Source organism: Adiantum capillus-veneris, chromosome 14 (assembly GCF_014529385.1).
Source record: "Adiantum capillus-veneris isolate H3 chromosome 14, ASM1452938v2, whole genome shotgun sequence".
Taxonomy (NCBI): domain Eukaryota; kingdom Viridiplantae; phylum Streptophyta; class Polypodiopsida; order Polypodiales; family Pteridaceae; genus Adiantum; species Adiantum capillus-veneris.
The window spans coordinates 106417725-106561903 of record NC_140944.1 but is presented as its reverse complement, the minus strand read 5'-3'; the positions used below and the strand labels follow the sequence as shown (position 1 = coordinate 106561903).

General features: G+C 43.6%; 1 protein-coding gene across 2 annotated transcripts; it reads right to left on the bottom strand.

Annotated features, from left to right (window-relative positions):
- Positions 1-54661: 54661 nt before the first annotated feature.
- LOC147442904 (acyl-CoA hydrolase 2-like) lies at positions 54662-124818 on the bottom strand. 2 transcript variants are annotated; one of them, XM_086528895.1, is made up of 17 exons: positions 124627-124818; positions 102110-102202; positions 101558-101625; positions 101326-101407; positions 100060-100115; positions 99861-99986; positions 59620-59697; positions 58475-58562; positions 58285-58397; positions 57649-57708; positions 57505-57560; positions 57292-57396; positions 57161-57217; positions 56444-56548; positions 55243-55291; positions 55061-55129; positions 54662-54973 (listed from the first exon to the last, which is right to left on the bottom strand). In XM_086528895.1, the coding sequence occupies exons 1-17, from the start codon at positions 124646-124648 to the stop codon at positions 54896-54898; spliced, it is 1305 nt and encodes a 434-aa protein (XP_086385021.1). In that variant the 5' UTR covers positions 124649-124818; the 3' UTR covers positions 54662-54895. The 2 variants fall into 2 exon arrangements, with proteins under 2 accessions (XP_086385021.1, XP_086385022.1); XM_086528896.1 differs by lacking the exon at positions 124627-124818 and adding an exon at positions 124258-124370.
- Positions 124819-144179: the final 19361 nt, after the last annotated feature.

Below are 144179 nucleotides of genomic sequence, written 5' to 3'. Positions count from 1 at the left end.
AGTACGATTTTCGACTTTGAACACCTTTTGTGGTGGGGTTGGAGATTGTGTCAATACTTTCATACGTTAAGGACTTACCAGGTGTGCTGACAGAGCATGTTGGCAAGTAACCTTCATTAGGGATGAACATGTAACGGACTGTTCAAGATACTCAGGCGAGTAAGGAAATCTGGCTCACAACTGCATGGAAAGTTACACCAAGGTTTCCTTGCATTAGTCCAGTACCTTCAGAAGATCTGAAAACTGGTTATGCCTTTGGACAACTCTTAGTTGTGGTTACTCCTTTACAGTACTCAAGTGAGTTATAAATGGAGTTACCATTTAAACCCAAGTGACTCTTAGTTGTGGTTACTCCTTTACAGTACTCAAGTGAGTTATAAATGGAGTTACCATTTAAACCCAAGTGACTCTTAGTTGTGGTTACTCCTTTACAGTACTCAAGTGAGTTATAAATGGAGTTACCATTTAAATCCAAGTGACTCTTAGTTGTGGTTACTCCTTTACAGCACTCAAGTGAGTTATAAATGGAGTTACCATTTAGACCCTGCAAGTGGTTGCAAATGGACAACAATGTTGAAAATCAAGATATCCATCTTGGTTTCATTGAACCTCCTCACTACACCAATTATCGGTCATAAAGAAGATGTTACTACTTGTGTTTTCGAGGAAGAAAACTCTTCCTTAAGGGGGAAGTAATGTCAGGACACGGGTCCTGTACCCTAAGAACTAGGCTAGGCAAGGACTACGGCCAAGGGCCGGGCTAGGCAGTGTGGACAGGGGATCCGTCTAGGGCAAGGGGCTAGGAGCCCACCTATAAAGGGAGGTTGGGAGGAGGATCCAGTAGAGCCTAGTTGCCTAGTTTCTTATATGGCATCGCCAACCCGCGGCCTAATTTCATCATAACTAGGAAGTTACACTTTCAAATCAAAAACTAACCATAGGCGGGGTATTGCAGTATATACTAAGTACGTACATAAATTTTGTTAGCATGGTTGACAATACCCAAGAGAGTAGAATGAACATTGGTAGCTTTGATTTTGCACATGAAGGTGGTGTTGATGATGCCCCCATGTTTGTCAAGTATCCCGTTACTAGGTTGCATCAAGCTATGGGCAACCCTGCTTTGCAAGCCGAAGTTACACAACAACTTCGCGCTTATGGGATTTTGCCTTCCTCTCCAAGAGGAGAGAGAGCTTAGGAGGCCTCTTGAAGAGACCCCCAAAAGAAGACTCTCTCCCATACGAGAGGAGGAATCCAAAGAGCAAGAAAGCAAACAAACTTTAAGTTCCTCTGAAGACGTGGCTCCACGAAGACGACGGTCTAGACGATCGCCCACTCCTCCCAAGAGGAATAGATCAACACACAGTCCTTCTCCTAGTCATTTTGAAAGAGAAGAGAGGAAACAAAGGAAGAAAAGGGCTAGAAAGAGGTCACCCTCTTCAACTTTCTCCTTTTCCGACAAAAGCTATGGCTATTCTTCTAGAGATTACAAGAGGGGAAGACATTATAAATCATACCCTGCATGGCGAAGGTCACAAAAGCTAAGGAGGGAGAAAAGAGTATCTCTTTTCTCACCTATGATGGCACCTTTGGTGCTATCGACAAATTTTTGGCCTTCATCCAGCAATTTGATGCGGCGTTTGGAGACGAGGGCTTCACGGAGTCCTCCAAGATATGCCATGTAGCTATGCACTTCCAAAAATCAGCTCGTCAATGGTGGGCTAGCCTTTGTGTGGCAACAACGAAGCGGCAAAGATATGGAAAAATCTACGAGTTTCCATTATGAAGCAATTCCTTGCAAGCGATGCAAAGGAAAAAGTGCTCAGGGAATGGTGCAACATGAAGCTTCTCTCTCATGAGTCTATCCAAAAGTATGTACGCAAGTTTTGGGATTTACATCTCAAGGCTACTGTCTTTCAAAAGATAAACTTTGCCGAGCAAAAGCAACAATTTTGTGCGGGATTACCTGAAGAGATGGCCAAATACATCAACTCTCCACGGCTTGGTTCTATCACCAAAGTAATCCGTCACACCATGGTTGCTTCACGCATGAATATCAATCAAGGGGCTAGACAAAATATCAAGCCCATGGAAAACAAAGACAAAAATGATGCAAAGGGGAAAACCAATGCTCAAAATTCTTCCCAAGGCACTTCCAACAACAACAACAACAATCGGTCCAAGGAGAATGGAGTTTACAAAAGCAAAAATAAACTCTCTTCTGAAGAACTTGAAGCTTTTCGCAAGGACCATAAGTGTTTCAAGTGTGGGGAGAAGGGACATGGCTATCGTTCTTGCCCCAAGAAGAGTGCTCGCAATGAGACTCCTAGGGCTTCCATCACCGAACCTCCAAAAGAGAGAGGTAATGTCATAAAATATAATATCTAACCAACCCAATTGATTTTCTAATATTAAACTGATAATTTAACGTGGGAGAATAAACGGGAACAAGGGTTAAGATATAGACATGTGCTTATAGATCTATCTCAACACGGGGCCAATGGTAATGGGGTCCAAATAGAGATGGTCTATCAATGAGAAAGGCTAACCAATGGAGCATAAAGACCTTAGGGTTAGCTTCATTGAATACCTCCAATAGTTAGTGTAAAAGTCCTTTGACCTTAGGTAAGCTAGGGTTGAGCTTGAGGTGGGAACCCGGCCCAAGCTTAAGGTGCTTGAGGTGCTTGACGTTCTTGATGACTAAGGTGGTTGATGTTCTTGATGATTGAGATGCTTAAGGTGCTTGAGGTGCTTGATGACTGGGATGCTTGAGGTGCTTGTCATGCTTGAGATGCTAGGGTTGAGTCAACACCATTTCCTACAAGGAGGGGGAGAGCCCTACGAGAGGGGGGATAAGAGAGAACACCCACATACATTCTTGGTACAAAGAAATAAAAAGGGACACTTGTCAAGTTCCTCCTCATGTTGCCCTCATGGGGTGCTTGAAGCCTATTGGTTGGCCACCCAAGGGATCCAATGATAATTTAGAAGATTTAATTAATTGTTTTTACATTTATAAAGTCCTATCTCTCAAAGGGGAAACGGGACACTTGTCCCAATGCTACCCTTGTTACTTGATTTACCTCCTGCTTGTGATTGGCTAGGCCTGGAGGGCTCCAATGAGCTTCAAGCATGAGCTACAAGGGGCGGTCGACCAAGGAAGCTAAGGGCATGCTTGGGGGGTATACTCTCCCATGCACACACAAACACCCTCATTGTGTGAAGTGAAAAGTGCAAGAGCTTCCTCTTCTTCTCCAAGCAAGTAGAGAGGTTGAGAGACTACACCAACTCTTGGCTATGGAATGCAAATCCAACCAAGAGTCATGCTTCAATGCTTAAGCTTGCCATCTTCTCCATCTTCATTATTATGCTATTATGTATGCTAGCAAGAAGAGTGATGATAAGTGAGGAACTAATTATTTGTCCTACGAATGTTTCTTATTCCTCTTCCTTACCCTCATTCCCTACTAGCTCTCTCCACCTTCGAAGGTGTTTGAGGTCTTGTGTACGCGTCTATCTCACGTGTCAAAGCAAGGGACCTTCCGTACACTGTGTGCGAGGCAAATGGCTGCAAGCACACAACCGGACTAATCTAGCAAGCTCAAGGGAGAAAGGACGTGTCACTCACCGCCCTACGCTTGCCTTTGTGGAGGATTTCGCGCCGCAAAGAAGAAGGAGCTACCACCGTGCCGTGCTCAATGGCCTCGCCGCCGTCGTATCGTCGTGATGCTCTCTCTCTCTCTCTCTCTCTCTCTCTCTCTCTCTCTCTCTCTCTCTCTCTCTCTCTCTCTCTCTCGCATACACACACACACACACACAAGGAGATGAAGTGCAATAAGTGAGATGCATACATGATATTCTAGGAAATGCAAAAAAAAAATCATGAATTGTAACATTGCCAACTAGAACAAGCGTAGTACCTGAATAAAATGCAATTGAGTTAAGGTCTATTAGGTTTACTCTAAGAGAAGTACACAAGAGCTAGGTCTAAAGTAAGTACTAGATCCACTAACTTTAATTAAAAAATGTCGACTAAAGAGTAGTTAACCCTAGGAATGCTCCTCGGGGTCTAAAGACTAGTTATCTTGTCACTTGTACCACTTAAGTGTGATCAACATAAAATACAAGGAAGTTTGTGCTATTTGATTTCTCGTTTTTTTTTTTCATAGTTGCTACAAATAGCTAGGGGACTCAAGGTCTCAAATACCAGCTTAACACATGGACTTCCACAACACAAGTCACACTTAGGTGGAATAAGCTAGAGAGAACTATATCCTCGTAGCTTAAAACATGACTAAAGTTACTACAATTAATAGACTATTTAGGAATTATAGTCAGCAATTAAGTGGCTTAGTTTAGCCTAAGGTCCTGATACCTACTTAAAACCAACTAATAGACTATTTAGGAATTAAAGTCAGCAATTAACTGGCCTAGTTTATCCTAAGGTCCTGATACCTACTTAAAGCCAACTAATAGACTAAACTCAAAGAGAAGAACAAGGTACTAGAAGTTTGAAAAAATTATAGCATCTAAATTGGCAATGTTACAATTTCATAAATTTTATGCATTGTTAGAAACTCAAATGACAATAAGCAAACATATAACTGTGGAAAGCATAGATAAAAGGAAGTAGTACACTTGATATAATGGAGAACATCCGTTGTAACATGTAAACATCCAGTGTCGTTGTTTGTTAGCAGCAAGCTAACACAGACACCACGGATACCATTTTTCAGAGTTCTCATTGTAAAACAGTTATTATTACGATAAATCAACAATATTATAACTCCTATTTTCTCGGATAAAATTTATAATTGATGAGTGGGCTACAAGCTTCCAAATTGTATCAACTTGTCATTACCCATCTTCGGTAGAACTCCAAGATTATTAGTTTTGACCACGAAAAACCTTGGCTAAGGTATAAAAGCCAATTTTTGTAAGTTATTATTAAGTTTTTGGATAATAAAATACACAATGTGAGTTAACGACGCTCACTCCTCTCCTTCTCGCGCTTCCTACTCCCTCCTCGGTTGTCACATTGCAGTCGTGTTTGTTGAATTGCAACCGCAAGTAAGAGCTCTACGCACTGACGTAAACACATCACAGTACTTCGTAGCTTTTGGCGTCGCCGACCCGCGGCCTAATTTCATCATAACTAGGAATTTACACTTTCAAATCAAAACTTAAGCTTAGGCGGGGTATTGGGGCATACACTAAGTACGTACACAAATTTTGTTAGCATGGTTGACAATAACCCAAAGAGTAGAATGAACATTGATAGCTTTGATTTTCCACATGAAGGTGGTAATGATGATGCCCCCATGTTTGTCAATTATCTCGTTACTAGGTTCCAACAAGCTACTGGCAGCCCTACTTTGCAAGCCGAAGTTACACAACAACTTGGCACTTATGGGATTTCCCTTCCTCTCCAAGAGGAGAGAGAGCTTAGGACGCCTCTTGAAGAGACCCCCAAAAGAAGACTCTCTCCCATACGAGAGGAGGAATCCAAAGAGCAAGAAAGCAATAAAACTTTAAGTTCCTATGAAGATGTGGCTCCACAAAGACGGCGGTCTAGACGATCGCCCACTCCTCCCAAGAGGAAAAGATCAACACACAGTCCTTCTCCTCATCATTTCGAAAGGAAAGAGAGGAAACAAAGGAAGAAAAGGGCTAGAAAGAGGTCACCCTCTTCACCTTCCTCCTCTTCCAACAAAATCTATGGCTATTCTTCTAGAGAATACAAGAGGGGAAGACATTGTAAATCATACCTTGCATGGAGAAGGTCACAAAAGCTAAAGAAGTTCAAGGAGGGAGAAAAGAGTATCTCTTTTCTCACCTATGATGGCCCCTTTGGTGCTACCGACAAATTTTTGGCCTTCATCCCGCAATTTGATGCGGCGTTTGGAGACAAGGGCTTCACGGAGTCCTCCAAGCTATGCCATGTAGCTATGCACTTCCAAAAATCAGCTCGTCAATGGTGGGCTAGCCTTTGTGTGGCAACAATGAAGCCGCAAAGATATGGAAAAATCTACGACTTTCCATTATCAAGCAATTCCTTGCAAGCGATGCAAAGGAAAAAGTGCTCACCGAATGGTGCAGCTTGAAGCTTCTCTCTCATGAGTCTATCCACAAGTGTGTAGACAAGTTTTAGGATTTACATCTCAAGGCTACTGTCTTTACAAAGATAAACTTTGCCGAGGAAAAGCAACAATTTTGTGCCGGATTACTTAAAGAGATGGCCGAATACATCAATTGTCAACGGCCTAGTTCTATCACCAAAGTAATCCATCAGACCATGGTTGCTTCACGCATGAATTTCCATCAAGGGGCTAGACAAAATGTCAAGCCCATGGAAAACAAAGACAAAAATGATGCGAAGGGGAAAACCAATGCTCAAAATTCTTCCCAAGGCACTTTCAACAACAACAACAACAATCGGTCCAAGGAGAATGGAGTTTACAAAGGCAAAAACAAACTCTCTCCTGAAGAGCTTGAAGCTTTTCGCAAGGACCATAAGTGTTTCAAGTGTGGGGAGAAGGGACATGGCTATCGTTCTTGCCCCAAGAAGAGTGCTCGCAATGAGACTCCTAGGGCTTCCACCACCGAAGCTTCAAAAGAGAGAGGTAATGTCATAAAACATAATATCTAACCAACCCAAATGATTTTCTCATCTTAAACTGATCATTTAACATGGGAGAATAAACGGGAACAAGTGTTAATATATAGACATGTGCTTATAGATCTATCTCAACAAGCGGCCAATGGTAATGGGGTCCAAACATAGATGGTCTATCAAAGAGCAAGGCTAACCAATGGAGCATAAAGACCTTAGGGTTAGCCTCATTGAATACCTCCAATAGTTAGTGTAAAAGTCCTTTGACCTTAGGTAAGCTAGGGTTGAGCTTGAGGTGGGAGCCCGGCCCAAGCTCAATGTTCTTGAGGTGCTTGACATGCTTGATGACTAAGGTGGTTGAGGTTCTTTATGATTGAGATGCTTAAGGTGCTTGAGGTGCTTGATGACTGGGATGCTTGAGGTGCTTGTCATGCTTGAGATGATAGGGTTGTACTTGAGGTGGGAACCCGGCCCAAGCTTGAGCGGCTTAAGGGCCAAGCTTGAGGTGGGAACCGGGCCCAAGGTTGAGTGGCTTGAGGTGTACAAAAGTCAACACCATTCCCTACAAGGAGGGGGAGAGCCCTACAAGAGGGGGGATAAGAGCCCGGGGCGGTCACTTTTTAAAATGTGTATGATATCACGTGAGTTAAACGGAGGGATTATTAAAAGACCAAAATGTATAAAAATGTATACGTACAGAGGGGGGTGGGGGTTTTTTAAATAGGCTCACAACGTAAGTATAGTATGTATATTGGGGTATTATTAATTAACTCTTGAACGCACGTGATATAGGGGTATTTTGATAAGTGACTACCCCGGGGATAAGAGAGAACACCCACACACTCACACAAGGCATGCTTGGTACAAAGAAATCAAAAGAGACACTTGTGAAGTTCCTCCTCATGTTGCCCTCATGGGGTGCTTGAAGCCTATTGGTTGGCCACCCAAGGGGTCCAATGATAATTTATAAGATTTAATTAATTATTTGTACATTTATAAAGTCCTCACTCTCAAAGGGGAAAGGGGACACTTGTCCCAATGCTACCCTTGTTACTTGATTTACCTCATGCTTGTGTTTGGCTAGGCCTGGAGGGCTCCAATGAGCTTCAAGCATGAGCTACAAGGAGCGGTCGACCAAGGAAGCTAGGGGCATGCTTGGGGGGTATACTCTCCCACGCACACACACACACCCTCATTGTGTGAAGTGTAAAGTGCAAGAGCTCCCTCTTCTTCTCCAAGCAAGTAGAGAGGTTGAGAGACTACACCAACACTCTTGGCTATGGAATGTAAATCCAACCAAGAGTCATGTTTCAATGCTTAAGCTTGCCATCTTCTCCATCTTCATTACTATGCTATTATCTATGCTAGCAAGAAGAGTGATGATAATTGAGGAACTAATTCTTTCTCCTATGAATGTTTCTTCTTTCTCTTCCCTACCCTCATTCCCTATGAATGTTTCTTCTTTCTCTTCCCTACCCTCATTCCTTGCTAGCTCTCTCCACCTTCCAAGGTGTTTGAGGCCCTGTGTATGCGTCTATCTCACGTGTCAAAGAAAGGGACTTTCCGTACACTGTGTGCGAGCCAAATGGCTGCAAGCACACAACCAGACTAATCTAGCAAGCTCAAGAGAGCAAGGGCGTGTCACTCACCGCCCTACGCTCGCCTTCAAGGAGGATTCCTCGCCGCGAAGAAGAGGGAGCTACCACCGTGCCGTGCTCAACCGCCTCGCCGCCGCCGTATCGTTGTGATGCTCGATCACTCTCTCTCTCTCTCTCTCTCTCTCTCTCTCTCTCTCTCTCTCTCTCTCTCTCTCTCTCTCTCTCTCTCACGCATACACACACACACACACAAGGAGATGAAGTGCAATAAGTGAGGTGCACACTATGAAAAATAGATTTCCCGTGCCCCGGGTAAAAGATCTGTTTGATAATTTACAAGCCTGTACCTACTTCAACGGGATTGACCTTAAGAGTGGCTATCATCAAATAAGGATAGTGGATGAAGATATCTTAAAGACCGCGTTTTGCACAACGTTTGGTCTTTATGAATATCTAGTCATGCCTTTTGGTTTGACTAGTGCACCGGCTTCATTCAATCGTCTAATGGAGAAAATTTTTAGACCATATCGCAAATTATTCACTGGAGTGTTCTTTGATGATATCATCATCTGCTCCAAGTCTTTGGAGGAACATAAGCAACATCTCCAATTGATTTTTCAAGCATTGAGGGAGAATAAACTTTTTCTCAACCAAAAGAAAAGTGAAATTTTCCTCCAAGAGATTCAATACTTAGGTCATATTATCTCTCAAGATGGTATCCGTATGGTCCATCAAAGTTAGAGGTAATAAAAGCATGGCCTAACCCAAGGAATCTACATGAGCTAAGAAGCTTTATTGGTATGTGCGCATACTATAGACGCTTCATAGAAAAATTCTCCCAAGTAGCAACACCACTACATAACTTAACTAAGAAAAACGTTAAGTATGTATAGACTGCTAAGGAGCAAAATGCTTTTGACTAACTCAAGGAGAAGCTTACCTCTCAACCCGTCCTCATGCTTCCCAATCTCTCAAAACCATTTGAGGTCCAATGTGATGCTTGTGGTGATTGCCTTGGAGCAGTTTCGCTTCAAGAAAGGCATGCCATAGCATATGAGAGGCGGCGACTCAATACTGATGAACGAGTCTTGGGCATTTATGAGAAAGAGCTTTTAGTTGTTCTACATGCTCTAGACACATGGAAGCACTACCTATTGGGGACTCCATTTATTCTGCGAACCGACCACCAAAGTCTCAAGTATTTCATGACGCAAACCAAGCTCTCCGACAAACAAATGAGGTGGGCAAATTTTCTTTCGCAATTTAATTTTCATACTGCTCACATTGCTGGTAAGCACAATCAAGTGGTCGATGCACTTTCACGACGACCAAAAGTTAATGCAGTGTCTATAGCTACTCACAATGACCTATCTTCTATGATAGACGAGTATGCTACTGAACCTGATTTTAAAGACATAATATCAGCCCTTGCTTTGGGGAAGAAAGAGGAACATTGACCTTGCAGGATGGTTATCTTCTCCACGGTGGTACAGAGCGACTGTGTCAACCCATGGAGATGCAAGAAGTCCATGCATGGCGGTTTACAGGCAAGTGGCAGACACATTGGGCAAGTTTTTGATGGTGTTAGGGGACATGTATATCGAGGTCAAGCATTTGCTAGTGGAAACTGCAAGGGTTTCCTGCTATCACAGGCGGTAGGAGCAAAGGTTGATATCACCAGCTTGTGAGCGGGACGAGGAGTGCTGGATGCAGGTACCATCAGGTTTGTGATATGGGATTTTGTGCGGGAAGTCTGCAACACTTTGTTGCCAGGATGTGTATGCGAGAATGACACATAACAGGTCAAAGATAGCAGGTTGAAGTCCTAAGTGGCGGTGCTAGGGTGTAAGCAGAATAGGAGCGAAAGCTGGGTGAGTTCAAAGCTTTTTGCGAGCTTGAAGGTCGATATTTGCCAACTCTCCAATTGGGTGGCGTGTCAATCATACCACTCTCGGTATGGTGCTTTTGGTCCGGGACCTATTATACCAAGAACTGGGACCGATTGCCGGCCATGGACCGTGGACAATACAAGGCGAACTTTGTTTTACAGGCATCATGTGATGCGAGGTCATCGACGGGGGTAGGAGGAGAAGTTTTCTTCGCCATGGTAGATAATCACCTCAATAGGACGATAAGTGGCATGTGAAAGGGGGCTTGGCCCCGAATCCTTTTAAAGCTATCAATCAAAAAGCGAGCAGAGGTTGGCGGGCTGCAGTTCTGCAGTTGCAAGGAAGAGGAGCGCCAGTGTTGGAGTGCATGAGAAGGAGGGCCAAGTGGTGAAGATGCAATAGGAGAGCGCCACGGGGGGGGCTCCAAGGAGGGCAAGTCAAGAGGTGGCCAGCGCTGTAGAAGGGAGCATGTGGAGTTTGCAGGAGAGGGGTGGCCTCGGGCAGTTGTTGGACAAGACGAGGGCGGGCCGCCAGTCCATGAGGAAAAGGTGATGCTCGGCTTCAGGGCCTTGAGGGGGCTTGCATGAGGGAGTGCTGCCGAGGGTGGCAAGACAGAGGAAGGAGAGGGTGACGCTACAGAGAGTGGCCTAGGGTGGTGACACCAGGTGATGATGGCACTGTTCAGAGGAGAAAGCCGTCATGGTTGCAGATGAGAAGCCGCCAAGGATCTGGTGGTACAAGGGAGTGCATGAAGAAGATGGCATGGCCACGAGACTACAGAGAGCGAGCCAGGGGCTGCTGTCGACCAAGCCGGGGAGGCCCAAGGACACCAAACGGGGCAGCGTGATCGAAGGAGGTGAGGGAGGCCATTTGCAGAAAAGGGGAGCCTTGCATGAGCCTGCGGGGGACGGGAAGTTGCAAAAGGGATGGCGCCATCAACAAAGAGGGCGACACTTGAGGGCATGCATAAGGAAACCGCTTGTGGAGCATCCAGCCAGGGGTGGCCATACTAAGCTAGAAGAGGGTCGCCCGGAAAACGAGGGCAGTTAGCGGGTTGTTTGCAAAGATCGAAGGGAAGCCATGGGTTGCCAAGTGTGTGAAGGAGAAGCCGTCAAGAGCCTTAGCCATGCGAAGGGACGACCATGTGTGAGAGATATCCAATTGCACAAATCCACAAAATCGACAATGATCAAAATTGTGTTAAGAGTTTTGTTTGTTTACTATGCATAACTAGTTTATAATTTGGACGAGTTATCTGGTATTTGGCTGCCACCTTCTTGTTTATCCCATCTTGTACATAGCACCCGTGGTAGCGGTGGCTCCGGGTCTTGTGTGTGTGCGCGCACGCGCACACACACACACACACACAGAGAGATTGATTGATTGTGGTTGCAAACTGAATGGTATTTTGTATGCGGTTGAGGCTTGCGAGGTCTCCCGGTGTGAGTGTGTTTACAGATTTGTGTGCATTGATGTGTGCATCGATAAAGGTGATTGTGTGTAGCCGAAGTTGCTCGTAGGCGAGTCCATGGTGTGAAGGTTGGCGGATAGTGTGCGTGTGTACGTGTTTCTGTGTGGTTTGGGGTGCTGGATACCTGCTGGGCTATAGAGAGGCATCGAGTTTGTGTCCTGTGTGTTGTTCCATTTCCCCCATCCCATCAGTGGTGCCCCCACTGAGGACCTACTGATTGCTCCTCGGTGAAGCTTTAAAGCCAGAAGATGATGCATGATATTGACTTGGTGCTTTCTGGAGAAGAAGAGGTTGCAGATTGGTTTTCCGATCTAGAGCTATACCTGTTGGTGCAGTTGAGAATTTGTGGACATGAAGCCAAATTGAAGGCCCTACCATTGGTTCTACAAGGACGAGCCAAAGCCTGGTTTGAAGGATTGAAGGTTGCAGATCGTCAGTCGATGAGCGAGATTCGCAAACAGTTTGTTGAAGCTTTTGAGAAGCGGGTTTCTCCATCGGACTTGGGTGAACAGTTGAGCAAGCTAAAACAGGATGTAAGTGAAGGTTTTTCTTTGTTTTTGGGTAACTTTGAATCTATTTGGGAGAGACTAGCTGCTGCTACATGTGTGCGAAATGCGGACCATTTCAAGTGAGAGCAGTTTCTAGCCTGCTTGCATCCGCAAATCAGAGAAAAGGCCGAGTGCGGTGCTGCAAAGGATTATGAGCAAATGGTTTGCTTGGCAAAGGCAAAGAGCAGGAAAGCAAAGAAGAAGCTGGAGATGGGCTTGTTGAAGCTTGCAATTTATGGATATAGTTCGACAACGGAGCTTCATCATGTGCCAAGAAAAAGGTCAAGCGTCAAAGAGGTAGTTGCTTTCCCATTGGTAAGCCGTTTTGGTTCTTCGTTTCAATTTGTGCCTCCAAGCTGGTGTGATGCTGTACAAGAGTCTGTTAATTAGCCCGGCTAGCAGTGATGCAATCCTAGTCGAAGCGTGTATGCATGACGACTCAAAGGAAGCTATGGATCAGAGATCACAGGATACATTTGAAGGTGTCGGCAAAGCGATGGTAGAAGCTGTGTAGAAAGAAGCTAGCCAGGGGGTTGGGCAACCTTGCTCTACTCAGTGTATTGAAGAGTGGCGGTGCATTCCAGAAGGTGTTGGTGATGTCGACCTACCAAAAACCGACGTAATAGATCATGGCTTTCTCTTAATTTTGCGTAGCAGATGATGTGGTCATAGACGCAGTCCTTGAAGAGCAGGCAAAGGTGGTCGAGCAATCCGATTTGCTCTCACATGATGTGGTTGAAGAAAAAGTGTCAAAGGCTATGGCAGACAAAGACTTGCATGATGAGTCAGGTATGGAATGTATGCCGTTTGAAGGATCTACAACAGAGGGTAGGCTTGGCACATAGGTAGGTTGGGCTATGCAAGAAGCAGCAGTAGTGGAAGACAGGTTGCCAAAGGTGGGTGTTATGCTATTGATGGACATGCTTTTGAAAGCTGCTTTACAGGTAGTTTTGCATGATTTGCAAAGCTCTCGTGATGAGAAGTATGCTATGGAGAGATCTCTAGCAAGTGAGAGACTAATTATGTATGGTGCAGATGCTTCACAGGTTGGTTTACAGGCTTGTTTTATATATGAAGCTGGCATATGGATACAGGTTAAAGGTCGAAGTTATGTCAAGTTGCACAAGAGGATGATTTTTGGGTTTACAGGTGCAAAAAAAAGGTTGATTATGCAGGTACTATAGATGGATCGCTGTGCTCAATGCCATGTATTTGATCCTGGCGGAGGCTTCATTACAATTGGGAGAGCTTATGGCTTTCTATTTGACCCGGGCGGGCTCTATAGCAGATGAATATCTCTCTCTATCTATCTAATGCTTCTTGTACATAGTATCTATCAGTTTTCTATTTATGCATTGATATCCTATCTAAATAATACAACGGTTTAGCATGAATGCTCAACAAGGGGTTGGGCAATGATGGTACAGCCCGACTGTGTCGACCCATGGAGATGCAAGAAGTCCATGCATGGCGGTTTGCAGGCAAATGGCAGACACATTGGGCAAATTTTTGATGGTGTTAAGGGACAGGTATATCGAGGTCAAGCATTTGCTAGTGGAAACTGCAAGGGTTTCCTTATATCACAGGTGGTAGAAGCAAAGGTTGATATCACCAGCTTGTGAGCGGGACGAGGAGTGCTGGATGCAGGTACCATCAGGTCTGTGATATGGGATTTTGTGCGGGAAGTTTGCAACACTTTGTTGCCAGGATGTGTATGTGAGAATGACACATAACAGGTCAAAGATAGCAGGTTGAAGTCCTAAGTGGCGGTGCTAGGGTGTAAGCACAACAAGAGCGAAAGCTGGGTGAGTTCAAAGCTTTTTGTGAGCTTGAAGGTCGATATTTGTCAACTCTCCAATTGGGTAGAGTGTCAATCATACCACTCTCGGTATGGTGCTTTTGGTCCGGGACCTATTATACCAAGAACTGGGACCGATTGCCGGCCATGGACCGTGGACAATACAAGGTGAACTTTGTTTTACGGGCATCATGTAATGCGAGGTCGTCGACGGGGGTAGGAGGAGACGTTTTCTTCGCCATGGTAGATAATCACCTCAATAGGACGATAAGTGGCGTGTGAAAGGGGGCTTGGCCCCGAATCCTTTTAAAGCTATCAATCAAAAAGCGAGCAGAGGTTGGCGGGCTGCAGTTCTGCAGTTGCAAGGAAGAGGAGCGCCAGGTGTTGGAGTGCATGAGAAGGAGGGCCAAGTGGTGAAGATGCAATAGGAGAGCGCCACGGGGGGGGCTCCAAGGAGGGCAAGTCAAGAGGTGGCCAGTGCTGTAGACTCGGAGCATGTGGAGTTTGCAGGAGAGGGGTGGCCTCGGGCAGTTGTTGGACAAGACGAGGGCGGGCCGTCAGTCCATGAGGAAAAGGTGATGCTCGGTTGCTGCAGGGCCTTGAGGGGGCTTGCATGAGGGGAACAGGCTGCATGAGGGAGTGCTGCCAAGGGTGGCAAGACAGAAGAAGGAGAGGGTGATGCTATAGAGAGTGGCCTAGGGTGGTGACACCAGGTGATGATGGCGTTGTTGAGAGGATAAAGCCATCATGGTTGCAGGTGAGAAGCCGCCAAGGAGCTCGTGGTACAAGGGAGTGCATAAAGAAGATGGCATGGCCAGGAGACTACAGAGAGCCGGCCAGGGCTGCGGTCGACCAAGCCGGGGAGGCCCAAGGACACCAAACGGAGCAGCGTGATCAAAGGAGGTAGGGAGGCCATTTGCAGAAAAGGAGAGCCTTGCATGAGCCTGCGGGAGACGGGAAGTTGCAAAAGGCGGCAGCCATGAGCTGTTGAGGCAAATGGCGCCATCAACAAAGAGGGCAACACTTGAGGGCATGCATAAGGAAATCGCTTGTGGAGCATCCAACCATGTTAATCCTCATGGCTCACGGACACCCTATCACCTACAACGGATGTTGTATTATTTACTTGGTAGAGTCAAGTACCAGGCTTGTCGGTCCAATAGGGAAAGGGTAAGAGTGAGCGCCGATGAGAGGCGCACTCTAACTGGAACATTCAAGGGATTAGTTGGCTAAGCATTGGCACCCAAGTGTGAATAGAGCAAGCTCATATAAAAGTCAACTAAACCTAAAATTCACTCATTCTCTCATTTGTGCAATTGAAGAGTGCTCTTGCTCCATCTCCATCTTCTTCTTCTTCATCTCCTTGTGTGTGTGTGTGTGTGTGTGTGTGTGTGTGAGAGAGAGAGAGAGAGAGAGAGAGAGAGAGAGAGAGAGAGAGAGAGAGAGAGAGAGAGAGAGAGCGATCGAGCATTGCGGCGGCATGACGGCGGCGCGGCGGTTGAGCGCGGCATAGCGGCGTCTCCCTCTTCTTTGCGGCGAGTAATCCTCCATGACAAGAAGCGTAGAGTGGTGAGTGACACACCAACGCCATATTTGAGCTTACTAGTTTAGGCTTGTTGTGTGCTTGGAGCCATTTGTGGCTCGCACACAGTGTATCGGCAAGTTCCTTGCATTGACACGTGTGACAGACGCGCACATTTTTGGCGCCATTGCTGGGGAATACCATACACTAAGCTTGAATGGCACTCTGTGCTTCTTTTGTGGTGCAATTTCAATTGTAGGAAAGGTAAGGAAGGAGGGTGTGTGTGTTGAGAAGAAGGATTTTGTGTTGCTACTGTGTATTTTTTTGTTAATGGAGTTTTCAAAAGTACTGTGTTTTTTCTCTATGTAAGGTGTTAGTATTAAGGTTGTTAGTTCTGTGTAATATAAAGTACAGTAAGTAGGAAGTAGATCTGTGAGAGCTAATAGAGTGTGTTAGTGTGTAACATTAGGTATATTAGTTGGAAGTAGGTAGGTAGAGTGTGTGTGTGCTCGCGCACAGGCCGCGACGACCTTATCCCAAAAAAAAAAAAAGGTAGGACCGGGATCAGAAATATCTCCCAGACCCAAGCCCAAGCTCACGCTCAAGCTTAAGCCTCAATCGTCCTTAAAATTATTATCTTAGCTTCACATGTAGCTAAAAATTGATTTTTTGAGGACCAACGCAGCTTCAGGTGACCGAACGTTGTGCTGTAAAGCACACCGCGACCCTCTGAGTGATATGCTCGTTTTGAGCTATCACACACTTTAATCGAAAAAATCGATCATTACAAAATATTAAAAAACATTACAAAAACATTAAAAACGTAAAAAACACGAGTGAAAACGGACGCTTAAAAAAGTAAGCCGTTAACCTTCGAGGTTATTCACCGATGCTTGTAGGGTGGCAAAGGCACATGCATCTGCGCTTTGGTCATGTGCTAGAGACGGAGCAACTAGAGAGAATTTTGACTTGCGTGAGTTCTGAATATCCACCTACTTTAGGTTCCGGACCCTCGGCGGGGACCCAAGGTAGTACAAACCAAGACCCGAACATAGCGGCTAGTGACTCTTCCTCTAACTACAACGTCATGGAGGGTTTCCCAATGCTTAATTCCGATAGCTCAAGCTAAGACATGCATGCCATGGGCCCACGGTCCGGGTCGAGCATGCTTAGCCACTTGAAGGAAACCTTTAGTAGAGCCACTCCCTCCGAACATGGAGCTAATGATGTAAATGAGTGGGATGGGGAAGTAAATTCTCCATTCATGACCAACGTAGACCCTATGCACTTAGAGAAAATGTGCACGTGAATACTTCATTCACTGCACTTCCTGACTCTTCAGAGTTATTCCCCTCCGAGGTCATATTACCCGATGGTAGAAGCCTTGCCGAAGTGCAAGAGGTTGAACAATATATACTTGCAGCGAGGGAAAAGGAAATTGAGAGCTTACGCAAGGCGGAGCAACGAAGAGAGTTAAAAGCGAAAGCCCCTATGTCAATATCCTTGCTAAGAGAGCAATCGAGTGCTCCTGACTTAGCAACCGCTAAGGGCCAACCCCTAGAAAGCAACATTGCATCTAGCTCAAAGGACACCCCTAGCGCCTCAATCGTAGATGGAGTGTTCTTAAATGAGAACTGGGAGTATGAACTACAAACAGAGACTCTGACCGACCTATACACAGGTCACACCTATCATGTGGGTTGGTTAGATGTCCTACAATCCATAATGGGTGCTACTAGTGTGGAGGATCAATAGCAAAGAGTTTGTGAGGTCATCCATAGGGTCATTGAGTTAGAGAGACAGAACAAGGGGATCAACATACCTTCAATGGGTCTCATGAGATTCTTAGATCCAGAAAAGGCTAAACAACCGACCTTATCGCAAATGGAGACTCCCTCGGTAAGTCCAATGGATCTTCCGTATGTTATTTCTCCAGGGGTCTCAGTACAATCTGAGCCCACAAGTGATAGATTCACCTTTCCAAGTCTAGCTCATCTATCCCTTGATGACACCACGGCTACCATGCCTACCCCAATGATGGACATGCCAAGAAACACGCCATGGACCTCATTTGTTACTAAAGCATCGCTACATGGTAGCTCAATGCCTGCAACAGTACCTACAAGTGTGTACCAATCGTATGCACCTATGGGTCATCGCACTCATGTAGTCCCTATTCCTCCCATGGTTTCAACTACCTATGCTCCACAACTACAACACCCAAGTTCTTATTTCCATGGGACTATACCGGCTAGCATTAGCATGTCACATCCAATGTCTTCTATGCCTAGGGCCACACATATGAACTTTGGGCCACCACATGGCACAACATTGTACCCAATGTGGAATCCAAGGTCTTCCTATGCGCCAAGCCCAATGCCAGTACCTACTCCACATGTAGTCTCTGGAGCGCCTTCATCCACGGTACCTGCTCACTTAGGTGACATTTGCTCAAGCTATTGGTCGATCTATTGCTGAAAATATGCGTAACACGCCTGATAGAGATCCTAGAAGTAAGACAGTACAAATAGCCAAGCTCACACAAAAATTTAGTGGAGACAGGGATGTAAGAAAGCATATATCGAAGTGTTTGAACAAATATGCAATTCTCTAGGAGAACACAATGACCTACATAAGAGCAATGCTTTAAGCCTAACCTTAAGTGGAAAGGCTGGGGATTGGTATAGAACCCTAAGGGTGGAAGAAAAAACGATTTACCCTACTCTTAGAAGACTGTTCTTAAAAGAATACATACGAGAGGGAGTGCTTTCGGGTGCAGCCTCTCAGCTCCAGAAAGCCCAACGAGAGGAAGGAGAGTCGGTGAGAGACTTTATAAGTCGCTTGAAGCATTTGAATTCTCGTTGTAATCCAAATGAGCACTTCAACAATAATCAATTGCTTGATAGATTCATTAGGGGATTACGACATGAGGATATCTACATGAGGATATCCACTTGGGAAGCAGTCACCACCAATGCGATCCAATTGGAGGATAATTTAATGATTCAAGGAGAAAGAGTGCCAAAGATATCTGAGATGACTTTAACAGATCTCACCAAGGCTATTCAAGAGAGTCTTAGAGACAATTGTGCTCCGCAAAACAATCATATGTATCCAAGAAGGGAGCAACAATGGTGCTCAGTATGCTATGGACCGCATAGTACCATTGAATGCCCTATTTTTAGAGAAAATTCAATGAAAACTACAATGCATGTGGGAGGTATGGTCATCAAGCTAAGGATTGCATAGTATTTAAGTGCGCGATGGACAATAGACCAACCTTAGCATGGACAGACACACCTTGAGTGCCTGCATTGATGCCTGCCCCACCTCTTGAACAAACATCACAACACATGGTCCCTAGGGCCCAAAATGTTGTTCAAACAACACCTTTACCACCTCCAGTGCTAGGACCGCAACCACCACATCTGAGAATCACTTCTGTGAATCAAGTGGTTTGTGAGTCATCTATTGCTTGTTTGGAAGGCTGTGAGGAAGATATAGATCCTAATATTGCCTATGGGATGGATGTGCTTGAAGAAAGTTCACAATACTACATGGAGGACTATTGGGAACAAGTCAAACCTGTATATCAAGTAGCTGCTCTTGCTGCAAGAGGCCAAAATATCAATTACATTGCTAAGAGACCACCTCTTCAATGCTATGAGTGTGGAGGTCCACATCGTGTAGCCGAGTGTCCTATTAGGCTATAAAAGAACACCACACTAATGCAAACCAATCAAGCAAGCACGTCTACAATGATACTCATGTGTAATAGATGTGTCATAGATCATTTGAATTCCAATGTCCAAATAATCCAAATGCACAGAAGATCACACCATTAAACTTGATTGAAGTTATCGAGGAGCCATCACAAAGTACACCTGTGGCACCAGCAAACGTACTCACACGATCGATGCTCCAAAAACAAAATTATATTCTTGAGGAAAGAGACACGGCATCAATTGCCCAATCTCAAAAAAAGAAGAAAACACGAAGAAAGAGATCGCAAAAAGTAGCAAAGTCAGACCCCAGTTCAAAGACCAACATATGGACTGGTCACGACCCCGTATATATGAACGACGTTGAAGAGGATTCTTATTCAGGTGAAACAATGGAGACCAAAACGACCACTAAGATAGAAACCAACAAGGAAGATCTTCATGGGGCACAATGACCAGGATCCAAGAAGAAGATAGAAACTTATCCAAACCCTACAGAGGAAATTGAGCGAGTTAATCAATTAAGGAGTTTGGTAGAAGATAACCAAAGGGATCTAGAACCAGCATTTAAGCATATCCAAATTACAGACACCGTGTTCCCTATGCAACAACAACCTCACCAAGTCCATAGACCCTTAGCCATACCTAGTGTCATCCAAGAAGAAAGTGACTTAAAGTCATGGGAAAGTGGGCGTACTCACTTCTTGATGGAAAGAATGTTTACAGAGGGACTACTTGATCCTATCGAAGAAATGGAGATCCCATCTTCCCCATGTCAAGGGACTGAAGCCCAAAAGGTGCCGTTAAACATTGTCAAATTGATGGATTTCATGTCTTCAGAAGACAGAACCACCATCATGTCCAAACTATATAAAGACCCTGAGCTAGTCTCAGCTCTTTGAGCCTTCCTCAATGGAGAACTAAAGTTTGGGCTACCACAATTTGCACAGATGGATGGAGTTGGGGAGATGCCAATAGAGGAGGAACTCTTAGATCCACAACCCAACCTAGATGAGAACCTTGTTATAGAAATACCTGTTAACAAGTTGGGACAATACTTTGAGGGTGATGAATCCAATGCAACCATACCAATCACTACTAAGGGATTAACCGTGAAGGGAATCCTTGATGGTGGCGCTGGGGTTAGCATTGTGACTAAAAATTGCTGGGAAACTATGGGAAGACCTCATCTTGCGACCACAACCATAGTAGTGAAGATGGCCAATGGGTCTATTGTTAAACCTATTGGGATGCTAGAAGATCTCAAGATCAAGGTCTTTGGACATAAAATAAGAATTACCTTCATTGTTATGGATTTCTCCAAACACACTATGGCATCGGAGATGATCTTAGGATGTCCTTTCATGAGGGAAGCAAAAATGGTACATGACTGGTCTAAAAACCATGTCTACTTGCAGTTCCAAGATTCTGTCATTCGAGTGGATCTTGTGGCTGGTCGAGCACATCCCACAGGAAACAGGTTTATAATTGATCATAGATCTGACACCACAATTCACTCGGCCCCATTGCAGTATTGTTACACGTGTAAAGTGGACACTGATGTTGGGGAAGATTCTCCTTATGTGGATGTACTACCTGGGATGACTGAGTCAGACAATGTAGATTGGGTCCACCTAGCAGCAACCATAGACACTTGGGAAAACAGGGGGACAACCTAGGTAACACCTGAGGGGGATGAAATGTCCGTACCCTTATATATGCTACAAGCAATGCATATAGCTTCTGACAAGACTCATCCTCATATAACAAAAAGAACATACAAATGGGTCCCTAAATCTTCTTTGGCGACCAGGGAGCGACCATGGCTGACGCTAAAAAATAGAAGCCCACATTTTTGGCGCCTTGTAAGAAACGTCCCACTCGCTCCAAGAAATGTAAGGAAACATGGCGGTGAATTCCTAAACGACTATTGGAAGCCCAAGGCTACTATCAAGGAAATGATCAAATATGGATGCCAAAATGTAAATTGTGCTCTTACTTGTCACCGGGTCCATGTGAGCTCAATCATGTGGCTCCAAAACAAATTGAAGATCATGGAAAGGAAAAAATCACAGAATACTACACACCCGCTCCAGAGCTAGTTTGGGTACCAAAGAAGAACAATTTGTTCCACCTAGCTCAGGAAGGAGGGAGTCCCATGAAGCTTCTAGCTCCTCATGTAATGCATCCATAGAGGTAAAAGCTTCTCCACAGCCTCCACCTACAATAGTGGACATTCATAAAGCTACAAAGAAATCCACACCTCCCAGTGTTCAAGAATCACCTGATGAACCACTTCAAGTTCGATCATGGGAGAGTACCTTACCACCCTTGCAACTCGATGAGGCACCTAAGGTACTAGAAAACTATTGGCAAAAATCCTCACTTATTACCAATTGGAACAATTGGTTTCAAAGGGTGACGAGCACATTTCAAATAGTATGATCTACCCAAGGAAGGGGGGAGTGTTTGCTGACAGTCAACATTCACTCACTCCCCTCTCAACCTTCCTCCCTGACCTCTCAATCTCCCAATCTTAGGGAATGTATATATAAAGCCTTATACTCATAAAACACAAAAATAATAAAGAGCAAGAGCAATTAACAAACGAGTATGCACAATAAAAGTCAAAACATTGATCCAGACCTACACATTCACATCTGGTGCACTGAAACAAAAACCTATGTCATCAAACACCTTTGATCCTCATCACTCGAGTCATGGAGGGTAAGTAGGTTAGTACAATAAGAGTGTTTCTGTTTTAGAGTTGAGTGATTAGCAAAGTTCTTTTTTCCCGCTGATGTGCCTCCTAGAGGTATTCTTGAATCTTTCTCTCGTTCACACTTCAAATTAAGCGTGACCATCAACACAAACAGGTGTTTCTTGTCCATTAGCATTGTCCGTTATCTTTTTTGCATCCATGTTTGTCTACTTTAATTGTGATTGGTACCATAATATTCACCACATTTGTTTAGTATCAAACATTAAATTCAATGTAATTTTTGTCATAATCACTTGTCTAGGTTTAAAAATCAAGCAGTCCGACTAAGCTAGTTTGACCAAGCTAGGTGTTAGAGATCTTCTCTTAATACCATGGGGAATGCCTTACTTAATGGTCACTTAGGTTCTTAATCCGATTTAGGCAGCATTGTGTGAAATGTACTAGGGCTTTCTAGTAGGCTTAGTCCCTATTGACCTTTAGCTTAAGTATTATAAAGGGAATTTACTAGTGTGATGAGTCTGGGGAGGGTAACAATGTTATATGACCCCCCAAAGTTACAAAATTAAAATGCTGAAAACAAACAAACAAAAAATCAAAGTGCCACAATGTAAAATCTTAAGCTGGAAGAGAAATCTCAGCTTCATTTGGTACTTCACTCACATGTATCGCATATGGTACTAGAGCCCTAGAGGTTCCCAGTGTGGGCGCTTTTCTTTGAACAGCAAAAAACCAAAGGCATACAAAATAAGCACACACATCAAAATTGAATCACTGTGAAAAGACTTTGGGGGATCAAAGAAAAAGTAATCAGTCAGGCAATGATTTCATGAGAAATTCCTTTTATCATAGCTTAACTACAAGGTTTTCTAGGTATAGCCTCTAGTCAGTCCTCGGACACGAAATACTTGGCTCTCGCGATTAAACAAATTAATTGACCAGAGAAAATTGAGAAGCTTGCCCATGATACTAATAGTCGATCTCTAGTGCCTTTCGACCGTTAAATTAGCGACCCCAGACTTGTTTAATTTTTACAGTTTAATTTTCACCTTTACATCTGTTTATGAATTTGATTATATTACAATTTAATGTTTATTGCTGATAAATGGTTTAAAATTCTGTTACCAATCAATTTTTCTGCTTAAAACTGCATATGCTTTTTAATTATATATGAGAATGCAATTACTGTGCCAATGTTGTTTGATTTTGCAGTGAGTGAAGAAGGCTAAGGACATTCATCTCAAATGCTCTTCCACCTCGACGAACGCGCTGCAACTCAATAGCTTCCGAGGATGGAATCTACATCAGGAAGGGGGACATGTTAATCCTCACGGCTCACGAACACCCTATCACCTACAACGGACGTTGTATTATTTACTTGGTAGAGTCAGGTACTAGGCTTGTCGATCCAATCAAAAAAGGGTAAGAGTGATTGTCGATGAGAGGCGCACTCAAACTGGAACATTCAAGGGATTAGTTGACTAAGCATGGGTGCCCAAGTGTGAATGGAGCGAGCTCATATAAAAGTCAACTAAACCTAAAATTCACTCATTCTCTCATTTGTGCAATTGAAGAGTGCTCTTGCTCCATCTCCATCTTCTTCTTCTTCATCTCCTTGTGTGTGTGTGTATGCGAGCGAGAGAGAGAGAGAGAGAGAGAGAGAGAGAGAGAGAGAGAGAGAGAGAGAGAGAGAGAGAGAGAGAGAGAGAGAGAGAGAGAGAGAGAGAGAGTGCGATCGATCATTGCGGCGGCACGACATCGGCGAGGCGGTTGAGCGCGGTGTAGCGGCGTCTCCCTCTTCTTCGCGACGAGGAATCCTCCACGATAGGAAGCGGAGAGCGGTGAGTGACACACCAACGCCATCTTTGAGCTTACTAGTTTAGGCTTGTTGTGTGCTTGGAGCCATTTGTGGCTCGCACATAGTGTATCGGCAAGTTCCTTGCATTGACACGTGCGATAGATGCGCACAAGCCAGGGGTGGCCATACTAAGCTAGAGGTGGGTCGCCCGGACAGCGAGGGCAGTTAGCGGGTTGTTTGCAAAGATCGAAGGGAAGCCAAGGGTTGCCAAGTGTGTGAAGGAGAAGCCATCAAGAGCCTTAGCCATGCAAAGGGACGACCATGTGTGAGACATATCCAATTGCACCAATCCACGAAATCGACAATGATCAAGATTGTGTTAGAGTTTTGTTTGTTTACTATGCATAACTGAGTTTATAGTTTGGTTGAGTTATCTAGTATTTGGCTGCCACCTTCTCATTTATCTCATCTTGTGCATAGCGCCCGTGGTAGCGGTGGCTCCGGGTCTTTAGTGTGTATGCAGAGAGAGAGAGAGAGAGAGAGAGAGAGAGAGAGAGAGAGAGAGAGAGAGAGAGAGAGAGAGAGAGAGAGAGAGAGAGAGAGAGAGAGAGAGAGAGAGATTGATTGTGATTGTAGACTGAATGGTATTTTGTATGAGGTCGAGGCTTGCGAGGTCTCCCGGTGTGAGTATGTTTACAGATTTGTGTGCATTGATGTGTGCGTCGGTCAAGGTGACTGTGTGTAGCTGAAGTTGCTCGTAGGAAAGTCCATGGTGTGAAGGTTGGCGGATAGTGTACGTGTGTACGTGTTTCTGTGTGGTTTGGGGTGCTCGATACCTGCTGGGATATAGAGAGGCATCGAGTTTGTGTCCTGTGTGTTGTTCCATTTCCCCCATCCCAACGGCAATAGGCTATGCGTTACCCATTCCCTCCGTGAGAAAGTTATGTATGAATCACATGCTCCTCCCTATGCGGGACATAGAGGTATTCAACCTACTCTTCGAGGAGTAGAGACGTATTTCTATTGGTCTACCATGAAAGTGGACATACAAGAGTATGTTTCAAAATGTGTAGTATGCCAAAAGGACAAATATGATAGAGGGAAGCAACCTGGATTACTCCAGCCATTGCCTATCCCACCGCAACTGACGTGGCAGACATGCATTGGATAAGAATTTCACCCGTCATTGAAATTATTACCACTGATATTCCATCTGACCGTTGGTCCCCTAAAAACTGATAACTTTGTCCCCACTGTTCTGGTCCTGGTATAAGCCTGGCTTGGTCCCCGGTGGATTCACTCTATATACAAAATGGGACGCCACCTGCAAGCGGAAAACTTTGGTAAAACCCCTATATACCACTCATATTAGGGAATATGACCCCCCTTCTACGCTTATATGACAATCTATGAAGAAAAATATCATACCCATATCTTACATATAAAATTTAGGTCTCACATTATCTAACAAAGAGTGTATAGCATAGTGACTGGCAATGTACTAAGGAACCACTTCTGTTGATAACTAGATGTATCCTCAATGTGTATTAGTTTGACTTTCAAACTATATGCACAATCAACCTAAACCCTGGCTACTCATCCAATTCTGACCAATCCAAAGCTGGTGTAAATCAACCTTTGAACTTCTCCAAATCAGCCCTTATCGATGACCTACTTGATGCAAAATTTGATGTGTGACCCAATAAAAAACTTCCCCTAAATTCATTCAAGTTCAAGTGCACATCGATGACCAATTGTTACAAGTAATCAACCAAGGTCAGTCCCCCCCTTCCTTTTCTGTTTAGTGGGGGTTGACTGACTTTCTGGATCTTCTTCATCCGATGATAAGTCTATATTTTTGGATAGTGGAAACGGCTTCTGACTCCAATCCATTATCACCTGATCATGGGTGTCTGGAGCAGTTACCCAGTACAGATGCTGCCAAACATACCAAGCCTTGAATACACTTTGAGATTTCATCTTGGCAGTTTGCTGAAGCACATTGTGCGACAATATCAAGTAGAGGTTGATAGAGACTTTGGAATCCAGTCTTTTTGCTAAAAGCATGGAAAAAAGTTTCTCTGACACATATGTCGAGTTATTCTTTAGGCTCACAGCTTCAGCCACAAATCGGTAGGTAGTGGGAGCTTCCAGTCCTGCGACTAGAATCTTGCGCACTGGCTTTCCTTTTCCTCTTAGCAGCATCATCCTCCTTCAGAGTTGCACTGATTTGCTTTGTAGTTGCCACAAATGGCTTGGGCCCGTCTGGCATACGGCATGCAAAAGAAATACTTTCTGGTGTGACAGACACCTTCTGGCCATAAATCACAGCACTGCCATCTTCAGCATTGAAAGAGTCCAGGAATTTCCTTATGATGGCTGTGTCAAACTCAATCCTCATGACTTGCAAAACCACATGCAAGTCCCACAATCCGAGTAGAGCCTTAGCTTGCTCAGTAAACACATAGCGCTGAATTTTGTTGTGCATGTGGAAGAGTTGCCTTTGTAGCAATAATAAGGGCTTGGGTTTCGTCGATAGTGTCCTGCATCTTTTCTGACAGTTTCCTCCTACCCATGCACCGTAAAGATGATGAAGCGGGTGAAGAAGAAGATGACTTACTTGATTCTTCGAAACCGTATCCAAGTGTGGCTGGCAAAGTCAAATGACAATCCACGGTCTCAGAGGATGAGGTTTGCGGCTATAGTGAAGAAACTTCAGAGCTCGTGATGGTGAGTGGATAACACGAGGTAGGTGTTGTGCAGGAGATTTTCTTGGAAAAATGCCTACTTGTCTTACTGTTATACGCGTTCGCACCATAAAAGCTCCACCACTTACCGTTCCTAGACTTCTGTGCACCGCAACTGACGTGGCAGACATGCATTGGATAAGAATTTCACCCGTCATTGAAATGATTACCACTGATATTCCATCTGACCGTTGGTCCCCTAAAAACTGATAACTTTGTCCCCACTGTTCTGGTCCTGGTATAAGCCTGGCTTGGTCCCCGGTGGATTCACTCTATATACAAAATGGGACGCCACCTGCAAGCGGAAAACTTTGGTAAAACCCCTATATACCACTCATATTAGGGAATATGACCCCCCTTCTACGCTTATATGACAATCTATGAAGAAAAATATCATACCCATATCTTACATATAAAATTTAGGTCTCACATGATCTAACAAAGAGTGTATAGCATAGTGACTGGCAATGTACTAAGGAACCACTTCTGTTGATAACTAGATGTATCCTCAATGTGTATTAGTTTGACTTTCAAACTATATGCACAATCAACCTAAACCCTGGCTACTCATCCAATTCTGACCAATCCAAAGCTGGTGTAAATCAACCTTTGAACTTCTCCAAATCAGCCCTTATCGATGACCTACTTGATGCAAAATTTGATGTGTGACCCAATAAAAAACTTCCCCCAAATTCATTCAAGTTCAAGTGCACATTGGTGACCAATTGTTACAAGTAATCAACCCAGGTCAGTCCCCCCCCCCCCCCCCTACCCCCCCAATAAATATGATACCCCCCTTCCTTATTTTTAAGCTTGGGAGATAAATTATTGGGGGTCTGTCCCTAACTTATACACTTATATAACTTGTAAAAAAACCCCCTCCCCTGCACTTACGTGGTGCGGTAAGTTTTCCATGGTGAATCCCCCAGGGCTTTGCCGTGTTGGTACTGGTCTGAAACTGGTTCTGGAACTGGAACTGGCTACACATGAAAAAGTCCCAAGATAGCTGATTCTGGAATTTCTTGGTCTTCAGTGCCCAGATCCTCAGTACCCTGTTCCTGGCAAGGCTCTTTGGCTTCTGAATAGTAGAGCTTGACTTTATCTCCATTATACACCCCTGGTAGCAGTAAGCTAGATAGGTCTTTCACTCTTATTTTACCGTTGGAGAAAACCCAGTCCACTTCGAATGGTCCTATCTAGGTTATTTTGAGATTCGGCTTCTTAGGGCCCAATTTGGACTGATATAGAGTACTAGATCCCCTTTCTGAAACTCTCGGACCTTAATCCTTTGGTCATGCCAGTGTTTCCTTCTTTGCTGAACAATCTCTTGTTCCAACATATCCCATTGTCTCAGTTCATCTAACTGGGTAAGCTCATCCATTTACTTCTTAAGATTGTGATTAATATCTAACCCATATTCTACAGCCATTCTGAGACTTGGAATAACAAACTCCATAGGGACAACAGCTTCAGTGCCATATACCATTTTGAATGGTGTTAATCATGTAGTGACCTTATAAGCTGTCTTGTATGCCCATAAAGCAGTTTAAAGCTTCAAATCCCATTGTTCTAGCTTTTTCTACACAATCTTAGTGAGAATAGTCTTAATGGTCTTGTTACTGCTTTTGGCCTGTCCATTGAGCAGTTTGAAGCTTCAAATCCCACTGTTCTAGCTTTTTCTACACAATCTTAGTGAGAATAGTCTTAATGGTCTTGTTACTGCTTTCGGCCTATCCATTGCATCTAGGATAATAAGGTGTGGATTTTCGATGCTTGACTGAAAGCATATCCATAAGGATCTCCATAGTGTCATTGATGAAGTGTGTCCCTTGGTCCAACATAACCTCCACAGGACATCCATAGCGACAGACAATATTCTCAAATAAAAATCTTGCAGTGGATTTGGTTGTGTTGTCAGAAAGAGCCTTAGCTTCTACCCACTTGGTTACATAGCAGGTAACCATCACCATATACCTATTCTTCGTGGGAGTAACCTTCTTGAAAGGTCCCATAAAATCCAAACCCCATTTCATGAAAACACCCAGTGGTTTTACTGGTGTTAAGGGATTCATGTGTGCAGCTATGGGTCTACCTATTCTTTGACATATGTCACAAATTTTGCAAAAACTTCTGACATCGGATATCAATGTTTGCCACCATAAACTAGCCTGCAAAATCTTCTTGTAAGTAATATCAGTAGAAAAGTGTCCACCAGATTATCCATTATACGCCTCTGAGATAACTTGCATTCTCCCCTCCATAGGCACACATCGGCGAAGAATACCATCGACAACTAATCTGTAGAGTGAGCCCCCAATGATGGTAAACTTTAAGCTTTTGATAACCAAAGCCTTCTTCTGGTTTTGCTTCCAGTCATCTGGGAAACCACCTTGAGAAAGAAATTGGTATACTTCATATAATTCAGGATCAACTGATTCTGCCGCTTCCATTTGAAATAATTCAGCATCCACTGGTTCGTCTCTTAAAGAAACTTCAGAATAGCCCTCCGTACTCCTAGAGAGGAAATCAGCGCCACAGTGGTTCTTTCCAGGTTTATGGGAAATTCAAAATTCAAATTCCATAAGGAACATCATCCACCGTATTAGCCTGCCTTGAATAATGACTTTATTAATCAAGAATAATAGGGCCTGATGATCCACATAGAAATGAAACAATTTTCCTAGCAAATAATGCCTGAATTTTGTAGCACTAAAAACCATCCCTAGAGCTTCTCGTTCAGTGGTTGTATAACCTTGTTCAGCCTGGCTGAATCTAGGACTGGCAAAATATACAAGATAGTCAATCCTTCCATCTAGCTAGGCTAGTATCGCCCCCATCGCCAGCCCTGAAGCATCCACATGTACATGGAAGATAACATCCCAATTTGGTTGCCAAAGGACTGGTTTACTGATAATGGCATTTTTTAAGTTCTGGAAACTTTCCTCACATTCAGCAATCCAATTGAACTTGCTAGTTTTCTTTGTGAGCTCATACAGTGGTAAAGCTGGGGAGACAAATTTATACACAAATCTTCTGTAAAAGTTAATATATCCCAAGAAAGAACTTAACTCAGATGCATTCTTGGGCACCTTGGCCTGCTGAACACACTGGATCTTGTCGTTGGCCATTTCTATTCCATTGTGGGATACTACATGTCACAGTAGTTGGCCTTTCTAGACTAGGAAAACAGATCTGAATGGATTCAAACAAGTCTGCTTCTCCTGACAGCGCTTAAAAACCATTTCTAGGAATAGTAAATGTTTTTCCTCGGCTGAATATACATTGAAATCGTCCATGAATATGGCGAGGAACCGATGAAGAAACTCATTGAATATCTCCATCATACACCACTAGAAAGTGGTTGGTGCACTGCATAGTCCAAATGGCATTACCAGATACATAAATGCTCCCCACTCTGTATTGAAAGTGGTCTTCCCCCGATCCTCAGGAGAAATTTGTAATTGGTTGTAGCCACTATATCCATCCATAAAATTGTGCATCTCATACCCTGTAATCTCATCAAGCAACATATCTGTGAAGGGTAATGGAAATGGATCCTTGATGGTTTGAGCGTTGAGTTTCCTATAATCCACACATACTCTCAACTTCCCATTCTTCTTGGAAACAACTACAATAGGAAACAACCAATCACTACTAGCTACTTCAGTGATGAACCCAACTTTGAGAAGGTTGTTAATCTCTTCCTTGACCTTCTTAGCATAATTGGGATTCATTCAGTACCGCTGCAATCTTACTGGCCTGGCATCTGGCTTCAGTGGTATTTTGTGCTGGCAAACCTCTGGATCCACCCCTTTCAGATCAGTGTGTTCCCAGGCAAAGACATCTTTGTAATGCTGGAACATTCTGCGTGCTTTCTCCTTCATTGTAGGGTTGAGATGTTTGTTAACTTTGATCATTCTAGGGTTGTCTTCAGAGCCTAGATTCCATTCCTTGATCTCTTGGTCATCTGGGAGTAACCAGTTAGGACCACCGCCTTTTCTCTTGGTTGACTCTTCGGCGTAATCCCAAGACGGCCCTTTGATTTTCAAATCACTGTTCTGATTTGTCGTGTCCTCCCCAGAATGTGCTGGCTCATCTGGCGTGCTGGATTTAATGGATCCTTCCGGCCTTCCAGTTAACTGAACTGAACGTTTTCCTGAATTGATTTCAGTAAATTGGTCTAGGAACTGTTGGGAACTGCTTCTTCTTTTTGTCAGCCTACTCCTTGTTCAGTAGAACTGAATTAAGATCAATTTCTGCTAAGGGAAACATATTTAGAGCTGCTAACATCCTTTCAATCTTCTTGATCTTATACTTCTAGCATAGTTCTTTAGGTCTCAGCTCCTTTTTCCAGCTTCTAGTGTTGTTTGTCTGAATCTGGATTCTGCCACTGGCCCCTTGTAGAGTCAGAGTTTGATTGGCATAGTCGTGAACAGCCTGTGCCGTTCGCAACCATGGACGCCCTAGTAGCATTCCATATGCTCCTTGCACATCGAGAAATAGAAAACTGATCTTGAACTTCTCCTTGCCCACTCGTATCGTCATATTTTTTATCATACTAGTAGCTTGCACTACTTGATGATCTGCCATCCGCACTTTGAAAGGTGTTGGCTTCAAGTTTGTGATGCCCATCCTCTACTGAAGATGTACTCCCATGATGTTTACTCCTGCTCCTCCATCCAGAATGACACTCGAAAATGAGTTCCATTGTTTCTGAACTTTTTAATCTACTTGAATTAGCGGAACTTCATCATCTCTGATAGCCGTAAAGTTAACTGTCCTGGCCTCCGCCTCAACCTTCCTTTGTTGTCTGATGAATTTCGCTGCTTCAGGAAAAGTTCTTCTAATGTCTTCCAACTCCACAGTGAGTTTCTAGATTCTGTCATAGATTTTTACATGAATTTCCTCTTTGCTCCTGCCATTCATCAACCACCTTTTCTTTATCCTTGGCCTTCCATACCTCTCTCTGTTGAGCCCATTTGCTGCTTTCAGTAGTGACTGGTTTTTTTGGAATCTCTGGGATTTCCTCAATCACTACTCCTTTGCTTTGTGTAACTGCTCGTAGTGGAACTAGCTCGGGTACCTTCGCTTCAGTAGCCGCAGTCCCAGGTGTTTCTGGACATGCTCAGCCGTGAAATGACCATAATTTCCACAAGTATAGCAATTCAAACTTCGGCTCTAGAAATTATCACATCCCCAGCCCCGGCCAATACCTTCTTGGTATCTGTCGTGCCTTGGACCAGTACCACTAGTACCTTGTTTCTCCCCTTGAGAAGCATTAGCAATTTCCACTCTTACTGGCTCGGCATTGGTAAATGCCACCACTGACAAGTCTTTGCCCTTTTTGAAATGATGAATCCTAATGCCACAGTTACTCCATAAATGGCGATAGGCTTTACAATAAGTACATTGTGGGCACTCATTGGTAACATGGTCCTTAGATTTACATTTTGAACACCAAGTCTCCATTCTTCTCACCGGCTGTCTCGTCTGGCTAATCTCAGCAATTTGTCGAGCCATCTCTTCAATCTTCCTAGCCCAAGACCCATTTTTAGGCTTATCCTTGGTCTTCTCATCGAAGTTACTCTCGGAACTACTGGAAGCTTTGGTTGAATCAGAGTCATCAGTAGAAGGACTGCTCCTACTAGACCTCCTCTTCTTATGACCCTTTTCCTTCTTAGCTTGTTGTTCCAGCTTCAGGTCTCGCTGCACCAAATCATTGAATTTCTTCATCGGTGCTGGCAGGTCCTGCTCCCTAAGCTTCTTGCTGCAAAAGCCATTCAAGAACCATGCTCGTAATCGCTTTTTTGATGGTGGTTCCTACAACTGCCTTGACAGCTCCTTGATTTTCTCAACATATCTTCGGACTTACAGTTTTCTCTGCTTAATCTTATCTAGTTCACAAAGAATATCCTCATCACCTTTGTTATCGGAATATTACAGTCTGAAGGCTTTAAATAGTTTATTATAGGATCTGAGCTGGCAAACCAAGTAATGGTAGTATCACTTCCTCGCTGCCTCCTTCAACGTTTGCAGAAAGTATTCACCTTGGTCATCCTGATCAATATTTTTCAGCTCTGCATATTGCTCAAAAGCTTGGATGTGAACATCCAGATCATCCTTCTTGTCCCCTTTGAACACGAGAAAAGAGATTTTCAATGAGGATGTGTAATCATGCCGATCACCGTTGGTCCTTCCTCTTCTCATCTTAGAGTCTAGACGCCTCTTTGGAGTTTTCTTACAAGTGTGTGTATCTGCCACGACTGGTTTTGGGTGCCATTACTGCAGTTGAAAAGCTTCAAACTAAAAGATGAGTTTTCTAGTCAACGAGCAACAGCTCTAGCCATAGTGATCACCAAAATGGAATTGGAGCTGATCTCTTTAGATAGTTGATTCCAGTGTTAGAAGTTTACAGCTATTGGTGATGTGTTGGTTCAAACAGTAGACTGGGCAAGGAAATAGAAACTGAACTGGATACATCTACTGAAATGAGAAACAGAATGAAGTACTGAGAATGATGTTCAGATTCAAATTCATATTCAGACTCAGAGAGAATGAGTACAAAGTATGTATGATTGGAGTATACTGGACTGCTGTATTTAGGATTACAGATGAAAGATTAAAAATAAAGATGATGTAGCTCAAGAAAAGCTCAAGAGTTAAGGATTATGAATCAAAATCTAAGCAGATGTACGGCCGACAAATGTCACCCGATTAATGCCAACCCGATTACAATGTAATGGGTCCTATTTATATGCCTTGGGAATTACTGTGGTAACTGCCATGGTAATTATTGACTGATCCACTGTTCATCTCACAGAAGTTGGTTCCCACCCAATGAGACTGTCTCATCCATCCACACTCTCTCTCTCTCTCTCAACATGGTATCAGCGCGAGAACGATCACGTGATAATTCAACTATGGTGATCACGAAATAGAGTATGTCTATGCACTTCGCTTGTAAGATTCATAATTGCTGTAAATTTTATTTTTCAGGATTGATTCTTGTTAACCATGATTGTTTTGTGTTAGGACAAACATAGTTACTATTTTGTGTAATGTTTATTGCTAATCTATGTGGTGAATCATTGATTACATTTACTTGTTGATTTGTATTTTGACACCTTCAACTTCACATCAATTTTTTAGGGTCTTTTGCTCAAAATTTGGAGAAATAAAAAAGCACCATGGAGTGCAATATAGAGGCACTTTTGGACAAAAATCACTCATCTACTCACGCTCTTTGTTGTGAGTCCTAGGTTGCAACAAACGGAGTTTATAGCAGAAAGTTATATTGTTTTTACTACAATCAAGCTTGACACGAGTTTCGTATTTATGAAGCATCCACGATTGTTTGGCTATTTTTAGCACCAACTTTTTTGAATAAATTTAGTGCTTTACTATTCATATTTGTAGCCACCAATCTTGAGTCTAGCATCACTCTATTTTGAGGACTCTATTATTACTGACATCTCTTTCTTCCTGCTTTTTTGGGTGTCGTCTCTCATCATCTTTGGACGTACGTTGAGCATCCTTCTTCCATTTATCATTGACAGAGTACAACCGTGATATTTCTCTCTCATCCTTAGTTGCGGTGTTCATCATATATGGTGTGCAAGTTTTGTGATCTTATCTTATACGTCTTCTTACAATGGATATGGCTATGACTATTCTCGTCAACAGTTGTCCTTCTAGCTAGTGTTCTATTCCTCTCCTTTTCAAGGCCAACGATTTCCTTATTGGAAAGCAAAGATATTTTTTATTCTTGAAGGCAATGAACTCTCTGACATTGTTCTTGGAAATCATGTATATCCATCTCAGTTTGTTGATTTGGATCATGGCAACATTTTTATCACTGAAGGACCTGTATTTAAAGACTGACATCTTACGTATATGGATTGGCAACGAAGTGATAAAGTGGCTCGTTGGTATATTTTTTCTACTCTTACTAATTCTCTTTTTCTTGATGTGTATGAACTTCCCACTTTTCACGACATATGGAAGTACCTTATAGAAAACTTTTAGAAAAATTATGTTATAGAAATACTTAATTTGAGAGGTTTATTTACCAAATTACATTATAAAGTTGGTACTACTATGAGAGGATATATTGAGTCTTTCAAATCTATTATTAATCAATTTGTTTCTATCAGCAATCTTATTCCATAAAAATAGCTGATTACACTTATCCTTGATACGATGAAGGGCTCTTCCTATGATAACATTGTCACAATTCTTTCTAATAATGACGATATCGATTTTGATCAAATCTGCATGCCTTAAATTGAATACTCTCAACATCAAGAACGACGTAATACTAGTCATGATGCAGTTATGATTTTATAAGAGGATATTGAGTCATAATAGTTGGAACATGGTTTTTATGTTTGAAGGCATCCCTTTCAATGAGGAAATAGTAGAGGTGGCCGCCACGATAATAGTTTCTCTCGTCTCAAAGCGAACATTGTTTTTACTGCAAGAGAACTGGCCATACTGAAGATGATTGTTGGGCATATCAATACCATGAAGAACACAATATTACCACTAAACTACCACACTTATCTAGAGACTATGTTTATTATCAAGAGACTTTTTCACCAATTGTTCGTATTACAAGTGCTCGCATCTTATTGGAATTTGCTATTCAATTTGATTTGGAGACTCACCAAATGGACGTGCGAAGTGCTTTTTTGAATGGTGATTTGAATTTATATGGAGTAGCCAGAAGGGTTTGTTATCCAGGTAAGAAATACCTAATTGATCAGCTTCATAAGGCATTATATGGTCTCAAACAAGCTTCGCGGGCATGGTATATAAAGTTTAATCTTTTTCTCACCTCCAAAGCATATATGTCTTGCTCTATAGACCCTAACTTATGTATAAAATGCCAAGGTGGAGTTTTGTTATTCTTGCTCATTATGTGCATGATACCATCTTTGTTTCCAATGATTTGGGATTTCTTTAGCAAATAAAGAAGTTGTTCTCTTCAAAATTTGATTTGGTAGATCTGGAGATATTCACTCATGTCTTGGAATTCAAATTCAAAGAAACTTCACGAAAGGTATTTTGTTACTTCAACAATCAAATTTTATTATGGATACTATTCAAAAATTTGGTTTGGAATCTGCACATTTGGTCAACACAACTTGTCTTGCGAGTTCTATGAAGAACACTAATTTAAAATCTAGCATGCAAAACTATATCATGTAACAATCTACAGAAAGAGACTGGCATGTAGATTATAGCTCTATATTCTTTGCTTGAATCAAAGATCATATGTAGGAGTTATGGAAGGCCAAATTTCATAAATTTTTCTACCCCCTTTTTTGGGGGGAAAAGTGCATCCTTTGACCACTCTTACACCTCTCTTACACACCCACCATTCTTGCACACATGGTGTGTCTCTATTTATCGAAATGCTAATCACCTTTGGCATGTTTTTTTAGTTATTGAAGACAGCAAGACCTCATCCTCTTTCTAATGAATGGTATCTATGAAGATGCACAAGATGCACTTTCCACTTCAACTGAATTTTTGTCAAGCTCTTCCCTTAGAACTTGGGCATTGAACAAGCAACATTCTTCCATTACGTTTTTAAACGTTGTAAGCAGGTCCTGACCCTTTGTGATTGGATATTTTCATAGACGGTTGAGCAAAATAATAGATCTAATGTCATATATATCATTTAGTTTTAAAAGGTATGGTAGAAAATCATTGCAAAGAAGGTAGTGAGGTCCCCCCTTGAAAACTTTTAAGATATTAGCAGTTATCTTTTGTATCAATGCATCCCTTGAAAGGGCTATCATCAATGAGAAATGTATTTTTTTATTGCATAAATTTTTGCACTAATACCAAACACTCAACAAAGGCTTAAACATAGCCTCAACACTAGACTTATCTAGTTTTTACACTTTTCATAGATTATGGATGTAGCAATCTTCTTGTCTCCATACAATAAATAAATGATTTTTTTATGTGCATGCTTTTCAAGAGTATTCAGATAAGTGTATACATTCTTTTTAGCATGGTGGATCACAAAAATATAGGCCACTTAAAAGTTTATATTCTTTACAATTACATTTAAGCGTGCGAGGCACTTTGCTCTGGAGCAAAAAGAGGGGAGGTGGGGGTGGGCCTTGGGGTAAAACGAAGAGAGACGGAGGTGGGCTATGGGGTACCAAACGCATTTCGCTCCTTCAAGGAGCTCATCAGTGGTAGTAGTAGGGAGACATATGAAATAGGGGGGAAGAGGATGCTCTTTATATAGGTAGGGGGGGGGGGGGGGGGGGGGGGGGGGTACTTTGCAGGGGCTGTGAGTTTGCCCATTGATTAGAGGTAGAGAGTGGTGTAGAGTCTCCCAAAGGTAAGAAGTAAGAGATTGAATTTTACTGGGGAGAGTTTTTATAGATTGTTTACCGGGGGGTGGAATACGTGAAAGAGGGTTTAAAGAGAAAAAAAATGAGGGGGGGGGGGGGGGGGGGGGTGTTAAAAAGAGGCAAAGGAGGGGATAGATAGGAGGGAGGGGTTTTTTTTTAAATAACATGAGGAAAAAGAGATGAATTGGAATTCCGAAGATCTGGTGTATAATGTACAAGACTGGGTGTAAGGTGCTAATAAGGGGGGGGGGGGTGATTTGAGAGTTTAAAAGGAGCAAGGGGGAGTAGTTTTATTCCCAAAAAAGGTGTTCCAGGAGTACATTACAAAGGGATAAAATTTGGAATGTAAGATCCAAAAAAGGTGAAAGGGGTGTCCATGTTGTTGAAGAACTATGGGCTTTGAGAATCTACCTGCAAAAACAAGCGGTAAGAGTTAGGGTAGGGTATAAAGAGTATTCATTTGTAAAAGTTGGGTTCAAAGCTTGTTTTTGGATTTAGTTAGTAGAGTGCCTAAGTTTTGGCCATTGGTCCAACATACGATGGGTTGGTCAAGATGCACAAGGGTGAGGGAGAGGCTGCAAGCCGTATGGATAGGTTTACCAATTATTAGGGTAGGGTTTAGTCTACGAGTTTCTGGAGAAAAAGGTAGTTTGAGAATGATAGGGGAATGATTTTTTAAAGATGGAGTTTTGGTTAGGAGAGTGGTTTGTTCCTTGTAAGAGATCAATCCAAAAACCTTAAGGAGAAAGTTTCTTGGGTAGCCTCTATGAAGGAGCCTTATGAAGAATAGGCTTCTCAAGTGGTAGAATCCATTAGGATTGCTTTCCCTGATAAGATAGCGTTTAGGTTCTGACTTAATAAAGGTTAATGTTTGGTGGAGAGGGTGCCAAGAGATCCAAGGTATGTATTGGTAAGAGTTGAGAGGCTTTTGGTAACAATTGGAGTCCAAGATACCATACAAGTGGAAAGTATGTCCCTTGTGGAAGTGGACATCTAGGATGGTTGCTTCAAAAGTGGATATGATGGGTGAGATCTCTATATGTTCTTGTAGAGGGAAGGCGTAGGAAGCGAGAGCTTTGGTAAGTGATTCACGAGAGCCCGTCCAGACCCCGAAGGCATCATCTATGTATCTCTTGTAATAGGCTAGGTTCGGGCTAGAGATAAGTAGAGAGTGGTTTTCTAGGTGGCAAAGGAACAGACACGCATAAACCACTGTGAAATTGGATCCCATTGCGGTGCCCTTAATTTGCTTCCATACTTTGTCTTTGAAATAAATATAATGGTGTGAAAGAATAAGGGTGGCAAGTGAGATGATGAACTCTAATTTTGGGGTGTCGAAGAAATTAGTAATGGTGTTTCTGAGGGCTATGAGACCATCAATCATAGGGATACTGGGGTAGAGGGAGGTCACATCGAAGGTAAACAGGAGACAATGGGGGGGAAGGTCTTCGAGTGGAGATCGATGATGAGGGATAGCGAGTCTTTGAGGTGTTGTTTTTGTGAAAGGAGGACAGGATAAAGTTGGAAGTGTAGCCATTTGGAAGCATTTTCAAACGAGTATCCACGGTAAGAGTAAATGGGACGGGCTACAAGTATAGGTTTGTGTAACTTAGGGAGAAATTGGATATGGCAGGGTTTGAAGGGTTTATGGAGTGGTGTGAGGATAAAGGTGGCTTCATCTAGGGTGAGGAGAGTGTATTTGAGGGTGATGGAGTGGAGTAAGGAGGCGAGGTAATTATGTGGTGGTGGCATTAGAGGTTGGTAAGTGGAGGGATCATTGAGTTGCCTATGGGCTTCTTGTTCATACCATTCCCGTGATAGGATGGTAAGACCTAGATTTTTATCCGCCGGTTTAATGACTATTGTGTAGTCGATTAAAAGGGTTTTAAGGGCACGTTTGACAAAGTTGGGAAATTTTGAGTGCGAAGATTTGTAGTGTGTAAGTGTATCTTTTATATTGATGAGGTTAAGGGATGTGATCTCCTCTAGTGTAGGGTCTAAAGAGGGGGGTATCCAAGAGGGGTTAGGGGTTTTGAAAAGGGGGGGTTTGTTGGACGTAGAAGATTGAAAAAACATATTGAGTTGTAATTTTCTTGCCAAGGAGTTGTGGGCTTTAATAATGAGTTCCGCAGGGGGGTTAGGGGGAGGGGGGATGTATTTAAGCCCTAGATCTAAGCATTTCTTTTCGTCGATAGAGAGGGGACGGGAGGTGATATTATGAACAAAGTTAGTACAAGGGTTTTTGACCAAGGAGCAGGAAGAGAGATTACCAAAAACTATAAGTTTGTAGGCGTGCGGATTTGTGAGTGGGAGCCAAAATTTATGCCTCTTCCTTCCTCTATTTGTGGAATCTTTCCTAGGAGGGATGTTGGGGGTTTCATTAATAAAGGATAGGATAGATGGTGGTGAGGTAGAGATGGAAGGGGGAGAGCGTTGAGAGTTTTTCCAAAGATAAGGGAGGAGGGGGGGCTTGTTGAAAAGCAAGTGTAACCAAGAAGTTGGACAAGAATGCCCTAATGAGTATGGGAGCATGAAACATTAATAGAGAAATGCAATCAATTTTAGGAAAAATCATTATAAATGAGTATGGGAGCATGAAACATAAATAATATATGAAATTCTTAAATGGGTTCATTGCAAACATACAATCCCTTATACTGAGATTTATAAGTACAAAACCTTGAATTGTTAATATTCTTTTGTATCGTGTGTAGAAAAATTTCTCATGCAATCAGCATAAAGAAACATATACTCATTATTGATCTTAATATAGTTTACTCAAGAAAGAAGATAAAGGCCATCCATGTACAGATTATGTCAAAATTGACCTTGGTCTACATACGATACAAAAGAATGATAACAGCTCAGTGTTTTGTACTTATAAATCTCAGTATAAGGGATTGTATATTTTCAATGAACACATTTAAGAATTGCATACATTGATTTATGTTTCATGCTCCCAACTCATCATCTATAATGATGTCTCCTAAAATTGATTGCATTTCTCTATTGATGTGGGAAGACTGGAATACTACTTTATCTCCATCTCTCTCAGAAGATATAAACTTTTAAATGGCCTATATTTTTGTGCATCGGAACATAACTTGTGGCACACTTGATCCATAATTTTGAATGTCGATTGCACCTACAAAAACAATGTCATGGAATTTTGGATTAGCTTCCAAAAAGGGACATATCTACACTGATTACATTGGAAAAAAATTTCTCGCCACCTTTAAATGTTGGAATAACTTCCAAAAGGGGCCATATTTACATTGATCACATTGAAAAAATTTGTACCTTTGTTTTTCTCACCTTTCTTAAATTCTTTGGACTTTGATCATATTCCACATAGCTTTTCATGTCGTTGTTCCATAAATCCCTACTCTACTCACCATTTTATTTTATTCTAATGCAGCACATGTTGTTCAACCATGGTCCTTATTTTGTCAAAACATACGGCTCGTTGTCAATATGGTCCACACAAGCCATGGAAAATATCCACTACATGGCAAGAACAAGATACTTTAAGCACACCAAACACGGTGGAGGCAAAGATAGAGCCAATAGCCTATTAGAGTTACACCAATGGACTTATAGACGACTTATACATAGAGCAAGGCAGAAGGAGCTTCTTAAGAGTTCAAAATTTACACGTTCTTTACAATTCATCCACAAAGAGAGGAAGCAAAGGGCTTGGGAAACTCAAATCTGGGGGAGCGCCATGCAAGGTGGCAACAGCCACGAGTTCAAAGCAGGAGAAGATGGGCTTGATCATGTTGTTTTTATTCTCTTCACTACACCCCCTTCTTCCTAATTGTGTACCTCTTCAACGTGCACGCCCCTTAGCCGAACTCTTTCCTTTGTTGATGGCAGCATCCCTGCAGATATCAGGTGTCTTCTATCCCTTAAAAATAGCCTTTTGTTGTATGGATCCAGGCTCTCCAGGTCTTCAACTTTGCCGCCAGGACATGAGCTGTGTACGACATGAAATAGGAGGCCCTGAGTGCTTGTCGCCCATACCCAATGTCAAAACTGCGTAGAGAAGATTGTTTCTCTATCATGATTATCCTTTCTACGTTCAATGGCACGGGATACCCACCACATAATCTTGTAATAACTTTCATTGCAAAGAAAGGGAACTTTGCATTATCCTCATATTTTTCCTTGTGGTATATTACGATCTACAAAAAAATATCAAAACATTCATGGGTTATTATTGATATGTGTACAATAGTGTCAAGTACTTGAATTGTTTCTACAAACATTTTTGTGGTTAAAAAGCTCGATGTACTGAGACAACACTGTATCCTTGCCTTGCACTTCAGTGACAAGTCCTTTCCTTGAGCCTTTTGCTCTTCTAAGGAAACTATCATCATACACAAGCACCTGTCAACAATCAGATTTATCTCAATATTGCATCATTGGGATATGGGCAAAACCATCTGCATGCCTAAAAGAAATTGCCATCTGATTCTCGTCCATTTCCAGCATGGACCTTCCCCACAAGTGAATTTTGCTAGCTGGGCCAGGGGTGCCACAGGGGTTCCCGTGTTTTCTAAATTGAGATGTCTTGTGGTCGATTGGAACTGCTTCTCTGTGGGAAAATTGGCTTCTCTAGACTTTGCTTCATTGAGTATATCTTTGACCAGTTGACCCCTTGAAGTGAACTCTATGTCGTGCACAGATGTGTCAGCAAGGAGATGTTTATCCACTCCATCCTCCACAAATCGCATGTTTGTCTCACAAAAATTCACAATTCCAGTAAAGCAGTAGTCCTCTCATATGTTCAGCCCATGCATAATATCCATGAGGAGAATGTAGTGATTTTTGTTGGCTATAGAAAAACTGGGAGCGCAATTCAGAGGAAAGGGCCCTTCCTCATTTGGGCTTTTCTGCTTACTTCCAAGTGCTGCATTCGCAAGAGAAGAAAGAGTTAAGCCTACATCAAATGTCTCCATCACCAGGTACAAGTAACACACAAACTCGTGGTTAAATTCCATTAAGTGACACTTTTTAGAGTGCTTAGGAAATCTTTCTTTGACAAGCAGTACATTGGAGGGACAATTTTCCAAACATCGATTCAACCTTCTTGCAGCTCGCTTCTCAGGGTCAAGATTGGCTAGGTGCAAAAATTGTTTGCCATCAATTGTCAAGGAGCTATCACAAATGTTTGATTCATCTGTTGCAAATGCATTTGTAGGTACTCCATTAAGCAATCAACAATCTGCTAGATACAAAACTCTGCATTAAACATTACTTATAGCTCTGGTGCACGATCATGAGCATGGGTGTTGTATAGGAACGTGAACAAATTTTCTTCACATGTATCCTCCTCTACATCATCTATCTCTAGTACTATGTTCCACATGTCTGAAAGAAACAGCAAGACAAAGCTACTATTATTTAATGAACGTGACCAACATGATCATCTTGGTACTATTCATGTTGTATCCACGCCCATTTGGGGTCAAAACCAAGTGAATAAAGGGCTTGAGGGATTCCTCAGGACCTTCTTTTCTTGGTTCTGACCCAAGAGAATATATCAATACAATCACAGAGAGTTAGAACCAAGCGAAGGGGCCCTTTGGAAATTATTAAGGCCCCTATTTTCCTGGTTTTGACCCGTGCGTTGAAAGGCCTGGTCAGAACCATGCAAGAGGCTTAGTTATTCATTTAATGCTCTAAAGGCATTTACTCGCTTGGTTCTAACCTGCTTGTTAGTAGAACCGATGATGTGGTAAAAGTCAGTTACAAGCAAGTAAGGACGTGAAGAATCCTCCAAGGCCCATATTTGCTTGGTTCTGACCAACGTGACCGTCTCGGAACTATCCAGCAACTGTGTTCAAGAAAAGCAAGAGGCATGTACCTCTTTGAAAGTGTCTGCCAACGTAGAGCAACGACAAGCTAGCGAAGACCAAGAATGTGTGCAAGAAGATTGGCATATTGTAGAGTAGATCAATGAAGAAAACAAAGAGGAACTACACAAGCTTGTCAATTTAGCACCTCTTTGAGCACATATTACTCTGCCCGGACGATCAGAGGTGTCCTCCGTTATCAACCTCGATTGACAAGATTTTCTCTGCATGCGCGATTTTGCCAACACCAACACAACGGATGCAGTCGTCCACGCTGCTATGTGGTAAGGATAAGGTTCAATATGTGACATTGTCGGGGTCAGTTCCAAGTGATTAGAGACCCTTAAATATTTACAAGGTCACTATTCGCTCGGTATTGACCTTAGTTTGTGGTCAATACCAAGCGAATAGAGACACTTGGAAATCTTTAAGGCCACTAATCGCTTGGTATTCACGTGGGTCAGAACCAAGCGATTAGAGACTTATGTGACCATTTTAAGATCCATATTTGCTTCGCTTTGAACTATCTCTACATATCCAGTAACCATTCTAAAGGCTAGTTCTTTTTCATGTCAAGCAAGTTATCTTGCTTTTGCATGTGAATGTGCAGGACAAAATCTATGTAATAGATCCGCTTATGTCGCCTATGCTTCAGAACAATGGAATGTCATTTTTTACGTTGTTGGGCTGGTTCAGTAGAGTAAACTGGGATCTAGCGTGCTATTTGGTCACTACCTAGATCAAAGGTGAGTTTTGTGTCTATATACAAAGCTATGTTGGATTTAGGGTCTTACTATTCTCATCGTTGATAGTTTTGATGTTTTCCTTTTGTGTAGTGAACATTAGAGTCTGGTGTTATTCGACATTGAAGCGAAGGTCGTCTACAACGAAAACTTCGGGAAAAGCAGGGGATTCCATGGGCCTGTAAAGGCATAAGGCTTATCTTTATGCTTTTGCATGTAGTGTCTGTTTTTAATGCCCTACTAGAAAGTGCTTATGTATGTAGTTCCACAGGAAAATTTGTATGATGTGTGGAGAACATTTTGTTAGAACATGATCTAGGTGCTGCCACTGAGCACCAACGGGTCACTGTGCCCACTCAGACTGATGATTTCAGGTGTGGTCGGAGGACATGTATGAATGATATGCTCCTTCTAAGCCAAATTCTAGATGTACCAAACGTAAGTACGCATGTTGTTTTAGTGCTTGTATCACTGCAGTTACTTCTTTACTTAATTTCTTATTATCACGCATTGAAAGGACCTTGAATTACATGACTACAACCCCTATGATGTGCGCAATTACCTTGAATTACATGACTACAACCCCTATGATGTGCGCAATTTTTTTGTAATGGCCATTCAACATATTATAATTTTGGTGCATAGTCGATCAAGAGAGGAAAGCGCACGAGCTGAGGAGTTTGAACAAGCCCGCACTGTAGAAAGCTGCAATGTATGCTTTGTAATGTGATAGATTATTTTCTCTTAATAAAACCTAATTTGGCACACATAGAGTGGGCATACCTTGGATGTCTAATTTTTTCATCGGCGGATTATTCGGCCAAGGCTTATGTGTGTGCATTTTCAAGTTTCTACTTATATGGCTGTGGATTTCTAGAGAGATTAACTACGCGCAGATTCGTGTGGTTTTTTGTCATGCACAACATATGTGGATACATGTGTGCTTGTTATAGCTTGAATTTTTTGTTTTCGCAGATTTATAGGTTTCGGACATGTGGAGTTTTCCAGAGAGCTACTCGTGCGCGAGTGAGGTCCGTTGACATAGCTTTGGTGGCTTATGTATGCCCATTGTGGATCTGTGATTGAGATGGTTTTTTCTCAACAGATTTATGTGCTTTCGCTTCGATCCATAGGTTTTCTCTTGCTTCTCTTTGTAGGTTTCGAAGAGCCATATGGTCAGGTTTGGCCAATGTATGGCACCTTGTGGATAAGAGATTGAGTCTCTGTTTATGTGCATAGTTTAGTTCGCTTCACATGTGTTGTATATGTCAAATTATCGATAAGGTTTTATTTGAATTTTTTCTCAAATTATAAGACAAAATATGTCGGATTTTTCTCAACTTCTCGACATAGATTTCATGCATTGGTGGTTTACTCTTTGATGCTATAGTGATTGATTTACTTGCACTTTGATAATGATTGAGTATGACTCTCACTTTGACAGTTTTTTGTCACTTGCGGACAATGATGATAATCACACTCTTGCAAAGAAAGAATCTTTAAACTGGCTGGGTAATGATATCAATCTAAATGCACCTTAAGTAAAAAAAGGTAATCTTGGGGGAACTTTTGCTGTTTAATGCAAATCTAACATCTAAAGATATATTTGGATTTTTCTTTTCAAGGAGGTTTTCTAAAGACCAATATTGATATTTTGCTAGAATTGTGCAAGTTGATATTTCTAATTTTTTGAAAATTGACTCAAAAGAGACTTTTATTCCAAAAGAAGGTAAAAAGTTGGGCTCTCAACCAATCACATTCCAAGATTTTGCACTTTTATTGGACGAAGAGGAAGAATGATGGGCCTCGCAGTCTTGACCATTGATGCAAATCTTCGTACTAGCTCATGCCTTACATTAACTCTAATTAGAAGTCCTGTTACTCTTTGATGAATGCTCACCCAATCCCAAACTATCATGCCAAAATCTCTTTGGCAAATACGTATTCACCCAATCCCAAACCACCATGCCAAAATCCCTTTTTTTTTCAAATTCACTAATTGTGAGTGATAATTGAATTAAAAGGCAAAAAAGATACAAAGAAAGCCATGCTCCATCTTAGCCATGCCAACAACCACACCTCAATCACCCTATACATCAGTTGCGCAACGGCTGATAAAGGGCACCACCCTCACACCATTAGCATCAAAATGGAACTTAAGCTGACTTGGGTTGCCGCCAAGGTGTTAGCTCTCCCATAGTAGCTCCCTTGACCGCCAAGCCAGTCATAGCATTGAGAGAGAAGAAAACTGCCATAAACATTCATTTCATTTTTTCTTTTTCTTTTGTTTGAGTAAACTAACAGTATTGGTCACCATGTCTGAATCCTGAACAACATGGCTGATAAGATCAAGCTACAGGTTTTGATTATCACTTGTATTCGAGCCATCGTCGTCTCTTCATTGAGACTGTCAAGCTCTTTGGGCTTATCTTGCTTCTCTGTTGCTAAGCTTTCTGACTCTTTGCTTATCTCATGAACAGACGGTCCGATAGGCATGACTGACCAGTTCATCTTGCATCTCCATCAACGGCTCGTATGCTCGATCCTCCGCATGTACCATGCCAAAATCTGTTTGATGAATGCTCAATTAGAGAGGAGAAATGAATGCCCAACCGATCCCAAACTATCATCCCCTCAATCCTCTCAAAAAAAAAATTGTCGTACTCACAATCATGAGGTCCTCAATATCGTAATTGGTCCTTACGTAGACCATTTTCTTTTGTACATGTTAATTCAAGCCCATAAAAACCCGTTGAAGCCGACACATTACACATTCATTTAACATAGTCCAAAATGTCCATCCAAGCATCACATACGCCAAGCATTTAGAATTAACATGTATGTATAAAACTTTGGATGGGTTTACATGTTTGCGAGGGAGAGGGTGAGGTCGAAAGTGTGAGGTTGAGGTCGCCTTATTGCTGGTGGGTCGTTGAGGTAATAGGTTGTGGGTTGAGGGATCAAGGGGGAGTTAAGGGTCTGCAAGAGCAGGGCACCAAAACGTGGCAGGTTGACCTCAGCACTATCTCACACGGGCATGAGTTGGATGGGATCAATGACCCACGCTTTTTTTGGGGAGCGCGGGCATCGTGGGCCGTTGATCTCACGACGCGTCCGAATTTACTAAAGTCGCCCTGAATTTACACAACGACGAGTTTATCACAAAACTCTCCCTTCTCCCATTGCTTTCAACGAGCACATGCAGGTGAGGTGGTTAAGGTGATAGGCTTGCAAAGGTGGCGTCCAGGGTTCAAGTCCGGGGGATGAGAGGGGGAGGGGGGCCGGGAAGGCCCAAATTTACAAGTTTTGGTGCGCTGGAATTTACCTTTTTTCTCGAATTTACAAAAGTCGCATCGGACGGCTCATATCGCACCCGATTCCCGAAATGGGTGTGGGCCATTGATCCCATCCAGCCCATGTCCGTGTGAGATAGTGAGGAGGGCAGGTTGAGGCATGCAGCCCACTTGTCTCGCCCCGTGAGCCTACAGCATCCCGCCCTTTTATGCGTTGGTCTCTGCTACATACGTTGTTTAGCGTGCTTATTTCCCTCGAAAACTTTTTAAGCGTGCTTATTTTCTTTTCTATAGGAGCTTACCCTCGTTACTAGGATTGTTCCTATGGGATTAAAATTTTTATTATTATTCCTCTTCTTCTTCTTCTTCTTCTTCTTCTCTCTCTCTCTCTCTCTCTCTCTCTCTCTCTCTCTCTCCTTCCTTCCTTTCCATAGATATTCAAGTCTTAAAGACTTGTCGTGTAACTTAAGCGTCTTTTTAGATTGTTCTTACACACTTAAACATTTTATTCTCTCTTTCTCTTCGTCTCCCTTCTGCTTGCTACGTCATTCGTTCGACGCTAAAACGTTTTTCTCTATGTGTGTGTGTGTGTGTGTGTGTGTGTGTGTGTGAGAGGTTGATTTTTAAGCATTTTCCACGGTTTAACTCTTATTAAGCATTTTCCACGGTTTAACTCTTAAAAACAAAAAGGACAAAATATTCAAGAATTGGTAAAAGGTACGTTAACTGGACAATCTCTCTCCCTATTTGGGGTGCCAATGAGAAGGTTGATTTTGTTGGGCATTTGATTTATTTTCTATGGGTGAAAAATGTTAGCTACCCTTTTGAAAATACGATATTACTCTAAGATAACCATATTATCTTGGAAATTTGACTTGGTGTGTCACTAAATATAAATTTTGTATATCACGTGCGTTCAAGGACTATTTTTAAACTCCTTATGTGTAAATTTTTGACAAATAATTCAGTCTATAAAAAACTATTTGATTACATTTTATGGTATCTTTTTGTATGTGAAAATGTGAGAAAAAAATTTAATAACCCCTTCTGCTGTACTCACGTGACAGTCGCTTAAATATTAAGTGACTCGCCCCCCCCCTCCCCGACCCCCGAGAAATTTGATGGGCTTGAAAGATGTCCTTGGTGAGACGGAGCCCTATGGGCTCGAAAGGAAAATCTCTCTCTCTCTCTCTCTCTCTCTCTCTCTCTCTCTCATGGGCAATAACATGGATAACTACTTCTTCATTTACATGTATTTTCTCAAAGTGAAACTACCCCAAGTCGACACCACACAAGCTTTTTTTTTTTTCAATCTCTTTAACAAAATAAAAACTTTTTAAAAAATATATATCAATATTGGTCTTGAAAAAAACCTCTTGAAAAAAAAAATCAAATATATCTTCAAAAATTAAATTCTCATTAAATAATAAAATCTCCACTAAATTTATCTCATTTTTGTTATGTGCATTTTAACCAATACATTTATTCTTTGTAGAGGAGAAAGTATTTGACTTCTTACCACTAAAGCACTTTCTACTACTAAAGAAAAAGAAATTCTTTTGACTTTACATGCCGACAAAAGCTGAAAAGCTAAGCCGCTTGTTGTTTCTTACAATCTTACTCTCCCTTTTGCATTTTAGAGAGGTTTTCTCTTAAATAAAGCAATGAGTGACACATGGAGGGTCTCTCCTTCCTTGAAATATTTAAGCTGCATTATAAAGAGTATAGAAGTATTTATTTTATTCATTTGAGATTCTGGGTAGGGCAATTTGCAAAGGGGGGTAGATAAGGTTCTCAAGTATAAGGATGCATCCAACCCCCATTGTATAATGAACTAATTCATTGCCAAGTTGGATGGTTAAGAAACTCTCTCTTGACAGCTCCACCTGACGGGTATTGGTGTGCACGGAATCAGTCCACATTTGATGGCGTCTTTTAGTTCAATGCCTCTAGCCTGCTATGGGAGCAATTTCGTGCATTGCCGATGTGTCAACCATTTGACAGGTGCAACAAAAATTCCAAACAAAGGGGCTAACCCACCCCCTACCTGTGGGTTCCTTGTATTGTTTTCTGCTTCTGATTAATTAAATTTTCTACTCTCTTTATAAAAAGAAAATTCCAAACAAAAAAAGGAGTGCAAATGCATGGCTATAAGCACCGGCCCCGTATCCTCGGACCTTTATGAACCTTAATTTTTCTTGCAATATTAAGTAGAACCACATCCAAATGAGTTTACTAAAACCAGATGTAATAGCAGCCATCATTAACAAAGTGGCTATCAAGGTCTCCGACATGTTGCACCGCTGAAAATAATAATAGAGAAAATTACCAAAATATCCCTCTAATTTGTGGAAATTCCCAAAATACCGCTCAAATTCAAGAATTCCCAAAATACCCTTGTATCTATTTTGGTTGGATTGTTCAAGATTTTTTGCTCTTTATTCCTTTTTTATAATTGAGATCCGTTTTTTGAGTGCTTAGCATGTAAATTACCTCGCAAAGAATGGCAATTATGGCTAAAAACAATGATGCAATTCATCTTCAAAGCCTACATAACCAATGCAAATTTTAGTTTTAGCATCTTGCATTGATAGACAATCGATCTTCTTATGAAAAGCTACAAATTTTATTATTTTTGGAGAAATTTAATCTCACAACCACCGGTATTTTGGAAAATTTGTAGGGCATTTTGGAAATTTATGACAAAATTTGGGAGGTATTTTGGGAGTTTTTGAAATTTTAGAGGTATTTTGAGAAGTTTCACAAATTAGAGAGGTATTTTGGTAATTTTCCCATAATAATAATACCTCCTTTCAATTTGAAGTTTATGCGATGAAATATGTCTTCCATATTCAAATTTCTCAAAGAACTATATATGCAAATGCATGAGACATTCTTCGAGATAGTCATATTATTGTCACAGATTGAAATACCCTCACACATATGCCACAAATGCATTAGTTTCACTCTCTTATATGAGGCATCCCACGCTTATGCTCAAACTTATATATAGTTGGATTTTGTAAAGTGTGCATGTGCACACACATGTGCCGCAAGCATGCGTAGTTTTTCCATTCATTATCCATATGTCAGACTTGAACAGATACGGAAATTTAACATAATATGGCAGTGGGGAGTGCCTTTTACACGTGTCAAAGTCTGCGAGATGAAAGCTAAATGCCAAAAGTGAGAGAAACGCATGTGCACGCGAGAGAGAGAGAGAGAGAGAGAGAGAGAGAGAGAGAGAGAGAGAGAGGCCACCTTCGGCGGCCAGCCGTATTCATATAGAATAAGTACCCCGAGGAGTCATTCCATATGGCACACTAAAAATAGTCTGCATGTGACACTTAAATCAATATAGAGCAGCACAAAACCATAGAAATCTAGTGAAACACAATAAGTATTTAGAAACTAGGCAAAAAACAAAATGAGGCGGCCAAAAAATGCAGCTTCAATGCAGTAAAGTTCGAAAAACCCAATCATACTTCAATCGGACTTGTGAGCGTATGGCTCTCCAAATCTAATGCATCCGGAAAGAACTATGTGCTTGTGCATGCACACGTAATCTCGCATACGCACACGTGCATGCGCACACTTTTGTTTTAGTAATGGCGCATGCATGCATGTGATCACATACACGCAAGGTCACTCTTATTATGCTAGGGTGTATATGCATGCGTACACGCATGCATACACACGCACACATGTGATCAAATATACGCAGATTCACTTTTATTATGTTAGGGTGTATCTATACTATTATAATGAAAGAAGGGATTCTGGTCCCCTCCTCCAGACACGTGTCAACTCGTCCTTGAAGCTGCATTGTGGCTTGCAGCCTCCGGGGAACACAAGGAACTGAGCGCACGAGAGAAAGAGAGAGAGAGGGAGAGAGAGAGAGAGAGAGAGAGAGAGAGAGAGAGAGAGAGAAGGGGGGGGGCGCCGCCCACACTAGTATGAAATAATTTCCACTTGTAAATCATGAATGTCTGTGACAAGCAAGCTATATTTACTTGGAACAAACCAGATACTGGAAAAGTAATTAAAGGAAAATTGCTTCTCAGGATGTCTTCTTTTCGAAAGCAATCTTTTATCAAAAGAATGAATATATGGATGTTCAAATGAAAAGGCCTTCTACTCAATCTAGAAGGAAGGGATTTGAAAAAAAGACTTTACTTCCAATCTCAAGAAAGTTCAATCTCCCACTGGTGGAGTGACCATGGCCTTTGGAAGATTGGACTTTCTCAATCCAAGATTAGCTATTAAAGTGGTTAGTCCTTCGACAGCGCCTCTAGCGGCATATAGAAACAAGTGCTACGATTTTCATAACATGGCATTAAGGAGGCGACTAGTCATACCTTAGTCTCAACATGGAGGAAGTTGATTAGTTAGGCCAAAGTCTTAGTTTATGTAGCTAAACAATAGCCTCATTTGAAATTTTATAGTCTCACTAGTTGTCTCTCTCTCTCTCTCTCTCTCTCTCTCACACACACACACACATTGTTCCGCTCAGTGCCTCAGAGACATTGCCCGAAGGTCTCGAAGGAAGTAGTTGTTGACACATGTAAAAGACCGGGGGGGGGGGGATCCCGCCCCCTCTTATAATAGTATAGATTGTTCCTATAACATTAAATTTCTCGTGTGTGTGTGTGTGTGTGTGTGTGTGTGTGTGTGTGTGTGTGCACGCGCACGCGAGAAGAGAGAGAGAGAAAAAAAAAATAAGGGGAGAAAACTAGATTAATCTTTCTATCACCCAAGTGTGGTAGATTGGTTATCTCAGTTCCCTCCAGAATTATAACGTCTTGACTTCAAGACTCCTTGGATAGATCTTTGAGGTCTCCAAGGATTGCTCCTATGATGTAAAAATTTCTTCTCTTCTTCTCCTCCTCCTATCAAGCACCCCAAATACATCTATCTTAGAAGATAATTTTGCTTACTGAACCAAGTACATGCATACATGCTTCCATGTACATAAATAAATATTTAGTAGATGCTTTAAGTTGTTTGGGAATGTACTCAATTGAGCCATTTCTACAAGAAAAGAGTTGTCAAAGTGACTACCTTTGATAACTCTTGGTGCTTTAGAGAAGCAAACACCGAAGGTCTCCACAATTTTAGAAAAAGGAAAAATCTTTCTATTAGCTTAGGATGAAGCGATGAGAGGTGTAATGGGAATTGGAAATTAAGATCAAGCGTGGGTTGAGGAGCGAAGGGTGATAGTATATTAAAGAAAAGCATCAAGAAGTCGAAAAGTTAAAGGACTTTGTGGCTGAGCAAGCATGTTCCTTTTCTTTACCTTTCTTGTTCTCCTTAGAGTTCCATTACACTATGCATGTATTGAATTTATAAGAGGCAAGAGATTAAATTTATATAGATAAAAAGTATGTCACATGTAATGGAAATGGCCTATGAACTTTGAGAATAACGGAATTAAGAGAATTAGAGTTAAGATTTTTGGGAGATCACTTTGAGAACATAGAGGGTAAACTTAATTGATGGTAGCAACAAAAACATAGTACTTAATTGACTTGATATTAACAATACTTTTATAAGAGAGAATATTAAAGAACATGACAATAGTTGAGGACCGGATTTCCTTGGAGCTGGTCCCCCTCCAAGTCCTCCTCCAAAGGGCGTTTGTATTATAGATTCTCCCATCAAGAGAGACTTGGTACAATATAATCTTTCTGTTCCTTGTGACCTTGGTGATGCTATGAAGATGGAAAGCTTCATGCATCACAAGCCTAACATAAACTTTGCAAAAAGCATTAGCTATCCAAAACCTTGGTCCACAAGGCCTCAAACACCTTCGAAGGTTGACAGAGCTAGCTGGGAAGGAGCATAGGAAAGAGAAAGAAGAATCATTTATAGGAGAAAGAAATAGTTCTTTACTTATCATCACTCTTCTTGCTTAGCATAGTATAATAGCATAGTAATGAAGATGAAGAGGACAAACTTAAGCATTGAAGCATGGCTCTTGGTTGGATTTACATTTCATAGCCAAGAGTGTTGGTGTCAGCTCTCCACTTCTCAACAAGCTTGGAGAAGGAGATGGAGCTCTTGCACTTTGCACTTCACATAATGAGAGTGTATATGTGTCTGTGTATGTGGGAGAGCATACCCCCTCCCTCTCAAGCTTGGTCCTCTCTCTCTCTCTCTCTCTCTCTCTCTCTCGCGTATTATTTAATTATATCATTTGAAATGTTTTCTATTTTTTCTCTTTGAGAGAAAGAACTTAATTATTTACTTATATGCATTTAAATTTTCATTAGACCCCTTTAAAACCTATCCAATAAGGTTAAACACGTCATGAGGGATACATGTGGAATATTTTGACATGCGTCTTTTATGTTTCTTAATTATTTGGTTTGAATTGAACACTTCAAGCACTTAGTCAATTAAGCATGGAAACCGTTTACGCCTCTTAAGAGTTTCTCTTTGAATTGAACACTTCAAGGACTTTAGTCATTTAAGCATAAGAATTACCTCAAGCTTGGGCAAGGTTCTCACAAATACTTTAAGCAGTTTAGTTAGCAAGCTTTCAATGCTGTAGTGTTCAATAGCCGCATTTTTCTTTAAATTATCACAATGAAACTTAAATTTTTGAGGTAAGTATAAGTAAAAGTGAAGCATTTTTTATGGGTATTATCTATCAAGATTCTGCAGAAGACAAAAAAAAAGTTCTAACATAACTATGGCTCTCTAGAAGCCTAAAAAGGAGCCATGACCATCGTACACTCTCCATTGTATCTTTGAAAGAAAGAGGTCTATCTTCATAGCCATGGCAAAATGTTGCATGAAGTAAAACTACAATTCTACAGAGGGGTTCTACCAAAATGTTGCCCACTGTGTAGATATGGCATATCCTATATCACAACAAAATTATAAAAATGCACATTCCATGAAAATAAATGTAGAACAAATGCATGATTAAACCTTTCTAAAAGCTCTTGTTAACACATTTCAACAGAATTGATTGCACTTTGACGATCTAAAGGCTTAGCAAATTGTGAGCTTTCCTCCATGAGAAGGAAAAGGCATCTAGAACTTTCCTCCATAAGAGAAAAAGGCCAATCAAATTCTGCATTACCATAATGGATTGCACATTCAAATCACCCAAGCAAAGTAGGAACTTTGCGGAGCAAGTGTAATTGGTAAATTTATCAGCGCCAAAATTTAAACGCTACGTAGTGCTTGCAAAGTTTTGAGCCATGAGAGCATGTATGTACATCTACTAACATAATATGGCGGAGGGGGGAGCCCTTTACACGTGTTGCAATCTGCGACCTGAAGGCTAAAGTCCAAAACTAAAAAAAGCCCCTTTGCATGCGATAAAGAGGGGAGAGAGGGGGACTTAGCGCTCCATCTCTTGCCTCCTACCGAATAAAAATTTTGTAATAAAGACCACATGTCATCTCCAACATATATGACTAGGAAAAAGAAATCCCTTTTTTTCTACCACCGTCTCCATCACTACCCATTCAATGTGCCAATTCTCGAGAAAAGATCACAATCTGAGAAAAGCATCACTTCAATCTTACCATACGTAAAGTAATCTGAAAAGAAAATTTACAATTTAAAAAAGACTCTTGCTTACCGCTAAAATGCTTGGACCCTTCTTCAGGTTTAGGTTGGCTGAAGTATGGACCATCAACTTTCAAACGAAACATTTTCCCTTTTATCATGTATTTAAAGAACAATAATAGTCTTAAAGAAGAACATTTGTGTCGGTTGTCATCTAATGTGACAACCTTAGTAGATACAATTGACACACAGCCCACTGTTCCATGCAGAGGATAGGAGAAAAGGGAATTGATAGATTCAATAGTGATGGCTTTCATACTTGGCAAACAAAGCTCAAGGGCAATTTGATGAAGGGTGTATGATACATCACAATGAACAGCACATTAGCACCCAAACGCAGAGACCTCACTCATTTGACAATCAAAAGAACATAGACAACATGTTGCTTGTCAAAATGTATACTGCAATTAATATTTATTTTGTGTAATGGGTACACCAGAGATATACTGCTTTTTGAGGAACTATCAAAATTGTCGCCTCCGTGTCAATATTAGCTGCCCTCTGAAAGATGAGTTTGCCACCTCCAATACACCATGCTTACAAAGTGATCTGAACATTTAGATCACACCGTCTAAAGTGGCTCCCACTTAATGAGACATCCTCTATAACAAACCGTCTACAATTTTGATTTGGCATTCACCTTCGATTTGTCAATCATGCGAATGACGCCTTCTTGGGCAGTTGAAACCACCAACTGAACCACACACAACCATCCATCGATGCCTCACTCTTTAAAAATATTCACCACAATTGACTTCTCAAATACTTCAATCCCACTCACCTCCCCACTCCTTGTGTAAATTTTCCCCAAGACCAATCCCCTTGCATTGTTGGCACGAGGACTCTCAACCTGTCACAAGTAAAGAGAAAACACCCATAAATAACCGTCATGTAGCGGCAGTTCCAAAAAGGAATTTGAAAGAGCATTGGTACAGTTGGAATTGTGGAATATACAAAGCTTACCACATGGAGGAGCCATTCATCTGCCCGGAATGATTTATGAAACCACATGCTGCAATTCGAAAGAACCCACTCGTGAGAAGAAACTAATAATCTCTTGGGGCGTTCACTACTATATTACGTGCATACAGGCAGTAGTATGCTTTTTCCATCTGTAAATGTTTTTGGGAAGTCCCTTAAATGATATCCCTTTGCAAATAAGAATGTGACTAATTTTTGATACTGAAAATATCTTTTTGTTCAACCCGCATGACAGGTACATGTATTTCCCTCCCTGTGGTAAATCTCTATTTTCAAAACAATATATCTTAGCAAGATTGCTATTTCAAAAATAAGAGGGTCATCATATCCATCAACTGAGAAGATATTAAGAGGAGCAACGTCCAAATTCCTCTAATATGTCTGACACATTTTAAAAAAGGGTTAATAAGCGGAATCTCAGGTAGATGCGATTATAGCTGCCAATTGCAGGAGCCGATGGCTGCCAGGAGAATAGGTGAAGAGGCGGTACCAAAGACGCGCGTAGAGGAGCAGGGCAGGCCACAGGTGTACACGAACGAGCGCACTAAGATTTATTCTCGTCTATGCTGCTATGACCAGGACGTGCCCATGTACGCACGAAGAGGGGCAGCTGCTGCAGGAGGAGAAAGCTGGCCCTTTTTTTTTGTTGGGGGCATTAGGCAAGAATCAGCAAGCCGAGGGTGGTGGGACGGTTAGCCTAGGCTTCTTGGGTCTGGTCGGGGCTGCCAGAGATCGATACCTGCGACGTGATGGTAGTTTTGCTTTGTGTCACGAGGTAGATTGGTTGCACTGCTGCAAGTAATGTGGATGGAAGAATCTGGAAAATATCTAGCTAATAAAAAGAGAAACGACCCAGTATGTAGAAACGATCATCCCTTGCATGAAGATTATCCACCCACTAAATTGATATGACAAGCTACCCTCTACAAGCCTCCTACAATTTCATTAGTGCTAACACTTTTCATTCTTCTTGTATTCCTCTATATAGAGGCCATCAGAATTGAACCTCACCTGCAAACCCTGCTCAACCATTTGCCCAACACACAAGTTCTTTGTAATGTTGGGCAGATGTAATGCATCAGCCAAATACTAAGCTCATGGTCACATCCATCCACACATATCTTGCCGAGGACAAAATCTTCAATACTGCATAAACTGGGACAACAGATGGCAATTAACTTACGAATGGTCCAAGCTCAAGGTTCTTGTTTGATAGCCTGCAATACCGCGATGGGGACGGAGAGATGTGTTTACAAACCCAATATCTGAAGCATATGCTGCTACACATCTGCCACCATAACCACTTCGATAAGAAGCAAAGAGCCAGTCCACTATTTGTAAGATCCATAATAATTTTCAAAACTTTACTTTTCAAGTTTTTGACTAATTGCAAAACTCCAAATTTCCAAAAGAAAAGAGACAACCTAGTATGTGCGCGTGTGCGTGCAGTGCACGATCATGTACACACAAGGGTTCGCTCACAAATCTGCCCTAACATGCACAAATGGCTAGAAATTTAAAACAGACCACAATTAAAACGCTTGCTTATCTCTACACTTTCTGGTCCTAAGCAAAAAAGCCTCAGTTACGTGATATAATCTGAAACCACGGATCTACTGTGGCTGGCAACATATTAAAACCCATCCTATTAAGCTTCGGAGTGGCTCTGGTTTAGTGCTAGGCCCCACATGGCAAAAAAGAAGAATGCCCATGCAACAAAAGAAGATCCATGCCATGTCTATTTTCACAAAATTCTGTTCCTATTAACCAAAAAAGGGAATTTTTTCTTGTAAGTCTGTATCTACTCATGTCTGTGTAATCATGTGGGGCTTGAAGCTCCTTGTACACATTAAGACACTATGCATTATTAGATTTGAGAATCATAGGACTCTGTAATTACCTTTGCAAGGCCTGATCATCAGACAGCTTGCCCCGTGCTCGGAACCAAACTTTATCCCTATCAGCATGCCGCATTTGCTTATTTAGACAAAACAGATTGACTAGAGGCTTCCTCACTTGTATAATGCATACCTTGGTTCCCTCGCTGCAGGCTTCACTCTGTCACCAGGATTACATGGTCGCACATCAATGTGAGCCAGAACCACTTTTCTTTTCAATAGTCTAATTCTAAAATCGCTGAGTTTCGAGCAATTCAAACCAAAAAAAAAAAAATCCCCTTTAGTTTGTAGGTACTCACAAAACAGACTATTAATGGAAATTAGTATCATTTAATTTAACTCTTACACAGGTAATCGTGGATCAGTCCTACAGCGTTCTTGAAGCTCTTCTGCATTCATTAACTATCCACAAACAGTAAATGTGTCATCAAGGACTGGCATAGCTATCATTAAAATCCAAAGTAAGCAGAGCAAACATAGTTGGACAAACCTCCTCTGGATTAGGAGCTGATGGCATCGGTTCTTGATGAGTAAAACCTTCCTCAACCCTCTGAATACAAAGGTTGCTACTTAATACTGTGTATAAAGCTTTACTACTGAAGAGCTACCCCAAACTTTTTCTCACAATAAAAAAATCAATGGCATACTACATTACGTTTAACCTTGGCGGCATAGCCTTTCCATAATTCACCCATATTCAAGAAGTGCACATCAACTAAAACCCCAAGCCTCTTGTTTCTATAATTCTATTTAAGCAAACAAAGACACGATATAAATCCAGTGAACTCTAAACAAGAAGACCTAAAAAGCAACATCACATGGGAAAACTAAAAATTCATTCTAAGAGCTCCACCTCATGAGAGCCTAAAACACATTGAAAATACGTATTTTGAAAGATAAACAAAACCAAACAACCAAGACACCCATGAGCTATTTTCCCTCGATACACCATGACATTATGGGCACGGACCTAGCAGCACAATTTATAAAAATACTTCACCTCTGGCCACTTCCACTTCCAAAATATCAAATGTTAAGCCTTCCATAGTTTTCTTTATGTTGCTACACCTTCAAGTGTCTAATTGAGTGTCAAATTAGAAAACCAAAAGAACCTGGTATGACATACTTGAAAGGATGCCATCATGAGGAAGATGGTGTGACCTTTCTGGATAGCTGCGATACGTCGGGTTGCAAAGCTATGGCCATCACGCAGCCGCTGTACCTGATAAATTAGTGGCTCTAAAAAAAAAAGCAATGAGGACTTCAGAGTCACTATATCCTATTCACATGAGACATGCAAACACATTAAGACCGACCATTGGTGTCGCCAGTTCGTAAGAAGTATGAGTGAAGACTGTGAACAAGAAGTGCGGGATCAACAGACTTGCTAGCTGCTGCCAAGGCCTGCAACAAGGAAAAGCAACCTCACATACTTGCAAACATAGAACATAGTGTGCACTGGCAGGCACATAGTACAAGCAAGCATGCACATACATATACAATGGCTGCACTTTTCATGTTTGTGATGTTGCATGCACTTGTTGGACAGAGCACTCACTGCAACCACCATTAGACACCATTCGCCATTAACCCATTGTTCCAGAACAAAGTGTGAGCACCGACAAGATCGAGTGTCCCATACTCCCCCCGTCTCACCCCTTGGGGCAAACTGCCACGCTAGTCTCACAGGCTGTCCATTAACGCTTAGCTAGTGGTGGTCATCATCACATATAAAGCCTAGGCCTCCTCTTAAGTGGCTAGTCACACTTGCCGTATTCAAACTTCACATGACTTCCACCCGGACACAATGAAGCATAGTTCAGGCCTTCTCTTACAGTGACCAGCCACACTGGCCGTGTTTATACTCACGTTTGTTTGTGACACTGTACTCCCATCCCGACCGTGTCCCAGACTACATTCCCCCCGTCAATGACGCTCACATAACACCAAGTCTCCAAATCCATCAGAAAATACATATGCCAATTACTCCTTGCTTCCACAGACACCTTAGCCATACTGCTGCAATAATCCATTGAAAATGACTTCTGCAATCACTACTTGGGAAAAGTGCAAAGCAAAACCTCTCGAACTCAAATAATCTTTAATGGTCATCCTGCTAATTACAATCCTGTAAAGGGCTGCCACTGATACGCTCCACATCCTGGTAGAAACCCATCCTTGCATAGGTAGAATCCGGTTCACCCTCTGATGAGTCAGAGACCGCCATCAAGTTAGGGGGATGCCAAACTCCTTATTGAGTTCTTTAATTGCCACTGTAGTGAGTCCGCAGCCGCAGCCAAAAAATACTTGCAATCACCTTCCATTTGCTGAACATTCACACATAAGCCCTACACACTGTTCCAAGCCACTCCCCTATTTATATCTAGGAGCCAATACAGCTTACTTGCCCGTATAAAAATAAATATATTTTCTCTTCTTTTTCAAAAAAAAAAACATATACCTGTCCAAGAAGTTGTCCCCCAAAAACATGCCCAATTGTCGGGCTACCAGGTAGGGTCACTGCTCGATAAAGGTCCACCTTATATACAAAACACAAGATGTTGTTGAATAAAGGCAACTTGGTTTTATATCTTATGCATTTGATGTGAACACCCATGCAACCATGCTGTAAAAAACAGGAACATCTATTCAACATACTTTCTATATGACTTCCTTGTGTTTTTATTTCAGGGAGCCGAAAACATCAAAATAAAATCTGATTAGGTAGATCCATAATTATTGGATAAGTGATAGCCTTGTCAATAACATGCTATGAAGCCCGCCCAGGTACAGACAAGAATCATTATTTGCTGTCGAGCATAGCACGGGCCTTCCTGATCAATAAGACAACAAATGTAATATTTCAGGGAGCCCACTGCTCTAAGCTCCATTGGAGATATAAGAGGGAAAGAAGGCACAACATACAAAATTGCAAACTGCTGCTCTGTGGAGCGTTACTATTAATAGGGGCTTGTGGCTTATTGTATGACTTTGTTAAGGCAGAGGAAAATACTGTTTATTCATGGTCCTCTTCTCACTTGTGCTAGGTAGAAACCTAAATTCTAGCCTTGATTTCCAATTGACCATTTTAAAAGGGCTTTCACCCCACATGCGAAATAGAATCTAGGCATACTGGAAAAGCTGTATATGAGTTATGAAAGAGCCATTTTTCTATCCATGAATATTTTAAAATTTGGAAGAGGGCTTACAAAAGAAATCAAAGCTATTGCTTGAGTCATGCATACAGTATCTTTACAGATTTTTATATGGCCTGATCACACCTACACTGCCTGTACAGTCTTTTTCAAAAACATTATCAGGTGCAGTTTTCAATTAACAAGATCATGATAGCGCACCCCTCACATTTCTTCAAGTAGCAATATAAGGAAATGACCAGAGCACAAAGCTGTACTGAATAGACTGGGTACGGCCTTCAGTCCAATAGAAACAGAATAAGACAAAAAGCTTTGCACGCAACTGCTAGAACAAACGGGATTCCTTCAATCCCAAACAGTTCAGAATGCCCAGTATCCCCAGGTCCCAAACATATGCGCATACACAAACATTTATTCGAAAATCTGCATGGTGAGCTTTTACCATTGCTGCAGAAGTTTATACACAAATGCACATCAAAGTGGCTATTATAAAGGCATGGGCCAAGCAACATCTACATGGAAGCCTCCTAAGACCATTTCTAAATGTTGCCAAGCAATTAATTCAGAAAATGCTCATTTTTACTTGGCTGGCCTACAACGTTTTTATGAAATCAAGCCACAGCAATTGCTCCACGTAGCCTAATACCTGCTGTCGATTAACGAAATCATATGCTGCTCCAGGCCAAGCTTTTCGTACGCTGCTAATCTACGTCGTCCTGCCGCCAGCTCCTTTTCTTGTGCCGGCAGACCCAACACCTTTACATAGTTGGGTTGTGTTGACAAATATCGTTTGTGCTGTTTTACAATGTGTTGACAACTTGACAGCTTCAGAGGCTTCCGCTTTGCTTTGCCACTTTTGCTTTGCTTTGTTTGGAGTACTTGTCGCTTGGTTCGGAGATCTGCACATATCTGGAAGCCAACATCAGCTGTTTGGACAAAGTGTCAGCAGAGTTCATCTTCGACCGCGCCCACAAGAGTGAATAGCAGAAAACATTTCCTGAGAGCCTCAACGAGGATGGTGCTGAGCTTTTTGAGTACTTTGTCAACCTGGACTCAAGAAGTAGCACATCATCCCCGCTCTCTCTCTCTCTCTCTCTCTCTCTCTCTGCCCCCTCGCGCCCCCCGCGCCTGCTCATGCCCGCACGCCGCTGTGCCCGCCTGCAGCCCCGCGCGCAGTGGAACTCCTGCAACCCCTGCGCTGCTGTGCCCGCCTGCAACCCCGCGCGCAGTGGAACTCCTGCAACCCCTGCCCGCCTGCAGCCCCGTGCGCAGTGGAACTCCTGCCGCCTTCCCTCGCGCTGCCTCTGCAAACCCGCCCCCCCTCGTTTCGCGTGCAGCCCCGCCGGGTGTCCCCCCCCTCCCCGCATGCTACGCGTAGGATGTCCCCCCCCCCCCCCCCCCCCTTCCTCTACGCGTAGGAAATAAATTTTATTTTTATTTTTTTTTCGGCATGGTTCAGATTCGCTATGTATTTATCGCTCGGTCCCATGGGTCAATTTGGCCTTTCGAAGACGTTAATATACCAGTTTATTTATTTCTTTTCTTTTTTATCCCCCCCCCCCCCCCCCCCCCCCCCCTTTCTTCCTTCTCTCTCTCTCTCCCATTTGCACTCTATCGCTCCCCCTCCCCTGCCATACCGCCCCACGCTCTCCCACTCGCCCAGCTACCGCGCCCGCTGATAGTGTGGGTACACACGCACGTTTAGTGCCTCCTTGGCGTACGGTGATCAAGCATGAGGAAGCTGAACGATAAAGCCGACCCCCTAGAGAATGCCATTCAGAAGTGCAAAGAGGAAATGACGGAGACCATTACCAAGATGAACCGCAATTTTTTGGGCACAATAAACATGCTCGAAGGACGCATGCTGATCCAAGAGAGCAAGATAAGTACGCTAGAAGACCATGTGACGACTCAAGAGGAAGAGATTGCGTCGCTCAAGAAAGATCTCGCCGAAGCACGATCAAGAAACACACTGGAAGAGGGCGAACTGCAACCCTCAGTAATTGAAGAAATCAACACAATCAAGGAGCAAGTACGGGCCATCAAAGAGGGAGAAGAGCAACACAAAGAAATGACGACTTCTTGGGTGGATGTTCTTATCAAAACTCAATAGAAGGCGGATGAAGCCGAGAAATGGATCAAGGTGGCCAAGAAAGGAAAAGGCAAGGAGATAACGCACACGTCCACACCCACTATCATTAATCAGACACTAGAGGAGGAGCAAACGAGACGGGTGTGCGCTTTGCATGTGAGAATTTGCGGTCTTAAAGACAAAGGCAATGTGGACGAAGAAGTAAAAGAACTCACAGCCTTGATGGGGGTTCATGAGCCGACGCACACAAGGGCATGGAGAGTGGGCAAGATAAAGAAAAATGGAAGCAGTGGAGAAACCTCAAAAGAAAGAGCACTCATCCTCCGTTTTCCCTCCATGGAAGCGAAGAAGTCCTTCTTGAAGAAAAGACCAACTATTAAAGAGACTGGCATCTTTCTCGGGGATGATCTCACTGTCACCAGGAGGTGTATTTTTCCTGTTGCCTTCCGTAAATAAGTACTAGATATTTTTATTTTTACTTGTTTTCCCCGGAACCCTTGAAAAGGTGCAAGTGGACATTGCATGGCCAGTGTGAAACGGCTGCAGCCGAATAGGTTTCTCACAGCGGGAGTCTGGGTCAGTCAGTCTGGGACTGGTCGGGCCAGTTAGCACTGAATTCTGATGAGTATGGAAGCCTGTGTGCGCCAAATGAAGTCTGGGCCACTCGGAAAGTCACTTATAACTTTATAAGTCAGTGGGAACTAGAGAATTAACTCAAAAGGGGCAAACTAGACACATGGCGGCTCCAGGCAATTTTGCCACTTCCAGCATGAAGAGGGGGCGCCCAATTTGAGAGAGGAGGCTAATTTTTGAACACAAGTGACCTACAGTGTGTGTGTGAGTAGTGGGTGCAGGTCTACAGCTTTAATGGAAAGCTTGCCTTCTCCTCTGTCTCATGTAGCGCGATGACTTGCTCTCGTGCATCTCTCTCCCCCCTTTGGCACATATGGTAATGCCCCACTAGTTGGGCTACTCAGATGAACATGTACAGTTCTGGGGGTTTATGCGCGTTTGCCAAGGCAAGAGCCTTCTGAACAGGAACCGGATTAGCTAATTGCTAATCCCCCACAGGTACGCACAGTTCCATCGCGAAAGATTGCGAGTTCGGAGAGTTTTCTGGCGTGAAAACTCGTCCAATTCACAGGGGAACTGTCTCATTGCGTGCGGGAGCCCTTGGGACACGCGTAGGCATGTTCGCTCTGCTAAAAACGATCCGAAACAGCGAATTACAGCCTGCTGTGTTTTTCTGCAGGTTTAGGGTTTCGCACCTAAACTGCAAGGGAACCCCGGGGGAGCCTCGTGAGAGCCTTGGGATGCGTGTACAGGCTTTTGGGCACCCGGTAGTGAAAAACACGGAATTACAGCCCGCTGAATTTCTGTGACAGCTCACCAGAAAGCTTCCAGATAGCGAGGGAATCCGTCCTAGACAGGTGCTTTACCGAAAGGGGCGCTAGGCTTTGGGGCCTACAGGGTGTCGGTCTCGTGTGCGCAGTGACATTCTAGTCGCTGGACGCAACTGTGTTCTCTTCCCTTCTCAGTGCTCTGTGTAAAGTTAACAGGTAATTGAAATAGTACCGCCCTCTACATTGTACAGGCCGGTTATACTCACCCTCTTGCAGATCGCTCATATGAAGGAAGTAATGCCGGAGATTAGAGCGGCAAGGGGAAAAGGCAAGATTGCCTTCTACCGAGACGGAAAAGTGGTAATACTAGAGCGATGCTCCACATGACGGTGCGAGACTTATGGGACCACACTCAAAGTGGCTGCCTGGAACTGTAATGGATCTATGCGTCTTGATGTAGGTGCTTTTGAGGATAGCTTTACTGGAAGAGACATCATCTTTTACTCTGAGACACACCAGGCCCCTGGGCAATCCATGCCTCACATCAGTGGATACAGGTGGGAGACAGCTTACAGATAGGAGACACGCTCAGAACACAGAGGGCGGGGCTCGGGGGAGGGGGGGGGGGGGGGGGGGGGGGGGGGGGGGTTGGTTGGTTATTTAGAGAGGATCTGCAGCCACTGATACATATAGCCCGCACGGATGAGCAGGCTAGGTACATGTGGGTGAGATTGAAAGCAGAGACAGGCAAATATCTCTACCTAGCTATTTGCTACTTTCCCTTGAGTACATCAGTTTATGCATCACCCAGAGCCTAGAGGACAGTCCCCTTTCTCTATTCTGGATGATGACATATGGGAGTTCTCTAGGGATGGTGACATTATCATCCTAGGGGACTTCAATGCTAGGACTGCCCATCACCAGGGAGTGTTTTATGATACTTCAGAAGAGATGCTAAGAGAGCTAGATGTTGTGGAGACGGGCCTGTCCAGACTATCACACGATGTGGAATATACCGAGTACGGGCGACACCTGATAGACATGGGCACTGCACATGGATTGGCCATCTTGAACGGCCTACAGAGATTTCCTGCTGCGGGAGGTTTTACATGTTTCCCTCACACGCATGGAGCCAGCACAGTGGACTATGTCATGGCACAACCGAATCTCATCTCTAGTATCCACGATCTCACAGTTGGGCGCAGACCGGTCGGGGTAGCAGTAGATCATGCTCTGGTGTCGATGACCACGGGTAGCAGCCCCTACTCGCTACACATTCACACGGGAGACGGATTCTGTATACATGGACGGGATCTACAGACGACTATGCACCGAGGACCCGGGCGACCTCTGGAGGAGCTAACTACTATACTGACACAGACATTACATGAGGCAGCAGCAGAAGCATACCCACACACCCAGCCTGAGCAGAGCCGCCGATCAGGGAGCATGCCTCAGAACAGCTGGTATGATGAGGAGTGTCGCCAGACTAGAGCCAGACTTCAGAGGGAGGTGCTTTTGGGGGACGTCACTCACAGACAGTCAAAGATTGACTTCCGACGCCTGGTACGGCAGAAGAAGAGGGCTTTTTTGGCTCGACTCGAACAGGATCTATATCAGCTATTCTTGAGTCAAGACTCGCGTGAGGCGTGGCGGCTCTTTCATGAGCAGTCCCCCCCCCCCCCCCCCCCCTGCTATTTCCTCCACAGAGACCTGGGGTCAGTACGCATCATCTTTGTACACAGTACATGGACAGCCACCCCTCCCCAACCCCCCCGACCCATGCCCACACACATGTGCTTTTTTCACCGCTGAGATGGTGAAGAAAGCTATTGACAGGATGAGGACTGGGAGAGCATATGATCATGATGGCTTAGTCGCTGAGCATTTCATGCATGCCAAAGATCTACTAGCAGAGCTTCTAGCAGTTATGTTTAACCGTGCCATGTGCGAGGGCCTACCGGACACTTGGAGCCTATCTACCATAGTACCTATCTTCAAGTCAGGAGACCCCCAGGGCCTGGGAATTATCGCACTATTATGATTGGGCACACACTGGCATGATTGTATGCATCCATTCTTGAGCAACAGCTGAGTAGATGGGCGAGAGGGAAGGAATGAGTGCAACTGGGCAGGCAGGGTTCAGGAGAGGCTTCTCTACTCTTGACCACATCTTGACACTCAAGGCCATCATCGAGGAAGGCAGATCTCATGGGAGACGGATCTATTGTAGCTTTGTGGACTTCCGCAAAGCTTTTGACACAGTACCCAAAGCTAGATTGATGCGCAGATTACAGGAAATGGGAGTACCCACAGAGCTCATTTGGGGGATCATGGCATTGTACAGATCAGTAGTAGGGCATATACGCACCCCAGAGGGACTCTCAATACCGGTTCATTCACTCCACTATTGGGGTGAAGCAGGGCTGCCCGCTCTCTCCTACTCTTTTCGGTATGTATGTGGATGAGGTCTCTGACTACATTGACAGCGATGGGGATAAAGGTGCACAGCTGGCAGGGACATGGATTCCACTTTTGTTATATGCGGATGATATTGTGTTGATCTCCGAATCCCCAAAGGGAATGCAACGCCAATTGGATGCTTTGCATACGTTTTCCCACGAAAGTGGTTTGTCTGTCAACCTTGGTAAAACCAAGGTTATGGTGTTTAATACCACCCCACAGTGGATCAGGAGATCAACACCTACATTCACATACGGCCAGGAGACTGTGGAGTACACAGACGCTTACACTTACCTTGGAGTGGTTTTTAGCGGACCCACATTCTCACTCAGAAGAGCAGCAGAGACCAGACTGACTAGAGCCCACGCAGCATTGGGTAGATTGGAGAGGATGTGTTCGTAGGTTCAGTTTCAGGAACCCCGGACGAAGCTCTGGCTCTTTGACACCTTGGTGGCCTCAGCATTGCTCTATGGGGCTGAGATATGGGGACCTTCATTGGATCACCACGGGAGGCCAGGTCGCACAGACGGATGGGGGAACATGGAGAAACCTCTCGTCTCTATGATCTCGCGGCTCATTAGAGCCAAGGCATCAGTACCACGGGCCATTATCCAAGCAGAGCTAGCGGCCCCTCCACTAGTGGTGGAGGCGCTCATCAGATCAGTCTCCTTCATAAACCGCACATGGGAACTTCCCAGAGACAGATATGCTCGCATAGCACTTGAGTCCTCTCGACAGTTAGCCATACAAGGAGATACAACATGCTGGTATGGGGAGATGATATCATGGTTTCAGGCGCATGGGTTCAGCATAGACAGGCTGCCACCATTCCAATACTCATTGGAGGCACCATCTCTCATTCTTACACAGTCGGAGATCACCAAGCTCATCCGCCAAGACCTGACCCAGCTAGACACTAGGAGGACATGGATACAACCAGCACAAGAACTGGGCACGAAGATGGCTTTCTACAGAGACCACCTTCTCCAGCTTACGAAAGATGGTTTTGTGACGAGACCCAGATACATGGATACCCACTTGTCTCATGGGATACGATGTGCTATTGGCCAGTTACGCACATCGTCTCACCAGCTGCGGATTGAAACTGGGAGATACAGCGGGGTACCAGCAGAGGCCAGGACATGCTCCTTGTGTGACATGGAACCTGAGACAGAGCTGCATTATACATGCCGCTGCCCCGTCAACTACGAGATACGAGGCCGCTTCCATTGCTTGTTCAGAGAGGGTTTTGGACCACTCTCAAGAGTAATGGGATACGAAGATCAAAGATGCCTGGGTTTGTTCTTGCTCGAGCTACGCAGACACAGAGAGAGCCTGATGAATGGCGAGGCCAACCAGTCTCAAAGACGGATTACAGAATTCTTCAGAGCAGACACGGGACAGCCGCAAGAGCCACTCCCACAGCAGAGCTCCCCCTCGTCTCACGCCAGAGGCACGCTGATCGACTAAGCGATTGAACTGGGGAAATCCAGGGACCCACGACTACGAAGGACTACACAGCATCGACGGAGGCTACGTCAAAAGATTCAGAGCACGCTAGCCAAGCATGCACGACGCCCAGTCGGACTACTGACCATGGAGGAAATTGATGAGATTCGCCAACGACCGATGCTAGATCTTTTGTGATTTAGCTATCCCAACTAGCCGCCCATTTTTGCTTAGTTTTCGTCTTAGCTCACATCGACCAATCTAGAACCCCATAATATATATCTTTGTTTTGTACTGTTGTTAGTTTATTTTGTTACTCTGACTTTGTATCAGATCCGCCACCTTGTAGCTCTCTGATCTCATAGGTCACTATGGCCTTTTGAAGACGTTAATATAACATTTCATTTCATTTCATTTCATTTCATTTCTCTCTCTCTCTCTCTCTCTCTCTCTCTCTCTCTCTCTCTCTCTCTCTCTCTCTCTCTCTCTCTCTCAAACGAACACGGAGAGAGGATCTCCCGACTACACGGACTGCCTATAGACACGCGTCGGACAAACCACCCGACCATAGCCACCGTCTAGTAGCACCCTCGTGCTTGGGCCAGCGTCCGAGGACGTAGGCGTGCACCTGTAAGACCGAGCATCCCACACCACCCAACCTCACCTCCTCAAGGTGACCTCGCGCACTCCTAGCCTCACGGGCTAACCACTGGCACTCTGCCAATGGCGGCTGATAACTACAAATGAGGCCTTGGCCTCCCTTTAAAATAATGGCCGGCCACACTAGCCGGGTTCACGCTACGTCCTCCTGGACACTGGACGCCCATCCCGACGGCGTCTAGGCTAGATCCCCTCTCCTATAAGCGGGACATAACATACTTCTCCCCTTAAGAACCATTGATGTCCTCATCAATGAAGTGGGGATACTGAGCTTTCAAAGCTCTATGATCTAAAACAGCCTCTGTTTCTCGAGGAATATACTCAGTTGCATATCTTGCCATATATTTTCCTCGATAGGCACAACAACGTCGGCTTCACCTAATTTTTCTTTAAGGCCACTAACATCAAACACTGGATGTACACTAACATCCGAAGGAAGAGCTAATTTATAGGCAACTTGGCCAATTTTCTTTGTGATCAAGAACGGACCACAATATCTAGCTGAAAGCTTATAATGCTTTCCAGTTTGCATAGTCTTGGAATCCTTGGGTATCTGCAAATAGACCCATTAACCCACCTCTAAAGACCTTGGAGATCTCTTTTGATTAGCATAAGTGGTAACTCGGTCACGAGCTGTCCTTATACTAGCCTTAGCCAATTTGAGCATTTCTTGCATGTCATACAAGAAATCTCGAGCCTCGCGATCCTTGACTTTTTCTAAGCCAATAGCAATAGGGGACTTAGACTCAAATCCATACATCAACATGAATGGGCTAAATCCAGTAGCAGAATGCTTGTTACTATTGTAGGCGAACTCTAATTGTGGAAGGCACCTTTTCCAATCACACTGCTTGCGAGAGACATAAGTCCTCAACATGTCCTCTAACGTCTGATTCATCCTCTCAGTCTGTCCATCGGACTCAAGATGATCAGAGGACGACATACTCAACTTCGTCCGAAGGTGAGCAAACACATTTTGCCAAAATCGTCCAGTAAACTTGGTATCTCGATCACCGACGATATCCTCTGGCCCACCATACAACTTGTAAAGTTGATCGGCAAATAAAACCGCCTACTCATGGCTTTTTACTGTCGACTTCGTTGGTATAAACTTTGATATTCTTGAGAGTCTATCGACCACAATCCAAATGGCGTCATTGACTAGTATTTGGCAAACCAACAATGAAATCCATGGAAATACTTTGCCACTTGGCATTTGGGATTTCCAATGGATGTAGCAGGAATCCTTTCCTGAGACACTCTGCCTTATTGACATGACACCAAGTGCATCTCTTCACATAGCCCTCTATGTAAGAGAGCATCCTTGGCCAATAGAAATATCGCTTGACCAACGCCAAAGTTCTCTGGATGTTTGGGTGCCCAACGCTAGGAACATCGTGGCATTCGAACAAAATCCTTTGTCGAACTTCATCGATTTCCGGCACGCAGACCTTTCCATTTCTAAACAATAGTCCACCTCTAATGGAATATTGTCGTTGTCTCGTCTCTCCAACACGACTCACTTGGGTCTCTGGACCACCCAAGTCTGTACACAAGTCATACCCTGCTTTAACCTCGTTCCATATCTTGCCAAAATAGCTATCGAAACAGCATAGCTCTCAGAGAGAGAGAGAGATCCGTCAAGATTTCAACCATAGACAAGGCGTTAACCTCAGGAATCCGGCTAAGTATCTCAGCAACTCAATTGTTGGATCCTTTTCTGTAACGGATCTCAAAGTCAAACTCTTGCATAAGTTCAACCCATCCAGCCTTCCAGCCTCTACGATCACCCTGATCATAGACATAGCGTAAGGAGTGATGATCTATCCATGCAACAAACATAGAGCCAGACAAATAGTACCGCCACTTCCTCAAGGAGTGGACTATGGCGTAAAGCTCTTTTTCATACGTTGTTTAACACATCTCAGCGTCACAAAGTTTCTTACTTTCAAACGCAACAGTACGTCCATCTTGATACAACGCCGTACCAATCACATAATCACTAGCATCCGTTTCAATTACAAACGGCTTGCTAGGATCCACGATATGCAATATTGGCGTAGTAGTCACAAGGTGCTTTAGTGTCTGAAAGCTCTCGTCGAGACGCTCATTCCAAACAATAATAAGGGGATTACCTTTATGGTGAGGTCCCGAAGTCTTTGGTCCTTTCACCCCTCCTCCTAAAAGTTGTGTAAGCCGAGCAACAACTTTACAGTAATCCTTCATAAAAGGACTTTACTTGGCGCACATTCTTCAAAATGGCCCAATTTCGCACTTTATCCAATTTTGGCACAAAGATGGATTTCTATAGAGAGCATCTTCTCCAACTAACAGAGGATGGATATGTGATCAGACAGGCTTATATGGACACTCATTCCCATGGGATACGATGTGCTATTGGTCAGATGCGCACATCATCGCATCAGTTAGAGATTGAGACTAGTAGATTCAGGAGAGTACCAACAGAGGCCAGGAATTGTCAGTTCTATCATATAGAGCCAGAGACAGAGTTACATCACATTTGTCATTGTCCGATATACTATGAGATACAAGGCCGTCACTTTCATTGTCTATTCAGAGAGGGCTTTGAACTGTTGGCTAGAGTCATGAGATATCACGATCAGAGATGCCTCGGATTGTTTTTGCTAGAGCTGCACACACACAAGGAGAGTCTCTTGAGGAGATCAGGCAGTGGGAGACATTCACAAAGGGAGATCACTAACTTCTTTAGAGCACGGACTCAGCAATCAGATGAGCAAGCTTCACAACAGAATTTAGAGCCCATCTGTACCAGAGGTATATCAGTTGACAGAGCCATTGAGCTCGGGAGAGCTAGACGCCCACGTCTACGAGGGCGACCATGACATCAACGGAGGCTCCATCAGAGGATCGGGACTATTCTAGCACGACATGGGAGACATCTAGTATGACTATTTACAAAGGCAAACATTGACGATGCTCTTCAGCGACCGATGCAATACTGTCTCGGACAGCGCCCGATGCCAGGCATCCTCGGGCATTGATGATGATGACGACGATGATGATTTTAGTTTTTCACTTTACTTCATTTTTATTTTGTACCCAGACATTGTATTAGATGCACCAAGATTGTATCAGTTTGGTCTCATAGGTCATTTTGGCCTTTTGAAGACATTTAATATGGCATTTCATTTCATTTCCTCTCTCTCTCTCTCTCTCTCTCTCTCTCTCTCTCTCTCTCTCTCTCTCTCTCTCTCTCTCTCTCTCTCTCTCTCTCTCTCTCTCTCTCTCTCTCTCTCTCTCCACACACACTCAGCAGGTGAAAACTCTACGAGAAGAGGAAGAGCAAAAGGCACGAACAACCTCTTTGTGGGCAGAGCACCTTTTCAAAACACAAGGGAAGGTTGATAAAGTTGAAAAGTGGATCGAGGATGCAAAGAAAGGAAAAGATAAGATGCCTGAAGCCACACCTACGTCGACTATCATCAATATGACAATTGAGGAGCAAAAGAGAGAGACTAGAGCCCTTCATGTGCATGTTAGAGGTCTCAAAGACACTCGAAAAGTAGAAGAAGAAGTGCAATAGCTCTTGAAGCGCAAGGGTATTTCTGAGCCAACAAACAGGTGCTTGGAGAGTTCGCAAGAAGGGAAGTGATAAGAAAGGAAGGCCCAAGGAAAGAGCACTAATTATACGTTTCCTTACACAGGAAGCCAGGAAGGAATTCCTGAAGAAAAGACCAACACTCAAGAAGCAAACTGGGATACTTTTGGGTGCTAACCTCACTCTAACATAGGTAGCACACATGCAAGAACTCATGCCAGAGATCAAGGCGGCGAGGGAGAAAGAGAAAATAGCTTTCTACACGGGAGGGAGAGTAGTGGTGTTGGAAAAACGCACCGCATGACGGTGCGAGACCTATGGGACCAACCTTAAAATGGCAACATGAAATCGTAACGGATCAATGAAGCTAGATGTAGGCACATAGACGACGGAGGTCAAGAGGTGTGACAGTCCTATTCAGGCAGAGGAGCTACAACACCTCATTTGTATTGTTCGAAGGGATGAGCAGGCCATATATATGTGGATCAGAGTGAGAACAGAGACAGGGAGGCCACTCTACATTGAAATATGCTATTTTGCCTCCAGCACATCTCATTATGCATCACCCGAGGATGGGAGTTCTCTAGGGATGGAGATGTCATTCTTTTGGGAGACTTCAATGCCAGGACGGGCCAGTCTCAAACAGCTTTCTATGATACCTCAAAGGAAATGTTGAGAGAATTGGATGTCAGTGATATGGGACTGGCCAGGTGTTCGTAGGATGAAGAGCAAACGGGATATGGGGGATATCTGACAAATTTGGGGACTGCACATGGACTAGCCATCTTGAATGGCCTCCACAGATTTCCAGCGTCGAGTGGGTTCACTTGCTTTCCTCATAGACATGGGGCCAGCACACTGGATTATGTCTTGGCTCGACCCAATTTCATACCCTCTATTCAGGACTTTACAGTCGGGCCCAGGCCTATTGGGGTAGCAGTAGATCATGCTCTCCTCACGTTTACCGTCTCATTCCAGTTCAGCACGGCTCGACTGGTACAAACACCTATGCATACCCAATACACTTTTACTTCAGAGACTTATTTAGTCTACATAGATGGTATCTACACACCCTTATGCACAGAGGATCCGAGGAGACCTTTATGGGGAGCTCACTTATATATTGACAGAGACACTACACGATGTAGCAGCAGAGGCATACCCCCATTGTCACAAAAATACGGAAGCGTAAACTGACGTTTAATTGCACTTCAAATACTCAAGAGAATTAGAGGAAGAGAGAAAACTTGACACTCCATTGGGGACCAGAAGATGGGCTGGTCCCCCCCCATAAAGAGAATATCTTTATTACTAAGGGAGAATCTTTACAAGCAAAGGAACGGGGCATACGCCCGTCCTCTATTCTTTCTTCTGTTCTGTTCTGACTACTGACTGAGAAAGTGTTTCCACTTTCTTTCTGCTTAGGGGATTTCCCCTCTTCTGCGAGATTGGTTGGAAGCTCTCGAAAAGAGAGTCTATCTTCCAAAACAGCTCATCGGAAGCTCTCACAGAGGAGAGTCCATCTTCCGTTATGTGTTGCCTTCATGCTCATTCATTCATGCATCGAACACAAAAGAGAAACAAGCAAAATGCACACGCACATGCTTGCTGTAATTTTCTGCACATAACCTGAAATTCTTACCTGTGCACACCCCTACACCGAAACAGAGGTCTTCTTCGCGATGGAATCGCGCCAAACTTGATGTAGACTTAGGATAAGGAGAGAGAAGAGAATTTCTATGGCTGATCTGCTGAAAACAGCCCTAATCGAGGTGATTAGGGGCTGAAAACAAAGAATTACAGCAGCCGCACTCTACTAAGAGAGCGTCTACGGCAGCTTCTCGCGATGAAACTTCACCAGAAGGTGTCTATGACTGTGAGATCCCTTGTTCTTGACAATGGGAGCACAAGGCTACCATATATGTCGCAAGGGGCTGCTCTCAAGCTTCAATGGAGGGCTCCACCGCGTAGAGCATGCTCACATTAGGGGGGGTAGGTGCACTGCCAGCCCTGAAAATGGGGGAGGGGGGGCTCCTAAATAGCCATGAGGGAGAGGGGGCGCTAGGAAGAGAGAGAGGGTGAGAGTGAGAGTGAGAGAGAGTTAGTTTGCATTGGTAAGTGTGCCACTTGGCACACTTACTTTAAAAACTTAAAAACCATTCAACTTTTGACTTTAAAAACTTCTAGCTCATTAATTAAAAATGTGCAACTAACTAACAAATGCTACCAATGATTCTTTTATGAGAACACCAAAGGTCTGCCGGCGCAATGCCGCACTGGCACTGCACCGCCTTTACCTGTTCACACTTTTCCGGCCGCCTGCCCGGGCACGGACCGTTAAATTTAATTTAACGAAACTTACCCTAAGGCTTTATTAGCTTTATTAGCCTTAGGGTCACTGTTCTAAAGACCCCATCTCATTCATGTGCTTGTACTGACGCACGTATTTTTCCTGAGCCTAAAATCTGAGGCTACTGCTTACCCCTTTCTGAAGACCCGATTTCCCAATCACTAGGGCTTCAGGGTAATTTCTGCTAAGGTCCCTCTGAGGTGTTGTGGCCTGCATTTAGGCTCACCTGAGGCCTTAGAACTGCTAGGTCTATTCTGGTGTACACACAACTAATTAGATGATTCTATTCTCGTAAATAAATTAATTATTGACAAAGTCTGACTTAGTTACATCCCTCTTGATTCTAAACAGTTGACCTCAACTATAGAGCGTCAACATAACTGTGCAAGATGTCAGGGTAGTCCTTAAGATCGGACTCAGTCATCCACTTTGCATCTAAAGGAGTGTAATTCTTGAACTTGACTAAATACTTTCGATGTAGACTCCCCGACTTGAGTTGTCTCTCCGAGTGGTGTATTATCTGTTCAGGTTGAAGGATTTCCTCAATCTCTTCGACTTCTGGAGGATCTTCTTGTACGGGCGCCACTGGAGGAGGTCCAACATATGGTCGGAGGAGACTGACATGAAAAGCATTGTGGATGCGCCAGTTAGAAGGCAAATCCAGTCTGAAAGTCACATCATTGACTTTATCTGTAATTTTGAAAGGGCCGTAAAATCTATGGGAAAGTTTGACAACTTTCCCTTTGCCGACCCGCTTTTTCAATCTAGCTTTCTCAAACCGAAGCAGGACATATTGTCCTTTTTCAATATTGAGATTCCTTCTGTGCTTGTCTGCTTTTCTCTTCTGTTGCTCTTGAGTACGAAGAATCGCTTGCTTTACTTGTTGATGGGCAATATCAATATTGCGCACAAATTCATCTGCGGCGAAGATGTTTTCTTTGGTCACCATAATAGGAAGTAAGAGTGGCTTCCCATAAATAATTTCGAAAGGGGCTTTACCAGTTGAGGAATGTATGGTATTATTATACGCAAACTCAACTATTGGTAAGTATTGTTCCCATTCGGATTGTCGTTCCGAAACATAGCACTTGAGGAGATCTAAAACAGTGGCATTAGCGATTTCACTTTGACCATCTGTTTGAGGATGATAAGCTGATGAAAAATCAAGCTTAGTTCCCAAGTTTTCGAACAATGCCTGCCAAAATAGACTAGTCATGCAGGGATCTCTGTCGCTCACAATAGTCTTTGGCAATCCATGGTGTTTAAAAATCTGAGCTAGAAATATTCTAGCCATGTGATCAGCTTTGATCGTCTTCTTTACTAGAAGAAAATGGGCTTGCTTATTGAATCTGTCTACTATAGTCCAGATTGCATCATTTCCATTCTTGGATCGAGGAAGATCCGTAATAAATCCATGGCAATACTTTCCCATGGCGTGTTAGGCACAGGGAGCGGCTGAAGCTTGCCATAAACTTTATGTCTGTCATATTTTACCTTTTGGCAGACTAAACACTCACGTACATGTTTTTCAATGTCCGCACGGAGTGCTGGCCAAAAGAAATACCTTTGGAGGACACTAGTGGTGGAAGCAATTCGCCGATGCCCGGCATAAGGAGAATTATGTGCTTCATCCATCACCTTTTGTCGTAAGGGCTGAGCTATGCATATTGCTTGTTGACGATTCAGTGTATTATCCCTGATAGAATAAGGTGGCTTTGGGTGACCAACTTGAAGATCTGCCCAAATTGTGGCGAAGTCTGGATCTTGAGGATACATCTCGCTGAGAGATTCTAGTTCCTCATGATAAATTGTTGTTAGTGCATTGATCTTTGGACGCCTGGAGAGAGCATCTGCAACTGCATTCTTTGTTCCAGAAGTGTGTAAAATCTGAAAATGAAACATTGAAAGAAAGTTGGCCCATCTCATCTGCTTTTCTGATAACTTTCTCTGTGTGAGAAAGTAGCGAAGACTTTGATGATCTGTCTTGATAATAAAATCAGCTCCTAATAGATAGTGTTTCCAAATGGAAAGAGCATGAATTACTGCCATTAGCTCTTTTTCGTATATGGAGGCATGCAACTCTGCATCTTTAAGGCGCCGACTTTCATAGGCTATCGCGTGACCCTCTTGGTTCAAAACTGCTCCTACACAATCTCCAGATGCATCGCAGTATACCTCGAAAGGTTTGCGAAGATCAGGGACGGTGAGAACAGGTACGTGACTGAGTAGATACTTAAGCTTTTCGAAAGCTTGTTTTTGTCCAGACCCCCAATGGAATGGAATCCGCTTCTTTGTCAGGTCATGGAGGGGACCTGCTATCGCGGCAAAAGCTCGAATGAAACGCCGATAATAAGAACAAAGGCCAAGGAAACTTCGTACATCATGTACTGTAGTTGGCGTAGGCCATTCTACAACTGCTTGAATCTTATCAGGTCCATTCTCACCTGGTTGTGAGATACTATATGGCCCAAATAGTGGATTTCTTTTAGAAAGAACTCACTCTTCTTAGCATTCACAAATAATTTGTATTTGCGTAATTCTACAAACACTAAGGCGAGATGCTTATAGTGTTCGTCTTCCGTCTCTGAGAAGATTAAGACGTCATCAAAGAAAACGCCTGTAAAGCTTCTGTAAGAGTGGAAGATTCTATCCATCATTCTGTTGAATGTAGCTGGTGCATTAGTGAGCCCAAAAGGCATCACTAGAAATTCATACAACCCGAAGGTTGTTCTAAATGAAGTCTTATGCACATCCTGAGGAGCTATGCGGATTTGATGATAACCGCTCTTCAAGTCTATACGACTAAAGACACTGGCTCCTTGTAACTTATCAAGAATGTCGTCAATCCGAGGGATTGGAAATCGATTCTTGATTGTGATCTTGTTTAGAGATCTATAGTCTATACACATGCGGAATGTGCCATCCTTTTTCTGTACTAGCAAGACAGGTGAACAATATGGAGAAGTACTAGGCCTTATTAAGCCCTTCTCCAAAAGTTCGTTAACCTGCTTGAGAATTTCCTCTTGTTGCATTAGACTAACTCGATAAGGGGGCTGATTTGGAGGCGAACTTCCTGGGATCAAATCAATTGTATGATCCTCAGGTCGCGAAGGTGGGAGTTCATTTGAAAGTTCATCTGCAAAACAATCTTTATATCTTTCTATTAACTTAAGTCTTTTTTGCTCTAAAGAGGAAGAAAGTTGTGAAACAGACACATCTCTCTCTCTTGCAAAAATCAAGTACGCTGAAACACACTTTTTCATTTCTTTCTTGATGGCAATGTGATTGGTGATAGGAATACGCCAATCACCTGCATCTGCAAGTACAAGATACTCCTTTCCTTTATGAGCAAAAGATAAGGTTTTCTGAACATAGTCAGGAATGGGATGCATCTTGTAGTGCCAAGGCATTCCCAAGATAACATCGCATCCTTCAAGTGAAGCTAGTAAGAAAGACTCTTGATCCTTGTAGTCGTCGACCTTTAGATTCAACTTTCCTATGATTGGAGTAGAGTTTGAGTTCTCCCCTTTGAAAGCAGATTGCGCTTGAATAGAGACTCCAAAACGATTGGGCTGCAAGTTCAGGTCGTCAGCTAGCTTGGTAGAGATGAAGTTGTCTGTACTACCAGGGTCAAACAAAATAAGAGCCCGCTGGTTGTTGATACTACCCCATGCTTTGAGAAGAGCTCTTTCTTTTCCATCCTTGGTTGTATTTCCCTATACATCTGGGACTGCATTGGAAGAGGGTGGTTGTGGAGGTTTGGTTGGACAATCACCCTTCATATGACCAACTTGTCCGCACTTAAAGCATCTTCCTTCACTAATGTAGGTTCGCAACTCAACAGGAGAGAGATATCTCCCTTTCTTGGGCTGATTTGGCTTTGCTTCTGCTTCAGAGGCGGTTCTTTTCTTCTTTTGAGAAGAAGTAGAAGAGGTAGGCTGCTCATGGAGAGCCTTCTGCTTGGCATGGTAAGTGCTTTGCTCCATCTTCCTGGGAGTACCCTTGTCATGTATTCCATCAGCTATGCGGGCTGATTCCATAAGTATCTGCAAGTTACCTCGAGGGTAAAGCTTCATAGCCTTTTGCAAGGCTTCATGCAAACCTGCTTCAAACTTGCGCATCTTCTCCGAATCGTCAATCTTCTTGAAAGGAGTGACTTTCAAGAGAACGTCCCAAAACCTATCCACATAGCGTGGAACAGTTTCGTTCTCTGACTGTGAAAGTCGATCCCATTCTTTCTTAACCTCTTCCTCATAGTCTGGAGGAAGGAACTGTGCGTAGAACTCCTTCTTGAAGGCAGTCCAATCTTGGGGTTTGCGATCTTCCAAGATAAGGGTTAACCACCAATTGCTGGCGGTGCCTTTCAGGTACAAACTGACATGGCGAAGCTTGGATCTTTCCTTGAAATTCCCTTCTGCAAATGCAACTTCAAATTGGCGGATGAAAGCCAAAGCTTTGTCATTATCACGCCGTCCATTGTAGGTGTCGAATTTCACATCTTTATCTCCCGACTTGAATGTTTTTTGCCTATGGTGTTTCTTCTTATGGTGCTCCTTCTTTCTATGCTTAGACTCCTTGTGAACAGGAGTCCTTTCCCTTGAATGCACTTCTTGCTACGACGGATCGTCGAGAAACATGTCTTCTGGAGCAACTATGTCATCCAGATCCTTCATGAAAGAGAACTGAGGGGAATCAGGGGGATCCTGCTCTTGAACTTTTGGATTAAGCCGCACATGACGTTCTAGAGGTTTCTTCTGCCTCTCGTGCATGCGGGAGGTTCCAATCAAAGGATCTTTCCTTGGTTGTGGCGCCTTTAGGTTCTGCGGGATTTCTCCCGACCCCATCGGCATTTTCTCCTTCCCTTTTTCAAGAGTATGGAGAATCTTTTGGACTTCTGGATGGGAGAGAGCTTTCTGCAACTCTTCCACCTGCTGTTGAAGGAGAGATAACTCTATCTCGCGTCCTCCCATTTCTGCAGTCTGCCAAGAGTCATCAATCCCTTCAGGAAGAGAGAGAGGACCTTGCTCTGATACCACTGTCACAAAAATACGGAAGCGTAAACTGACGTTTAATTGCACTTCAAATACTCAAGAGAATTAGAGGAAGAGAGAAAACTTGACACTCCATTGGGGACCAGAAGATGGGCTGGTCCCCCCCCATAAAGAGAATATCTTTATTACTAAGGGAGAATCTTTACAAGCAAAGGAACGGGGCATACGCCCGTCCTCTATTCTTTCTTCTGTTCTGTTCTGACTACTGACTGAGAAAGTGTTTCCACTTTCTTTCTGCTTAGGGGATTTCCCCTCTTCTGCGAGATTGGTTGGAAGCTCTCGAAAAGAGAGTCTCTCTTCCAAAACAGATCATCGGAAGCTCTCACAGAGGAGAGTCCATCTTCCGTTATGTGTTGCCTTCATGCTCATTCATTCATGCATCGAACACAAAAGAGAAACAAGCAAAATGCACACGCACATGCTTGCTGTAATTTTCTGCACATAACCTGAAATTCTTACCTATGCACACCCCTACGCCGAAACAGAGGTCTTCTTCGCGATGGAATCGCACAACAGCCTTGCAGCAGGCTGGAACGAATTGAAGAGAAGTGTGAGTAAGGCAGGTAAGGCACGCTAGCGCGCGCTTGTTGCAGGGCCTTTGAGTAATGAAGGCTGAGCACGTGCGAATGTTGGGTGAGCAAAAAATTGGCGGACAAAGTTGCTGCAGCGTAAACACTGCTTCTGATTAGGGTTTCGCACAAAGTTTATTGGGGCAGGTAAGGGCTGCGCCAAGGGGGAGAAAGCGGAAATTAAGGTTTACGTGAATGTATGAGTGCGAATGTGCCTTGGCGAAGTTTCGCGTGAGTCATTTGGTGCCGAATTAAAGGTTCGCGCTCGTGGGCAGAGACAATTTGGAGAGCTGAAGCAGAGAGGAAGGTGAATTCCAGCCCTCGATGATAGAGGAAAAGTTCATCAAGGAACAAGTACGGATGATCAAAGAGGAAGAGAAACAGAATGGGGCAAAGATGTCTTCGTGGGTGGATGTAATCACAAAGACACAAAAGAAGGCGGATGAGGCCGAGAAATGGATAGAAGTCGCTAAGAAAGGGAAAGGGAAAGAAACCACATCTATCCCCACTCCTACAATCATCAACATGACTTTAAAAGAAGAGCAGCGAAGGAAGACTAGAGCTTTGCACATACGAATAACCGGTCTAAAAGACCGAGATGATGTGGAAGGGTAAGTCAAAGAACTTCTCCACATGATGGGTAGTGAGGCTACTCATACAAAGGCATGGAGGGTAGGGAAGAAGACACAAGGAAATGGGGAGACTTCAAAAGAAAGAGCTCTAATCATGTGCTTCCCATCCATGGAGGCAAAGAAGGACTTCTTGAAGAAGCGTCCTACACTAAAGAAAACGGGCATATTCCTTGGAGATGACCTCACACTCACACAGCTTGCTCGTATAAAAGAAGTTATGTCCAAGATAATGACAGCTCGAGAGAAGGGGAAAGTGGCCTTGTACAGGGATGGACGAGTGGTTATTCTGGAGAAGCGTCCCGCATGACGGTGCGAGACCTGTGGGACCACACTCAGAGTGGCTACATGGAATTGTAATGGATCTTTGCGCCTTGATGTGGGGGCCTTTTGAGGATAGTTTCACAGGGAGAGACATCATTTTCTACTATGAGACGCATCAGGCCCCGGGGCAGTCCATGCCCCATGTGAGCGGATACACATGGGAGACAACTTGCAAACAGGAGACTCGATCAGCGCGCAGAGGACGAGGTTCAGGAGGAGTGGCAGTCTTATTCAGGGAGGAGCTACAATCTCTGATACATATAGCTCGTAGGATGAGCATGCTAGGTACATGTGGGTGAGACTGAAGGCAGAGACAGGCAAATATCTCTACATCGCTATTTGTTATTTCCCTCCTAGTACGTCAGTTTATGCATCACCTAGAGGATAGACCCCCTTCTCTATTTTAGGTGATGATATATGGGAGTTTTCCAGAGATGGCGACATTATTATCTTGGGGGATTTCAATGCTAGGACTGCCCATCACCAGACAGTATTCTAAGATACCTCAGAGGAGTTGATGCGGGAGCTTGATATTACAGAAATGGGCATGTGTAGATTATCACAGAATGAGGAGCACACTGAGTATGGCAGATACTTGACTGATATGGGGACTGGCCATTTTGAATGGCCTACAGAGATTCCCTACAGCTGGTGGTTTTACATGCTTTCCACACCGGCATGGCGCTAGTACAGTGGATTATATTATGGCTCCGCCAGGACTCATTCCTTCCTTTCAGGATTTCGTGGTGGGAACTAGGCCTGTAGGGATAGTAGTCGATCATGCTATCTTGTCTTTCATCGTTCTAGTTTAGCACAGCTCCATTGGAAGAGGCCTCCACACATACTCGGTATACCTTCACGAGGGAGACGGATCATGTGTACACTGATGAGATATACAGGCAACTATGCACTCAAGAGCCATGACGACCACTAGATGAGCTCACCTAGATTCTGACAGAGATACTACAAGATGTAGCCTCAGAGGCATATCCCCACAGCCAACCTACACGCAGACGATCTGGGAGCATGCCTCAGACAGTTGGTATGATGAGGAGTGTAGAGAGATGAGGATCAGATTACAAAGAGAGGTGCTCATGGGTACTACTACACAGACAGCCACGGATTATCTTCCGCCGCCTAGTGCGACGAAAGAAGAGGGCTTACATATCTCAATTAGAGCGTGATCTATACCAGTTGTTTATGAGTCATGACTCTAGTGAAGCATGGAGGCTTTTCAATGAGCACTCTCCATCGCCAGCCAATCACTTCCACAGAGACATGGGGGGAATATGCTACATCTCTCTACACAGCATCGGGGCAGCCACCTTTGCCTGACCCTCCAGAGGCATGCCCAGAAATATGTGCTTTCTTTACTGCTTAGAGGGTAAGGAAAGCCATTGACAAGATGAAGACAGGAAGAGCAAAGGATCATGATGGTCTGGTAGCAGAGCACTTTATCCATGCCAAAGATATGCTTGCAGAGCCTCTTGCTATGATGTTTAATAGAGCCATGTATGAGGGTTTCCCTAAGACTTGGAGTATGTCCACTATTGTACCTATCTTCAAGTCCGGAGATCCTATGCTTCCCGGGAATTACCGAACCATCATACTCTAGCTAGGCTATATGCATCAATTCTTGAGCATGAGCTGAGTGGATGGGCAGAGAGAGAGGGCATACGAGCAGCTAGACAGGCAGGGTTCAGGAGAGGTTTCTCCACTCTTGACCAGATTTTGACACTCAGAGCCATTATTGAGGAGGGTAGACACCATGGCAGGAGGATTGTAACAAACTTGGACAATCCAAGTCAAGAATCAACCGCGACAGCACCAAATAACCACTTCAAAACAATTCACAGATCACAATAGATTTGCACTGGCCCGGCGGAGTTCCGTGCCTAGAGATATTGGCCCCAAAGATTGGCGCCCCTTTCGGTATTTCTTTTTATATTAATCAGATCAAAGTACAAGAGTGTGGCTAGGGTTTCACTCTCAGACTCTGCGTCCAGATGCTCTGAGAAGTGAAGCCCTCTCCACATATTTAAAGGTACAAGGGATGCCCAAAAGCAGAGCCCCAAAAGCTTTTAAAATAAAAAGCATAAGAGCTCAAAAGCTCTTCTCTCTCAAGTTCTCTTTTTTTTTTGTTAAAAAAAAAGCATTCTCTTCAAAAGAGAAATTCGCGTCGCTCATCAATTATTTTTATTTTTTTTATTTTTAAATTTCAGCCTCCGCGATTTCCAAAAATTAGGGTTTCTGGCAGAAATAAGGATTTGCAGGAATTTTAGGGTTTCTGGCAAAAATTAGGGTTTTTGCTATCCGCCAGCGGCCACGTCAACACTTTGTGACATACCCCCCTCTTGAAAGCATTGTAATCGACCGCGATTACGCCTGCAAAACCGACAAAAGCCATAAACCGTCTTAGCAAACACTGATTGTTAGTACCTACGTACTAGGAACACACATCTAGTACATGTACCAAAATCGACAGTCACATCACACGACATCACAGGACATCACATGACATTCAACATTCATTAGGATCTTAGACCATGATTTATCGGCAATGTAGCTAGCAATCACATCTAGGTCCAATCGGGACCTCAACGATGTCCGATTGACTAACCCCTATTGCAACCATGTCTATTCGAGATCAATCAGACCAAAAAGCTGTAGTCATTTCGGCTATCAGTTCCTGCACTCACAAGAAGTCAAGAACAAATCAGTATCATTATCAAGAATTCCATTTCATAAAGTCATACAGCAGAATACTGTCAGCTCTCAGTATCCCTGAAGCTCAAAGAGACATCAGTGACTCTAGTATCTAAATCAAGGCATCTGTTGACAAAGGAGTGGAGTGACTCCCCTCTTGTGCATCCCACTGCACCAGATCTCCGGCCAAGCTGAATTTTGGGTTCCATTTGGAGTAGACTATGCTAAACCAAAGCATCGAGGTAAAGTTTCACAATCTGAGGAGTATCTGCTAGGTCCTCCTCCTCCATCCACTTCGCATCAAGTGCAGGATAATTCTTGAACTTAACCAAAGCATCGATGCTAAACCAAAGCATCGAGGTAAAGTTTCACAATCTGAGGAGTATCTGCTAGGTCCTCCTCCTCCATCCACTTCGCATCAAGTGCAGGATAATTCTTGAACTTAACCAAGAACCGCCTTCGGACTTTACCCTTATTCTTCGTATCCTTGTGTGCCAAAATCTGTTCAGGAACAAGGATCTCCTCGTTTTCTTCCACTTCAGGTTGCTCATCAAGCTCCCCATCATCAGACACATCACCTTTAAGAGGTTTCAAGAGACTCACATGAAATGCATTGTGAATCCTCCAAGTATCTGGCAGTTTCAGTCGAAAGGAGACTTCATTTATCTTTTCAGTAATCTAGAAAGGGCCGTAGTATCGCATACTAAGCTTTGGAAAAAGCCTCTCCTTTCCCTTTTTCTTTCGTAGGCATGCCTTCTCAAAACGTAAGAGCACCCAATCATCCTCCTTCAATTTCATGTCGCGACGATGGCGATCCATTGCCTTTTTCTGTCGTTCTTGAGACTTCTGCAAAGTCTCGCGAACCTTGGCAAAAGCCGTATCCAGATCTCGCGTATATTCATCCGCTTCAAAGATCTTATCTTTCGTACTCAGGAAGGGTGGAACCTTCGCAGCATCTTCAACAATCTCACATGGCGTCTTTCCCGTCGAAGAGTGTATTGTATTATTGTAGGCAAATTCCACCAAAGGTAAGTTCTTTTCCCATTGAGTCTTCTGATCCGAGATACAAGACTTCAATAAATCTAAAATCACTAAATTGGCAATCTCAAATTGCCCGTCAGTCTGCAAGTGGAACGATGACGAGAACTGCAACCGCGTGCCAATGTTCTTCCAAATTGCCTTCCAAAACAAACTCATAAATCTGGGGTCTCTGTCGGAGACAATCGTTTCAGACATGCCATTTTATCGGAAAATCATCGTCATCATTCTGTGTAATCGGGAGATCAAAAATAAAATCCATTTCAATACTTTCCCAGGGGCGGGTGGGTATGGGTAAAGGGTGTAACAATCCCTGTGTCTTATGCCTGTCAAACTTGACCTTCTGGCATACTGCGCACAACTCTTCCACGTCCTTTTTGAGTCACGGCCAAAAGAAGTATCTCTCTACCCCTTTCATGGTGGCAGCAATGCCGCGGTGACCCGTAAAAGGTGGACAGTGGCATTCAGTCATAACCTTTTCCCTCAACGGCTGTGTAACGCACAACATAGTCTTTTTCATCAAGTAGCCTTCCCGAAGGAAGTATCCAGCTACTGTCTCCCCATCCCGTATCCGTGTGAAACTATCTGCAAAATCTGTATCTGTGGCATACTGATCGACCATATCCTCGAAGCTCCTATGATGTATCACGAAAATAGCCAGAACCAACGGTTTCCGAGACAAAGCATCTGCCACCACATTTTTCTGTCTCTGCACATGGACAATCTGGAAGTGGAACTGTGACAAGATGTTCGCCCACCGCATCTGCTTTTCCGAAAGCTGCTTCTGTGACAAGAAGTAGCGCAAACTCTGATGGTCTGTAAAGACAGTAAAATCCGCTCCGAGTAGGTAATGCCGCCACTGAGTAAGAGCATGGATAACCGCCAAAAGCTCTTTCCCATAAATCTGTGCTGTCATCTCCGGCCTAGAGGACAAACGGCTCTCGTAAGCTATGACATGGCCTTCTTGCATCAAGACCGCACCCAGACTATGACCACAAGCATCACAATATACTTCAAATGACTTCTGCAAGTCCGGAAAAGTCAAAATAGGTCCCCGTAGTCAATTTCTCTTTCAATGTCTGAAAGGCAGTCACCTCTGTGGGTCCCCACGAAAAAGGTACTCCTTTTTGTGTCAAGATATGCAAAGGGGAAGCAACCTCTGCAAACTTTCGTATGAACCGCCTGTAGTACGAACACAGTCCCAAGAAGCTTCTAACTTCATGGACATTCTTCAAGTCGGGCCAATCACGGATAGTCTCTATCTTGGCCGGATCCATTTACACTCCTGCTGCTGACACAATGTGTCCCAAATAGTGTATCTCTGGTAGGAAAAATTCACTTTTCTTTGCATTAATCACTTACTTGTGATCTCGTAATGCCTGAAAGACCTGAAGCAGATGATCTCTGTGTTCTCCCTCATTCTTGGAGAAAACAATGATGTCGTCAAAGAAAGTGCCAACAAATAGCCTGTACTCTCGAAAAATCCTATCCATCATCCGGTTAAATGTTGCAAGAGCATTGGTTAAGACAAAAGGCATTACCAAAAACTCAAATAACCCAAAAGTCGTCCGAAAAGCTGTCTTGTAGACGTCTCTCGGCACTATCCTGATCTGATGATATCCACTCTTCAAGTCAATCCTGCTAAAGCACGAGGATCCCTGTAACCTGTCAAGTATATCATCGATCCTAGGAATCGGAAATCTATTCTTGATGGTGATTTGGTTGAGAGCTCTATAATCGATGCACATTCTCCAAGATCCGTCTTTCTTCAAAACCAACAACATTGGAGAGCAATACGGTGAAGTACTAGGCTGGACAAGACCCTTTTCCAAGAGGTCTTTCACTTGGTTCATAATCTCTTCATTCTGTGCTCGGCTCACACGGTAGGGTGGCCGGTTCGGTGGCATGCTTCCAGGTATCAGATCAATGGTATGATCTTCAAGCCCTTTGAAAAGCAATCGACATGAGTGTGGAGAAAAATCTTGGCGTTCTTTAGATCAGGTCAAAACATATTCAACCTTTATCCATCGTTCAGTTCTCTCCCAAAAGAATGAGTAAGAAACTGAAGTTCATCAAGTACAATCTCTAAGCCCTTCATTTATCAAAGTCGCTTTCTCAGCCTGGTAGTCAACCACGGCGTAGTTCTTGTGGTACCAAGGGATCCTGAGTAGAACGTCACTCGCGTGCCCTGAATACCCCTGTCATTGCAAACGAAGTTTGCCAATGCTCGGTGTAATGGCAACATCCCATCCGGGTGCCAGTCGAACTACCTCCGCCTGTGGCGTCAGCCTGTCGGACGTAATTCCAAATCGAGCCGCCAGTTTCAAGTGAAAAGAAGCTGGCCTTCGCTCCTTCAAAAGAGCTTCCTAATCCTTCACTTTGCCCCAAAAGCGGCAAAGTTTGTACTTTCATTCGTTAGATTCGGTGCAGGTCCCAGCCATGTGGTACCAGTTCTGCTTTTCTATCTGCCTTTTCTGCCACATTCCTCAGCTGCTCTCGAACTCTCAGGCCTGTCGTTGTCTTTATCATTCTGTTCTTTCTGTGCCTTTGTAGGGCACTTCGCGGAGATATGTCCATGTTCCCCGCATCCAAAGCACTGCCCCTCTCTGATGAAGCGAGCTCTCTCCTCAGGAGTAAGCTTGGGTCATGCATCCTTTTTCTCTGGGTTGCTCTTTTTCTTTCTCCCAGAAGTCTGGTCGGCTCGTTGTGTCATGGCCTCATCTGTGGGGTAGGTCAGACTGCCAGAGTGAATGGCAAAGCCCCCCTTCGCATGACTCATCAACTCCTGAATAGAAGCTGACTTCTGTTCCAAGCAATGATCTCGGATCTCTGTAGGTAGACCTAAGGTAAACTGCTCAATCTGTTCTCTGAACGAGATCTTCTTGAATGAAGAGGCGAGTAGAAAAGAGCTCCAGAATCTTTTCACAGTAAGCATTGATTGTATCTTTCTTGGTCATCCGAAGATGGTTCCAAGCAGCTCGTATATCTCGTTCATATTCTTGCGTCAACCAAGAAGAAATAAAAAGCTTCTTAAATTTCAGCCATTTAATTGGTGCAGTCTTGTTTAAAAGAAGCGTGGACCACCAAGTACGAGCATTCCCCTTAAGGTAAGAGGTAGCTCTCCGAATCTTGGAGTTCTCTGAGTAGCGTCCTCCTACGAAAGCAATGTCAACCTGCTGTATAAAAGACAAAGCCTTCGAAGGATTTGAGTATCTTGAAAAAGTATCAAACTTGATCGAGTGGCCACCTTCCTTAAACTCTCGGACTTTCTTGCTTTTATCTTCGAGAAAGTCATACTAGTTGGCTTTGTAAAAATTCTTCTTGTTCGCATAGAAGTTTCCATCATCAGAATCTGAGCCATCTGTAGACAAGTCCTCAGTAGAACTGTCAGTCTCTGGGCGAGATTTAGTCTTCTTTGCCTTTTTCTTGCCCTTTCCGAAGCTTTGTTTCTTGCTTCGCTTTTTACCTTTTCTGTCTTCTTCGCTTGAATCTGAAGAGCTAGAAGAACTGTCAGAAGAAGAAGAAGAAGAAGAAGAAGAAGAAGAAGAAGAACTGGGTACTCCTTCAAATCGAACACGCTTCTTTTGTTTCTTTGCCTTGTCAAATGTCGACTGACGACCCAAATATCCCCGGAAGTCGGTGCTTTTCTTCTGCTTTTTGGTTTCTTTTGCGCATCAAAAAGCTGAGCAATCCGTGCATCAACCACCTCTTCTAATTCCTTCTCTGAATATTTCTTGTGAGCAGAAGGTTTCTTGAGAGTGGGTGTAGTGGTTTTTTGCCACTACTCATGCACTTCTTGAAAAGAAGTCTCGCTCATATATTTTGCAAATTTTGGGTCCTTCGCAAAATTGAGCATCACCTTCGTTGCATCGCCGATCAACTGGCGACGCTCCATCTCTCGCCGCTCCGCCTGAGTAGGGCGAGACGGGCCATACTCTATCGGAATCTTCGTTGTGATCCCTGCCCGCATCTCCAGATGCAGAGGGAGTCGATTGATCCTTGCGTGAAGCCATAGGTGCCGCGGAAAAAAAATTGGGGATCGGATTTCTCGTAGAAGAGAAATCGGCCGTGCTCTGATACCACTGGAACAGACTTGGACACTCCAAGTCAAGAATCAATCGCGACAGCACCAAATAACCACTTCAAAACAATTCACAGATCACAATAGATTTGCACTGGATCGACGGAGTTCCGTGCCTAGAGATATTGGCCCCAAAGACTGGTCCCCCCTTTCAGTATTTCTTTTTATATTAATCAGATAAAAGTACAAGAGTGTGGCTAGGGTTTCACTCTCAGACTCTGTGTCCAGATGCTCTGAGAAGTGAAGCCCTCTCCACATATTTAAAGGTACAAGGGATGCCCAAAAGCAGAGCCCCAAAAGCTTTTAAAATAAAAAGCATAAGAGCTCAAAAGCTCTTCTCTCTCAAGTTCTCCTTTTTTTTGTTTAAAAAAAAGCATTGTTTTCAAAAGCGAAATTCGCGTCGCTCATCATTTTTATTTTTATTTTTAAAAAAATCAGCCTCCACGATTTCTGAAAATTAGGGTTTCTGCTATCCGCCACGTCATCACTTTGTGACAAGGATATATTGTAGCTTTGTGGATTTCTGCAAGGCCTTTGATACAGTCCCACGAGACAGACTCATACGCAGATTGCAGGACATGGGGGTGCCCACAGAGCTGATCTGGGGGATCTTAGCTTTATACAGGACAGTGGTAGGACAGGTACGCACTACTCAGGGCATGTCCAACATGGTTCACTCCACCATTGGGGTCAGGGTTGTCCCCTATCTCCGACTCTCTTTGAAATATGGGATATATGTAGATGAGTTTTCAGATTATGTACATACAGAGGGTGATAGAGGTGCCCAGCTTGCAGGGACATGGATTCCGTTGCTATTATATGCTAATGATATTGTGCTAATCTCCGATTCTCTAAAGGGGATGCGGCGTCATTTGGATGCATTGCATGGATTTGCATGGGACAGTGGATTGTCTGAGAACCTTGGTAAGACCAAGGTAATGGTGTTAAACACCACGACACAGTGGGTAAGGAGGTCCGCCCCCACTTTTACATATGGTCGAGAGACTATGGAGTATGCAGATACATACACTTATCTTGGGGCGGTTTTCAGTGGTCCAGTATTTTCCCTAAGGCGTGCAGCAGATACGGGATTGTCCAGAGCCTATGCAGCATTCGGGAGACTTGAGAGGATATGTTCGCAGGTTCAGTTCACCCAAGAACCTCGGACAAAGCTTTGGCTCTTTGACGCTTTGGTCACTTCGGCCATGCTGTACGGAGTGGAGATATAGGGCCCCTCAATCGACCAACATAGCAGAGCTGGTAGTACTGATGGATGGAGATGTATGGAGAAGCCCCTGGTGTCTATGATTTCTCGGATAATTAGGGCCAAGGCCTCAGTACCACATGACATTGTTAGGGCAGAGCTCGCTGCTCCTTCATTGGTAGTGGAGGCACTCACTCGATCAGTTTCATTTATGCATAGCACTTGGGCTCTCCCTAGAGACAGATATGCTCGATTAGCACTAGAGTCTTTGCAACAGCTGGCATTGCATGAAGATAGATCATGTTGGTATGCAGAGATGGCATCTTGGTTTCAGTTACATGGCTTTAGTATGGATCGGCTACCCCCATTCCAGTACTCTCTGGATGCACCTCCATCTCCTTCACTAGGGCAGAGATTACCAGGCTCATCAGACAGGACTTGATTCAGCTGGATATGAAGAGGACATGGATACAACCTACACATGAGCTAGGTACGAAGATGACTTTCTATAGAGAGCATCTTCTCCAACTCACGGAGGATGGTTTTGTGATCAGACCAGGATACATGGACACTCATCTATCCCACGGAACACGATGTGCTAGTGGTCAGATACGCACATCCTCACATCAACTAGAGATCAAGACAGGCAGATTTAGAGGAGTACCCGCTAAGTCCAGGATTTGTCAAGTGTGCAAGATAGAGCCAGAGACAGAGCTACATTACATGTCACTGCCCAGTATACTATGAGATACGAGGCCGCTTTCACTGTCTATTCAGAGAGGGTTTTGGACCACTTTCTAGAGTCATGAGATACCAGGATCAGAGATGCCTCGGATTATACTTACTGGAGATTCGCTAATACAGAGAAGACCTCTTGAAGAGGGGCACAATGAGAGAGATCCAGCAACAGCGGAAGATTACAGATTTCTTTCAGTCACAGACAGAGGAGTCCGAGCAGCCCCAACAACATAACAACACCAGAGGCACCAGAGGCATACTACTTGATCGCGCGATAGAGTTGGGGCAGTCCCGTCGCCCACAGATGAGGAGGCCCTCTCGACATCGACGCAGATTGAGAAAGAGGATCCATACCATACTGGCGCGACATAGAAGCCGTCCCAACAGAATGCCTACCTTGGAGGACATTGAATCTCTATAGCCTTTTGGATACTGATGTATATGTATATGATGCCTCAACTGTCAAAGAGCTCCATTGTATCATCTCACCCTTTGTATTCCCCTTGTCTCAGCTTTCACCCCACCCCCCCTACCCACTATTTTCTTTTCAGTTCTTTGTACTTTTTGTACCCAGACCTGGTATTAGATTCACCACATGTAATCTTTTGGTCTCATAGGTCATTTTGGCCTTTTGAAGACTTTAATATTACATTTCATTTCATTTCATCTCATTTCATCTCTCTCTCTCTCTCTCTCTCTCTCTCTCTCTCTCTCTCTCTCTCTCTCTCTCTCTCTCTCTCTCTCTCTCTCTCTCTCTCTCTCTCTCTCTCTCTCTCTCTCTCATCATTGATAGAGAGGGTGACAGAGGTGCTCAACTTGCAGGGTCATGGATCCCTTTGTTGTTGTATGCAGATGATATTGTATTGATAGCAGAATCACCAGATGGAATGCAGAGGCAGCTAGATGCATTACATAAATTCGCGGAGGACAGTGGACTGTCGGTAAACTTGGGTAAAACCAAAGTTATGGTGTTTAACACCACACCGCAATGGGTTAGGAGATCGGCACCTACATTTGCATATGGCCAGGATACAGTAGAGTACACAGATGCATACACATACCTTGGTGTGGTATTTGCAGGACCGAAGTTTACTCTTAAGAAAGTAGCGGATGCTAGATTGTCCAGAGCCTCTGCGGCCTTGGGAGGGTTGGAGAGGATGTGTTCACAAGTGCAGTTTCAGGAACCACGAACAAAACTTTGGCTCTTTGATACTGTGGTGGCTTCGGCTATGCTTTATGGGGTCCAGATTTGGGGACCATCTGTGGATCAGGATAATTGGAAGTCAATGGAGAGACCTTTGGTATCTATGATTTCCCAAATGATTAGAGCCAAGGCCTCCGTACCACACGCGATTATCCGAGCGGAACTAGCTACCCCTCCGATAGAAATTGAAGCTCTTACCAGATCAGTGTCCTTTATACATGGTTTGTGGGATACAAATAATTGCCGATATACTAGACTGGCCCTCGAATCCTCTCGACAATTAGCAATGAAAGGGGATACATCGTGCTGGTATGCGCAACTGTCCTCGTGGTTTCAGAGACACGGGTTCAGTATGGAAAGATTACCCCCCTTCCAATACTCTCTTGAGGCTCCATCACTGGAAATTACACGAACGGAGATAATAAAATCATCTGTCAGGATCTTATACAGTTGGATACTAAGAGGACATGGGTAGACCCTACACAAGAATTGGGCACGAAGATGGCCGACTACAAAGAAAACTTCCTACAGCTATCTGAAGATGGATTTGTGATTCGCCCGAGCTACATGGATACCCACCTGTCTCATGGTTTGAGATGTGCTATTGGTCAGATTCGTACATCCTCACACCAGCTGGAAATTGAATTTGGCAGATTTAGCGGAATCCCACCTGAGAGCAGAATTTGCAAGTTATGCGGAATGGAGCCGGAGATAGAATTACACTACATATGCCATTGCACCGTATACTATGAGATACGTGGGCGTTTCCATTGCCTATTTAAAGAAGGCTTTGGACCTCTAGAAAGAGTCATGCAATACCAAGATCAAAGATGCTTAGGCTTGTACCTACTGGAACTACATCGGCACAGGGACAATCTAATGAGGAGACAAAGAGCACTACAGCCTCAGAGGCATATCACAGATTTCTTCGGATCGAGAGAAGCAGGAGTGGAAGGAGAAGCAAGAGGCCAGCAGCCAGCACAAAGGAGTACCCACATTCATACCAAAGGCAACCTCATTGACAGGGCGATTGAGCTTAGGAAATCGAGACGACCACGACCGAGATGCAGAAGCACACTTCACCGGAGGAGACTACAACAAAGGATTAGAAGCATTCTAGCCAGACACCTAGAATGCTCCTAAGAAGTTTATTTAATACTTTGTATTTAGTTTTTCACATTTATTTTCACACTTAGTACTTTAGTACTAAGGTACCCGGACATTGTAACAGATTCACCACTTTTGTATCAATTTGGTCTCATAGGTCATTCTGGCCTTTTGAAGACGTTAATATAACATTTCATCTCTCTCTCTCTCTCTCTCTCTCTCTCTCTCTCTCTCTCTCTCTCTCTCTCTCTCTCTCTCTCTCTCTCTCTCTGCGGGCAGGCTGCTCTTTGCGCGCGTGACGGACACCATGGCGGGCTGCTGATGCCCCTGCTCTTTGCGCGCGAGAAGGAGACCATGCCGGGCTGCTAATGCCGCCCTGAGGTTCGCGCTCACACTGACTGAGGCTCGCGCTGCACGTCTGTCCCCCGCAGTCCTACGCGTAGCACGTCAAGCTGTTCTACGCGTAGCAAGGCCAGCTGTTCTACGCGTAGGAAGTCAAGAGCCCCTACGTTTAAGTTTATTTCAATTTTAAGCCCTAAGGTAAATTTTAAGTCTAAAAGAGATTTTAAGCCTTCTCTTTGCGTCCAATTTAAAGCGATTTAAGGCCTTAAGGTAAACTGGTTAAGTTTGCCATACTCTCAATCCCTCACCCTAGTATCCTAGTACCCTATCCCAGATTTGGGGTCGGGTTCGATGGACCCGCCTACCGAAGGGGAAGGGCCGGGTGTAGATAGCTACACCACCCCAAAAAAAACAACGGCTACTTTCAAACGGAGAAACAGAGATACTGTACTATCACCAGGATCTTTACGCGTTGGGAAAACCTCCAGGATACATGAGGAGCTATTGATGGAGAAGATCCAGGTGATGCTCAAATCAGAGCTAAACTATATGAGGATGACATTAGGAAGGAAATGCACGCGAACGCCGAGAGCTACAGGAACTCCATGTATGGAGACATGATGAGAGAACTAAGGAGAGAGATTCGGGGGATACAGAATGAGAAAATTCAAATCGTGAAAACGGAATTACGAAACCTAATCAAGGCCGAAGTAAATGTAACAGAATGCGTTATGCAAAAGAAACTCGATGAGGCAGTAGCAAGTTTTGAAGCATGGAGAACAAATATGGAAAAGCACATGGAGGAAAAAGATGCAATAATCGAGGAGCTAAAAGGAGAACTTGCGGCTTGCAAATCTGCAACTAAGGAGAAGGGAGACGACCAACCTTCGGTGTTGAAGGAGCTCAGATGAAAGCTCTATGGAAAGGATATGAACAGAAATCGAAAACGGCATCTTCTTGTTAAGACACAAGAAAAGGTTGATGAAGCAAAGAAATGGATTGAGGATGCGAAGAAAGGGAAGGCCCAGATGCATGAGACCACACCTACTTCCACCATTATTAATATGACCATTGAGGAAGAGCAGAAAAGGAAAACTCGGGCTCTGCATGTGAGGGTCACAGGAGTCAAGGACAAAGAGAATGTAGATGAAGAGGTGAGGGAACTGCTACAACGCATGGGCATCACAGAGCCTACTCACACAAGTGCATGGAGAGTGGGCAAGAAAGGAGTCGATGAGAAGGGAAACATAAAGGATAGGGCACTTATTCTCCGCTTCCCAAATATAGAAATAAGGAAAGAATTTCTAAAGAAGAGGCCAACTCTTAAGAAAACCGGAATTTTCTTGGGAGATGACCTTACATTGGCACAAGTGGCACACATACAAGAGTTGATGCCAGAGATCAGGGCAGCAAGAGAAAAGGGGAAAATCGCCTTTTATAGAGGAGGGAAAGTAGTGGTTCTGGAAAAGCGCTCATCATGACGGTGCGAGACCTATGGGGCGACGCTCCGCATAGCGGCATGGAATTGTAATGGATCATATAGGCTAGATGTAGGTGCCTTTGAAGACAGCTTTAGGGACAGAGACATAGTCTTCTATTCAGAGACACACCAGATACCGGGACAGCTTATGCCACATGTGAAGGGGTATTTATGGGAAACAGCTGGTCGACCAGACAAGAGATCTCTACAAGGTAGCCGGGGTTCAGGAGGAGTAGCAGTCTTATTTAAAGAGGAGCTGAAACCACTACTACAGATTATAAGGAAAGATGAACAAGCAAGGTATATGTGGGTGAGAATGAGAGCCGAGACAGGTAGATTTCTATATATCGCTATATGCTACTTCCCTCCAGGTACATCAGTCTACTCCTCACCTAAAGGACAGTCCCCCTTTCTCCGTATTGAATAATGACATATGGGAGTTCTCTAGAGATGGAGACATCGTTCTCTTAGGTGACTTTAATGCCAGAACGGCCAACTCTCAAGCAGTATTCTATGATACTTCTGAGGAAATGCTTACTAGAAACTCACACGATAAAGAACACACTGAATATGGGAGACATCTCATGGAGATGGCAACTACACATGGTTTGGCCATACTTAATGGTCTAGAGAATTTCCCTTTATCTGGGGGATTCACATGCTTCCCGCACAGGCATGGGGCCAGCACAGTAGATTATGTCATGACTTCACCAAGCTTTATTTCTAGTATAGAGGACTTTAAGGTGGGACCCAGACCGGTTGGAATTGCAGTGGATCATGCTCTCTTGACCCTATCAATCTCCTTCCAATACAATGCCTATCAAGTACAAAGGAAGAAGACGCACACAAGATATACTTTCACACCAGAGACTGATTCAGTCTATGTGGAACAGATCTATAGTAGGATGTGGGCAGCCGAGCCAGTATATCCTGTAGAGGAGATTACTTCTCAGCTAACAGAGATACTACATGCATAGTAACAGGGAATGGCCGTTTTCAAGTCTCCGTTCCCCGTTCCCATTCCAAGTTCCCGTTCCGAATCCCCGTTCCGTGTTTCAAACGTGAGTACCCGTAACAGGGAATGGCATTTTGTTGCGCGTTCCCGTTCCCCATTCCTGTTCCGGTTTCGCGTTCCTGGTAACTATGACTACATGGAGCAGCACAAGAGGCATACCCACATACTCCGCCTGATCAGAAGAGAGGATCTGGGAACATGCCTCAAAACAGTTGGTACGACGAGGAATGCTGAGAGACGAGAACCCAGGTCCAAAAAGAGCTTACACTTGGGACCATCACACATAAGCAGTCTCGGATTGCTCTTCGGCGTATAGTACGTCGCAAGAAAAGGGCATTTTTAGCCAAACTGGAGAAGGATTTATATCAGCTCTTCTTGAGTCAGGACTCACATGAGGCCTCCGACAATTACTTCTCCTGAGATTTGGGGTCAATATGTAACATCATTATATATGGTATCTGGACAGCCTCCATTACCAAATCCGCTAGAGCCATGCCCTACTACTAGTACTTTCTTTACTACGGAAATGGTGGAAAAAGCCATTGATAAGATGAAGACAAGAAGAGCATATGATCATGAGGGTCTAGTAGCAGAACATCTGATCCATGCAAGGGATCTACTTTCAGAAATCCTTGCTCGTCTGTTTAATCAGGTCGTGTGTGAAGGATTACCTGAATCTTGGAAATTATCTACTATCGTACCTATTTTCAAGTCAGGGGATCCTATGATACCCGGGAACTACCGTACCATTATGGTGGGTCACACATTGACCCGACTGTACGCATCCATTCTGGAACAAAAATTGAGTAGATGGGCAGAAAATGAGGGCATAAGGGCAACAGGACAAGCTGGATTCAGGAGGGGTTATTCCACTCTAGATAATATTCTTACGCTCAGAGCCATTATTGAGGAAGGAAGAGCAAGCGGGAGAAGGATGTATTGTTGCTTTGTGGATTTTCGGAAAGCTTTTGATACAGTACCAAGGGCCAGATTGATGCGCAGAATGCAAGAGTTAGGGGTCTCCAAAGAGATTATCTGGGGGATCATGGCCTTATATGGGTCAGTAACTGGTTATGTACGTACTCCAGAAGGGGATTCCAACATTGTTCATTCCACCGTTGGAGTAAAGCAGGGATGCCCACTGTCCCCTACTTTATTTGGTATGTATATAGATGAGGTATAAGATTACATTGATAGAGAGGGTGACAGAGGTGCTCAACTTGCAGGGTCATGGATCCCTTTGTTGTCGTATGCAGATGATATTGTATTGATAGCAGAATCACCAGATGGAATGCAGAGGCAGTTAGATGCATCACATAAATTCGCGGAGGACAGCGGACTGTCAATGAATTTGGGTAAAACCAAAGTTATGGTGTTTAACACCACACCGCAATGGGTTAGGAGATCGGCACCTACATTTGCATATGGCCAGGATACAGTAGAGTACACAAATGCATACACATACCTTGGTGTGGTATTTGCAGGACCGAAGTTTACTCTTAAGAAAGCAACGGATGCTAGATTGTCCAGAGCCTCTGCGGCCTTGGGAGGGTTGGAGAGGATGTGTTCACAAGTGCAATGTCAGGAACCACGAACAAAACTTTGGCTCTTTGATACTGTGGTGGCTTCGGCTATGCTTTATGGGGTCCAGATTTGGGGACTATTTGTGGATCAGGATAATTGGAAGTCAATGGAGAGACCTTTGGTATCTATGATATCCCGAATGATTAGAGCCAAGGCCTCCGTACCACACGCGATTATCCGAGCGGAACTAGCTGCCCCTTCGATAGAAATTGAAGCTCTTACCAGATCAGTGTCCTTTATACATGGTTTGTGGGATACAAATAATTGCCGATATACTAGATTGGCCCTCGAAGCCTCTCGACAGTTAGCAATGAAAGGGGATACATCATGCTGGTATGCGCAACTGTCTTCATGGTTTCAGAGACACGGGTTCAATATGGAAAGATTACCCCCCTACCAATACTCTCTTGAGGCTCCATCACTGGAAATTACACGAACGGAGATTAATAAAATCATCCGTCAGGATCTTATACAGTTGGATACTAAGAGGACATGGGTAGACCCTACACAAGAATTGGGCACGAAGATGGCCGACTACAAAGAAAACTTCCTACAGCTATCTGAAGATGGATTTGTGATTCGCCCAAGCTACATGGATACCCACATGTCTCATGGTTTGAGATGTGCTATTGGTCAGATTCGTACATCCTCACACCAGCTGGAAATTGAATTTGGCAGATTTAGGGGAATCCCACCTGAGAGCAGAATTTGCAAGTTATGCGGAATGGAGCCGAAGACAGAATTACACTACATATGCCATTGCACCGTATACTATGAGATACGTGGGCGTTTCCATTGCCTATTTAAAGAACGCTTTGGACCTCTAGATAGAGTCATGCAATACCAAGATCAAAGATGCTTAGGCTTGTACCTACTGGAAATACATCGGCACAGGGATAATCTGATGAGAAGACAGCCTCAGAGGCAAATCACAGATTTCTTCGGATCGAGAGAAGTAGGAGTGGAAGGAGAAGCAAGAGACCAGCAGCCAGCACAAAGGAGTACCCACATCCATACCAAAGGCACCCTCATTGACAAGGCGATTGAGCTTAGGAAATCGAGACGACCACGACCGAGATGCAAAAGCACACTTCACCGGAGGAGACTACAACAAAGGATTAGAAGCATTCTAGCCAGACACCCAGAATGCTCCTAAGAAGTTTATTTAATACTTTGTATTTAGTTTTTCACTTTTTTTTATTTTTATTTTTTTCACATTTATTTTCACACATTCACACTTAGTACTTTAGTACTAAGGTACCCAGACTTTGTAACAGATTCACCACTTTTGTATCAATTTGGTCTCATAGGTCATTCTGGCCTTTTTGAAGACGTTAATATAACATTTCATTTCATTCTCTCTCTCTCTCTCTCTCTCTCTCTCTCTCTCTCTCTCTCTCTCTCTCTCTCTCTCTCTCTCTCTCTCTCTCTCTCTCTCTCTCTCTCTCTCTCTCTCTCTCTCTCTCTCTCTCTCTCTCTCTCTCTCTCTCACACACACACACACACACACACACACACACCGGCTCTACGCTTCCGCATTGTCCACTCTGACAGAAAGCAGCTTTGCCGACCAGTAGAACCCTAGTAACACTGAAGCGAGCACACTTTTCAGGGGCAGCTGTTAGCAAGGGTCGGAGCACTACTTGGCAAAGGAAGCATTGAACAAGTTCTGTATAAACAGTTACAGCATCAAGTGCTTATCGTCTGCAACTCTAGACCATTAGATTAAGCTTGTTGAATATGGCCATGTGGCAAAGTCAGTGTTTTTTCGTACTTTTGAACGGACTGTTTTGAGGAGAGGCATTAATAAGGGGGGCACACAGAGTCTCTCATCGTCTTATTTGGTGTTTAAGAGGGGGCTTATGTAGGCCACTATGACTGTTCGAACCCCTTGTTTCCTACGTTTGATGGAGTATTATTTGAGAGCCATTAACTAGGCGTCCACACACTCTCCCATCATCTTATTTAGTTTTAAGAGGGGCCAATTAATTCAGGGGCCACACGCACTCTCCCATCATCTTATGTAGGTCGTTTGTGACTATTAACCTTGTTTATACAAGGAAAGTCCCTACATTTGCTGCTCTCTGTTAGTATGTGGCAATCATTTTTCACTTGACAACAGCAATACTTTAGGAAAGGCTCTTTCCCCAGTTCCTCCAAAGAAGATTTGTCCCTTCATCACAAGTGACATATATTCCTCCCATTTACTTAATTACCCCAGCCCCCATTTCCTGAAAATTGAGATATTTGCAAGGTAATTCTGTGTTTTCCATAAATATAAGTAAATAACATCTAAATTTACGTCCAACAAAAATAAAGAGTAAGAGCTTGAGATAACGTAAACAAACAATAACCAGATGGTTAAAGTTTTCAAGCTAAGACATTTGAGAGCTCATATTAGTGTTTAAAACGCTAGTCGCACGAAGAAGTTGATAACCATGAAAAAAGCACAGAGAGTGCAAGTACCTGCACATACAAAGTTGCAATCTAGAATATGGAGTTTTTTTCATTCCAAGGTTTTTAGAGAACAAGTTATACCTCAAGTGTCTCAAGCTGTAAAACTTGCTCCACACTAGCACTACCAGTATGCTCCCTCTCTGAACACCAAATGGATGCCGGTGAAAGTAAATTGGCTTTTTCATGCCCTACCATGAGGCAGATAACCTGAAAGCATGAGCTAGAGACCTAAGGAAAAGCAGATATCCCAAAATAGCCTTGCACCAGGTCCTTACACTACCTCATTTTTTGCAACTACATCCGCTTTATGGGTGTCTTTAACAGGTCCAATGGTAGCTGTTCACAAAAGAAGATTATCAAAGCAAAAATGAGAAGTTGGGTAACCGTCCATCAATATAACTCATAGAACCCGACTTTATCACACTTGCAAGTGCAACATTGTGCATTGACTTATGTCAGCTTACAGGTCTCAACCAAAGTTTATATCCCCACAGGTTAACTGGTCCGACTCTACATAACCATCTAAGAATTACGAACTGCACACACTCCATTGGAACATCCTCAACCACATCTTAAGCAGGGCTGCAGCCATAGTTTTTTCCATACGGCAATCATATGGCAAATGCACACGGGCACCGAAGTACAGAAAAAGTATTGTTCACACCCCAAGAAATTCCATAAGTCAGATATCATCATACATCCGAAAGAATCATGCTGCATGTGAGATGATGTGACACTAACGACATGAATAATCACAAATGTGTGAAGAATGACAAGTAATCTCATTAGATAAACAGAAACTCAAAAGCAAATTTCAGAACCTGATGCTGTAAACTAGACTATGCAATAAGTAGTGGGTATTAAGTAATGGACACAAGACATACTTTAAGAGTGCCAATGTGTAAGAACCGGTACAAATCCTCTAAACTATGGGCAAAGAATGAAACCTCAACCACTCTGTATCCCAAACTCAGGGCAAACCACGGAAAAAAAAAATATAATACTTCTCATACACAGATGTTTCCATACATCTGGTATTTTTACCACACATGTCCAAAAAAAACTATGACTGCAACCATCCTCATTATTGACTAAATAATCTGTAGACTTTGAAAGCAGAGTGCTATTGTTTTCCACATCCTCCAGCACAAGGCTTTTCACTAACCTTGAAGGGTGCAAGTTTCCCGCATCCTCCGGCACAAGGCTATTCACTAACCTTGAAGGGTGCTAGATCGTAAACTGATTCTTGTTGAACTAAAAAAAACATAGCTAAGCTAAAATCAAGCATCACCACCTTCTCGAAATACAATACGGCCTACATATGTGGGTTTTTCAGGTAAGCAAAGAACCTATGGTTTAGCAAAGCCCAGAAAGGTCTTGAAAGTGTAGACATAACATCTGCTCCAAAGACTGTTGATGCATGATTTGGCACTGACCTAGTTATTTAGTTTGTATTAGTTCAACTACAATCTCATGCAGGAGTGACCAGATCACTTCAGCTTGCTTGCAAAAGCCTACTCAACTTTCAAAGAGCAACATAGCATACCGGAGCCAAAATAATCCCCAGGCTTCAGAGAAGGAACTGTAGGACCGACACTTGAGTTTTCTGTACCTGGATTAACCTCTGCCTGCAAGGTTTGTGATAGTTACTAAAGTTGTTTTCAGTTCAATCATCGACATTTAGTTACCTTTAGTAAGAAGAGTCTTATCTCTTCCTTTCTATATTGGTAACTTCATTTTAAACCATGGTTCAAGGCATTCAAATGAAAGATTCAAACCTCTCCTTTCCAAACAAAGTACATCCCTTCGCTTGTTTCTCCCTCTCGTGCAATATAGTCTCCTGAACCTGGCAAATAAGCCCAACCACAGCACACATGGAAGTTACCAAAAAAGCTTTACCAAGAAATTTTATAATGAAGATATTCCATTAGTCTGAAATGCATGCATTCTTTAAACATGCAATGCCAAACTTGTAAAGCAGAAATATCCTAGAGCTACAACTAGTCTTGAAACAGAACATCGGTATGATGATCGCCTTAGAAAATGTACAGAAACAGTAACATAGCTTTCCTGAACCAGTTAATCAATCCAAAAAACTTAGCAGAGTTGCATGTCCCCCCCCCCCCCCCCCGATAACTCACAAAACATTGCATGTACATCAGGTGACCTTTTCCATGGCAGCCATCTCAAGAGATACATTATGAAAACAATCAACATTTATCTTTCATAATTTCTATCTCTATAGGGTGCCCTACTGTTCATCATATCAGAGCCTCCAGATCACCTTTATAACAGGTTGATTTACAAAATTTAACTGGAATCAAGAATACCATAACGTTTGACTTTGACTGCTTGTGCAATTTGCTGGATAGATGCTGCTGGCAACTGCTGCAGCAATGGAATGCACCCCAAGAAATCAATCACTGTCATCCAAACAAAGAGAAAGAAACTTAAGTTGGTAGACTAAAAGCGACATGGGCGTATTCACACACGCAGAAATTCTTTGATCTCAGACAATACAATGTGAATCATGCTGCAGCATACTTTAGTCAAAAAAAGCACTATACGTTCAATGCACTCTCAAATCAAGGGATGGATTGCTCCTTTCCCTCTCTAGGTTCACATTTATTCACATTGACAACCTGTCAAGCTGACACCCCAGCAGGTGCAGCAAGTTCTAGAGCTGGATCTCCCATAAAAGAAGAATTTTCAGATAGTCCATGTGCAGGGACAGAAAAATGTGGTGGCAGACGCATTGTCTCGTAAGCCATTGGTTCTGGCTATTTCAGCGGTTCATGTCACAAAATGGTGACGTGGCTAACCCTGGACACACACAGTGCTGACGTGGCAGCAGATTCCGCATAAAGCGCTGGCAGGCTGACGTGACCAGTTGTACGGATTTCCGGAAACTGCAGCGCATAAAGCGCTGACATGCTGACATGGCATCGTACGGATTTCCTGAAATTACGCTGGCTGAATTTGCTGGCAGCTTTTGGGACAATTGCTTTTGAGTTAAATGCTTTTGGGCATCCCTTGTACTTATAAATAAGCAGGCAGGGCTTCACTTCTCAAAGCATCTAGTGAAGTGTAACCATCCAAAAGCCCATAGACTTGTTGCATCATTGTAAAACCTGTAAACCGATTTCCAAAATGTGTAAGCCTCTCGAACTCTACCAGGATCATATGGAATATAGATCAATTGCCATAGGGCAGATACATAACCATGTCCTCCTGGATCAAATGGCCTAAGGTACTTTACAAACATGCTCATCATATCTTTGTGACATTCCATATAACCACATGTATCATTGATCGGTAGAAGATCATCAAACTGAAGCAAATACGTAGTCACCTCAATCTCTCGCATAATTGGTACCGAATCGACATCACCCCCTCTAGCATGGGAGGTATTAGTATGCAACAAGAAACCATCTCTGTTCATGGTATCCAAATCAATGTTTAGTACCTGAAAGGCTGAAGGTATGTCATCTCTAGTAAGTTTGAAATCCTCTAGAGCTTCATCAAGTATCTTCACGAGTTCTTTATCATCTGTTTCTTTTCGTTGCTCTGAGTTGCCTTTGAAATTCAAGCCTCGAACGTCCTTCCCATATGGAACATAAAACTCTCTTAAAGCATCATCCAAAAGAGCAATAATCTCTAGATCTTTCTCAATTGGCAATGAATGTTGTAAAGCTTGTATATCTTGGTCCATATAAACGTGTAAACTCCCTGAACCTTGATGTAAATAAGTATTAGCATGCGTAGAGATCATCGGTTTGGTAAAACACTCTGCATCCCTTTTACTCTCCATCAAATATCGTTCAACTGCATCAGCATAAGATCTCGCATGCATGGAACATATAACTCTCTTAAAGCATCATCCAAAAGAGCAATAATCTCTAGATCTTTCTCAATTGGCAAAGAATCTTGTAAAGCTTGTATACCTTGGTCCATATAAACCTGTGTAAACTCCTTGAACCTTGATGTAAATAAGTATAAGCATGCATAGAGATCATCGGTTTGGTAAAACAGCCTGCATCCCTTTTACTCTCCATCAAATATCGTTCAATTGCATCAGCACAAGATCTCGCATGCATCTCAAAGATGTCACTAATCTTTCTAGTAAGAGCATCATCATAATAGATTGGGTTAACAAGAGCATTGTATGTCTGCACAACACCTTCCTGCACCCCCTCAGAATTGATACTAAGAACTGAGTAATCTGTATACTTTGGTGCTTCAAGTTCACTTACCATCGGTTGAAAGTCAAGATCACAAAATATGTATGCATCAAGTGGTGAATCTAGCTCGTCACCCATATGCACCTGTATATGATTGTAATTATGCACTTGTATGCGTCCCTCCGCTTGTGGAGCTTCATCTGGTACAGAGAAGCCCTGCAAATCTTCAACTTCATCAGATATCTCCTCTCGCACAGCCAAACCATGTACATTTGTAGCTTCAATAGATATCTGATCTAGCACGTCCAAGTCATCTGAATCCTCATGTATCTGTAGACCCTGTATATCATCATTCTTATCCAATGGCATAACTGGATTTGTAGAATATGGAATCCCAAGCTTTACATAAACCATCTTTGCAATCCCTTGATCGTCTGCAATCTGCAATAACTTGTCATTTTCAAGCACACACTCGTCCATAACAGCTTCAAGCTTGGCTCGGATTTCTTTACAAACATTTGCATAGGAAGGCACCTCAGCATTATCTATCTTCATCTAAATCCGCATAAGAATCAATGATGGAAGTAGCTTCTAGGCGAGTAGGCTTTGAAAAACTTTCACTTGTGGTTTTAAGATGGAATTCATTATTTACCTATGTTAGGTTACCTGAATCATGATCCTCTGGGGCTAAATCTGATACTTGCAAAGGTGCACCTGCTTTAGCTTTACTTCTTGCATGAATTTGCTCCCAAAATTCATCATAGTTGATTTTTCTGCAATTGATCTCCACAACCTTTACTGAAAATAACCTGTTTTTGTTGAGTCATCCGCTCTCGTGATCCATGGCGGCGCGTTGCGACTCTTGTTGTAGCCAGAGTTACCGGGGAACGCCCCGAACGTTCCGAAACGTCCCGGAACGTCTGACGTTCGAGGTGGCCAGTGCAAACCGGAATGGCCGTTCCGGAACGTTCCGGAACGCCCCCGGAATGTTCCGGAATGCCCCTGGAACGGCCAACGGCTACAAACAAATTTGGCAAAAACTGGAAAAATTGAAGTAAATGTTTGGGCTTCTTTTTGAAGTGTGCAAGGCCTCAAGGACTCATAAAATGCACCCCCCTCCCCCTTTCTCTCCACAAGCTAATCCTCAAGGGTCAAGCTCTCTCCCTCTCACACTCTCAAGATCTCTCCCTCTCAAGACTCACTCTCTCAAGGCTCAAGGCTTCAAGCCTTCAAGCTCTCTTCCTCTCCCTCCCACTCTCTCAAATCTCTCCCTCTCCCTCTCCCTCTCTCGAGTCTCTCCCTCTCACTCTCTCAAGCTCTCTCTCTCTCTCTCTCATCTTCATCTAGTCATAGCAAGGTTGAATGGTCTTCAATACGAGTTTTTTGTGAGTATTAGAGTCAAAGCACTCTAATACTCCTTGTATTTAAACACAAGGAGCTAAAAAATGCACTATTTGGGTGTTTTTTAACCTCCCGTTCCGCGCCGTTCCCGTTCAGGACCCCTAGCCGTTCCCCCGTTCCGCGGGGATCCCGTCACCGTTCCCGTTCCGCGTTCCGGGTAACTATGGTTGTAGCATCATGTCATCTTGACCAAAGCCTCCATAGGTTTGGTGCAATCCGTGGCGTAGATAGGGATGGAGGAGGATTGGGGAACAATCCCCTTGGTGTAGAAACTTCTTCTTCTCCAACTCCACTCTCATCACCTAGCGAAGTATCCATTCCGCTTCGGGTGATGACGCACTGAGATCTTGGTTACTTGATTTTTGAGGGACTTGGGTTCTTGAGGTTCTTAGGTTCTTGAGGTTCTTGAGTTCTTAGCTTGCAATCGGTGCTTGAGAAGGCTTTTCTCTTACCCAAGCTCGACTCTTCCCTGCGGGCGCACCCCTTGGCGGCCTTGCTCTCACACCAAGGTTGCTTTTTCCCACCTCACATCAATCGGCCGGCCGCGAAGTGCACGGCCCGCTCTCAACGTGTGAAAAGAGAAACAAAGGGAGGCTGGACAACTAGCATTTTTGGAAGAATCCAAAAATGCTAGTTGTCCTACTGGCTGAAAACGCTAGGTCTTTTGCCGTCTTGCTAAGGAGAGAACATTGCACTGTCTCTTCTGCCTGTAGTGAGCGCCCCCCCCCCCCCCCTCTTCTTATATACCTGAACCAAGCTGGATCGAGCAGTCTCCCCAACAGCTCACGACCTCATAAAATGGCATAGTAATTAAATAAAAAAATTAAAATGCCTTAAAAATGTTTTGTCCCAAAACTAACTGGAATTTGGATATGCTGCTTTGACAATGCATATGTTGGGTGGTACTGGGTTGTGCAATCAAAGGATATGCAACTACTCTAAATGCCTGGACATGCACTGCCTGCGAACAGGCTCACAAAGGTGCCAAAACACTTCCTCAACTAACTTGAACCCTAGACCTGAGATAGCTTGTCCACATGCATTGTCATGCACATAGGGTTAGATGTGCACGTGACAAAAGCACTGAAGTCCCACTCTAGTCTGTAGATCCAAGCAATGAACATGTCCAAGAAGAGATCCAAGATCCTCTCCCTAAGTCCATGTAGATGCTCCTGTGTAAGCAAGTGATATGACGTGTTGAGGTTGTGAGAGTGCGCGTGTGCGGAAGTGTGTGTGTGTGTGTGTATGTGTGTGTGTGTGTGTGTGTGTGTGTGTGTGTGTGTGAGAGAGAGAGAGAGAGAGAGAGAGAGAGAGAGAGAGAGAAAAGACCACAAACGCTATCTGTAGGAAAGGGGGTGATCAACCCCCCGCTGACTACTAGAGCAAGAGAACCTCCGTACAACAGATGATGGAAGTGGGTACCCCCCTGGCCCCATAAAGGTGCCCAAGGGGAGGTAGGGCAAGGCCTAATAAAAATCCCCACGACCCAACAGAAAAATGATATATGGAAATATATGTGGGCGTCCGGACAAAGGTGGGCGGCCGGCCAAACTCGGGCAGCCAGACCAGGTACAACCTAGCTATGGGTGGCCAGCCCGGAGACATACTAGTTTTACAAGTATGCCCTAGACCTGTGAAGCAGCATAGTGGTGTAAGTCTAGCACCCCCTCTCAGCACCTGATGCTGAACAAACCGCGTGAAGCCTGAAGATGTGAGGCAAATGATGAAAATGTCTGTTGCGATGTCTATTAAAGGACAATACTCCGGCGAGCTCCGCGAGTGTAGCAACAGTCTCGGATGTCACGACCGCCAAGAAATCTCCATGGTAAAGTGCCATCACGAGCAGTGTAGTAAACTGCTGTACTCCGCCGATACAGCGTGAAGATACTGAGTCAAGGTCCCAAACTGAGTGTGAAAACAACTCCTTGTCATGAAAGAAGTGCCAATAGACCTACAAATGCCCTGCCCAATAGGATTTGTGGTGTCTATAGTCAAACCGTCTGGAGAAAATGGGGAAGCCCAGGAACCATCTTGAGAATGACCGGAAGCCTATCAATGCATGAGCAACTGCACTACCATCCAAGCCAAGCTCCGGGTGACTCCGGATGTAGACGCGTGATGACTCATCTCCCGCATCTTGCAGGTAAACTCTCCAAGAGAGTCCAAAGAACTGAAGTCCCACTCCAGTCTGTAGATCCAAGCAATGCACATGTCCAAGAAGAGATCCAAGATCCCCTTCCTAAGTCCATGTAGATGCTCCTGTGTAAGCAAGTAATTTGACATGTCGAGGTCAAGTGGTAAGTGTCTGTCCACCAAAGATGGTGGTGTCTTACTGGGAATGTCGGAATCCCATATGCCATGAGCATGGCCATATCTCGTGTGAACTCCTCTGATGAGTGCATAGGCGTGTCCATAGCAAACCACAAGTCACCACCCCCTCTAGAGTGCGCAACCACCGAATGATGGCTGGAACGAATGGATCTCCCAAGGATCGTACGCCCGTAGATGATCAAGCCAATGTCGAAGATACCGTGTACTGCAACAATCACTTAGAGACCACACGGACCACCAACGGATGGTGACCTGGCAGGAGGTAATTTCATCCTCTGTCGAAAAACACAAGCCATGTGTCTGTTGTCCACCCAAAAATGCAACTGGTGATGAACACGCTGCTGTCCAGCAAATTTCAGCGCGCTCGTACGCTCCCAGTAGGGTCCGGAGCGGTGCAGAGGGTGTGGGGAGGGTTTATCTCTCTGTGCACAGCCGTCGGAGGGCTGAAAACAGAGAAAAAACAACATGTGTTATTGGCTGAAATCTGAAGATCTGAAGAGGATTCGCGCCGGCAAGGCACCAAATGCCAAGGCCGAGTAGGTGGTGGCGAGATCCAGGGTTCAGAAGCTGAGCGCTGCCCTCCTGCTGCAAAAACACGGCACCTTTCCAAAAACGCAGATGAAGATAAAAAACGCAAATGGATCTGAAGGGGTTTTCCATCCAGAAATGGTAGCACTGGCAGGCAGCAAGTGATCGCCATGTGGAGAAGAGCAGAAACGCAGGTGGGAATGGGATTCCCGCGACAGAAACGCTGCTGCCCATCGCGTGCCTGGTCCTGGCAAAAAACGTTGGTAAATCTGCATGAAAACGCTGGTCTTGGGAGGAGGTCCTAATGCCGATGATGAAGAGTTGTCCCAAGCCATCGAAAGCCGAAGCTGTTGATACCATGTGAGAGTGCGCATGCGGAAGCGTGAGAGAGAGAGAGAGAGAGAGAGAGAGAGAGAGAGAGAGAGAGATGTGTAGGAAAGGGGGCGATCAGCCCCCCACTGACTATCAAAGCAAGAGAACCTCAGTACAACAGATGACGGAGGTGGGTACCCCCCTCGCCCCATAAATAGGTGCTCAACAGGAGGTAGGGCAAGGCCTGATAAAAATCCCCACGACCCAACAAAAAAATGGTATATGGAAATATATGTGGGTGCCCGGACAAAGGTGGGCGGCCGGCCCCAAACTCGGGCAGCCAGATCAAGTACAACCTACACTGTGGGTGGCCAGCCCGGAGACATACTAGCCCTAGAACTGTGAAGCAACAGAGTGGTGTAAGTCCAACAGAGGTCAAGTGGTAAGTGTCTGTTCACCAAAGATGGTGGTGTCTTCTTTGGGAATGTCGGAATCCCATATGCCATGAGCATGGCCATATCTCGTGTGAACTCCTCTGATGAGTGCATAGGTGTGTCCATAGCAAACCACGAGTCACCACCCCCTCTCGAGTGCGGAACCGTCGAATGATGGCTGGAATGAATGGATCTCCCAAGGATCTTACGCCCGTAGATGATCAAGCCGATGTCGAAGATACCGTGTACTGCAGTAGTGACTGAGAGACCGCACGGACCACCACCGAATAGTGTCCTGGCAGGAGGTAACTTCATCCTCTGTGATCCCGAAGCAGTCCTTTGACAACAAACTTACCAAGAAGGACTTTACTCTGTTGTGTTGGGTCTATGATCCCTAGCCCCCCCTGAGAACAAGGTAGAGTGATGACCTCCCATGCTACTTTGGCCCGCGCTATCTGAGTGTCGCGCCCTGACCAAAGAAAGTTCCTAATCAGCCTCTCTACCTGGCTGATGCAAGAGCTCGAAAAGATCCAACAAGAAGTAATGTACCACATAGTAGCCAACAACACCTCGTTGGCCACTGCAACTCTGCTTGCCAAAGAGAGTCATGCCGAACTCTAATGAAGCAACTTTCTCCTGATGGACAGGAGGGGAGCAATCTGCTGCTCAGGAGACAACTCCAAGCCAACCTGACAACCCAAGTAGCGAACTGCAATCCCTGGGGGAATCCATTTAAAACTCTCACCTGGCAGCCAATCAGGCATAGGAGCACTGCCAACCCAAAAATCCATTGTCTTCCTCCAGTTGATAAGTGCGCCTCATGCACAACAAAACGTCTCAAGAGCCTGCTCACACTGTGCAGGGTGGCGTCCTGGCCCTCCAAGTACAAAGCTCAGTCGTCTGCAAACTCAGCATCCAGTAGCTCGTTGCCCCGAACAGGAAGCGCTAAGCCACGTAAACCAACCTGCTGTGAAACCAAGAATCTGCTCATTGCCTCAGCATAGAACAAAAAGAGGAAGAGGGCTAGAGGGCAGCCCTATCTGACCGAGCCTGTGAGCATGAAACGGTCGCCTCTACCTCCTGCCAAAAGCACCTGACTGTGTGTACGTCTGTAAAGAGCTGACACACCTCTGACCCAAGCATCAAAGAAGCCCATCCTACGCAGAGTACCCTCCAAGAAGTCCCAATCAACTCTATCGTAGGCCTTCTCAAAATCGAGAAAAAGTATCACCAGATCCTCACCTCGGAGGCGCGCGAGGGCAAACGCCTCCCAAAAAGTGAAGATGTTCTTAAGGATACTGCGCTCCTTGAAAAAACATGTCAGGGTCCCATGTATAATGCTCTCTAGAAGTGATTGAACCCTCAAGCTCAAGGCCTTGATTAGAATTTTGTAGGCTGAGCTGAGGATGGTGATGGGTCGCCACTGCCGAATCTCATCCAAGGAGCCTTCCTCCTTGGGAATGAGGTAGATCAATCCTTCACTCATGCTGTCAGACATCTCTCATGTGTGCAAGATGTACTAAAAAGCGCTGCAAAGGTCTATGCCCAGCAAGTCCCAGTACTCCAAGAAAAAACTGGGAGTCAAACCATCCTCCCCAAGACAACTACCACAGGGAAGTGCTCTGAGGGCCGCATGGAGCTCCTCTAGCTGGAGAGGTAGCTCAAATCTCTAACGCATCTCCTCAGTCACAAGACAAGGCATCTGTGCCCAAACCTCCTCTCCGCATGCATCCTGACACTCTGACTGAGGCTCTGCTGACAACAGGTCAAGGTAGAAGTCAGTAGCAACTGCACGCATATCCTCTGGCCTTGAAGCAACTGACCCGTCAGGTCTCCTCAATTGGCTAACACTTGTGTGCGCATGACGGGGTCCCACTACCTCAAAGAACGACCCAGTCACTCTGTCACCCACCTGGGTCCACTGAGATGCCTGTCAAACTAGCTGCAAGGAACAATATATGAACTCTGAAACAAGCTGCCTCAAAGTCTGATGAAGGGTTGCCCAGAAACCGCAGGCAAAGAAATCCCACCTGCGACGAATGTTGAAACTCGTCAGTCCACGAGGAACAGCTGTAAAGGGAGATGTCTGCACCAAAAGGGGGATATGTCACAAACTGCTGACGTGGCAAAGCCTAAAGATGGAGCCAACTTACAAATGCCGGCCGAGGGGCCTAAAACCTAAGAAGAACAAGTAGTATAAGAAGAAGAAGTCCTACCAACTTATGGGGACCCAGTCCGATGGGGCCCCAAGTGACATAAAGAATCAAAATAAAGTAGGATCCACACACAAAAGAATTGAGAAGCTGGTTGATGACGTGGGAGATTTCCAAAAATCACGTTGGCTGATGACGTGGCAAGCTGTACGGATTTCCGTGATTTACACTTGCAGCTTTTTGGTTGTGCTTTTGGACCAGATGCTTTTGAGTTTGAAGGCTTTTTACTGTAAACTGCTTTTGGGGCCTAGGGCCTTTAAATATGGGGTTAGGGCTCATTCTTTGGCATGCTTCCTGGAGAAGGTGCAGTCTGGAGTACCGGCTTGTACAGTGTTAATGCAATATAAAGAAATACCGCAAGGGGCGCCAAGGTTTGGGGCCAATACTCTCTGGGGTGGAATTCCGCCTCTCTCTCTCAGTTCTATATTTATTGAAGTGTTAAAAGTCTGTTCAGTCTGTTCTTTTCTATTGGCAAGTGGTGCCCATCTTGTGACAGTGGTATCAGAGCATCAGGCGTGTGCTTTTCTGAAAGTAAACCGGTCCCACAAAAGAGCAGAGAGAGCAAACCCGAGACTTTATTCGAGGAATCTTCGCCCTCCAACCCGGACCTATCAGCCACTCAAAACCCGGACGTATTAGCCACTCCCACCCTTACTTCATCGCGCATCGGGCGCGCTCCTGTCTTCACCGCTCATGTCTTACAGGGCATAAGCCATTAAGATCACCTGCAAAAGAAGGATCCAAGATTTGTTTCAAGTCACTGTTTTTCTCAGAGGCTGTTATGTCCCGCTCACAGGAGAGGGGATCTAGCCCAGATGCCGTCTGGCGGACGTAGTGTGAACACGGCCAGTGTGGCCGGCCATTATTATAAAAGGGAGGCCAAGGCCTCATTTGCAGTTATCGACCCCCACTGGCAGAGTGCCAGTGGTTAGCCCGCGAGGCTAGGAGTGTGCGAGGTCACCTCAAGGAGGTGAGGCCGGGTGGTATGGGACGCTCGGTCTTACAGGTACACGCCTACGTCCTCGGACGCTGGCCCCAGCACGAGGGAGCTGCCAGATGGTGGCTATGGTCAGGTGGTTCGTCCGACGCGTATCTGTAGGCGGTCTGTGTAGCCAGGAGATCCTCCCTCCTTCTCCCTTTCATGGTATCAAAGCCGGCTTGGGTGCACGAGGGACTGTGTGCACACCTACGAATAGGCTCGCAGTTGTTATTGAAGTGCTAAAAGTCTCTTTCAGTCTGTTCTTTTCTAATGGCACGTGGTGCCCGTCTTGTGACAGTGGTATCAGAGCATCAGGCGTGTGCTTTTCTGAAAGCATACCGGTCCCCAAAAGAGCAGACAGAGCAAACCAAAGACATCTGGAATTTATTCGAGGTATCTTCGCAGTTGTTATTGAAGTGCTAAAAGTCTCTTTCAGTCTGTTCTTTTCTATTGGCATGTGGTGCGGGCCCATCTTGTGACAGTGGTATCAGAGCATTAGGCGTGTGCTTTTCTGAAAGCATACCGGTCCCACAAAAGAGCAGACAGGGCAAACCAGAGACATCTGGAATTTATTCGAGGTATCTTCGCAGTTGTTATTGAAGTGCTAAAAGTCTCTTTCAGTCTGTTCTTTTCTATTGGCACATGGTGCCGGTCTTGTGACAGTGGTATCAGAGCATCAAGCGTGTGCTTTTCTAAAAGCATACCGGTCCCACAAAAGAGCAGACAGAGCAAACGAGAGACATCTGGAATTTATTCGAGGTATCTTCGCAGTTGTTATTGAAGTGCTAAAAGTCTCTTTCACTCTGTTCTTTTCTTTGGCACGCGGTGCCCGTCTTGTGACGGTGGTATCAGAGCATCAGGCGTGTGCTTTTCTGAGAGCATACCGTCCCACAAAAGAGCAGACAGAGCAAACCAGAGACATCTGGAATTTATTCGAGGTATCTTCGCATTTGTTATTGAAGTGCTAAAAGTCTCTTTCAGTCTGTTCTTTTCTATTGGCACGTGGTGCCCGTCTTGTGACAGTGGTATCAAAGCATTAGGCGTGTGCTTTTCTGAAAGCATACCGGTCCCACAAAAGAGCAAACAAAGCAAACCAGAGACATCTGGAATTTATTCGAGATATCTTCGCAGTTGTTATTGAAGTGCTAAAAGTCTATTTCAATTTGTTCTTTTCTATTGGCACGTGGTGCCCGTCTTGTGACAGTGGTATCAGAGCATCAGGCATGTGCTTTTCTGAAAGCATACCGGTCCCACAAAAAAGCAGACAAAGCAAACCAGAGACATCTGGAATTTATTCAAGGTATCTTCGCAGTTGTTATTTAAGTGCTAGAAGTCTCCTTCAGTCTGTTCTTTTCTATTGGCACGTGGTGCCCGTCTTGTGACAGTGGTATCAGAGCATAAGGCGTGTGCTTTTCTGAAAGCATACCGGTCCCACAAAAGAGCATACAGAGCAAACCAGAGACATCTGGAATTTATTCGAGGTATCTTCGCAGTTGTTCTTGAAGTGCTAAAAGTCTCTTTCAGTCTGTTCTTTTCTATTGGCACGTGGTGCCCGTTTTGTGACAGTGGTATCAGAGCATTAGGCGTGTGCTTTTCTAAAAGCATACCGGTCCCACAAAAGAGCAGATAGAGCAAACCAGAGACATCTAGAATTTATTCGAGGTATCTTCGCCCTCCAACACGGACTTATTAGCCACTCCCACCCTTACTTCATCGCGCATAGGGCGCGCTCGCATCTTACTTCACCACTCATGTTTTACAGGGCATAAGCCATTAAGATCACTTGCAAGAGTAGGATCCAAGATTTGTTTCGAGCTGCTATTTTTCTCAGAGACAATACCATGCAGATATCTATAGCTACCAAGCCGCACACTTCCAAGGACTTGGCAAGCTTTCAAGAAAAAGTTTTGCCCGAAGTTATATGGTTTCTGACATCTTCCTTCGGAGTGCAACTTCTGGCAGAGTGGGGTATCCTGAAATGCTTGCCATGGAAACCCTAGCAGATTATAACTTGAAACTTCTCGACGTCTCTGAGTAGATGTCTCTTCACGAGCAAATGACATTGGAGGTCCAATGCGATTGCTATCTGGGGATTACCATCGCCGCCAAAGAAAACAGTTTGTCCGAGAGCTGATGGCCCATGCTGTGCTCGGCTACGACCTTATGGAATGAACCTAACCCTAATTTTTGGTGCACGTTTCTGGATGGAAAGTCAGTCGACTTTTTGAGCTCGACTAATGTCGAGATTGCTTTTTACGTTTGCGTTCTGTTTGAACTTGTTTGGTGATCCTATTTGGAATTTGTTTGAAATGGATGTTATCTGTTTTGAACCTGTCCTGGTGCCGATTTGAATTGTTTGACTCTGCTTTTAATACTGGTTTCATTGATTGGTGATTTTCCTCCTGGGTAGAGAAGTGAGAGATACTGTTTTGGTATTGTTTGAACCTCGGATCGACGCAGGCCAATGCCTGGGGAGCGTTCTGTTGTATGCTAGAAAACCTCCGAACGACGCAGGCCGATGCCTGGGGAGCATTCTGTTGTATGCTAGAAAACCTCTGAATGACGCAGGCCGATGCCTGGGGAGCATTTTGCTGTATGCTAGAAAACCTCCGAACGACGCAGGCCGATGCCTGGGGAGCGTTTGGTTGTATGCTTGAACCTCCAAGCGACGCAGACTGCAGTCTGGGGAGCGTTTGGTTGTACAGTCCTCTGAGCTCATGGCCCGGACCTTTTTAGGTTATTTGCAGGGGTAGTGACGAGGTAGTCGTTGAGTAGCTTCATACCGTAGACCGTTTGTCTCGGGGGAGTGCTCAGTGGTGCTGTTTGTTGTGTCTTGTAACATGCATATGTAAGCATTTGTGTTGCATTGTGATGTGCCAATTACTGAATATTCCTAATTGGATGAGATTGCCTGGGTATGTAATTTTAGTGCATCAAGACGCCCGTGGAAGATCAGTACGGTCTGAGTGTGATGGCTAATTTTACTACGCCGGAATATCAAGAGTTCCGATCTGGACGAAAGGAGAAGCTTACTCCTTGATCAAAAGAGCCGAAAGGAGAGGCTAACTCCTTGAGAAAAAGAGCCGAAAGGAGAAGCTAACTCCTTAACAAAAAGAGCAAACTGATTGTCCCTCGGAATGACAGTCGGAAATTTTTGAGCTAACTTGAGTTGTTTCGCAGATAGCTGTAATCGCGGACGATTACTCTCTTTCAAGAAGGGGAGATGTAACATACGGATGACGTGTCAAAGCCCTATATAATGGAGCCAACTTGCAGATGCCGGCCGAGGGGCCTAAACCCTAGAAGAAGCAGAAGCAAAAGAAGAAGAAAGCAGCACATTTCTGCCGAACTGCTGACGTGGTAGATTGTACAGATTTTCGAAAATTCCGTTGATTGCTGATGTGGCAGAACTGCACGGATTTCCACTTTTTACGATGGCAATGCTGACGTGGCATGTCACAAGATGGGCACCACGTGCCAATGGAAAAGAACAGACTGAACAGACTTTTAACACTTAAATAACAATTGAATTGAGAGAGAGAGAGAGAGAGACGACACGCGACATGGAGTGGCGGAATTCCACCCCAAAGAGTATTGGCCCCAAACCTTGGCGTCCCTTTCAATATTTCTTTATTGCATCAACTCAGTACAATCCGGTACTCCAGACTCTACACCTTCTCCAGGAAGCATGCCAGAGAATAAGCCCTAGCCTCATATTTAAAGGCCCTTGGCCTGAAAAGCAGTTACAGTAAAAAGCCTTTAAAACTCAAAAGCTTCTGGTCCAAAAAGCAATGCCAAAAGCTGCCAACGTAATTTACGGAAATCCGTACAGCCTACCACGTCATCATGCCAGCGCAATTTTCGAAAATCTGCTCCGTCATCAGTTTTTGCGTGTGTCCAGATCCTGCTTTATTTTCTTCCTTTATGTCACTTGGGGCCCCATCGAACAGGGTCCCCATAAGTTGGTAGGACTTCTTCTCTTACTTGTTCTTCTTAGGGTTTAGGCCCCTCGGCCACATCTGTAAGTTGGCTCCATTCTTTAGGCTTTGACACGTCAGCAATTTGTTACATCTCCCCTTCTTGAAAGAGAGTAATCGTCCGCGATTACAGCATATCTGCAAAACAACTCAAGTTAGCTCAAAAATTTCCGAGGGTCACTCCGAGGGACATTTCGAGGGACAATCAATTTGCTCTTTTTATTAAGGAGTTACCTTCTCCTTTCTGCTCTTTTGATCAAGGAGTTAGCTTCTCCTTCCGGCTTTTTTGATCAAGGAGTTAGCTTCTCCTTTCGGCTGTTTTGAGCAAGGAGTTAGCTTCTCCTTTTGGCTCTTTTGATCAAGGAGTTAGCTTCTCCTTTCGTCTAGATCGGAACTCTTGATATTCCTGTGTAGTAAAATTAGCCATCACACCCAGACAGTACTGATCTTCCACGGGTGTCATGATGCACTAAAATTACATACCCACGCAATCGCATCCGATTAGGAATATTCAGTAATTGGCAAATCACAATGCAACACAAATGCTTACATATGCATGTTACAAGACACAACAAGCAGCGCCGTTGAGCACTCCCCCAAGACAAACGGTCTGCGGTATGAAGCTACTCAACGACTACCTCGTCACTCCCCCCGCAAATAACCTAAAAAGGTCCGGGCCATGAGCTCAGAGGATTGTGCAACCAAACGCTCCCCAGACCGCAGTCTACGTCACTTGGAGGTTCAAGTATAACCGGCCCATACAACGTAGAGGGCGGTACTATTTCAATTACCTGTTAACTTTACACAGAGCACTGAGAAGGGAAGAGAACACAGTTGCGTCCAGCGACTAGAATGTCACTACGCACACGAGACCGACACCCTGTAGGCCCCAAAGACTGGCGCCCCTTTCGGTATTTCTTTATTCAAATTAAGGTAGACGATCCGACCACTTAGCACAAGCTTTCACAAAGCTGTCCAAACCTGGCGAGGGCTGAAAACGCAGGTTTTCGACCGGATTTCGACAACATAACGGCGCAAAAACCCCTATAGGTCAAAAACACCTGTCTAGGACGGATTCCCTCGATATCTGGAAGCTTTCTGGTGAGCTGTCACAGAAATTCAGCGGGCTGTAATTCTCTGTTTTTCACTGCCGGGAGCCCAAAAGCCTGTACACGCATCCCAAGGCTCTCACGAGGCTCCCCCGATGTTCCCTTGCAGTTTAGGTGCGAAACCCTAAACCTGCAGAAAAACACAGCAGGCTGTAATTCCCTATTTCGGATCGTTTTTAGCGGAGCGAACACGCCTACGCGTGTCCCAAGGGCTCCCGCACGCAATGGGACACTTCCCCTGTGAATTGGACGAGTTTTCACGTGAGAAAACTCTCCAAACTCGCAATCTTTCGTGATGGAACTGTGCGTACCTGTGGGGGATAAGCAATTAGCTAATCCGGTTCTTGTTCAGAAGGCTCTTGCCTTGGCAAACGCGCATAAACCCCCAGAACTGTACATAGGTCAAATGAGAAGCCCACTAGTGGGGCATAACATACTGTACGTAGGGGAGAAAGAGAGCAGAATGTAGCGTGCGGGGCATCACTCCTGTCACCATACTGTGCATAGAGGGCAAGGTAAGCATTCAATAGCTTCTATACCTGCTACAATCCACCTGAGGCTGAAAATGGCGCCTCCTTTGTTGATATGCAGCTCGTTTTTGCCTCCCAAAGTGGTAGAATCGCTCACAGGCTGACACGTCGCCTAGTTTCCGAGTTTGGGCTTTCCCTGCTAAAAATATCTCAACTGGTGTGTCAGTTGACTTGGCAGCAGAGCAATAAAATGTTCCCCTTGTCATTCCAGAGCTAATGACGCGAACACATTTTCCGATCAAAAATAGCAGTTCCCTAAATTTTAGGAGATGCTTCCATGGCGTCCCTATCGGTCTCTTGACCATCATTGAAGACTACCATTTGACCAACATCTACAATGTGGGTTAATTTACTGGCCCCTTTCAACTTATAAAGTTGCAGTGACTTGACGAGTGGCCCAAATTCCAGTTTGGCGCACACGAGCTTCCATACTCATCAGAATTCAGTGCTAACTGGCTCGGGCAGTCCCTGTTTGACCGACCTAGATCCCCGATGTGAGAAACCCATTTGGCTGCAGCCGTTTCACACTGGCCATGCAATGTCCACTTGCACCTTTTCAAGGGTTTTGGGACAAACAAGTAAAAATAAAATAAATATATCTAATACTTATTTACGGAAGGCAACAGGAGAAATACACCTCCTGGTGACACACCCCACCCTTGAAATACTGCAAGCGACCTCGCTTGCATGCCAATAATACATGCAGATATCTCCTGATATCACATATATTCTATGATGGGAATCCAAGATATACATGCTTCCGGAAATGTAGCGTTGGACGATTAAACAATCCCACCAACCTGGCTACGACACATATATCAAGCATAGAAGTCTTCTAGTGTACTCTTGAGCACAAACTTCTCTAGCTAAATTCTGTATGGAAAGAGTAGATACAATTGCTTAACTACTCTCTTGAGCATCATGAACCATGCTCTTGTCTTGCTCCAAAAAGGTTGCATCAAGTCACTGTGGGTTCCATTTGAAACGCTTCAAGATACAATTGCAATAGCTGAGGTGAATCAAGCAATTTAGACTCTTCCATCCATTTGGCATCTAATGATGGATAGTTCTTGAACTTCACCAAATAGCGTCTTGTAACCTTTCCTCTAACCTTTCTTTCTTTATGTGCCAATATCTTTTCAGGAACAAGGATTTCATCCAATTCTTCCACTTCGGGTTGTTCCTCATCAAGCATATTCTCTGGCACATCACCAACAAAGGACCTTAGAAGGCTTACATGAAAAGCATTATGTATTTTCCAGCCTTCTGGTAACTTTAACCTGTAAGCTACATCGCTGATATTTTCTGAAATCTGAAAAGGACCATAATATCGCATACTGAGCTTAGGAAACAAGCGTTCCTTGCCTTTCCTTTTCCTTAACCTGGCCTTTTCAAAGCGCAAAAGTACCCAATCACCAAGTGAAAATACAAGTTCACGACGATGACGATCAGCACCTTTCTTTTGCTTAGCCTGAGTCTTCTCAAGAGCAATCTTTATCTTCCTGTATGTTTCATCCATATCTTGCACATACTTATCTGCCTCAAATATCTTGTCCTTAGTCTGCAAAATGGGTGGGACTTTCTTTCCTCCTTCCACTATCTCAAATGGTGCCTTACCTGTTGATGTATGCACAGTGTTATTGTAAGCATATTCAACCAATGGGAGATGGTGTTCCCAAGTTGCCTTGTGCTCTGAGACATAACATTTGAGTAGGTCCAAGACAGTAGAATTTGCCTCTTCTGACTGTCCATCAGTTTGCGGATGAAACGAAGAAGAGAACTTGAGCGTAGTGCACATGTTCTCAAACAATGCCTTCCAGAAAAGACTCGTCATACATGGATCCCTGTCACTGACAATTGACTGAGGCATCCCATGATATTTAAAGATATTGCTCATGAATATCTTGACCATGTGTTGTGGCTTTATCTTCTTCCTAATAGGAATGAAATGGGCCTGCTTACTGAACCTACAAATGATAGTCCAAATCCCATCATTTCCTGTTTGCGTCCTTGGAAGATCAAAGATAAAGTCCATTGCTATACTTTCCCATGGCCTATCAAGGATCGGCAATGGTTGCAACAATCCCGGTTGCTTTTGTTTGTCAAATTTGACTTTTTGGCATACTAAGCATGATCTTACAAATGTGTCAACATCTTGACGCAAAGCTGGCCAATAGAAGAATGCCTCAACCCCTTTCACTGTCGCATCAATTCCACGATGCCCAACATAAGGTGGAGCATGACTTTCCATCAAAATCTTTGGCCGTAACTGTTTAGTAACGCATAACTTTCCATGCATCATGAGAAAGTCATTCTTAAGCATATAGTGCTCATGATGTTGCCCATCAACAAGCTGGTCATAGATCCTTGCAAAATCTCAATCTTCAGCATATTGTGTCTTCATTTCGTCTAGTTCACAAATGTAGCATTTCTTGGCCTCCCTAAGAGCTTTCCTTTCTTGAAAAGTTTTGCCAGAAAAATGCCTTTTTTGTCCTTGTCCTCGTTCCGAAGAAGATTTAGACTGCTTCTTGGACGTATCAGCTTCTTGAGTGGAGGGCTTCTTTGCAGGAGACTCAGAAGGCTTTGCTGCAACATTGCCCTTGGCTGAAAACTGTTTGCCCTGGGCCCCTTTCTTGTGGCTATTAAATCCATCGGAATCTCCCTTCGACAGATTGTTGGCCACTCTTGCATTCTCTATCAATTGAAACATATTCATGACAGTAGTCTTTGTGCAGTAGTCCCTGATTTTCTTGGGCAATCCGCAACAGTACTTCTCAATTTGTTCTGACAAAGGCACAAATCTGTAAGAGGTGACTGGCAACAGTGCGGCCCAAAACTGTTTATTGTACTCTTCCAGATCTGCACACTGTTTAGCATTCAACTTGTGCCATTCCGTCATTACATCCACTTCAAAAGTGTTTGTCAACCATGCAGGCGCAAAAAGTTGTTTGAATTGGACCCACGTTGTTGGGGCTTGACCCTAGTTCAACAATGCGGTCCACCATTGGAGCGCATTCCCTTTCAAGAAAGTGGCAGCCTTGCGTATCTTTGAAGATTCCGTGAAGTTTCCTCCAGCATAAGCTGCATCGAACTGCTGTATGAAGGTCAAAGCCTTTAATTGGTCCTCAGTTCCTCTGAAAGTTTCAAACTTCACTCCCTGCCCACCTTCCTTGTAATCCTTAGGCTGACTCAAAGGAGCCACATTATCATAAACAGGTGCCTATAGCAGTGGTGCTCCATGAGTGTTCATTCCAGCACTCGCATCAACTGTTTTCCCTGTCATATCTGCATTTTGTACGTATGGCTGCGAAAAACCAGCCATACCAAATAGTGTTCCAGGCACTCGAAACTGGCCATAGGCACCCTGAAAACCTGGTTGGACACCCATGTTCGCGTACATAGGGTTACCCATGCTTGTTTGCATTGTCCCGAACACATTCCCTGGCATATAACCTGTGGAAGATCCAGCCATAGCTTGAAACACTGAACCACCTCCAAAATAATCAGGATAAGTATTAGGTAATGGAAGGGTCTGACGCATAGCCTGTTCATTGCTCCCTTGACCATTCACAAACGGTTCCTGTCCAGCTAAAGCAAGTTGCTTTGGATCATTGGACACCGCTAGTTGCTCAACCACATGGGCTTTCCCTCGAGCATCATGAGTCCTCTGCGCATTGGAAATCTCCTTTTCCTGCAACGGCTCAGTCATGCCCTGTGTAGGAGGCTGAAAACCCTGTGTCGGAGCCTGTAAGAATTCCTGCATCCTTGGGTTGTTAGCCAATTGTTGAAACATGTCCATGCAACAACGCAGTTGAGTTCTAAACAACCTATCCTCTTCTTGAAGAGTTGAAGGAATTTTCTCTGTGCCATGTGAGGAAGATCCCTCTTCAGGTACTTGGTCTCTCTTCTTTGCCATATCGACAAGCTCTGTGTTGCTTTCACCCACAACAATCCACGCTGCACTTTTTGAAGAAAAAGTGACTATCCCGTCGATGGAACCATATAACCGGCCCGTACAACGTAGAGGGCGGTACTATTTCAATTACCTGTTAACTTTACACAGAGCACTGAGAAGGGAAGAGAACACAGTTGCGTCCAGCGACTAGAATGTCACTACGCACACGAGACCGACACCCTGTAGGCCCCAAAGACTGGCGCCCCTTTCGGTATTTCTTTATTCAAATTAAGGTAGACGATCCGACCACTTAGCACAAGCTTTCACAAAGCTGTCCAAACCTGGCGAGGGCTGAAAACGCAGGTTTTCGACCGGATTTCGACAACATAACGGCGCAAAAACCCCTGTAGGTCAAAAACACCTGTCTAGGACGGATTCCCTCGATATCTGGAAGCTTTTTGGTGAGCTGTCACAGAAATTCAGCGGGCTGTAATTCTCTGTTTTTCACTGCCGGGAGCCCAAAAGCCTGTACACGCATCCCAAGGCTCTCACGAGGCTCCCCCGATGTTCCCTTGCAGTTTAGGTGCGAAACCCTAAACCTGCAGAAAAACACAGCAGGCTGTAATTCCCTATTTCGGATCGTTTTTAGCGGAGCGAACATGCCTACGCGTGTCCCAAGGGCTCCCGCACGCAATGGGACACTTCTCCTGTGAATTGGACGAGTTTTCACGCGAGAAAACTCTCCAAACTCGCAATCTTTCGTGATGGAACTGTGCGTACCTGTGGGGGATAAGCAATTAGCTAATCCGGTTCCTGTTCAGAAGGCTCTTGCCTTGGCAAACGCACATAAACCCCCAGAACTGTACATAGGTCAAATGAGAAGCCCACTAGTGGGGCATAACATACTATACGTAGGGGAGAAAGAGAGCAGTATGTAGCGTGCGGGGCATCACTCCTGTCACCATACTGTGCATAGAGGGCAAGGTAAGCATTCCATAGCTTCTATACCTGCTACAATCCACCTGAGGCTGAAAATGGCGCCTCCTTTGTTGATATGCAGCTCGTTTTTGCCTCCCAGAGTGGCAGAATCGCTCACAGGCTGACACGTCGCCCAGTTTCCGAGTTTGGGCTTTCCCTGCTAAAAATATCTCAACTGGTGCGTCAGTTGACTTGGCAGCAGAGCAATAAAATGTTCCCCTTGTCATTCCAGAGCTAATGACGCGAACACATTTTCCGATCAAAAATAGCAGTTCCCTAAATTTTAGGAGATGCTTCCATGGCGTCCCTATCGGTCTCCTGACCATCATTGAAGACTACCATTTGACCAACATCTACAATGTGGGTTAATTTACTAGCCCCTTTCAACTTATAAAGTTGCAGTGACTTGACGAGTGGCCCAAATTCCAGTTTGGCGCACACGAGCTTCCATACTCATCAGAATTCAGTGCTAACTGGCCCGGGCAGTCCCTGTCTGACCGACCTAGATCCCCGATGTGAGAAACCCATTTGGCTGCAGCCGTTTCACACTGGCCATGCAATGTCCACTTGCACCTTTTCAAGGGTTTTGGGACAAACAAGTAAAAATAAAATAAATATATCTAATACTTATTTACGGAAGGCAACAGGAAAAATACACCTCCCGGTGACATCAAGCATACAACCAAACGCTCCTAAGGCATCTGCCTGCGTCGTTCGGAGGTTTTCTAGCATACAACGGAATGCTCCCCAAGCATCGGCCTGCGTCACTCCGAGGTTTTCAAACACACAATGAAACGCTCCCGAGGCATCGGCCTGCGTCGCTCCGAGGTTTTCAAACACACAATGAAACGCTCCCCGGGCATCGGCCTGCGTCGTTCCAAGGCGCATGAAACAGCAAACCACCTACTGGTGTTGTTACCTAACAACACTCTTGGCGTTTTCTCAGCAATAACCCCTTCCTTCGTCTAGCATTTTTGAGGAGCCATCAACCCCTCTCTCTCTGTCCCGTCCCCTCAACCACATTAAGCCTTTGATCGCCAACATCTTTGCCATCCTTGGCTTCATAACCTGTTGTCAATCTTAGCAATTCTCAGCGATACCATAGCTGCTAGATCTGTGTTGTAGCCAGCATTAGATCCCTCACATCGATCATGGAAATCAGCCCCATATCTCCCTCTTTTGTGGCCATTGGCAGTCCATATCAAGTCGGATTGGATCTGCTCACTGAATCAACCCAGAGGCGCTTCATTAGAAGAGCTTCCGTAAAGGTAATCTTCCCACTGAGTCGAGTTGAGTCGGGCATTGGTGTACCATCTGTGTGGAAAGCAAATACCATTCCGGAAAAGGAATGGGGGACACTTGGGAGGGCTGATTGGGAGACAATCAGTGTACAATCAAATTCTCTCCTTGGTCTCTCACTACATCTTTGTGACTCTCAGAGTCTCTCTATAAGATCTGTTATCTACATACGCAAAACTTCTCTTACACAAATTTAAGAGATCTCTCTCTCTATCTACATACATCTCCCTCTACTCCATTCGGAAAGAACCATCCTTAGCGCAAAGGAACACATTAACAAAAAGGGACATAAGATTGGAATTGTGCTACACCTTCTCTATCAAAATCAAAGGGGCAAGGTCTTGATCTTCCCGTCTCTAGCGCAACCTTTTTCACTAAGCATCTACAGAAACACAGACAGGTTTGGCATAGATTGTCACTGGAGGACCCCTGCAAAAAAATAAGAAGACCTCGATAGTTCCAAATTTTCAATTTTGAAAATCTTATTTGTAAGACCCAGAGGTAAAGACATCTTCAAATCGCGACCGTCAGGTGACCCAATTTCCTTAAGACTAACACAATACAGGAGATGGCAGTTCAACTAGTACATGCAAGCAGCGCTCTGTGTTTCTGACCAAGTCTTTCAGCTGGCACCGCTATCAGTTATAAGCTTGATCACAGTGGGTCGAGAGCCAGTTTACCTTCATCAAGCTCCATATCCATCAGCAGATAGCTTACGCACAAGGAGCTGGTGCGGATGAGTTTTCGTCCCAAGATTATTTAGACCAATCGATGCGAATCTTTTACTGTCGTGGGGGACATCAGTTTCCATACTCGCGCTATTTTCTCCACTAGCGAAGGCGGCCTCACTCTCTCCCCCTCTCTCCCTCTTTATCGAGTGCTTGTTTTTGTTTTGGACTTTAGCTTTGAGGTCGCAGATTGCGACACGTGTAAAGGGCTCCCTCTGCCGCCATATTATGTTAGTAGATTAGACCAATCGATGCAAATCTTTTACTGTCATGGGGAACATCAGTTTCCATACTCGCGCTATTTTCTCCACTAGCGAAGGCGGCCTCTCTCTCTCCCCCTCTCTCCCTCTTTATCGCGTGCTTGTTTTTGTTTTGGACTTTAGCTTTTAGGTCGCAGATTGCGACACGTATAAAGGACTCCCCCTTCCGCCATATCATGTTAGTAGATTTTGTTTTGGACTTTAGTCTTTAGGTCGCAGATTGCGACACATGTAAAGGGCTCCCCCTTCCGCCATATTATGTTAATAGATTGTCCTTTTGTTGGCTTGCCTCAGTTAATTGTTTTCTTTGAAAAAAGTCATCAAACAATTTGCCCTTATTATCCTATTTACACGAGTTGAAGTCTTCAAGGGGGGCCTTTAAAAGGCAAAAGAGTGATTACTGAGGGGTCATGAGAACTAAAAATATATTTAAAAGATAAAAACTCATTAGGATCTCCATCAAGGAGAGAGAGAGAGAGAGAGAGAGAGAGTAGTGTTTAAAAATAACCTTTTACTTAGTTTTTAATGTAAAAGATAGATTGACAAAATTTAAGCTATTAATTGCTATTTATGATTGAAAGTGTGCAAACTTCATCCATAACAATTAAAGTACAAAAAATAAAATGGGTAATTATCATTTCAATTGAAAAATTACTTACAAAGCTCACATTTTAAACAAAGTGAAAGTTCACTATGGCTTACATAAGGCTATGAGAAAACAAGAATAATAATAATAAGGCTATGAATATAATAATGAAAGGTTTCTTTCTAAGAGAAAACAAGAAAATGACACTAATTTTTTAAAATATTTATTATCACAATAAAATATTATGTTTCTTGAAAAAAATATAAGAATAAACTATTTGTTGAAATTAGGGTTGCAAGAAAACGCACACAGCTTGGAGAAAACGAAGGAAGCTCAAGGCACACAATAGAGAGTGTTTTACTTAGTGTGCAATGGAAAGATAGATAGCCCTAGAATGATAGGCGTGTATACAATGCACGGGGGGAAACCTCCTAGTGAGGGAAAAATACCCCGGCGGTCCTAAGTGTGTTCACACACATCACTACCACATGTATATGGTAACTTATCCCCCTTGGAGTGATGCGGTGAACGAGAGTTGGCACATGAGTAAAGGGGAGTACCATGCCCTGAGGACATGATCAATCACAAAGGGGAGTAAGCCCAAAGCTTTGCAGAAAGCTTCGAACTTCTCACGAGACAATGCCTTTGTGAAAATTTCTGCAAGGTTGTCATGCGTTGGCACATAAGCCAAGATGATCTCTCATGATGAGAGCCTCTCCCTGACATAGTGGTAATGCACCTCAATGTGCTTTGTGCAAGCATGAAAAACTCGGTTCCTTGCAACCGCCATACACACTCAATTGTAGCAATGAAGACTTCCCTATACTGAGCCTCACATCTAGAAGTGGCCACAATAGGTTGCTTCTTGTTCAACCATGATATACATGAACTGCCAAGCATGAAACAAAAACCACTTCTGGATACTCGCATGTCAAAACAACCAGCCCCCAATCTGAGTCCAAAAAAGCATGTAGGTCTGGCAGCAATGATCCCCCCTTGGGATAAAACAAGCCAAATATAAAGTGCCACTCAAGTAGTAAAAAATCCTCTTGACAGCCTGCCAATGCTTAGACCTTGGGCTATGCATAAATTTGATGACCCATGAGGCTGCAAACTAAATATCCGGCCTCTTGTTGCATACATAAATGAGGCATCCAATAGGATTTTGGTAAAGAGTGACATCTACAGGATCATCAGCATCATGAAGACTCAATTTTAAACATGTTTCCATGGGAGTGGCAATAGGTTTGCAATCCTCAAGTCCAAACTTACATAGCAATGTCTCTATGTAACATTTCTGACACAAGGCAATACCACCATCACACTGCTTAAACTGTATACCCAAGTAATGATGCAACAGCCCCAAATCTTTCCTCTTGAAAGTAGCATTCAAATTAGCCTTAAATTCAACAATATGTATCTCATTTGGTCCAATGATCAGCAAATGACCTACATAAAGAACCACAATGAGAAGTACATCACCCTCACGCTTTACATACAATGTGCTTTCTGTTGGACTGTTACAAAAGCCTCGTTTGACCAAATAAGTGTTAGCCTTCTCATACCAAGCACGAGGAGATTGCTTCAACCCATCCAAAGCTTTGCTACATTTGCACACCTTATTCTCTTGTCCTTTCTTGACAAAAAAAGTGAGGCTGTGTTACATAAACTTCCTCAAATATGTCACCATTTAAGAAAGCAGTTACAATGTCTGATTGATGTACATCCCAACCAAAATGAGCTGCCAATGCACATAGAAAATGCATGATAGTCATACGACAAGTGGGAGCAAAAGTCTCTTCATAATCTATGCCTTTTTGTTGTGCATAACCCTTTGCAACAAGTTGAGCCTTATAGCGATCAATCTCACCATCCGGCTTGCGTTTCAACTTGTAAACCCACTTCGTACCAATGGCCTTTTTACCAAGAGGCAAATCACATAAAGTCCATGTCTCATTTTCTATAAGTGCGTCATATTCTGATTGCATGGCAGCCATCCAATTTTTTGAATTCTGTGCTTCATCAAAAGAAAGAGGTTCATCAACATTATGTAAGCTAGACATAGCCAAAGCATAACAATCTGATGCATAAGATGCATGGCGAGAACCTGATCGATTATGACTAGACAAAGGTGCATCCAATTTACTATCACGCAAAGTATCAACCAGTCATTTAGGCATACCTCTAGCCGGCTCATTCTCAGCCCTTTCCTCATCAAGTACATCATGTTCATCTGCATCAGTAATAAGCTGATTTGTAACATTTTCAAAAACCCCTATAGGCTGTATATTTGCCTCATTGGAATTTACATCTATACTTCCACCACTGAAAGAGAGGAAACAAAGTGTCATAAATGTCTTGTGAGCTTACATTATTGTCTGTAGTACATGACAACAAAAGGGATGAATAGAATCTTCCACAAACACAACATCTCGTGAAACCAGATTACGCTTTGTTTGCGGATGATACAACCTGTAACCTTTGCTTTCAGCACTATAACCAACAAAAATACATTTGACAGCCTTATCATCCAATTTTCTACGCTATGTTTGTGGCACCAAAGCATATGCCAAACAGCCAAAAACACGCATGTGCTCAATAGAAGGCTTTCTAGCATGCCATGCTTTATATGGAGTAATAGACTGCAAAGCTTTTGTAGGACACCTGCTAAGTACATAAGTGGCACATATGATGGCCTCAAGCCAAAAAGAATGCGGCAAAGCTTGACTTTTGACCATACATCGTGCCGTTTTCGTAAGTGACCTGTTTTTCCTCTCAGCAACACCATTTTGCTGAGGTGTATAAGGCATTGTACATTGGTGTTTTATCCCACGACTAGCCAGAAATGCATTAAATTCATGAGACATATGCTCCCCCCTTGATCGGAACGGAGGGTGCCATAGTACATTTCAATACATTTTCAGCCATAGCTAGAAATTGTTTGAAGCACATAAAAACTTTGGACTTCGCTTTAAGGGGAAATACCCATGCATGCCTGGAGTAATCATCAATGAAAATCACGAAGTAAAGGTAATTGCCCAAGGACAGAGTTTGCATGGCCCACAAACATCATTATGCATAAGCTGCAACCTGCATGTGGCCTAATTGAAGCATCCTTTGGAAACTTTGAACATTGCATCCTACCAAAATACAACATTCACAAACATGTTTGACAGGTGCTTGAAGAGGTGGCAAAGAAGCAACCATATCAAATTTTTGCAAACGCAGCAAACTGGCAAAATTCAGATGTTCAAAATGTGCATGCCAAAGTTTTGCATCTAAAATAGCCTTTGAGTCCACAATGCATTTGGAAAAATTTTCCCACACTTGTCATACAAAGTGAGCTTATACAGGCCACGACATAATATGCCAAATGCAACAATTTCATCACCAAAAGTGAGATCATGTACAGTACATCTGTCATCCACAAACTTGACTACAAGACCAAGTCTAGCAAGTGCAGATACAGACAAAAGATTCTTCTTGATCCCAGGTACATAAAGTGCATCAACAAGTGTGAAAGAACTGCCATTTGAAGCAGTAAGCACAATCTTTCCGACTCCCTGAACCTGATAAGAGGCATTATTGGCACAAGTAACTGAATTTCCATGAGGGACAAACTCAAGAGTGGTGAACAAATCACGATGTGAGGTAATGTGCTTTGTAGCACCACTGTCAAAATACCACACATGTGAATCTACAGCAAATAACATGCATGCATCATGGACAGTAGGATTATAGGTACATTGTGTACTAAAAGTCCATTCTGCATCAACATCATCATCACAGTCTCCTTTCACAGAAGACTCAACAATAGCTGCATTTGTAGTGGAACCAGCATTAGTAATGGGATCGACCTCTTTCTTCTTAGCCTCTTTGGCCTTCAACTTAGGACACTGCTTGATCAAGTGATCAATCGCTTTACATGCAACGCATCTTCTTTTTTCCCTTATCACCAAAATTTCCAGATGAATTGCTGCCAGCAGAAGCATTAGGAACATGTGATTTTCCACTCGCACAAGAACCATAAGAAGTGGAAGCATTGTTGTTACCACCTTTTCTTTGAGCAGCAATAAAGGCATGTTCAACTGCACACTATCTAGTCTTGTTTGTTCTGGAAAGCAACTCTTGCAACAGCAATGTGCATAATGCATCAAACTTGACAACTTCAGGATTTCCTTGGGTCATAAGTCTCCAAGTACTAGCAAAAGTCTGGTAAGAATATGACAAGGCATCAAGAACAATCTGCACAAGGGAACTGTCTGAAATGACTTCACCTGCAGAAATAAGTTGCTCATAGATATCCTTGACACTAGCAAGGAAAGTGTCCATGTCATCTTCCTCAATCATGATCTTCGACTCCAGCTCTTTACGCATCAATGCAATTTTTGCCTCATTGCGACTTGCATAAAGACTAGCCAAAATATCCCAAGCCTGTTTTGTAGATTTCGTTGAACGAATGTGAGGCGTAATAGTGCGCTTCACAAACAATGCAATCACTGCATGAGCCTGCGCATCTTTCACATCCCAATGAGCTTGTTCTATTGTAGGAAAAACAACTTTAATAGCAGCAATCCTTGCAGCAAGACCTGCAACATCCTCAACATTGCCTACATCTTCAGAACGAGGACATACATCAATGCCCTGCACTATATTCCAGACACCCTTTGACACAAGCACATGTTGCATCATGTAAGCCCGCATAGGTAATTGTCCTCATCCAATCTGTCCTCAATAGCAAACATCTTGAACACATCTGTGTTGTTGTCGGCCATGACGAATGTATGCACCTGATGTGAAAACTGCCCAAAAAGACGAGAAACAAAGCGGGAACAACACGTGCTATATAGCATAAACCATAGAAGACTGGAAGGGACTTGTTATGCAAAAAATGACACTGACAAAAACTTGCCGAAGCTCACAGAAATTGGAGAAAGTGAGCCGGCGTGTGCTGGAGCTGCTAAGCGACTAAGCTTGAGAGGATGCAACCTACTCTGATACCAATTGTTGGAACTAGGGTTGCAGGAAAACACACACAGCTTGGAGAAGACGAAGGAAGCTCAAGGCACACTATAGAGAGTGTTTTACTTAGTGTGCAATGGAAGGATAGATAGCCCTAGAAAGATGGGCGTATATACAATGCACGGGGGGGGGAAACCTCCTAGTGAGGGAAAAAATGCTCTGACGGTCCTAAGTGTGTTCACACACATCTCACTACCACATGTATATGGTAACACTATTTAAACTACAATATTTTCCAAAAACATAAAAACTAATGGGTGAAAATCGCTTAGAAGCATTGTACCAAATTGAGAAAAAAAAGGGTGAAAGATAACGAGAAAGATTGTGTGTGACACAATGTTCAATGGCCTTCTTTAAAGAGAGATGTACACAAATGTCAACACCTCTCACAAAGACCTAGAAGAAATATTAAAAAAGAAAGTTTTTTGCCATGTGGCACTAATCCGCAAGCTTCATCTGATGGTTCGTAATTGCACCAAAATTCAAACGCTTTACTAAGAACTCCTTATATAGTCCAAAAACTTGGAGGTATTAATCGTTTGCATATGCATTCTTAGAGAAGCTCATCAAAAGGGTTCTAAAAGCTTGCCTCCTTACAATACATCTTGCTCTATCTCATTTGACATGGAGAGAGATTGAAGCTTTAAAGAATCGTGCATGTCACTATATAAAAGTACTCTTTCACAAAAAAACATTTTTTGGTTCGTATTGGATACCCTTAAAAATTAAAACCCTTCACCATATGTCTTAATTTCAAAATGATTAATCTCAAAGTGATTAGGTCTCTACAATTTGAAAACAAGTGATAAAATCACGAGGCCTGCCTCCAATCAGATATAGCAAAGGAAAATAAACGACTTTTTTTTATTGATCATGCGAGCTTAATATGAAATACTAGCAAAATATTGTTTTTGCTAGGGCTTACTAGGACACTTCAACCCTCTTCCTTATTTGAGCTTGAATATGAAATACCAACAAAATATTGTTTTTGCTAGTGTTTCCTAGGCAACTTGAACCCTCTTCCTTCACCACCCCTTGCTATCTACCTCATATCTTCTACACACATTCACCACTTTTGCTCGACATTACAATCTCACCCTCATTGACACCTCGCAATTTGTGATCCACGTATGTGCCCTTTGTAACACAAAGGCTATTTTTTTGTGTATCTTTGTTCCTCTACATAAATCTAGCATATGAATAGATGACTAGCTCCATTCTTAGTGAAGCATGTACTATTTGAAGAGCAAAGGGAAGCTCTCAAGAGAAAGATATTTATGAAAGTGTCATTTCACATCTTTGCCCAGGAGAAGCCAAATGAGGGGAGGGAGGCGCTATCAAGAGTGCGAGTGTGAAACCATTCTTAAAGAGGGTTTGGTGAAGGAAAGAGAAAAGAAAGCAATTGAGTTTGGCATTGCAAGACGTCGTATCCTTTCAAGAAAATGATCTCTTCTAAAACTATTCATGTAAAGATACTCTATAAGTTTTTGTTAGTCTTTTCAATAAGTTTCTTGGAAAAAAAATCAAAACAAAAAATTATTTTAATGTTTTTTTAATTAAGAAAGTAGATTTGATAAGCATAGAGAATAATAAAACAATTTAATAAAATATAAGTTCTTAATCATTAAATGAAAGGACCCTTTATCAATATCGCATATCATTTGATCAAACTCCTATACATTGTTTATTCATTTGTTCTCTAAAAGCCTTTGTCAAGCATGCCAAAAAATGAATGCACCTTTGGACTTTTGAGAATAGCATTATAAAGGTTAGGATCTCTTTCTATTCATTCACAAGACTTTTAAGCTCCATAGGAACACTTGTCAAACAAGCATTATTGAACTACCTTGGCCCCTTAGGTACTAAGGCCTTTAGAGGCCAAAAAGATAAATCAAAATAAACATAGAAAGGCTGGGAATCGAGCTATCCACACAATACAAAGCCCTTTACAAGGGATATAGTTGTGTCTACAAAGATCCATGATGTGGTTCATATGGCACAATTATCCACGACTATGTTTGCAAAATAAACATCAACATTCAAACTTCAAAAGGGTATAAAATAAATAGAAAAACTCCCTATCCCCACCTAAGTTTCCACATGGTAGTGGAGCCAAGTTCAAGTTATCATGAGAACGAAGTCAGAAAGGGAAGTTGACTAGTTAATTACATAGTCTCTTAGTTTTTGTTATTTGCATAGCACTCCCGTGACTATCTTGGATAATATTGGATAATATTGTCAGAGCATCCTCAATGATGTTCCTCACATGCTTGCATCAATTTGGTACCTGACCATTTGGTTAGGGTTTGTACACATACCTAGCCAAGCTCATGCATACACCATTTTTGTCGTGGAGACACTTGTGCTTGCCCTCCACTACATTTCCCCTTCACCCTTGTCTCTAGATTGTCTTTACAGAAATATTTTTCTACCCCTAGATGTCTTGATGATTTCCTCCATTCTCACTTTATGTGTCATTTGCAATACACGAAAGCTGCTTCATCACATGTTCGTACTCTCACAAATATGTTAGATGCCCTCCCTTGGTTGTTTCATATCATTCCAAAGGCCATGGGCCATGAAGGTGCTAGCCCTTGCCACCTTCAACAAAAATTCAAACACATTTGCATCCATGTAAACTCCTACCTCCTCCATGAGTTGTAGAGGAGCTGCATCGATTGTTTAGACTTGCTCTTATATGTGACAGATCTACAATCATCTTAGAAGCATCTAGGTCATCTTGTTCTTCTTCTTCTTTCTCTCTCTCTCTCTCTCTCTCTCTCTCTCTCTCTCTCTCTCTCTCTCACACACACACACACACACACAGACATGCATGCATGCACACATACCAAAAAAGTCAAAACAAAAGAAGATTGAGACCTAGAAGTTCGAAATATCCTACGTAAATCAATGCACTTTAAAAGACAACATCCCTAATAAAACGAGTAAAAAGCACGTGCAATTAGAGGTAAATAAAAACTCCATCTCCAGCCAATTTGAAATTGAATAAAATGACCTTTCTTCCTTCACAAACCTATAGCTTTTTTTAAAAATTTGATCAAAATTGCCTCCTGTAGATGCAAACTTGTAACTCTTAAGAGATATTATACACCCTTCCATCGAGTGCATGATACAATGATATGTTTATAAGTGCACCCCCAAGGAGCTTCCAAGGGTGCAAGAATAGGTAAATGCACCTAGACAGAATTCCTCACTTTGCATTGGCTTTCAAAAACTCAATACTTCCCACCCTAGTCTTTTTGGGCATATCTTGCAATCGTTGCACTATGAGAGTTGATGTAGGTATACAAAGCTTAGACCACACTTGGCATACGTGCCAAAAAAAGCAATGCCAATTAAAACAATATTTTCCAAGATCTTTTGAATAAACAATCTCATCACAAATTTGTTTACCCATGACGACAACTTGCTTAATATCTCATGCCTTCAAGACATAAGAAAATGACAATGCATCTAGACAGAAATTAACAATCCACAGTAATATCGTAATGCTTTTATTAATGTTCAAGCCAATTGGTCGGACACGCATCACACCAACCGTACTAACCTTTTCTATTCTTTTGATCATATAGAACAATAAGGACTAGTGAGGTATTCCAAATCCTAACTAAGAGCTCCATGAACACTCTGTGTTTGCTCTTCTTCACCCTCTCACTCCACATGCATTGCGCGCTCTTCAAGTGGTAACAAAGCCAAGGGTTGTTTTCTCTCTTCCCAACAAGCTTGACATCGACAACGGATCAAAGCTCGGAGCTTCCATGGTGATGAAGGCATTGTGAGCTCATCACATAGAGCTCATGTATCAAGGTGACAAGGGTTTAAACTCCACAAGCCACAAGAGTTGAGAGATTGAGCTTTCTATGAGTTCAAAGAGAGAGAGAGAGAGAGAGAGAGAGAGAGAGAGAGAGAGAGAGAGAGAGAGAGAGAGAGAGAGAGAGAGAAGCAGGTTGCTTAGTTTAGGCCAGATTGAGAGCAAGTCACTGCTTTGCTCATAACTTTAGCTACAAAATCTGGATTCAAAAACTATTTTCATCAAAATGTAGATCTCTTTAAGCTTTAAGACTTTGTAGAAGAGCTCATTAGCAGGTTTGGAGTGCATGTATGTCTAAAATTAAAAACACAAAAGTTGTTTTCTTAAAATAGATTGTGCATTCAAGTTGAGTAAGAGAGAGAGAGAGAGAGAGAGAGAGAGAGAGAGAGAGAGAGAGAGAGAGAGAGAGAGATTCATCTCAACTTCAACATTGAAGGTCTTCTGGACACACACACACACTCAGCATCAGCAAGTTCTGCCCTCGACATTCAGCGAGTTCTTCTCTCAGTATTGCACGCACACACACACACACACACACTCTGATTATCGGCATTGATGACTTGTTTTCCCGGCTTGTGACATCGGCTTCTTTCCCGATATCGACGTGCACGGGTGATGTTATAGAATTGATATTTTATTATCTATTGCAGCTGACAGGTGGCAAAAGCATCAACAGATAATGGATTATGCAGAAGTATGTTACATTTTATGTATATTTGATTATTCAAGTGCTCTTTATGAGCTTTGGCCAATTATGTCCGGCCGACCAGTTTGTACTCACTTTGAGCATTCAAGAAATCTATAAATTAAATACGTGCAAGAGGGAAATACTCACTCTTGCACGGGGGGAGATTGCACCCAATGTCCGTCTCATTCTTCTCTCCTCTCTTCTTTCCTCTCTTGCCGTGCTAGACGTAGCACTCCGCTCTAGGAGGTGCGATTGCACGTTCTCGCTCGCTCTATCTCGCTCTCTATCTCTCTCTGTTTGCATACGTCGTGGTTATGTGCTATGCAAGCCGGCAGGTACGTAGATTTAGTCGTTTATATCTTGTTATGTGCTATTTTCCAGTATGTTGTAGGGCAGCCATGCTTCCGGTTGTAGCAGTGGTATCAGAGCGTGGGCTACGCTCCAAGACTAAAGATTTTTGTCAAGTAGCAGCTAAGTGTTTTGTTTCCTTATGCTTGTAGATTTTGTTAATTACTGCAATTTATAATAATTAGTGATGATTGTATGAGATAGATAGTGATCTTTAGAAAATTGAAGAGAATCCTTTCTTTATTATGATGATATAATGATTATTAGTATAATTATATTAATTAAACATAATAATAGAATGGATTAAACTAAATTATACGAGGACATTAGAGAGAGCAAGGAATTTCGTGGACTATGAAAAAGGAAGATTTGCAGAGCTTCGAAATGAGTGCGATCTCGGGTGTGATCATTGTCGGATGTCTTTTGCACATAGCCTAGATCCACAGTCGCCAAATGGCAAGCAAGACAAGGAGGGTCGGAGAGAGTGTCGTGTGAGGGAGGCGGAGGTAGCAAAGCAACTGTATGTTGTTGCTCTCCCGCCCTTGGCAAATATTGCCCAAGCAGACTTACAAAGACCACCGTCAACGTCACTGGCATCTGCCATCTGACAACATCCGCAACCTACAGGGGCACTCTCATGCAACCACCCCCTACCTCTTCCTTTTTGGACAACTAGCACTCATGGTGCAACACTAACGACGACCACAAGCTCGTGCAACTACATTGTTTTTTTTTTGCATGGCGGCGGACAGCCCTACCCACATACAAACGGTGGTCTCAATTTATATGAAACAATAATAATAATATGAATAAAAGGAGTGTGATTGAGATTGCCTGCGCATGCAGGTCCACAACCTTACTAGCTTACGATGATCATCGCCCCATTATAAGCCCCACCTTTTCACCCTATTCTTGTATGCTTCCATGCAAGGTAGGCCTTGACCAGTAAAGGGTGGCGACAATTGCACTACACACCAACTCTCTCTCTGCCCACCAACCCGTTGTTGATGACCTGCGGTCCCTCTACTTTGCATGGCCATTTTTGCGCATGAAGTGTGCATGGCTTGAGAGCAGTAGTAGCGATCCACTTGCCAAAGCATTTGCCAGTAATTTCTATCAGTGTAGATCACACTTTCTCACTCTCTCTTTCTTCCCACTGCAATCGCCACTCTGTAGAACGCTATGCTGCCCACCTTCTCCACGCATTCCCTTGGCATGCAGCTCCCTCCACCTCCCCCTTACTTTGGCATGCTGTGTCTGTTAAATGGCGCACATCTTCACTAAAAGTCTCTCTCTCTCTCTCTCTCTCTCTCTCTCTCCTCCCTGAATTCGATTAATCAAGGCTGCTACAGTTTGTTACACACACACCACTACATCAGCCGCCACCCTTCTCTCACATGAGGTGACAAAACCTCTCTTTCTCTCTCTCTCTCTCTCTCTCTCTCTCTCTCTCTCTCTCTCTCTCTCTCTCTCCCTCCCTCTCTCTCTCTCTCTCTCTCTCTCTCTCTCTCTCTCTCTCTCTCTCTCTCTCTCTCTCTCTCTCTCTCTCTCTCTCTCTCTCTCTCTCTCTCTCTCTCTCTCTCTCTCTCTCCCCCCCCCTCGTTTCTTCTGGTATCCAGGCGTCCTGGGACGTAGAAGCAAGCCATGGGCACGATTCCTCTTTCTGCGTGCTATTTCACTAGCCTCAGCTTCTCCTTCAATTTTTGCTCTTTGGCCCTGGATCTCAGCCTCGATGGATAATTCTTTCTCGGCCTCTACATCAAGTTTGGCCAATGGCGCATCAGCTGCTATGGTCAAAGCTTTTGTATTCATGATGATTTTCAGGACTTCCTCCTTCGGAACTCCACTGTCCTTGCAGGCCATATTACATCAGTAGGCCATGCTAACTAGAAGAGAAAACGCTGGGCAGCAGATAGTCGAATGGTGTTTGTTGGAATACGCTGGCAGGGAGCACATATAAACTTTAACATGGCTTTATCAGTGAGGAACCAAACAAACCAAACCGGCAGTAGCTCAGCTAGTTGTCATTACGAAGCTGTCGCAATTGGAAATGGTAGAAATCCACAGTTGAGAGCGGGGTCGCTCATCTATGAAACTGTGGTTAAGAGCCTTGTTATCTGTTTTGAAGGCGACAATAAACAATTGATTGTATTTGTTTGCCCAAAGAATCTCTCAACACTTTTGGCTTGCATGTGTTTATGGTATCGAGAGCTGAGCTTTGGGGGATATTTTTGGGCGAGCAGTTTCCGACGAGCGCTTTTTAGGAATCAGGTGAGCAAATTCCTAAAAAGATTCTCCCTTCCTCTTTGTAGACTATCTCTCTCTCTTTGTCAAAGAGAGAGAGAGAGAGAGAGAGAGAGAGAGAGAGAGAGAGAGAGAGAGAGAGAGAGAGAGAGAACTATAGGTATGTAAGCTAGACAAATTGTTTCAAAAACAATATAGACAGGGGTACTTAAAACAAGAACTCCCATTAAAAATAAAAAAGTTACATTTTATTAAACTTGCATTACATAAACAAGAAGTGTTCATCTGTTGGAAGGCCCGGTTTTAGTAGTTGATGTGCTACCTTCGATTGGCATATTAAGATTCACCACGTTGCTTAGCTGCTGCCTCATTTCCTCCTCATCCTCCTCTGTGATGAGCCCAATTTTCTTCCAGCAAGAGAAAGCTAGTTGTCCCGTCTCGTTCAAATTGATTAAGCTCTGCATATTGAGTTCCTTGCGGCATTGATAGAGGCGATACACGTTGATGGTTGCCTTGAGAGCCTGACGAAACCAGTCGGCTCCATAAAATGCCTCTCCATTTGGAATGGCTTCCATGGCAGACTTTATTTTACTCGCAAGATCGTCGGACATAGTGAAAGAAGGAGAGGTGTGCTAGGAAGCTAGTGGACGCTTTCACAAAAAATAACTCAAGTTATGGCAATTTATAGACACTGTGGTAATATTATATTATTTTATACACAATTTGACACATAAACAACCAGTACTCAAACATGAAAAAAAGTTGCAAATGAATGTATCCCAATGTGACCATCCTAAGATAAAATTAGAAAGTAGTACAATTGTTTAGGTAAAGCATACTAAGAAGAAGTGAGCATTGTCAAATTCTATGCATCCATGCCTGGATAAGTCCGGCTTCGACTTAGTGCCCTGAAGATATCAACATCTGCCAGGATTGGTTGATGGATAAACATGTTCTCATTTTTGCTTAGCCCTAGCACACGTAGATAAATAAAATACAAATTTTTACATGCAAGATATGGTTTTTGCTTTGACACTCGTTCCATGAAGTCTGGGCATGTGCACGATGGCTGGTTGCTAATACAAACTTTGTACATCTCGACATGACCATCTTCACTGTTCGTCTCTAGTTTGAAGACCTCGCTAACACCATCTGCTGCACATATGTCTTCTACGACCTTTGCTCTCAAGGCTAGTGCTAGAATGATCTTGCGAGCAACATCTTTGGAAATGGAAGTCCGATACCGTACACGTAGACCATCTCGCACTGTGGCTCTTGCACTGCCTTCAGGAGTGGATGCATCTTTTGACTTGAAAGGAGAGTTTGTCATATTTTGATCTTGAGCAACTGGCGTTACATTACATACTCCTTCTTTGCTTAGCTCCACTTGATACCCCCCTTCATGCAATATTTGCACCTCATCCTCCGATAGGTTGGTGTCCACATGCACGGGCCAAGTGTGTGGTGGATGAAGAGGCTGCGGCTCAATGTTCTGGTCTACTATATGACAATGCAAGACATGATCCGAACAAAACCAAAACCATTGACTCACCACACCATTTGGATTTTTTCGATAACCTTCAAACGATGGGGCTGGTATACCAAGGCTAGAACCTGCTATACTACATCCACACCTGCGTCCGCCTCTTGGTGTGCTGCTACATGTGACTCTACTACCTTGTGGAGTTCGACGTATGGCCCACATTGCCTCATTGACCTTGCGCTCAACTACATACTGCCCACTAGAACCTATACTTCGTTTTGGGGTTTGTGATATCCCTTCTTCTGCAAAGTTGATCTTATGTGGTGAGGCGGTCCGGGGCGCACACACGCCTATGTACAGTGAAATGATAGGGATAGCTATAGTGTTTGGGTGAATTTGGTAGGGTGGAGTAACTTACTATGGCAATTATGGAGAGCCGAAAAATGGCTATCAGTGGTCTTCCACACTTCTTGCGATCTTTGGTGACCGAGTTGTACTCAGGCCTATGTGATGCATCATCTTCCACGTTGATAACCTCATTTGGCTTCCGTTTTTGCCTCGATGTCTCCTTATCTCCTGTTAATGGAGTTGGTTGTTTATACATTGGAGTGCCCTCAGTAGCCGCATTCACTTCTCTTATCACTTGGCTAGGACGTTTTTCATGGCGTTCCGTAAGCTTTTGTATTGATGGACCCTTCCCAATGTGTTTTCCATGGCTGTATGAAATGGCCTTTGTGCTCTGTAAGATGGAATTTGCAAGGTCGGTTGTACATGCATCATATAATGATATGCGTTTACGAAAACCCTCCCCTGCTAGCCAGCTGCCATGCTTGCTCTCCGCAAGGTTAGTGTGTGGAGTGTTTGGTCCATTAGAGCTACTTTCTACGCATGTCATAATGCCACCCCAATGTGCAATATGAATTTCCCACCAACTAATCCATGAATCCATGTATGTAATGTTACAGTCTATGCAATGACCGTTACGCCACCATTGGCGTATCAGACGAGCCTCTGCTGCTGCAGCCTCTTTTGTTGGTGCTTGCCTCCACTTCTCACACATTTCTTTGTGTGTGTGTTGAGAAGCTTGCACCACATACTTCATTGTGTGTTGATTCAAGCTTTGCTTCCAATGGAAAAGACAAGAACGCTCTCGGCCGCTCATTGTATTGGTCTTGTCACCACCATTGAAAACAATTCGAACTGCATTCCAATTTGCTTGAGCTTCATCAGCCATGTAGCCAAAGAAATTTGCTTTGTCACACCCACATGATATCATTACATCATTAAGGCACTCCCAAAACAAACATTGAGTTTCCATGTCTTCCTGTTTCATTTCACAAGTTGCAATAGTCAAAAGGTCCTGCATGCTGCAAACAAATTGTTTTAGAGAGAGTAAATGGAAAGCCACAAAGCTCTTAAGATAGGCCATGTACCTTGGATCATAGACATGACAGGCCATAGTCACCCAATCGTTAACACGTCTGGTGTGATCAACCGCCACACACCTTGCTTGTTGGCCAAAAGAACTCTCCCCGGTCGAGAGTGCCCTCCTCTTTCTCTTGCTTCTTCCATTGCTCTTCTTGCTCGAAAAGTCTCTCTCTTGATCGCTAAAAAATGTGCCCTTAAGGGCGTGTATATTCGGCTTTTCTCGGACTCCCTCTTTCTATTACTAGCTTGAGATTGCATGTACGACCATGCCCTTCTATTGCTGGATGTCTTGGAACTCGGGCTTATGTGAGAAGGGCCCTTAGAGGGTTGTCACAGTGCTGTGACAACCCCTCATGGGAACGACCACTTCAATAAAAGGGAGGGCCTAGCATGGCCACTTAGGAACAAGGTCTAAAAGGCACGCAACATCATCATGTGCTTTGAAGACCCTTCAACGACACCAGTCGCCCAACAACATCACGACCGCACCAACACCGCATGTGCATGCCACCAGCAATGCCTACGCACCGCCCTCGCCATGGTCAAGGCTTAAGCTCCAAGGGAGAGCTTCCTCAACTCAATGCTAATGTGCTAGGCTTCCTGTAAATACCCCAAAGGGTGCTAATCAAGAATCCCATGTGGTTTTATAAACTGGCCATGTGGCGGCACAGGAAGCACGTCCCTCCAAGGCCCCTAGAAAACCGCCAACAACCTCATAAAAAAACAATGCATTTTCCCCTATCTTTTACCACTTTCCATCTATTGCTTACAAACCCGGTAATCGAATCGTCAAGCCCCAGTGAAACTCCATCTCCCCGCCTTCCTTCAAGCCTGCACAATCCCTGTTGCACTTTGATATTCACGAGACCTCCAACCGGTGCGACAGAAACCGAGAAAATTCTCCTAGCATCATCCGGCTGTCAACCGCCGTCGGGTTTGACCTTCAATATCTCGCCGACCCAAACTCCGATTGACGAGCCGTAAAGACAGTCTTGTTGAGATTTTTGAGTACTACAATTCTAGTCCATAAACTTCCATTTGTGATCACTTCAAACATACTCTCTTTTAGCATCATTAAGACAATTTTTGGCCCTCTAAAGCCGCATCTTGCATACATTTAGTATAAAGTCAGCTTGTTATCAAGCCATGATCATTGTTTAATAAACACATAGCCTTCAAAAAAGCTTAACTTGCATCCCTTCTTTCTTTTTCCCATCGTGGAAGCGGAGCTGCATGACATCCACTCTCTCTAAACCTGCACAACCTCTGGTTTGTGCCAAATCAACATCTTGAAAAGCGTCATCAGACACATCGTCTGATGCATACATAACATTATCCTAAGGAGGTTGATCTGAATTGAGATCTTCACGAACAATCTCACCTTCTTGCTTCTTGAACAACTTAATTCTTTTTTCTACAATAGGCACCTTGAGCACAGTGCCATCAAGCTCACTTAATTTATATGTTGCATTATCATAACATGAAGCACCACATATGGTCCAATACATCGTTTAACCATTTTTCATCTCCAAGCTACTATCCGATAAACAAGTACCCAATCGCCATCTTTGATAGCATGAGGTCGTAGTCTATGATTTTTGTCAAATTGTGCTTTATTCTTCAACCTTGCCTCCTTGAGATTTACTTTAGCCTGCTCGATATCTTCCTGGCGCCTCTCAAGCTGGCGAATACGTAGAGCAAGCAAATCTTTTGGAGACATACCCTTTTCCCATAATATTATAGTCCAAGAGATAACCACCTCCTCTATAGGCATAATAAGTTTTTGCCCATACATCAACTCAAATGGCATAAAATCTCTAACAGAGCTGTGTGTAGCAAGATCAGCCCACAAAGCAAATGGTAAGAGTTTAGGCCAATCACCAATATGCCCTTGGCAAGCCTTTGCTAAAGCTTGAACAATAGGCGGATCCCCTCTTTCACTTTTTCCCTTACCCTCTGGATTGTATGCTATAGTGAGAGCCAATTTAATACCCAAACGAGAAAAGAACTCACGAGCTTCATCTGCATCTAGATCTCCTCTATCAACAATAATTTTACCAACACATTCATACCTATAAATCACATATTCAAACAAGAACTTGTTACTGAACTAGTAGCTTTGGTATGAAAAGTCTGCCTTCAACCTCGTTAGTGAGATCTTCTCTTACAAGAACAATGTACCTCATTTGCCAAACGCCTATTGGTTTTATAATCAAGTCCACCACCCACTTGTAGTGCATACCCAGTAGATAGGTGGGATGCAACCCATCTTGATGTCGCACATTGAAATACTATTGGCATATTTAAGCATGTCTCCACAAATTGAGCTACATCTTTATACATACCTTTCCACCAGTATCGGTCCTTGATCTTGACAAAGGTTGTCCATACTCCTCTGTGTCCATCCCATAAGCTCTCATGAAACTCTTTTATAACATGTTGTTGAGTCTCTTTGTCGCAAACAACTCGCTGCGGTACCCCTCTTGTAACATTTAATGGCCTAGTAACTTGTGTGTAGCAGAAAATAGCATGAGCATAGTGAGCATTTCATTAGAATAGATTCCTAATGAGTATAACAAGAGTGCTTGGGTGGAGAGAGCAACAAAAAGCATAACACCTAGTAAGATAGGCATGAACAATAATTCAAAGGAGAGAGAAATCAAGATATTCACAACAATTGAGGACCGGATTTTCATGGAGCCGGTCCCCCCTCCAAAAGGCTTTGTATTATAGGTTTCCCCCATCAAGGGAGACATTTTACAATACAATTCTTTGTGTTCCTTGAATAACTAGCTAGTGCAATGAAGATGGAAGCTTCAAGCACTAAGCAAACACTTATAAAACACAACATCAATTCCCTCACGGTCTCAAACCCAAGACCTCACACACCTTCGAAGATGGTGAGAGCTAGTGGGGTATGAGAGTAGATTGAGAGGAAGAAGAAGTAGTCTTACGAGAAAGAAGTACATCTCCTCACATAATCACTCATATTAGCATAGCATAGCTTAGTAATTAGCATGGTAGAGGAGATGAGCATGCATTGAAGCTTGGATCTTGGTTGGATTTGAATCACAAAGCCAAGAGTTGTTGGTGTATGCCTCCCTTCTCACAAGTTTGGAGTAGGTGATAAGATTTCCATTAAAGCTTGAGAAGGAGAGAGAGAGTCTTCTTGCTTCACACATGAGCTAGTGTGAGTGTGTGTGGAATTATCCTTTGAAAAATCAGGCCCCTCTCTCTCTTGGTTGACCCCTCTTTCTAAATCCTCTTGCTGGCACCTCATTGGACCTCTCCAGGCTTAGCCAATAGGATTTAAGAAGCATAAGTGATAGCCTTCTAACATGTGTCCCCCCTTCCCCTTTTGTGAAAGCTTTAGGTAATTAATTAATGCAACAAAACTCTCATTGGACCCCTTTGGCTCCTGGCCAATAGGAATCAGGCAAGCCACTGGGATGCTGAATGCTCATTGGACCCCTTGGGAGACTGTCCAATAGTCTTCTAGAGAGATTAATTCTTATTGGTTCTTTTATTAAGTGTTTTTATATGAATTAAACTAGATTTACTCTAGCCTAATTCTCATTGGTCCACCTCCACCTCCATGGCCATCAAATAGAATT

Coding starts and splice junctions, on each gene's coding strand:
- LOC147442904 (XM_086528895.1), bottom strand. CDS start 124,648: ATGGATATGGAGCTTGATGAAG. Junction 58,563..59,619: donor GGGGACAACTTCTTGGACAG/GTATATGTTTTT, acceptor TCCTTGTTGCAG/GCCTTGGCAGCAGCTAGCAA. Junction 55,292..56,443: donor ACCTTGAGCTTGGACCATTC/GTAAGTTAATTG, acceptor TTCGAATTGCAG/CATGTGGTTTCATAAATCAT.